Below are 144,179 nucleotides of genomic sequence, written 5' to 3' on the forward strand. Positions count from 1 at the left end.
ATCCATCCATATCTTACAACACAACCTGCACAGTTGCTAGGTAACATTGTCTGACTATCCATCCATATCTTACATCACAACCTGCACAGTTGCTGGGTAACATTGTCTGACTATCCATCCATATCTTACATCACAACCTGCGCGGTTGCTGGGTAACATTGTCTGACTATCCATCCATATCTTACAACACAACCTGCACGGTTGCTAGGTAAAACTATCTGACTATCCATCCATATCTTACACCACAGCCCGCATTTACACTTCCGTCACATATTTTGTCGTAACACGTTATACAGATTTTCGAATATTTATGTCTAAACGTTTCAGTGTTGATTCTTTTGCCGCATACAGTAAAAATGACCGAACATCCAAACCTATTCAACTACCAAGAGGTAGAACTCCGAACAGTACGTAAGTAGGGATGTTGGGATATTATCGATATTAGTAATTATCGATACACTTCTATCGATGTTCGATATTGAAGTATCGATATTTTGTTTTGATATTTTGTTATATAGATACCATGTTATGACATTGCCGATATCGAAAAGATCGTAAGGAAAATATTAAGAAAAGTTCGTATTAATGGAACAGTGCGTACAAAATTATAATTAAGACTAAATTTCATGAGTAGTACCACAAAAGAAAGGCACGAAGTATATAGCGAAAGGGTAGTGATTGATAGCAATAACTTTAGTCCTTATATTGTTCGCCAGACATTCAGTTATCCGTGTTCTTTGTGTGTCTCGCTTAGGTTTAGTTGCTGTTGGCCTGTTGCACGCTTTAGACGTTTTTATTTTGCTGGTAAATCTGTATTCATCAACTAAACACTTATGTGGTGGTGTTTTATCTTAAAAGTAACTTTCAGTTGCGGAAATGGCTTCTCCTACTAGTAAGCTACAGTGTAGACGTGCCTGACAAAACTAGTGAAGGGTCATGGTGTGGGAATAAAGTTCTAAACATGTCGAGTTCATTGGAAATACAATAAACTTTTGATCATTATTTTATACACAATATTTTGATTATTATATTTGATGTTTTTATGGTGCGAATGTGTGGTGTATTGATTAATTTGATTAGTTGCCACGCCCGGAGACCTGGGTTCGATTCTCGGCTCTGCCACGAAGTTTGAAAAGTGGTGCGAGAACTGGAAGCGGGTCCACTCAGCCTCGGAGGTTCAACTGAGCAGAGAGGGGTTCTATTCCCACCTTATCCTTGTCAAGCGACTTTCTGTGGTTTCCTACTTCTTCTCCAAGCAAATACCGAGATGGTACCTAACTTAAGGCCACGGCCGCTTCCTTTCCTCTTCTTTGCCTACCCCTTCCAAACTTCACATCCTCCCCCAATGCCCTTCTTAAGCATAGCACGTGAGGCCGCCTGGGCTAGGTACTGGTTCCCCACCTCAGTTTTATCCCCGACCCAAAGTCTCACGTTACAGGATACTGCCCTTGAGGCGGTAGATGTGTGATCCCTCACTGAGTCCGGGGAAAAACCAACCCTGGAAGATAAACAGATTTGAAAAAATGTGTAAATATTCGATTCTCTTAGTTATTTTTTTTCTCCTGGAGCTGTCGCAATCACAAATTTGACACAAATATAATTTCTCATCCTGGTATTTTGTAAAAATGATCTGTATCTGAATCGAGAAAGATCGATATTTTGTTTCGACAGTGTCGGCATATCGATATCTTCATTTTGTTTCGATATCGAATGAAATATCGATGTATTGGTATATCGAAACGTCTCTATACGCAAGTAGCTCGGAAAGATGATCGGCTCTTCCTGAGTTTGAACCAACCAAGCAGTTTTGTAGTGTGATGTTGTTCCATGATCATCATTAAGAATACAAAAGACGATGCGCATGTGGTCAAAGAGAGGAAGACAGACAAGCAGAAAGAAAGAAAGAAAGAAAGAAAGAAAGAAACAATGGCAAATATACGTTGGCATTTCGTTTCCAGGCAACCACATGTTGAAAAGGAAAGCTGATTGACACCAGACCGATATGAATATAATCCTCGCTGCTACAGAGCTTTCAGTACTTTATTGGTTGCCAGTTCACTTCAGGGCAGCGACCTTTTGCACATATTTGGTATTAAACATTTTTAAATATTCGTCGTGTTCGCATGTTTACCGTTTTACGTCAGCTTGTCATGTTTCGTGTATATTATGCAGGTGACGTGTCACTGTCATCCTCTGCACACTGACATGTCTGCTAATGGCATTATGTCACATGATTCATGTTGCAGCAGGGGGGGGGTATTTGGCGACGATCACAGGTTTGTTTACACATTTTTTGTGTTAATAACGAAACTGAACACTAGTTCCTAATTAAACATAATAACATGACGGGTGCTGTGACAGAGATAAATATTTTCATGAATGTTGCAACTAGACCATAAAAAGAATCAAAGTATTTGGGAATAAAAACCGTATGCCCTCAGCTACCGTGTGTGCACATCTGTACTGTATTGGTTAGTCCTATTAGCAGCCGTCCGTGAAGGCCGGGTTCGATTCTCGGTACTGCGAGAGATTTAATACAGACAGGGAAGCTGGTATGTTGTTAAAATGGTACATGCAGCTCACCTCCATGCTTATATTATTATTATTATTATTATTATTATTATTATTATTATTATTATTATTATTATTATTATTATTCAAAAATACGTCGCAATTCCGAAATATCCCGGTGGTATTGATCTCATACAGTAGTGAGATAATAAAGTTAAAACATAATTACCACATTGAAAGGACGTCGTTTACACACCATAGAGACGATTCAGGAGAATGTGACAAGAGACCTGCGCGCCATCTCAGAAAGTGCGTTCCAGTAGGCTTTCCAAAATGGAAGAAAAGACAGGAACGGCGAATTGTCAGTAAAGGGGCCTACTTTGACAGGAACAGTGGTTACGGTGTTGTACAACAAGCGATAAAGATGTTACAGAAAAAAGATCGAGTCATTTGTTCAACAACATAAACATTGTGATATGAATTTTACTATACGCTAAATAAATAAATAAATAAATAAATAAATAAATAAATAAATAAATAAATAAATAAATAACCTTGCATGACACAAAATTCCAAATGGGCTTCTATGCGCCCTTTAAAGAACCGACTTCCTCTACAAGATCTGAACCCACAATATTGGAATCCAGAGGACAACAATCCACCACCGATCCACGGAGGGACGTAGGGTATTGTTGAAATTCAATTCAGCAGAAGCTAGACGAGAACACACTTCTTTACATTTTTTTCGCACCAACCCAGATAGGTCTTACGGCGACGTTGGAATAGGAAAGCTTAGGAGTGGGAAGGAAGCGTCCGTGGCTTTAATTACGGTACAGGCTCAGAATTTGCCTCTTGTGAAAATGGGAAACCACGGAAAATTACATCTTCAAGGCTGCCAACAGTGGGGCTCGACCAGCTATCTCCCCGATAGTCGCCCAGGTGGCAGATACCATATCTGTTATTTTCCTAGCCTTTTCTTAATGATTTCAAAGAAATTTTACCATCTCCCTTGGTAAGTTATTCCAAGCACTAATTCCTCTTCCTATAAACGAATATTTGTCCCAATTTGTTCTCTTGAATTTCAGCTTTGTCTTCATATTGTGATCTTTCCTACTTTTAAAGGCACCATTGAAACTTATTCCTCTACTATTGTCATTCCATGCCATCTCTTCACTGACATCTCCGAACATACCGCTTAGTCGAGCAGCTCGTCTCCTTTCTCCCTAGTCTTCCCAGCCCAAACTTCGCAACATTTTGTAACACTACTCTTTTGTCGGAAATCAGCCAGAACAAATCGAGCTGATTTTCTTTGGATTTTACCCAGTTTGAATCAAGTAATCCTGGTGAGGGCCCCATACACTGGAACCATACTCTAGTTGGGGTTTTACCAGGGACTTATACGCCCTCTCCTTTACATCCTTACTACAACCCCTAAACGGCCTCATTACCACGTGCAGACATATGTACCCTTTATATAAAATCCCCAATGAAGATCTTTCGGGATATGAACACCTATGTATTTACAATGATTCGCAAACGGAATGTTCACTCCACCAATGCAGTAATTAAAACTGTGAGGAATTTTCCAATTTGTGAAACTCACTACCTGGCCTTTAAACCCGTCTTTTCTTTTTAAGAACTATTCCATAAATATGTAGATATCAATACAATAAGATAATGATCGCTGGAGATCTTAATCTACCATCGATAAGTGATAATTAATGGGAATTAATGCACGGATGTTCCTATTTCCGAGCTCTAGGCTGCAGCAAAAATTCTCGCCTATCACGACATAAAACAATGAACTGTTTTTTAAACCGTAACGGAAGAACACTTGACTTAATTGCATAATACAACCAACGTTAACGCTTCGAAAAAATATTTTCCATTGGTTTCCATCTTTGCTTATATACACAATTTGTAACTCGTTATTAAACAAATAAAATTTATAAACTTAAGGAATTATGCACAATTTCTCAAAAGTAGATTTTATTAACCTATACAAAATTCTAGAAAGAGAAAACTGGAGTTATCTACATCGCATCTTACGACAGGCAGGGAATCCAGTGGGTGTTATTCTACTGCTCTCACCCACACGGGGGAAATTTTCGAGGGTTGCATACAGGTGTATTCTGAATAATACAGAGAACATCAAGACTGTGGCCAATATAAACTCCTCTGTAATGTTCTGATGACTGAATGTGCCGTACTTCAAACTCTTTACTCTAAGTGACTCCTGCAATACAGAATCGTACGCACCATGCGTAGATGCTTGTTTTCATACTCTACAGGATTATGTGAAAGCGCCTTTGCTTATTCTCCTTGTGTTGTAAACGCTAAATCCCGATCCTTGTGCTATACCAGACAAAAGTGCAATCGGTCTGGAAATACAAAGAAGATATTGTGTGTCCCTCCTGCAGTATTCATGCCAGCTTGAGAAGATAGCCTCATGCATTGTGAGAGCACATTTCTCGGTCCCAAGATAAAACACCACTCTTGTATTTGAATTATTCTGTAGATGCTGCGAATAAAAATAGATTTACGATAAGATAAACGCCTAGTGTACAAGAATAGCTGGGCAGGTACTCGCTCTACTGAAGACTGTCACAGACGCATTATGTACAGCAGGGATTTCCAATTTGTAAGAGGTTATTGACCACATTGGCAATCTTTAGGTATGATCGCGGGCCGCGCTTCAATAAAGAGTCAATTTTCGTAAAATTTTTCAAACAGAGCAGAGGTACCAGTATGTAATGACATGCATAGTTCAATTGAAACAGAGGTTTAAAAAGGTTAATTTTACAAGTGCATATGAGAATCAAATTACAAATAAACAAAATTTGACAAATGACAAAAGGAAATTTAAATTAATAATGTAGTCAAAAAAAATTTAAAGAAGGGCAATTTAGAGGTATTAGTGTGGAGGGAACAATGAAATTCAGTTGTAAGAGCCTAAAACCCCAGCAATGTACATATTTCCAGGAGTACTTTAATGGAAATTTCTTCGACTGTGCAGCGCTGTGTATCAGCCAGTACTACCAATGACAGAAGGAGGAACCGCTTCCTACACCAATAGTAGTTAAAGTATTTATCGGTATTCATTGCATGCTACGATGCATGAAATATCCACAGTGATGTTGACATGGATCGCACAGCCATTTGTGTAATGGTTAAGGCCTACATTGGCATTTGTGATGTCTCATTTTTTTGCCGAAGTTTGGATTTTAAATTTTTTAAATAAAAAATGTATTCAGATCAAGTGAATACTTAAAAACAGGAAATAATAATAAAGAATGAATTAGTTCTGACTTGGGTCTATAAACGGTATACAGTTAATATATTTTTGAACGAACTACGAAATATTTTCTAAATTTTCTTCACGTCTAAAAATATTTTTTTAAAAGCCCTCAGTGGTCACAGTTTGGATGCCACTGATATAGAGCAGTGTTTCTCAATCAGAGGCACTCCTATCGCTGAGGTACTTGGAGAGGAGAGGAGTGAAATGTTACATTTCCGCTAAGATAAGTAGGGACCTAATTTACTAAAATAGCAGTAGAGGACTAATACATTGAATACTGCATTAGGTAATTTTCAGTACATACCGGGTGGTCGGCAGCAACGTGAACCTGGCCTACGAGTGTACTATTTTATTTTGTTAAATACTTCCCCTCATGCAGAGGCTGCCTTGCGACAAAGTATAATTTCACATTCATTTTCAGAAGAGAAAAATATATACATGAGAAATTTTAAGAGCCATGCTGAGAAATCAGCATCAAATACACAAACAGATTGGGTTTCAGCCACTGTCAGCGTAGCGTAACTTGCTATGGCACGATCCCGTCAGATCGGATCTCCGTGTTTAAATCCACCCCACGGCAAAGGTTTTGTTTCTTTGACTGGTACTCTCAAGCCGGTCTTTAGCCAGGTAAAAATTTAGCAACTCCGCCTCACAAAACCCATTTGAATTCGCCTGCGAAGTAATCTAACGACGCGAGATATCGAATTTTCTTCAAATTATTTATCAGTATGACCAACTCTCTAACGCTCATATCCCCCGTTCGTGTTGTTTCCGATCACCCTGTATATCCATATTAGCATATATTTGAGATTAGTGCATACATTTTAAATTTCGGATTTATTGTGCTTGTTTTCGACTTTTATTATGCATATTTTAACATATTTTACGGACAGTCTTCAACAAAATGTTTAAAGACATTAATGCCGTGAACTCTTTCGGCAACGAAACGGTTCAAACGGAACTGGCACCTATCAAGACACACTTCCAAATCATAGCAGCCAGAAATCATCAAGAAGCTAGAAACACGAGGGTTGCGCCTTGGTGATTCGCTGAACGTTATGGAGAAAATGATGCGGGAACTGGAAACCTGCGGATTCCGTCTACAAACAAAACAACATAATGTTCTTAAGTAAGGGAGCTATGTGCGTACCTAATCCGGAAATGACGTCATCCTTTTTCTACTGACGTCAGCAAGGTCATTGACCCCAAGGTCATAGCGCATGACAGCTGTCAAAAAAGCATGTGTAATTTTACAAATTGCCCGCTACCATGTGTCAAAAGATGAGGTTTAGTGTCGTAAAGATAGCAGCACTATGCTCTGTTGATTAAAGATGGCGTCTGACAACTGTCAAAAAAGCACGTGGCTTTGTTAACAAACAAGAGCACGTGCAATTTTTCAAATTGGCCGCTACCACATGTCAAAGGATGAGGTTTAGTGCCGTAAAGATGGCAGCACTGAGGTTAGCGATGCAAGATGGCGGATGACAGCTGTCAAAAAGCACATGGAATTTTCGAAATTGCCCGCCACCTCATGCCAAAAGTGGCAACTCCTATCGCTGAGGTACTTGGAGAGGAGAGGAGTGAAATGTTACATTTCCGCTAAGATAAGTAGGGATCTAATTTACTAAAATGGCAGTAGAGGACTAATACATTGAATACTGCATTAGGTAATTTTCAGTACATACCGGGTGGTCGGCAGCAACGTGAACCTGGCCTACGAGTGTACTATTTTATTTTGTTAAATACTTCCCCTCATGCAGAGGCTGCCTTGCGACAAAGTATAATTTCACATACATTTTCAGAAGAGAAAAATATATACATGAGAAATTTTAAGAGCCATGCTGAGAAATCAGCATCAAATACACAAACAGATTGGGTTTCAGCCACTGTCAGCGTAGCGTAACTTGCTATGGCACGATCCCGTCAGATCGGATCTCCGTGTTTAAATCCACCCCACGGCAAAGGTTTTGTTTCTTTGACTGGTACTCTCAAGCCGGTCTTTAGCCAGGTAAAAATTTAGCAACTCCGCCTCACAAAACCCATTTGAATTCGCCTGCGAAGTAATCTAACGACGCGAGATATCGAATTTTCTTCAAATTATTTATCAGTATGACCAACTCTCTAACGCTCATATCCCCCGTTCGTGTTGTTTCCGATCACCCTGTATATCCATATTAGCATATATTTGAGATTAGTGCATACATTTTAAATTTCGGATTTATTGTGCTTGTTTTCGACTTTTATTATGCATATTTTAACATATTTTACGGACAGTCTTCAACAAAATGTTTAAAGACATTAATGCCGTGAACTCTTTCGGCAACGAAACGGTTCAAACGGAACTGGCACCTATCAAGACACACTTCCAAATCATAGCAGCCAGAAATCATCAAGAAGCTAGAAACACGAGGGTTGCGCCTTGGTGATTCGCTGAACGTTATGGAGAACATGATGCGGGAACTGGAAACCTGCGGATTCCGTCTACAAACAAAACAACATAATGTTCTTAAGTAAGGGAGCTATGTGCGTACCAAATCCGGAAATGACGTCATCCTTTTTCTACTGACGTCAGCAAGGTCATTGACCCCAAGGTCATAGCGCATGACAGCTGTCAAAAAAGCATGTGTAATTTTACAAATTGCCCGCTACCATGTGTCAAAAGATGAGGTTTAGTGTCGTAAAGATAGCAGCACTATGCTCTGTTGATTAAAGATGGCGTCTGACAACTGTCAAAAAAGCACGTGGTTTTGTTAACAAACAAGAGCACGTGCAATTTTTCAAATTGGCCGCTACCACATGTCAAAGGATGAGGTTTAGTGCCGTAAAGATGGCAGCACTGAGGTTAGCGATGCAAGATGGCGGATGACAGCTGTCAAAAAGCACATGGAATTTTCGAAATTGCCCGCCACCTCATGCCAAAAGTGGCAACAGTGAGGTTTAGTGCCGTCAAGATGGCAGCACTGAGGTTAGCGATGTAAGATGGCGGATGACAGCTGTCAAAAAGCACGTGGCTGTCAAAAAAGCACGTGACTGTGTTTACAAACATGAGTACGTGGCTTTGTTTACAAACAAGAGCACGTGGTGACGACGGCACGGGGTCAATGACCTTGCTCTCGTCAGCAGATGACGTCACGGTCATGTGACCGGGGTCAATGACTTTGCTGACGTCAGCAGAAAAATGATGACGTCATTTCCGGATTTGGTACGCACATAGCTCCCCTACTTTCTTAAATAAAATCCGGGCTACGATATCATGATAGCTATAAACAAAATTTGGCTCATACTAATAATATAGGCCCACCATATTGTTTAACACCTACATTCACACCGAAATTCTAGTACTGGCCTGTCACATCCGTAGATGTAGATATCATTCTCCGTAATGGAGCTAGTTTTAGCAGAAAAGGTCACATATTTATACCAGAAAACTTGGAGAATACTGTTGTAGTGTACTACAAAGCAAATTATGCAGTGTAAAATGAAAGAGGAATGTGTATGTAAGTCTATTTCTTCATGTTTGTGTTTCTTACACGGTTGTCTTACAATCCTGTTACGTAGACAAGTCAATAAATATCTCGATGGCCTAGAATGAAAACCTCGTATCTCACAAAGTTCTTCCCATCCATTATTTCCCTTAGGACTGGTTACGGCTTCCAGTCACACAAGGATACGCAGTCCATCAGAACAATGTTCGTTGTGTTCATTTTTCCTATGCCGATGTGTGAAGGAAAATTAACTTTACCGTACCGTACTATAGGAAAGTGTGTTTGCGTGAGTTATTTACTAACTCCTAGACTATAATGTTTATAAGGTTCATTTTTCTTTACTCGTAAGCATAAGAAAATAAACCCAACGAACACTTTTCTGATGGACTGCATACTCAAATGTGGCTGGAAGGCGTGACCATTCTTAAGGGAAATAATGGATAGGAAGAACTTTGTGAGATACGAGGTATTCAATCTAGCCCAGCAATCTGCAATATTGATCTAGTTGTCATTAGGTTGGCTCTACGGCGTTGTGAGCTGTCCAGCCGCTAGATGGCGGCGTTGTCTACGTCTGTGGTAGGTTTCAGCCTTATCAGATCAGTACAGCTTGCGCTGTTGCGACGCAACGATGGTCACGCCACCAAGGAAGAACAGCGATCCGCAATCCGTTTCTTGTCCTCTGAAGGTGTACCAGGAGCGCAAATTCATAGAAGACTTTCAGAATAATACGGAGACAATGTTTTGCCACAGCGAACTGTTCGCTAGTGGACTGCTTATTTATGGCGTGTGGCCTCCGTAGAGGCCTGGTGCAGATATTTTGATTTGGCTCCCGTAGGCGACCTGCGCGTCGTAATGAGGATGAAATAATGACAAGGTGGCACATACACTCAGTCCCCGTGCCAGGTGAATTAACCAATTATGGTTAAAATTCCCTACCCTGCCGGGAATCGAAGCCGGGACCCCTGTGGCCGAAGGCCAGCACGCTAACCATTTAGCCATGGAGCCGGGCCGTATTGTGCTGAAAGTCTTCTATGAATTACCGCTCCTGGTACACCCTCAGATGACAACAACACGGAATACGGAACGCCGTCCTTCTTGGTGCAAACGGAGAGTGAGGCGGCCAGCTTTACGTCGCAGCAGCACAAGCTGTACTAATCTGATAACGCTGAAACCTACCACAGACGTAGACAACTGTGCCATCTAGCGGCTGGTGAGCACACAACGCCACAGAGCCAACCTAAAGACAATTAGAGCAAAATTGCAGATACTTATTGACTTGCCCTCGTATTTCATTTATCATTTGTATTAATTAAGACACTGTGTTTTGTCTACGAGACACGTGTATATGGTTTTAATAGAGAACACTGATAGATTGATACGTCTCACAAAGTATGCATGGATTGTTTGTAGTAGCGGCAGCTGTAAGTAGTGTGTTCTTGTTTTTCATTCAGTTATTTATTGTTTATTCATAATCATGATTTTATGTACTGGAGTAGGGTGAATCGCGTGAGTCTAGTAGAAGAATGTTACGTTTGCATTTCATACAAGTGTTAAATATCTTGAAAATAAGTGCATTTTGAAAAGCATATTTCACCACTTTCTGCAGCATGCTTACGGCGCTGATTGATACAACATTTAAATTAGATGTCTACTGATAACTAAGGTCCACGTGTTAAGTCACATTTCTTTCCTGGACTTATTTTACAAGAAAGATGAAAAATAAATGTAAATAATGGGTATCTGATCCCGTTTAAAGCAATTTTATGCTGCATATAAATGCTTATTTCGGTTATTTTTATCGATTTGGTAATGGTTTGTTCATTTTAATTATATAACCTCATATTTGGTTATATTTTGAGCATTTTTGCTTAAATCGGGGCGTCGTTTTCAACTAGGTATATGTTATCTACGTCGGGTTTAGAACACAGAATTTCCAAATACCGTAGTATACATATTTTCCGTCTTTTCCTAGAATAGACAGGTAGCAGGTTTAGAACTCCTGATTCTGAGATAGAGCTGTGCCAACGTATCATTGACGAGGATGTCACAGTAGTAGATACAGTTAGTTGAGAGCAATTAGCAAACAAGGAAATCTATGTTTTCTCTTGCTTAGTTCATCCTTGACGGGTCCAGTTACCGCGATTTCGCGCCGCTTGCTCTATTTAATGAGCTCCTTGACCTAGATTTTCGGTCCGGATCCCACTGGTGTACAGTTGGCCATTTCTGTTCTGTACTGACCTCTCTTCAATACTTACAGAACATGACTTTATACTCTGAAAGTTCATTTCGAGAGTGCGCACATACTGTAATCCGTATACCCTTACTCATGATGTATTTATTTCTATTGCCAGATACCCATTGTTATCGACTTCGATTGTTGGCAGCAGTTAGTGTCAAGGTATTGAAAGAATGACTGATACAAGTGATTATACGACTGAGGAACATATGCTGGTCGATGTGTGGATTCATGAGAGCAAAATTAGTGACAAATGAATTTAAAATGTGAGGGACGATTTCGTTGCGCGGTTTGAAAGCAGCACCAACAAAGAAGCCGTTGTTAATGTGCGATAAGAAAGCCATCTTAACTGGAAGTGTTCGCAAAGCGCCGAGTAGTGGAAGACCACCCCTAGACTTGAACTTCGTGCTGATGTGGAAAAATCTATAGAAAAATCTTCGGCCAAATCCATATGGAAACGTGCGACAGAGTTGGGGATACCGGAATCAATCATGAGGAAACACATCAAAGTGGATCTGACAATGAGGTGCTGGCGTCCATTGAGTGTCAATGAATTATCAGATGATGATTTGGAGACACGTGTTGATGCTTTTGGTCGGATGCTGCAACAATTTCAAACAATAGCTCAGAAGGCAGAAGTCATGTTCACTGACGAATGTGCGATTTATCGCAATGTGTACTTTTGGAAAAAATAAAAAAATCTACATTTCTTTTTCAAGAAATCGATCGAAACCCAACTCAAGTCATGATCTGGGCCGGAATAACGATAAACTCATCTGTTTGGCTTAGTCAAGCAACTTGTTTCCTTACTCCCAAGTCTTCCCAGTGCAAGGTTTGCAACATTTTCTAATTGTTGTTGTGCGATCTCCCCGCAACAGCTGTAGATTGTCCAATGACAAAGAGTACCTGGAGAACAACAGTAAATACAGGTGAGCGGGTTATCCCTACACGAGATAGCGTGAAATTACATCAGAATAGACACAAGAGTGAGATCCTTCAAACATTTATCTGAGCTCCGTAAGCATGATTCTTGGAGACCATGTTGGATTTTTTGACGGTAGTAATGGCGATATTATACACGAAGTTGACATTTCTATTCGGCCCAATGATATTCCAAACGTTAACAGAAAATGTACTTATGGTTCGTCGGGTGCCAAATACCAAGCAGATCACTGAGATTGCAAACAAATTGGAAATTTATTCAACACCTCCCTTGGTAAGTTATTCCAATCCCGAACTGCCATTCCGATAAACGAATAGCATATTTGCCCCAATTTGTCCTCTTGAATTCAAACTTTGTCTTCATGGATGAAAACTTGCACTTTTCTACATTTGTATCGAAATGTTATTCATAGATATATAATAAGCCTAGTTGTATTATTTAATTAAATTTATTTAATTATTTTTAATTACAGTAATTAATAGATCCGAAATTGAAAAACGGAAAATAAAATTTATTGGTCACATTCTGCGGCATGCGGAGTTCCTTTGTAATATCATTGAAGGAAAAATTGCTGGAAGAAGAGGAAGAGGACGACCCAGAGTGTCTTGCTTCAAGAACCTGCTTCTGAGGATGAAGTGCAAGACCTACGCTGAGTTGAAAAGACTGGCTCAAGATAGACAACTGTGGCTGCAGCGACAAGGCTTAGCCTTTAGAACATGATGATGATGATGATGATGATGATGATGATGATGATCAAGAAAACAGGCCCATACTTCACATAAATCATATTACATATTATTTTTATGAACTGGTAATGTTATGTTACAATAATAATTACTATTACTTTCCTACATCTTTCCACATCTCCTGTTAGTATTCATTGCATTGACCCTTCCATGTTTAAATAGAGTATACTTCTTCTTCTTCTTCTTCTTCTTCTTCTTCTTTTTTCTACCACTATTTCCCACACACGTGTGTCGCACATGTACTGTCGATTTGGCCTTGCTTTTCGGCCGGATGCCCTTCCTGTCGCCAACCCTTTATGGAGGGATGTAATCACTCGTGCGTTTTTCTGTGGTAATTGGTAGTGTAGTGTGCTGTGTGAATATGAAGAGGTAAGTGTTGGACAAACACAAACATCCAGTCCCCGGGCCAGAAGAATTAATCCGAGGCGATTAAAATCCCCAACCCGGCCGGGAATCGAACCCGGGACCCTTTGAACCGGAGGCCTCAACGCTCACCATTCAGCCAATGAGTCGTACTAACACCAACTTGCCAGGTTCGATCCTAGCTCAATCCAATGGTATCTGAAGGCGCTCAAATGCATCAGCTTCGTATCGGTAGATTTTCTGGCACATAAAAGAATTCCTGATGGACTAAATTCCGTCACCTCGGCATCTCCGAAAACCTAAAAGTAGTTTTTGGGACGTAAAGCCCAAAACAGGCAAGAAAGGTCTTTCGTAAGAAAAGAAATTTGCTCATTTCGAACATTGATGTAGGAATTAGAAATATATTTTTGAAAACTTTCGTCCGAAGTGTTCATTGTATGGAAGTGAAACATGGACGATAACTCGCTCAGAAGGAAGGAGAATAAAAACTTTTAAAGGGTTGTGTTACAGAAGAATGCTGAAGGTCATATGGATAAATCGAATCACGAATTAATAGATAATGAATCCACTCGGTGAAAGGAGATCTTTGTGGTTACATTTGACGAGAAGAAGGGATAGAATGATTGAGCACATCTCAAGACACCCAGAACTTGCTCAATTAGTTTTTGAGGGAAGTGTAGGGGGTAGAACGGTAGGGACAGACCAAGGAATGAATATGACAAGTCTATTAGAGCAGGTGTAGGATGCAGCAGTTATGTATAAATGGAAAGGTTAGCGCAGGATAGGGTAGCATTGAGACATGCATCCAACCAGTCTATGGACTCATGACTCAAACAACACTCGCTCTCTGGTGCAGTATTATTTATTTTTAAAATTTGTATTACGTCGCACCGATATAATGAAAGGGAAGCGACCGTGGGCTTAATTACAGTACAGTCGCAGCATTTACGCGGTGTGAAAATGGGGACTGCGGACCACAAAAAACAGTATTCAGGGCTGCCGACAGTGGGATTCGAATCCACTGTCTCCCCAATGCAAGCTGACAGCTATGTGACCAAATCTGCGCAGGCACTTACTCGGTCAGATGTCCTTCCATTCGAAATCACGCATTACGTTTCCAAATATTCCATAGATATTGTCCGTAAGCACTCACGAGCTCTTGTCTGAAAAGACCAACTTTCTCTTCTCTTGTAACGCTCAGTAACGAGCGGTATTGTCAAATGATTGTACCTATCTCCTCGACGAATAATGCGGACTCAACTTCTCCCATGGTCTTCATCTTCTCTGATATGAAATGCAAATTCTCATAGCTCGACAGAGATCTCCGTGGCTCAGGTTGGCAGTTAGAGGGGTTGAAATGTGGCTGGCGTCAAGTCACTTGCGGCGTCGCAAAATTTAACTCACCATTTCTATTCTGCACTGTTTTATGCCTGCGGGAAATTCTAGTCCATGAAGAGTTCATCCATGGAATGTAAAGTTTCTTCATAGTAATAATGGTGTTTCTCAGAGACCCCGGGATATTCCGAACTGTGCTTCCTGGTCATATGCAATTTATGACTGCTAGAAGATATTCAAGTTACATATTTGTTTTACTACAGTCTACGGCCAGTGATTTACAAGCATTTAGAGTGTCAAACGTCCACTGTAGTTTTACGTTGCTTCTAGGGAAGCAGTATGCGTTACCATCATATTATTGCGAATAATATTCTGACTGCGTGAGTGATCTAATTTAATAGAGGATAACACAGTTAACACGCACACAATACATTGTCCGCATCGGAGGTAAAGGATACTATGTCAAAAGTATGGAACTCTGCAGGAGAGTGAAAAGAAATGTTTAATATTGAAAATATTTCTTAGCAAAATAGGGGTCCCCTTACTACGAAAACACGTACAATTCAGCAATTTTCTCAATTGCACCTAACGTTGAAGGGCTAAAGGGTTTGATAGTTATATCAAAATAAAATAAAATCGAAAATCGCTTCCGCTCTAAATGCAGTTCCGGGAAAACGGCCTAAAATCACTATTCCTATTTATTCAAATCCTAGCCGAACTAATTTCCATAATTCTTTCTATAATGGTTCAATAGCCTAAGGCAGGGCCTCTCAGGGTGCATGCGCGTGGTGCATGCACTGTGCACGGTGCAAAAGACGACTTGGCTTGGTTGACCAGAGTGCAGACCCCCCACTCCTCGATTTGGAGCAATAGCGCTAACTCTCTCTTTCCTCACGCCTCTCTCGCTCGCTCCGCCTGTCTCCCTCTCCCCCACTTGCGCCGTAGCGCTCCAAATCCTGGCTGAGTTGAGCCGAGTAGAGCCGAGTAGAGCCGAGCATAGCCGAGTAGCCCAGAGACGAAGCGTTGATCCGAGCCATACCGAGCGGCACCGAGCGACACCGATGCACATTGCACGGAGCTCTTGCGCCTCGCTCTGCACGCGTGAGATTTTGGGCGTTTGAGAGGCCCTGCCCTAAGGCATTGTTTTATTTTTAAAAAATTCCACATCCAATGTAGTTACAAGGGATTAAGTGAAACTCTGAACTGATTCACTTTAGCGCTCGTAGTGGTGCTTAAATGAAACAATGCATCGCCTCACATTAGCGCTCGTAGTGGTAGAAAAGACAAACTACTGATCTACCGTAATTGGCCGGATAACGACGATTAAGAAAAGGAATTTCATTTTTAGGAATAAATAAAGGATATATTCTCATAAAGAATTATGTTTTTTATTTATCTAAAATTCGTATCTCATATCGCTAGGATCTTTTCAACATTGAGTTGTTTGCCTGAGGGGCTAGAATTCTGGATTATTTTCTGTTGTTTCTCTTCCATACTTTTTAATGATCCTTCCCATTCCCCTGCTGCTGCAGCCTTATGGGTCGTGGCCTGCAGATTACGAAGCGACTCTTGGTAATTTCGATTAATCCTCTCGGCTGTTATTCTTGAATGTTTGACCAGGGTCGTCATCTCACCGTCAACAGATCCTCAATCGCAATCATGTGGGCTGAGTGGACCTCGAATCAGCACTCACGTCCAGGTAAAAATCCCTGTCATCGTCGGGAATGGAACCCGGGGACTCCGGGTGAGAGGTAGGCGAACTAGCTATCCCTAGACCACGGGACCGAATTTTTAATGGAAAGGTTCGTAAAAGTATTTTTAACAATAATTCAAAAAATGTATACCCGTTAAAGATCAACTTCTCAAATTTTGATTCAAAAATTTTGATTTCTGTAATTTACTTTCTTGAAATGTACTGGACTTGGTACCTCTAACATGAAAAGCAGAAACCAAAATTAGGAAAGCACTGTGTCCTTGTTCGGCTAAGTGAAGGTAGTAGTTGTTACTTGAAATCGTGTTTTTTTCAACAGAAATACAACATTTGTAGGTAAAAAAAGCAAGAAATTTCATTACAAATCTTGCTATTATTGCAGAGACTGTACGAAGGGTGTTCAAAAGAAACCGGAATTTTTCTGCAAGATCTTTATCGCTTAATATAAAACATTTTAGGCACTAACCCCCCTAAAAGTAGTTCCCTCTACTGGCAATACACCGTTCCCATCGTTTATTCCCTTCTTTGAAAACCACCTGGAACGCACGTACAGGAATGGCACGCAGATCCCTCGTCGCGTTGTCTTTAATCTCCGCTATGGTTTGGTTTCAATATCATAGCCATAAACCTATGTCTTATCGCCTGTTATGACGTTCTTAAGGAGGTTTTCATAGTCATTGGCATTGACAAGCAATTACTGGCTGATTTCAACACGGGTCTGTTTCTGATCGTCAGTCAACAAAAGTGGCACCAATTTGCACTGACACAACGCATGTCAAGTTTGCCTCTCAGAATTTGATTGAAATGTCTCCGTGAAAGTGTTGCCAAGTTTGTAGCAAACTTTCACACACACGGACACGTATTTCCTCAATTTCTTTCTTTGTCACTTTGGCACTAATGCGACAAACAGCTTGCGCACGGACTCACTCCAGCGGCTCTAGCTCGACAACTAACTGTCAGAACGAAACCATCAAGTGGTAGTTTGTTGTCTAAAGCTGCCGCTACGTGCGCTTAATAGAAGCAACGCGCTCGCTCTGCCGGTTGGCGCGCTATTTCAAAAGTTCGGTTTCTTTTTTGAGCATACCTGTAGCTGAAACGGAAGAAATACTTTGTACACCACGACGAAAAACAGTAATTACACAAACCTTATTTTCATTGAATGGCGCCGTAAAATTCTGCAATTAAGAAAAACAAAGAACAAAATCATTAAAAGAATATGAGCAGATTCGCATGATCTGGAATAAAATACTCTTAATATAGTATTACAAATGCAAAATACTGCTATTATTCTTATTTTTGTGCTTCTGCCCCTTTCCGCACACCTTTTCGGTCGCGGGTTGTGAATTTGCCCTGTTTTACGACTGGATGCCCCTTCTGTCGCCAACCCTACGTAGAGGGATGTATTAATTGTTGCCTGTTTCTGTAGTGGTTGGTAGTATGGTGTGTTGTCTGTATATATAGAAGCATACCTGCCAAATTTCCAAATGACCTATCAGTAAAATCCCCGTACGTCAAAATACGCGGGAATCCTGCATCAAAATGCGGTAAAACACGACAAAAGTCATGTAATTTCTTCACTTCAGACAATTAGGAGCTCAACAGCATTACACGCAACAGACGACATTATAAGGGACGAAATATTTCATCTCAGTTAAACTAACATAAATGTCTTTAAAATGCATCAATGAAATCGACTTACACAATGCAATTTGTTTATGCTCACGACTATTTAAAAGTTTGAAGTAAAGACTATGTTGCTGGATATAATTATATTGCACCATCCCGTGTCCCTGCGTTGCCTGGCTCAGTGGAGACGCTGCGTGGTGCGTCCAAAACAAAAGATGTTAAGACATACGTCTAACTAAAATGATCATACAATATTGGGACAGGTTCAATAATACATCATCTTGAATTAGAATTCGGCATGATAAAGGGGTAAAAACAAGGGGTTTATTAACAGAAAACATAAAGATCAAATCAAGATAAAAGCACGTACATATCCCTTACAAGGCTGAAACTGAATTAGAGGTATAAGGAAAATTACACAACTTTAATCCATTAGTAATTAAAATATCTCGGCTCACGTACCCGTGAGAAAATAGTTCTAAATGATATAGAACACAATGAATTTACATCATCGTGGCGGAGACCCGATACATTTGACTGAAACGTTAGCGCGCAGGCTTCGATTTGATATCGTCCTTAAGTAAGTGAAAATAATGATAGACTCGAACTATAAGGGCCTAATTACTCCAATTTCCGAGTTAATTAAATACACACATACTGTATATTAATACTCTTGTTTGTAACTGGTCCACAAAAGTTACCTTCAAAATTACACTGATTGGACTTACGGGAACCGAATCCATCTCTAACTGAATCAAGGACAGAACCTCGCTTCCCAAAAAACAGCCAGCGGGCTAATATCCCCTTAAGTAAACACACCAATTTGACATCATAATCACAAGGCATAAAAGGAAAATACAGTTCAGTGGAAAATAAAAACCTTTAACCTGAAAGAAAGACATAAACACTTGCACTTGAGTGGGGAGAGCTAGCGGAAACGATCCCACCATTTGTCGATCATCTGGTAGTCGGTAAGTTGCGTTCCAACACGCGAGCATTGATCAAGTTTTCACATTTACAGTTGGTCGCAGAGGAGACAAAAATGTAACCCTAGTTACGCGCCAGGTGCCCTGCATCCGTACATTATCCTCGGCTAACGGGGTTGTGTGTGCAACTCACTTTCTCTGGACTCGTCCTCAGTGGAGACTCAGCTAAAATCGCGCTATGTCTGGCAAATAAGCTTGCCGAGCGGAAAGAAATCTCGGCGCTCTTGCCGTCAAATAAATCATTCATTTCAATATATGGTGTAGGGTACACACTCTCGTAGTCCATGTATAACTCATTAAGTCAGCCACAATACTATCTTCAATTCTCCTGCTACACACAAAAATCATTGCTCACCATGGCTTCGTATTCAGTAATGTTCGGTTCGAATTCCGCGCATGGTTAAGGTCCGCCTGCCACTCTCTTAGGACGACCCTACTAAATTCAACGTTGAAAGTAACATCCCTGCATTTGTACTGCCAGCTGTAATACCTGGATCAACTTTACTCATTCACATCCTAATTCTCAGTCTGATCTACAATTTCCTCTACATTTCCCTTCCTTTCTCGTGAGGCACAATGCCCTCCGTTTTACTGTGATGTTCTTAAACATGCACAAATTTGACACATTTGAAACACTCTGAAGCACAACTGACAAAAGAAATCCTATGGAACCCTCACATCGTTTCTAACCTAACACTAATAAAAGTAAAGGTAAAGAAAATGTGCACAGCCGCAACGTATTTATTGGATATAATGACCAAAACATAAATGTCCATCTGGCTTACATTTAGAGCCAATATCTACGTATTTACAACGGCCTTAATCCCAATCTAAACACTATATTTCATGCCTACTTAAATCAGTCAAACTTATCTTTCACTCCAGAAGCCATCTACGGCGCCCTCTTAGCCGCTAAATATTTGAATGTAGTACATGACAGCGTCACCATCGGCTGATCTCGATGTCATCGGGTCGACTCCCTTTGGATCTTCTTTCTCGAGCCGTTGATAGCTGCCCGGAATCTCGTAACAAATATTAATATCGGAACTCTTCACTGCTTAGCTTGCTTCCGAAATACGCGATCACAAGATAGGTTAGGATATACGTATTTCATGATATCAGCTATCGCGAAGTTCGTCCGGTCAACCAATAGCAATCTAATTATGGGAGATTTCTCGATTAAGTTTCAGTCTTTCTCAGCATTACTCCCGATTACCGCACTCGAATTTGTACTACGGTATATCTTTGTATCTTTTACAGTATTTAGTACTTTTAACACTGCTCGGGTGAGCTAAAATAAAAATACAAGACTCTCTTGCATCACTGACTGATAAAAGTCATTGTCTATCTCGAACTCGTGGAGGACAAGCACAGTAGGAATATCTATGACATATTGGAGGGGGGTTTCACTTACGCTTTTTCCTTATATAGTTTGAGGAGACCACCCCGCCGATGGTGATTCTCTGTCTAATAAGAAGCTCTCTTTGCGTTCGGCCAGCTACCTCGCAACGCCTATTTCAAATAAGTTTGAAATAAACAAAACAGGCATAGTTACATTTTTAATGGTTCATTCTATTTCAAAAATATCAACGGGAATTTTCCTCATCATGGATCTGTGGAATATGGCTCTGTTACGTATACTAAAATCTATAGTCCGTATTGATAGTTTAAGCACACAAGTATGAAGGATGAGTTCTCCAATAAATAATATTGACACTATATAAAATAAAGTATTGATTAGGCGGAGAACTCATCCTTCATACTTGTGTGTCTGTTACGTATATGCGGGATTGAATTCAAATTATTCCAAACCTGGATATTTTGTGTTAGGTGACACCCTGACGTTGTTCCGTAGTTCCCCGATTTCAAATCTCTCGCTTTGCTTCTCGCAGGTTGTTTGCTGACACACTCATCTGCTCGCATACCCCAGCCATCGACAGGGTTTACAGCAGTGAAATTACGACATCCCGCCTTGGTTAATCTGAGGGAAAAGCGCCACACCCAGCTTGTTACGGGTTCGACACCTTTATACTCACGGTCACACAGCATTCCTAAGCTCGGTCCTTAGCCTAAATTCAAAATGGTCCACAGTGTTCAATCTATTCAATTGGACCGTCATATTATATAGTTTATCATGTATACAAGATATTTACATTATTTACACCATCACACGTACATCTTAATTCTGATTTAACAGCTAAAGTCGTGGTTTGCTTTGCTTCCTTCAGAAAGTCAATACAATACGTCTTTGCATATCATGCTCCAGAACTTCCCGTCTTCAAAATGGAAATGTATTCCAGAGTTTCATTACTATGTGATATGGTAAGAACAGTCAGCATGAATCTGGAGATCTTGTCATATTTATAATGTCAATCAGCTTCACGGATGTTCATCAACTGGGCTCATTCTGTGTAGTTTGTACCTTGGTTACTTACATCACTAGTTAAGTAATCTGCCTGAAGAGCCACAAACTGGCTTTGGAGTTCTTTCACAGTGTCATCTCTTGTTTCATTTTCTTTTTTACACAAAACAACAGGGAACTTCTCGCAAAGAAATTAACAAGGGAAAAGTGTGGTTCTTTACCGGTAACAAGTTTAGCAACCTGTGCATGTTCTAGCATATCGTTCTTAAAAGGGAACTTGTTAACCAAGCTATTTTAGATTCTGAAGATGATCATGTCGGATACCTAGGAAGGACAATCTACAATATTTATGAACATCGGTCCGCAATGATATCCTAGGGCTATAGAAAAGGAAGCAGCAATCCAGAAAGAAGTGGAGCAAGGATGCAGTTTGTTCCCTCTCAGTTTGTTTCTAGTATAGAACAGGCGGTAAAAGAAATCAAAGAGGAATTTGGAGTGGAAATAACAGTTCAAGGAGAGCATATCAAACTGACTTTTGTCAATGATATTGTTATTTTATCTGAGTTTGCGGAATATCTGGATAAATTTTTGAATAGTATGTACACAGTATTGAAGAAGGAGTACAAGACGAAAACACGTCTAAAACAAAAGAAATGAAATGCAGTCGAACGAATTCAAATGATGCATGAAATATTAGATTAGGAAATGTAGTCCTAAAGGAAGTAGATCGATGTTGTTACTTGGGTAGTAAAATAGCTAAGGATAGCTTACGACTGTCACTCATCTTCTCTAGATGGCATTACCACTGTGATCGTATAAAATTAACCCGTCATTGATGGATTTAACAGCTAGAATCTATATAAGGTACAGTAAAACGTTATTATTAAGAACTCGCGTAAACGAATAGTCGGGGGGTCTACGTTGCTTCACGTCCGTAGGTTTAACCACTACATTGCCCTACACGTGTCCCCCTGGTGGTGCTAAGAAAGCAACAGTGATAAGATGAGACCGAACTGTCGGAAACGAACTCTCGGTCAAAGAGCGAACAAGAAGGAGATGTGTGGTCCTTTTCAGGACCTTCAAGTTCGTAGAATTGGACCATCGTTGCGCATTTGTCAATTGAATATTGAAGGGATTAGTCGAGCGAAATGCGAGTATCTTTCCAGGATTGCACTGAAATATGCAGTTGATATCATCGTGCTTCAAGAAACACACACAGCAGACGAACTACAGTTACAGAGTAGGGGGAACATTCTAGGCTTTAAATTGGTAGCGTCTAACTATCATCAAAATTATGGCCTTGCAACTTATGTCAGGAATGATATAACAAATTACCAATTACTATCTGTAAATTCTGAAAATGACATTTTTACTACTACAGTTAACATTGAAAACTTGACAATAGTTAATGTGTACAAGCCACCAAATATTACTTGGCCTAATCCTCCTATACCTTCTCTGCGGTATCCTACTATATATCTCGGTGATTTCAATAGTCATCATCATCTTTGGGGACATAACAAGGATGACTCTAATGGTGAAGTTCTTGTGGACTGGATGGAAACTGAAAATTTGAATCTGATTTTTGATGCTAAGGACCTGCCTACCTTTCAATCAGCTCGCTGGTCTCGAGGCTACACCCCAGATCTTTGTTTCACAAATCGGCTTCATAATTCACACAGTCAAGTTCGACGTACAGTGCTCAACGGTTTCCCACATAGTCAACACAGGCCTGTTCTCTTGGAGGCTGGGATGTCTTTACCTGTTGTTCGTTCACATCCTAAACCAAGATGGAACTTCAAGAAAGCCAATTGGACTGAATTTGCAAAGTAAACAGACTCCAATATAAGATGGATCAAACCAACATACAACAACTACACAGATTTGTAGGGGTTATAAAAGATGCAGCGAGACGATGCATCCCTAGAGGATATCGTAAGGAGTATATCCCTGGCTGGAGTTCAGAGAGTGAGGAATTACTACGAGAATATGAAGAACATCCTAATTCCGACAATGCAGCTGGTCTCCTCCAATCCTTGGATGAGAGTCGAAGAAGGATCTGGCATGAAACAGTGGAATCCCTAGATTACACCCATTCTAGCAGAAAGGCCTGGTCTATAATTAGGAAACTGGATTCTTCAAATCCTGCAACTAAGAGATCAAAAACAGCCATCAATCTGAATGATTTTGCTAATCATCTAATATCAGTTTCTAAAAACACAAAAGACAAGCGAACCAAAAAGGATATCGAATTAAAGTTGAACATCAAGAAAAGGGCAGCGCCGCAGTTTTCTGAATTCTCTACTCCAATCAAAGAAGGGGAAACTGAAGCCGCAATAAAAAGTATGAAACTTGGAAAAGATGCAGGATTTGATGGAATTTATCCTGAATTTTTGGCTCATTGCGGACCAGCCACAATCAAATGGTTAACCAACTTCTTCACTAATATTCTGCAAACTGGAAACATATCACCTCTGATGAAGAAAACAAAGATAATAGCCATACTGAAACCAAATAAAGATCCATCTAAAGTGGAAAGCTTCCGTCCAATAGCACTTCTAAGTGTTACATATAAACTCCTTGAGCGACTGATCTACAATAGAATTTATGAAACAATCAACAGCTACATTCCTATAGAGCAAGCAGGATTTAGACCTGGAAGAAGTTGTAATGATCAAGTACTGTCTCTCATCACGTATATGAAAATGGATATGAGAGGAAATCAGTAAGCGTGGCTGCCTTTTTGGATCCATCAGCTGCCTATGATACTGTCTGGCGAGAAGGACTCCTTCTAAAATTTTTGAGTGTGATCCCATGTCGTAAACTTACGGCCTTACTTAGCAATATGCTCAGTAATAGGTACTTCCAGATCAACGCTGATAATGACAGAAGTAGAGTGTTTAAAATAAACGATGGTTTACCTCAAGGATCAGTCCTTTCCCCCCTTCTTTTCAGTCTGTACATATATGACCTCCCAGACACATCATCAAGAAAATTCATTTATGCTGATAACATTTGTTTGGTGACTCAGTGCTCCAACTTTTGTGATGCTGAAACTACTTTAGCCACTGATCTGGAAGCCTTGGTTGTATACTTCAAGAAATGGTGCCTTCTCCTAAATCCTCAAAAACAGTTATATCTACATTCCACTTACGCAACAGACAGTCTAATTAGAAACCAACAGTCAGATTCCGAGGTGAAGTGTTGCCGTTCTGCAGTACACCAAAATACTTCGGAATAACACTTGATAGAACTTTGACTTTCAAGCAACATCTTTCAAATCTAGCTGCTAAAGTAAAAACTAGAAATAATATTCTTCAGAAACTTGCTAGTACATCATGGGGAGCCAATACTCATGTTATAAGATCAACAGCATTAGCTTTGTCATATTCTGTTGCTGAATACTGCTGCCCCTCTTGGATCAATAGTGTTCACACAAAGAAGATCGATGCACAACTCAATCAGGCAATGCGCATAATCTCGGGTTGCATTCGGAGCACGAACACACTATGGCTTCCTGTTCTGAGCAATATTGCACCTCCAGCCCTAAGACGATCAGAAGCTCTCCTAAAGGTTTGGAAGAACATTCAGCAGAACCCCCAACTACCCATCCATCAAGATATTACGCACACTGAACATCAACGACTGAAATCAAGGAAACCACCCTGGCGTACAGCAATGGATCTTGAAAGAACCTATTTTCACGTTAACAGTTCATGGAAAGCCCAGTGGGATCAGTCTTCGGTAGTGAACAAACATCTGGTTGAGAATCCTTCTAAACGACTACAAGGATTTGATCTTCCAAGACGACAGTGGAGAATCATCAATCGGATAAGAACTGGACAAGGCAGATGTGGTTATCTGTTGTGCAAATGGGGTTGGACTAGGTCTGCAGATTGTGATTGTGGTGCATCTTCTCAGTCAATCCACCACATTGTTGCTGACTGCCCAATTCGAGCTTTCAAAGGAACGCTGATGGACATTCACCGCACATCGGATGAAGCAGTTGATTGGGTCAAAATGCTAGACCTAGAGTTATAGTATTGTACGGACTTGTGACTACGCACATTTACCCTGAACTATACACATGTGTGTACATAGATTCATCATACGATAAATAAATAAATAAATAAATAAATAAATAAATAAATAAATAAATAAATAAATAAATAAATAAATAAATAAATAAATAAATAAATAAATAGATAAATAAATAAATAACGAATACTCGGTTCAATCAGTCACTACTGATCTGCATTGAAGGCAGTCTTCTTATAAACGAACATTTGTCCCAATTTGTCCTCTTGGATTCTAGCTTTATACTCATATTGTGATCTTTCCTACATTTAAAGACATCACTCAAACTTATTCCTGTACTGATGTCATTCCACGCCATCTCTCCACTGACAGCTCGGAACATACCACTTAGTCGAGAAGCTCGTCTCCTTTCTCCCAAGTCTTCCCAGCCCAAATTTTGTAACATTTTTGTAACGCTATTCTTTTGTCGAAAATCACCCAGAACCAATCGAGCTGCTTTTCTTTGGATTTTTTACAGTACTTCAATCAAGTAATCCTGGTGAAGGTCCCATACACTGGAACCATATTCTAGTTGGGGTCTTACCAGAGACTTATATGCCTTCTCCTTTACATCCTCACTACAACCCCTAAATACCCTCATAACCATGTACAGAGATCTGTACACATTACTTACAATCATATTTATGTGATTATACCAATGAAGATCTTTCCTTATATTAACACCTACGTAGGTACTTACAATGTTAACAAGGACAAGAAGAATGTTCGTCCCGGCAGGATGCGAGGTGTCTACGGTTAACACTACGAACTCTTTCGTAGTCCCTGCGGCACTGTATCTGACTTTACAAGAGTTAGCCAAGGGAGGTTAGATAGACAACAACTTAGCTTACATCATGACTAGACTCAGCTAAAGACCCCTAGATCACTAACCCAGGCTCTCTCAAGTCAGGTACCCCTTTTAGTAGCCTCTTTCGACAGTATTCCATAAGATGACGACACCCTATTTTCTGAAGATGCCCGAGGACGTAGCACGTAGCTAGAGGTAGATTGCCCGTGGCGGCCATCTTGCGCAGTAGCCCTAGATGTGGATTGCGCGCGGTGGCCATCTTGCGCATTAGCCCTTGGCCCAGAATCCCCTTTTTATCGCTGAATCATTGACTCTATCCATTGCGTTTTAGACGTGAAAATGTCCTTCTTTCCAGTTCGGTGCTGGGCGTGTACTAGCGTTGATATTTCCGTGACAAAACGTGACACTATTTTGTAACGCTGGTATCCACATATCGATTAACAATATCGCCATTGTAATTATATCGTTACAAAGAAGAGATGTTCAGCTACCATTCAATACCAAAGAAATTCTGTGATGGCACCCGTAAAAACCAGATGGCCGCCAGATAAATCTTCATGTTGCTTGTACCATCTTTCACACTACAGACGGAGCAGAGCGAGGGAGTCACACAAGCCACACGATCAGTCGGTAAAAACAGTTCGTGTCGAAGAACTGGGACATCGGTATCTCTCCACCACCAGTCGCCTTTATGGCTCCTAGACAGTCCATGGCGGAAAATTTGTAGAAAAGGGATATGTGTTTGGGTTCATGACTGGAATATTGATCTTGAGAATTAGGGAGAATTTCATACGTTATGTAGGGATGTTCGGAATGACGGAGAAAGTTTCTGGAGATATAAGGGGCGATCAAACATTTCCCATTCGACGGCTCTACAGTCCTGAATCAGGCTGACAATCAGGCATTGAGGCATTCATCGCACCGACGTACCAGGTTGAAGATCCCCTTATGGTAAAACACCGTGTGCTGCGTGAAAAAGTTCGTAGTTGCCTGCTGCACTTTCTCGTCGGAGAGGAAGCGTCGACCCTTCAAGGCCTTCCTTGAGGGATCGAAGGCGTCATTATCTCATTGTGAGAGATCAGGACTATAGGGCGGGTGCTTGAGCGTCTCCCTCTGGCTGTTGTTCGTAATGAAGGAGGCTGACCTCCCAGATCGACCGGCGTCTTGTGTCGAAACGCGAACCGCAATGATCTTAATGCACCATTCCATAGCGATGGCTTTTGACTGGCATGCTGCCCCATACACCATCTTCATTCACCGATGGAGATCCACCGGTGTTTGTCCTTCGGCAGCCAAGAACAGAATAACAGCACGTTAGTCTTGTATCGACGCATTTGGTAATAATGTCGCCATACATCATTTGCCGCATTTAACGCATACACCTCGGCACGACGCGGCTGGCACGCTAATCCCTTTGCCTACACGCCCGTACTTATACACACGCATCGAATGGAAGGGTCTTGCTGCATTATCAGTAATTAGAATTCTTGAAAAAATTCCCATATATAGATTATAAGATTCAGAGAAATGTCCTACAAGTTGTACTAAAAAATCGAATGTTATATGGATCTCAACTATGGGATGTACAGAAAGAGTGTAAGATGCTGAACTAGGTTATAAGTAAGTCCCGTAAAATTGCAATAGGTTTACCAAATTGTACAGCAAACCGTAGAGTAAGATTAATATGTGAAGAAAATATCCAAGTAGATATACTTAAGAGAATTTTGATATATTTGTTGAGATTGAAAAGAAGAGAGGGTGGCTAGCTTCTGCAGATCGCACATCAACATCAGAGAGAAAATATCCAGGGAGAGTATTGGCTAACTAAAGTTAAAAGTACTGTATATTAGACAGGTTGGGATACGTAAATTATTGGGAGAAGGACCTCGAGAGGTTGGATAGATCGACGAGTAAACTAGTCATTAGACGACTCAGATATATTCAAAGACAGTGGTTGGTATCCGAATGTAGGAGCAAGGTGACCCTCTCAGAGTTCAATTGGATAATGCAGTATATGACCATAAATATTGTGAATGTAAATAGAAGAGAAACCCAAGGTTTGATATGGTGGATGATGGGAATTTATACGGGGTGCATTAGGGGGAAGGATACAGTAAGGTGCCTTCTCTGTAGTGAAAACAGAGAAGAATTTCACATGTTGAAATCCTGTAAAGAAACCCTAGCGGTTAGAAGGAAATTTTTGAATAGCGAAGAATAATATGATAAGTGAGGATGAAAATGGTTATAGGATTATTATGATGATAAGCAAAGAATGGTATAAGCCTAGTAATCTCAGTAAATTACTAATTGTAATTATAAATTTATATTTATATATATAGTTGCAAGAGCCTTCAATGCGGGTAGAGCAGATTACGGATGGATGATTGGGTTATGAACCAGTTAGTTAAGAATCTGTCAATAGTGGTAATTAGTATAATGAGTATTAGTCTCACTGTAAGGTCGCTATTGTACGCCATATTGTAATTAACTGTTAAATTTCATGTAATGGGTCAGGGTCCAATAGATGGAATGTTTCTTCCTCAGCTGCTGGCGTTCCGTAGCTGTAGGATGAGAACATTCATTCACTCATTCATTACTCATCCACCCATTCATACTAATTCATTCAGTCATTCATTTAATTCAGTAATAAGGGCTCTCTCCGCAGTTACTGGTTATTCGTTACTGGTAATGAAGAGTTTCCTTTGCTTTTCATGCATGCACGAATGCCATTCATCCACTCTGAAGGGAATGATCTCTCCGTAGCTGCTGGCGGTCTGTAGCTACAGGCTGAGTGCATTTAATCAATTTATTCAAGCATTCATTCATAAATCCATCCATACTTTTATCCACAATTCAGTCAGGGAATCATTCATTAATTCATTCTTCATTCATTCATGTAGCCATATAAAATCGTAAGGACATGTAGTTATAGGCGTGACCCTTGCATGAGGAATTGCTTTCCGCCCGTGTAAGGAGTCACAAATTAAGTAGATTATAGAGTTATTCATGCATTCATTCATAAATCCACCCATACGTTTATCCACAATTCAGTCAGGGAATCATCCATTAATTCATTCATTCGTACATTCATTTATGTAGCTATATAAAATCGTAAGGACATAACCGAGGGAGGACGGGATAGGACGGGCCTATCCCAATCGAATGGGCTAGAGTGTCAGCAAATGCAACAGGGAAAATGTTGAGATTGAAGAAAGGGAGAAGGGACGTGGGGAGCAGGATTTCCACTTACATACACCCTACTGAAATATGGAATGATGAGAAATTAGTGTTTGACAGCTGCTAGAGTAGGTGGTCTTCCTTTTGGACCTCAGGAGAAAAGGCTGGGCGTGTTATCCCTGAGAAGGTGGCTCCTTTTCTCACCAGGGGTGGATAACACGACCGGGCAGTAGTTATAGGCGTGGCCCTTACATGTGGAATGGTTTTTTCCGCCCGTGTAAGGAGCCACAAATTAAGGTAGATTATAGAGTTATTCATGCATTCATTCATACAAGGTTGTAAACCCACCCATACATTTACCCATTGACTAGAATGCTCTCCTCTGTTGGTGGTTATCCGTGACTGGGAGAGAAGTGTTCATTCATTCATGCATGCATGACATTTCAATCGGTGAGTCATTCATTATCTCATTCATCATTCATGTATCTATATGCATAGTGTCTGTTGAATGTGGGGGAGAACTCATTACAGACTTCTGATAAATAAATAAATAAATAAATAAATAAATAAATAAATAAATAAATAAATAAATAAATAAATAAATAAATAAATGAATTATGTACTCGCATCGGAGTAGCGCTGCAGCAACGCCCTCAAACGGAAAGGTTTTGATCATGCCTTATACTTCAAAATGAGTACCTAGACGTTTGAAACTATACGTACTACCATAGCCAATCAGAGCACGACATTTCGAAGTGTAGCAAGGTAATGCACACGAGATACGCAGTATTACAACAACACGTATGATGAATTGCAGCTCGAGATTGTGGAATCGTCCCTCGCACACGGAAGAGGAATCAGCCGCCGAAAACGCCCTCAAAATAAACTTTGTTATAACTCGCTCGGCTCGGCCACGCTCCGCTCCGCCTGCAGTGTGAAAGCCGCTTTATACACTCCGAGAAAATGAAAAAGAACACCTTGACGCAAGTGAATAAGGCCTGCCATAATTCCCCGGGATACTACGAGAGGGGAATGCTTGTGATGATCAAACGCACAGCGCTGCGGACACACCAGTAAACGCGTCATCAGCCGTGGAATGTTGCAAGCTGCGCAAAAGTTAGTCAGTGCCATGGCCAGTGGCAGCCGTGTGTCTGCAACATTGTTGGCATGCCACGGCAGCGTGTACGTGAACCGTTTGTGCAACTGACGGATTTTGAGCGAGGGCGTATAGTGGTCCTCCGGAAAGCCGGGTGGTCGTACCGGAGAATTGCTCAACACGTGGGGCGAGAATGCTCCACAGTGCATCGATGTTGTCGTCAGTGGTCAGCAGAAGGTATATATGCCCGTCGGTCTGGGTCCGGACAGTGGTAACGCACACATGCACACCAAGACCGTCGCATCTTACGAAGTACCGCATTTGACCGCACCGCGACTTCACAACAAATTTTGGACACTGCTGCTCCGGGGGTATCAGCGAGAACCATTCGCAACTGTCTGCGTGAAATAGGGCTACGATCCTGCGTGCCATTATGGCGTCTTCCGCTCACTCTTCAACATCGCACAGCCCGCCTCCAATTGTGTCGCGATAGGCGAATGGAGACGTGTTGTCTTCAGTGATGAGAGTTGCTTGTGCCTCGGTGCCAATGATGGTCGTACGCGTGTGTGGCGTCTTGCACTTGAGCACCAACATCTGGAGTGCATACGACAGAGGCACACAGGGCCAAAACCCGGGATCATGGTGTGGGGAGCCATATCCTAAACTGGCCGTTCTCCTCCGGTGATCGTCGAGGGAACATTGAACAGTGCACGGTACATTCACACCATAATTCAACCCCTCGTGCTACCGTTCATGCACCAACAGTTTGACGTGCTTTTCCAACTGGACAGTGCACGTCCAAATATATCCCGTGTCACCGTTCGTGCTTTCCCAGGTGTACGTCAACACCCCTGGCCAGTACTACCTCAGATCTCTTCCCCAATGAGCATATTTGTGACCGGAAGAAACGTCATATTGCGCAGTCTCCATCGCCGGCCAGAAATCTGGCCCAACTGAAGCATCAGGTGGAAATTGCATGGCGGGCCATTCCGCAAGACTACAATAGTCACCTCTACGATTGTCCCCATGGGAGAATTGCAGCCTTCATTGCTGCAAAAGAGGGCTATACACGGTACTAGCGCTGATATTCCGCACGCCCTGTCGAATTTACTCAGATTCCCGGAATGTAACTTCCGAACAGATTCGATTACGAAAAAATCATAGTGTCGTTTAGGAAACTATATGTTATCCCACAAAATGACTTAAAACCATTTCCATATTGTGTCACACGTTTTTTCTACCATGGATTGGACTGAAACCGACACGGAGAAATGTATTATTGAAATAGAAAAGCTTCCGGAGAAATCGCTGGTCTCATGAAGGTGTCGATCCTGCTTTCAGAATGACGTACACTTCATCAAATGATGTGACAGACATCCTACAATAATTAAAGAATTCCAGTGCATCTGCTCTGAGATGAGTATAATCGTTGAGGTACGGTCTTGTACAATAGGATGAATACAGAACCTCCTCTCCCTTCTCCTCTTCTTATTCTGCAAAAGGGAAAAATACAGTATCCCAGCTGCTACTTCTACTTCCACTTCCTCCACTGCGAAAGACCGTGTTGCTATTAGAAGTCGCGAGTCAAGTTGCTATACAATGAAGTGGCGCGACACCGCTGACGCTCCAGAAGTCACCATGTGTGTCCAAACCCTGCTGGAGCCGAAACACTAAAAGTAATGCGGAGAGGAAAAATAAACAACATCATGAACATAGAAAGAAGACTGGTTAGAAGCATTCTTGTCCCAAGGAGAACATAAGCTTAAAATACAACCAGCATGGTTTATAGAGACATTAAATGACCTCAAAGAAGCAAATATTATCATTAAGGATACACATAATAGGACGTTATTTAGGGACCAAATTCAAAAAAATGATCTTCAAGATGAACAAGAAAGAAAGAGAAAGCATCCGCATAACTTAGAGCTGTTCCGGAAATAAAGATCAGAACGAATGAAACAGATGCGGGCGGAGGGGAAGAAGGAGCATAGCAAGAATAGAAGGACTGATTTAACGTGGTCTGTAAAAGTGCTATTCCATTAAATAAATAAACGAAAGTAGTAGTTATATTTATTAAAAGTAAATCATCCGTCCTCCAGTGAGGATGACCAGAATACAGAAATACAGTATGTAATTATAATAATAAAACCATACCTTTCCTGAAAAAATCATCTTAAAGAGATTACAGTTTGAAGTATAAATTGGAGAGAATCTCTTATGATCTGTAATAAGATTTTCTCTATGTCGTAGAAAGGATTTTATTTTTATTTTTATGGACAGTGGCTTTGTTCTCCTGCAGGGTACCTCATGCAAACAGAAGGCTTCCGGCAACTCATTGACCAAGAGGAATATTATATCTGGCTGATAGGTAAGGCAGACATGGTGTATAAATCGCTTGTTTTTCTTTGATACAGAAGTACACAAACACAAACAGACACTAACAAATTAATGAGTCAATCCTTATGTTAAATACTTTGCAGCTGAGTGTTTCAACCATTACTTCTAGACCAAACAGGCAACTGGAGCCTGCACAGTCATGAGTCAGCAACGTACGAGTAGACTGAGGGGAGCAGACTTGCGCCCTCGAGCACAGGTTACTCTAGAACGGGCACTACGCTTGCGGCGGGCAAGTTTTAACACCCGCGACATACAGGCTGCCCGAAGACAAAGAATGCACTAAAGGAAATATTTTGTAAACAACTCGAAAAATTAAAACCGATTATGAAGTCAGATCCACAAAAAAAAAATACTGAAATCAAAATCTACAAAAGATTTAAAAAGTTATAAGAACAACTTGAGAAATAACTCCTACAAAACTTAAAATATTATTCGGACTCGAGACCAGTCGATCTTATTTCTATGAGTACAGTTGGTGTCACAAAATGAGGATGAATCCACTGAAAACTTCGAGCCCCCAGTAGGCCTACACGGGTTCATCAGTGCTGATGTGCTGAAGTACTCATTTATGTCCACAGTTTTTATTGTAATTTACACTTAACCACAACAGCCAAGTAGGGTAACGCTCTTGTCAGTGAATGTCAATTCTCATGATTCTCATGATTTCCACCACCTTCTTGAGGATCGTTTCCCTGGTACCGATCATAAGAATCCATCAGCTCAATACAATACAGTTAGCCATGAAGTGACTGGGCACTTCCGTTCCCTTCAACGACAGCGAAACATATTTGAAAATTTCTCCCGAAAATGACTTGCGATGTTCTAACTAGTTCAAAACGAATATTTTAACGCCAACTCTTGATTATCCCGTCCCTTGGACTTCATTTTAACGAGCCTTCAGCTCTCTCTCTATCTCTATACATATATCTCTTTGACCGGATATGTAGGGTGGTCGGAATGAACGTGAAACAATTAGCTAGAATAACATAGAAGGGCTGTATGCCTGACATCAGCGCTCCTTGCGGAGGCAAGTTGATAAGGGGCAGCCAATTTTTCAGTTGTCAAAACAAAACTAGTTGGCCCGAGAACATAACTGATCAAGTGGCATGGAGATTGTGCGTAGCGATTAACATTGTAAGTTAGAAGTGAAGTCGGCTTCAAGAAAGCCAGCCGTATGCTTTAAACTTGAGAGTTCATTATTCTTGCTATCTGGTGTTGATGTATGATTCACTGAAGTTCCATGTTAAGGTTCTTTCCTTTTTTTCTCTCCGTAATGCTGAAGACTATGTGTCACTCTCTGTGTCTTGTGCTTGGGCATTGGTCTGATGTAAGCCTAATTCAGACAAACGTACACCAAGCATACTAAATACAGCAATAGAACCAGCTTTTGGGTGGTTAGGCCGTGTGCATAATGCAGAGTTTCGTCCAGACGTGCCATTTGGACTCATCAGCTGGAATGGCACGCCCCTCCAGGACTCTGGATACTAAATACAGTACATTACTGGTGTTTGTGAAATTTATGAAGTGTTTATTGTAGACGTCAGTCGCATTATTATTTAAAATGAGGTTACACTTCATAATGGAAAACTTTCAAGGTTATCTTTTAGCTAGTAATCCCGATATTATAGGGTGAAAGGAAAAAAGTCCCCTGCATTACAATAGATATGTTTTTACTGAGCGAGTTGGCCGTATGGTCGATCAGCTGTGAACTTGCATTTGGAAGATTGTGGACTGGAATCCCACCGTCGACAGCCCTCAACATGGTTTTCCATGGTTTTCTATTTTCACACTAGGCAAACGCTGGGGATGTACCGTAATTACGGGCACGAACGCTACCTTCCCAATCCTATCCCTTTCCCATTCTTCCATCGCCGAAAATCTCGATGTAACAGTGTGACGTTTTAACAAGTAACAAAAATAAACAAATGAATAAACAAATAAATGATTGCATTAAGCATTGAGTGGTACTCATGGAGATTCAATACGTTTAAAAATATGATCGGGATGTGGTTGTAACGTATAGTAGGTCCCTTCCGTTTTAAGAACTTACTCCACAAGTACTCATTTATGTCCACAGTTTTTATTGTAATTTACACTTAACCACAACAGCCAAGTAGGGTAACGCTCTTGTCAGTGAATGTCGATTCTCCGTATATCCTCTTCGAACTACCTTACAATCAGCTGATTGCGATGACGTCTTCCCGCAGCAACGAGTATGAAGCAGCACTATTCGCACTCATTGATTATTAATGCTCTGAACTTTAGGCTGACGGTGTATAATTTTTCACCAGTGATTGCGCAATCTGTAATGTCAATATTTTTCGCCATTCGACAGCCACGTCCCCTTACTTGTATGACCACTGAAAACATGGCGGACGTTGGTTCATTTACCTTCCGCCATGCAGCTCTTCCGCCTCTCTTATGTTATTCTAGCTCGTTTGCGTAAAATGGGTTAATAAGCGTTAGAGGGTTGGAGATACAGTTAAATAATTTGAAAGAAATTAATAGATATCTCGCTCCGTTGTCAGGTTTTCATCTGGTGAAGTTTGCGAATCAGATCGCTTCGCTGGCGAATTCAAATGGGCTTTGCACAAGGCTGTTGCTAAATCTACACTTGAATTAAGACCGGCTGGAGATCCATGCCGAGAAATGAATGAAAATGAAAACCTACAACCTGTTTTCCAGTCAGTGACCGGGTCGGGGATGGGATGCGGCGAGGATAGGAGTTGTGCCTGTCGCACTCCTCTGAGGCAATGATTAGTGACTGACAGATGAAATGAAATGATATTGAAGAGTTTTGCGGGAATGAAAGATGTAAGGGAAAAGCGGAGTACGTGGAGAAAATCCTGTCTCGCCTTAGTTTTGTCCAGCTCAAATCTCACATGGAGTGACCGGCATTTGAGACACGGTACCCAGTGGTGAGAGGCCGACGCGCTGCCGCCTGAGCTACGGAGGAATTCCGAGAAATGAATATCAAACACTTACACACCGTGGATTTGAAACTGTGTCACCTGGCAGGGCGCCATCCTGTCACCTGGAAAGTCCGTGTTTAAATCCCTTTCTTGGCGAAGTTTTTTCTTGATTGGTCATCTCAAACAGTGTTTAAGCCAATGTGGATTTAGTAACACCGCAGTGCAAATCCCATTTGAATTCATCCGCGAAGCGATCTGATTGGCTAACTTCAGCAGCTGATAAAATGACTATGGGGCGAGATTTCGAATTATTCCTTTCATATTGTTCGTCAGTATGACCAACACTCTAACGCTCATATATCCGGTTCATATTGTTTCCGATCACCCTGTATTCTATTGCTATGATGCAAAGTAGAAGTGGTAGTAATCTTGATGCTGGACGCTTTAGAGAGGAAACCGCAGGTGATCAAACACTTGTTGCCTAAACGTATATGGCCATGTTCTTGTGGTTGAATAATGTTAGTCTACCACCTCCTCAGTTGCAGTACTGTACCTAGGCAGGACTGTGGTGATAATGAATTGTATTTAAGTTACTGTGGTTTCATACAAGCAGAGGTTAATACCTATGTTCATTATTCACATCCTTATCGTTCCCAGTAGTGCTCCATTATCAAAACGCGTTGGTACAGAGCAGTGGAATCCACTACCCCGTGGTCAAGAGGTCCATTTGCGAGATCATACAACTGGGAATAAAACGGTAGCTTTCTAAAGTCTCTTGCCATCTTCTGAGGTAAGGAGGGAGCATCGGTAATGCCACGGGGAATGATAGAATATTCCATACTATTGCCTCTGAGAGTTACTTTAGACATGTTTCGAGCCTCAGAGGGATTATTTTCGCATACTATATAACAAGGTTCAGTTTCCAAAGTACGATGCAGCATGTGTCTTCTTCTTCTTTCGGTGCCTATCCGTTTCGGATGTTGGCGATCATGATGGCTATTTTCGTCTTGTTTGTGGCAGAGCGGAACAGTTCAACTGATGACATATTGCACCAGTCTCTAAGATTGTCAAGCCAAGATATTCTTCTTCTTCCAGGACCTCTTTTGCTGTTGATTTTCCCCTGGAGTATTTTTTGGAGTAGGTTGTATCTATCTGTGTTGCGCATTATATGTCCCAGATACTGCAGCTTTCGGCATTTCACTATCTTGATCAACTGAGGTGTTGTGTTCATCCTTCTCATTACTTCCACGTTTGTAATTCTCTGGGTCCAAGATATTCTCAGGATCCGCCTATAAAGCCATGTTTCAGGTAAGATGAATCAGCCCTTTATCTCTTCGGGCAGAATTACGCAAACGTTTTGTGTCTGAGACCTACTTAGCATATCGCATACATATCCAAGGACCCCTATCCACTGAACATAACACTGAATTCATAAATACAATATCTGCCCGTTTGAGCCACGACTTGCACATTAGAGACATAAGACACTCTCAAGGATGATCAGTAAGGGATTGACGTGGTGTGGATCAAGGAAATGGGCAGATATCAGTAAATAATAAACCATCGAAATACAAATTTATGGTGATGATTTATTACAAAATAATTCCGTCCTTCTAAGAAGTATGATTGTGTGAGATGGTCACTAAAATTTTTAATTTTACGTTAACTCTTGCTGTACATCCAAAAATTAAAGTAAATGTGATGGTACATGTTAATGAATTCTTAATAATTCTGGTAAACATTGTTTTCATAAAAGTCATATTTCATCGAATATTATTTGAATGTAAAATTTGATTTTGTTTAGAAAATGATGCTCGTACGCATGTCAAATCATGCCGGAAAATCTGGAACAAGATTTTAAATGCTTAAGTTACATGACTTGTCAAAAGGATGAAAATACAAAAAGATTAATAAAGTTTCTTTTAAAAAAACTTAATTTCACTTAATTATTTTTCCAATTTAACTGGACCTTTCAGTGATTATCTGTTCAGCATAACCTCGGAATATACGTGACTTTACGTGAGAAATGTAAGCAAGAAATAAAAATTAATTAAATTAAATCTTTAACCATGTGTCATGACCTTAACACAACGCCGAAACTCAGAACAACGATGGTAACCCACACATCAATAATTTGCAACAAAATAAATTCACTCAACCTGTGAAAATAACAAAATAAAATGCACGTAATAAGTCTCCCGTTACCATCATCCACCAAGGAAAGAATTACAACCAACTACAACTAAGGGTACTATTTTACAAATATACACACACGTTCACACGCTATCCGTCCATTTTATGGATATGGAAGACTCCCATAAATAATTGCCTGCACATATAAGTAATCCATCCGGTACAAATAGTCTGGGTAATGGTGACTGATAATATCGTCGATATCTACATCGAACTCAGGACGTTACCAAAATTTACCAAACATCGAGGAATTGAGTAATATTATACAGCTACGATTTTGATATTATTGCGATGATGATCATCCAGTATCACAAAAGTTCTAACAATCTTATACGCTCAATTTTATTTTGCAGGAAAACATGTGGTTTACCTCGTCGTTCAATAATATTTTATGAAGACGCTATCGCCTATGGTTCTCTCACGAAAACAACTACTCGCAAACACATAAAAAATGACGATAATTTATTCCTATATATCCATTCATCATTGCACACAACATCGCAGAAACAGATTACATGTGCTTCTGATCATAGAGATGCGAAGATTCGCCCCCAAATAGCACATACAATCACCATAATCCATGCAACATTTCTCCACATGGCACAACGTGAGAGGTAAAATATCGAATATAATTCGCCACATCCGTCAAAAATATCACGTGAAAATTCTCATAAATGACTTGAACCACACGTAAATATAATAATCAGACAATGTCCTCCCTTAAAAGTATGAAATCGGATCCAAAAGAAAGCTATCCGTATCGTTAGCGTAGCATTAATATGTCAGATGAGCCTGCTCCCTCATAAAAAACGTGACAAACACTTTCGGTAAAATATAGAAGAAATAAATTCCGAAGAATAAAAATATAACGCGTACACAATCCTCAATATTACAGTAATTGAATGGAAACGTAATATTCCTTAAAGGTTCGCCGATGGCTCATATTTAAACCAGATACTTGTCCGATGACATGACTTATTGAAACCCGCGTGGTCGATAATGTTGACATACCGTCATCACGCAATTTAAAATCGTATAGTATGAGAAAATACAAATTCAACGTCGTATAACACAAGTAAATGCCATGGTAAAGATACTAGAAATCTACTCAAACTACTGTTCGATCAATAATCCCTTCAAGAAGAAAGTTAACTACTTATTACAGCTACACAGAACAGGTAATACCCAGTATGAATGAAATGTCGACTTAACGTGGATGTCCTGATGACCCTGGTCTCCTTCTAGGCTGTATTCATGGCATTAGGACGCTGTCAGCATTAGTCCTATCTTTTAGTACTGCATCCTGATGTGGGCGATGTCTCCGGGGCACACGAATTTCTTACTGTAGGTCTTCATTGCCTTGGCCGATATCGAACTGGTACTGCGTGATGTGCACTGAAACTTTCACAAAAATGTTAGTACAAATTCCCCACTCGTGGTTTCATAATTGACGTGTAATGATACGTACTTTCTTCATAGACACTTTTGACGTCTGCTATGACTGTAGATGGTCTGTTAAACTGCTAAGAAATGACAATGTCCTCCTCGTGCTGCAAGTATCATCTGTCCAGGTCTACAAAAGACCTCCCTGCGTAGTGAGCTTCTGAACAACACGCGTAGCCAGCAGATCTCGGTTCGCAACTTATATTCTGAGCTCTGACGTCATACGCCGTGATTCGATTGACGTCCTGAATTCCTCAACATTGTAATTAACATATCGCCTAATTTCTTGTTAATTAGTTAATTAATTCCGCAATTAATTTAATTTCCGAATATTATTATTTATGCCTTCCTGAAATGTGATATCAAAGCTTTTATGCACACTTGTTGGAGAATCTGAAGTTGTGATATTACAAAAGATTTTGAATGTAATACTTTTCGTGGATAGAGAGTTGAGCAGTATTAAAATTTTAAAATTTTTCACCCCTCAACAGGTTATACAAAAAGAAAAAGAATAAAGTCATCCATTTGGGTTCCGCCGCCGACACTCTGCGCGGAACACATGGCGTACAGTCCGGTCACATAAAATTCACTGCCAATTACAATAGACCGAAAATGTCACAGTACATACTGTACATCTCCATTATATATTATTATGCTTTTCAGCGTTAAGTCTGCAAGCCTCTGTGAACTTAGTATTCGTTGCCACAATCCTCTATTTGTAGCCTTGTTTAGTTCTATACCTCTTATATTTAAATCGTTGGAAACTGAGTCTAACCACCGCCAACTAGGTCTCCATTTACCCATTTGACGTATACGATTAGGCAACAAGTGTGTGATCACCTGCGGTTTCCTCTCTAAAGCGTCCAGCATCAAGATTACTACCACTTCTACTTTGCATCATAGCAATAGAATACAGGGTGATCGGAAACAATATGAACCGGGTATATGAGCGTTAGAGTGTTGGTCATACTGACGAACAATATGAAAGGAATAATTCGAAATCTCGCCCCGTTGTCATTCTATCAGCTGCTGAAGTTAGCCAATCAGATCGCTTCGCGGATGAATTCAAATGGGATTTGCACTGCGGTGTTACTAAATCCACATTGGCTTAAACACTGTTTGAGATGACCAATCAAGAAAAAACTTCGCCAAGAAAGGGATTTAAACACGGACTTTCCAGCTGACAGGATGGCGCCCTACCAGGTGACACAGTTTCAAATCTACGGTGTGTAAGTGTTTGATATTCATTTCTAGGAGTTCCTCCGTAGCTCAGGCGGCGCGTCGGCCTCTCAAAACTGGGTTCCGTGGTTCAAATGCCTGTCACTCCATGTGAGATTTGAGCTGGACAAAACGGAGGCGGGACAGGATTTTCTCCGGTAACTCCGGTTTTCCCTGTCATCTTTCATTCCCGCAAAACTCTTCAATATCATTTCATTTCATCTGTCAGTCACTAATCATTGCCTCAGAGGAGTGCGACAGGCACAATTCCTATCCTCGCCGCATCCCATCCCCGACTCGGTCACTGACTCGAAAACAGGTTGTAGGTTTTCATTTTCATTCGTTTCTCGGCATGGATCTCCAGCCGGTCTTAATTCAAGTGTAGATTTAGCAACAGCCTTGTGCAAAGCCCATTTGAATTCGCCAGTGAAGCGAGCTGATTCGCAAACTTCACCAGATGATAACATGACAACGGAGCGAGATATCTATTAATTTCTTTCAAATTATTTAACTGTATCTCCAACCCTCTAACGCTTATTAACCCATTTTACGCAAACGAGCTAGAATAACATAAGAGAGGCGGAAGAGCTGCATGGCGGAAGGTAAATGAACCAACGTCCGCCATGATTTCAGTGGTCATACAAGCAAGGGGGCGTGGCTGTCGAATGACGAAAAATATTGACATTACACATTGCGCAATCGCTGGTGAAAATTATACACCGTCAGCCTAAAGTTCAGAGCATTAACAATGAATGAGTGCGAATAGCGCTGCTTCATACTCGTTGCTGCGGGAAGACGTCATCGCAATCAGCTGATTGTAAGGTAGTTCGAAAAGGATATACGGAGAATCGACATTCACTGACAAGAGCGTTACCCTACTTGGCTGTTGTGGTTAAGTGTAAATTACAATAAAAACTGTGGACATAAATGAGTACTTGTGGAGGAAGTTCTTAAAACGGAAGGGGCCTACGATAGGTTACAACCACATCCTGATTATATTTTTAAACGTATTGAATCTCCATGGGTACCACTCTATACTTAATGCAATCATTTATTTATTTATTTATTTATTTATTTATTTATTTATTTATTTATTTATTTATTTATTTATTTATTTATTTATTTATTTATTTATTTATTTATTTATTTATTTATTTATTTATTTATTTATTTATTTATTTATTTATTTATTTTTGTTACTTGTTTAACGTCAATCTCAGTGAATTTTTGTTTGTTTGTTTCGATGACAACATTGCTTCGCAACTTAATCATAAACACTGTCAGACTCTTTATCATATATGTAATGAGAACACTCTCGTATAATACATAATTTACAAATATCACACAGGGTAACCTAGGGAACCAGCCCAGGTAATTAAAACATGTACAGTTAATACAATCTTAAAGAGGAGGATATCCCACTTTGTATAATTGCCAGTTACCAACAGGTAATTCTAGAAAATAGCATGGCTAACAATCTAATAAACTATTACACTTTAAGTAAGCACGACGTTACAATAGCATCTAAACAGCTCTTAGAACTGTTAAAAAACTCTTCTAGTTTCCAACAGGTGGGACTTAATACACACTTTACTTGGCATTACAGGAAGGTGCGTAGAACCTTGCCACTTCGTCACAAGGAACCTCAAATAACATTACCCGTGGCTTTACAATTCATAATCAAGGACTTTACAATTTAAACATCCCCATGCAAGGGGTATCCATGCCTCATCAATCAAACTGCCACGGCAGAAGTGAAAAACAGTACAAGAAATAACGAGCATTAGTTCTACGTAGACGCACCAAATAGACTTTTGCAAATGTATGTTTCAAATGAGTTTTTGAGCAAACCTAACACCTTGATTTCATTTCTTTACTAAAAGGAGTCCAACCTCCTCATACCCTTTCTTACTTGGTAAGACATCGGGGAACTCCTACCTCCATGTCAGTGGAACCTATTTCTACCTCCACACTTCACCGGCCTGTAGTGTGTGGTAGTGATGGGAATATCGAATGTTTTAAACTATCGGTAGACTACCGATTGGGAAGCGTGCCTATGGAATAAAAACATTCCATAGTTTTCATTCGGTTTGAAATCGGTTATAAAGTAATAATAAACGTTTTGTACTGCGGTAGTACTAGTAACTAGTAATAAGTAATTTGCTAGTAACTGCAGAAATGTGGTCTGTACTATTGCACTACCGATTTTATAGCGTGTTTCTTTTGTTTCTACCGTAGGGATATAAACGTAAATATTGAGGCTAGTAACAAACGTTACACAATGTTCGAGTGAAGTGATTGCGTTGGGCTATGAAATAAGATAAAATGTCCCGATTTAAGTAATTGTCTTCATTATGCTTCATTTTTAATAAAATGCATTTTTGTGTCCCTAACCACAAGTTAATGAATGTAGGATCATCTGGTCATAAAATAACAAATGTTAGGTAATTTCAGACGAACGTTAAATTTAGAACCATTGTAATGACACCACATATTAAAGTACCGGTACCGGTAATGTGAATACAGCAGGGAAGTGTTTATAAAAACGATAAAATGATTATCTATCGAAAAAGTGCACAATAATAAAATTTCATTTATCATTATACACCTTTGAGTCAGATATCTATTTATTTATAATGAATGACTCTGAGTTCTGACTTCACTCCATAACGAACGAGGAGGCTGATTTCAACGCTGACTAGTGGAAACAATTAGAATTTGTGATCCGAATGAAAAGCCCAATGCAAAAGGAAACAATCGGTTATAACGGTAGTTGACGACTATCGAATAATTCGGTAGTTTTCGTTCTATAGTCTCATCACTAGTGTGTCGTCTTCAAGCACAAGAAGCAGAATGTTCTCTCTGAGTTCGGTCAAGCGTGACCTTGCCGTAGGGGCGAGGTCAAGTGCCCAGCGAGTCAACAACGATTGGATCCCCGAGAGGGACAGGGGAAGTAGCCCAAGGATATGGAGGCATGAGAAGAGGGGAAACGCTTCCAGAGTGGAAGAGATCCGCTTCCCCTGGCGCCATAGTTAATAATCAAAGAATGACACTTTATTAAGGGATGGAAGGCAGTCTGGAAAGGAATATATAAACATACATATACAAGAAAACAGTAACAAATATAAAGTTACACATAACATTAGAGCCTGGCCAGGCTGAAGAAAATATAAGGGGCCGAGGAAGACTTCCCACGGCACAATTTCAATCACCTTAAAGCGTTTGACACCTAATAAAATACAAGTCTTGCTACACTGTTCTGAATTTGCTAACTGCCAAAATATTTTAATCACTTGAAGGCATTTAACACTGATTAAAACACAAGTCTTACTGCACTATTCCAAGTTTATCAATAGCAAGAATATTTCTATCACCTGGAAGTATTAACACGTGGAAAATGCACGTTCTAATGCACTTGTCTCTGATTGTAGAAATAATCAATCACATTGAAACGTTAATACCGAAGAAAATACAAGTTATATCGCACTGTTCTGAGTAGAAATAATTCAATCACTTTGCATCGTTCAACACTGAAGAAAATACAAGTTTTACTGTATCACAGCGGAGTCTAAGTTCATTCATTGTAGAAATAATTCAATCACTTCTCGTACTATATCCCGACGCGGACCTTCACGAACCGACCTTCGGTTCTCGACCGTGGGACTTGACTGTGTGCTGTTGAGAATCCGCTCCCTTTGTATAGCAGAATAGTGGTGATTGCAGCTATTTTATGTTGTTAAGTATCTTCTTTAATCCATGACGGATTTTAATAAAACATGGTGGGATTGAAGATATTAAAGACGCAAATACGTTAACCTTGTTATTATATTCTTATCGTACTTCCAAAATATGTCATTCATGATGGAATTTTTGGAATGTTCCATGGCTGATGTAATCATAGCCTTGACGAATCGAGGCAGGTTCTTACGTCATCCGCTCCACGTCACACACGGCATGCTCGCTGCTGCCAGCTGCTCCGTTGACGCGCGACGCGTATTTTAAGTTTAAAATACAGGGACTTTATTACTGGATCAGCGTTCCTGATACAATACATACCTTTACTTGGTTGAATGGGTCAAGCATAATATTGACAATAGTATACATAATACATTTGTACGTAGTCGGTCTTCCCGTGACGATATTTATTATGTGTACTTTGTTTACTATAACTACGTTATAAAGATATCAAAGACATCATGAGAGTCAAATCTTCATAAACGATGCCTGTCCGAGGCAAAGTGGAAATAAAAAATAAAGGAGTGAAGGAGGCTTGAGTCTTCTCTGTCCTTATGGCCCGGATGTAAGCCTTTATTGATCTCTCTAAAAGTAGTAATTACATGCAGTGGGCCATCACGTATGGTATACAGGGTGAAGCGAAATTCGCGCACTCGGGCGTCGCAGCGCGACTCCTCACATGCCAGCAATAAAAAATGTCTCTCACAAGAGTTCGTCCTGCGAGTATATCCGGGAGGAAAAGGACGTTGAAGAGTGGCAATCTGGCAACACTGTAACCACATGTACGGTAACTACCTCCGTCAGCACTTATTAGTCGTGCTGTACAGTTGGTGCAGTGGATAGAGTTTTGGGTTAGCATGCAGGAGGTCGAGGGTTCGATCCTGGGTCGACGCGCACTTTTCTATTTGCTAATTTCCATCGGACATTACATACTGTAATACAGTAAGACGCCGCCTCTGTGGTGTAGTGGTTAGCGTGATTAGCTGCCACCCCCGGAGCCCCGGGTTCGATTCCCGGCTCTGCCACGAAATTTGAAAAGTGGTACGAGGGCTGGAACGGGGTCCACTCAAACTCGGGAGGTCAACTGAGTAGAGGTGGGTTCGATTTCCACCTCAGCCATCCTGGAAGTGGTTTTCCGTGGTTTCCCACTTCTCCTCCAGGCGAATGCCGGGATGGTACCTAACTTAAGGCCACGGCCGCTTCCTTCCCTCTTCCTTGCCTATCCCATCCAATCTTCCCATCCCTCCACAAGGCCCCTGTTCAGCATAGCAGGTGAGGCCGCCTGGGCGAGGTACTGGTCATTCTCCCCAGTTGTATCCCCCGACCAAGAGTCTGAAGCTCCAGGACACTGCCCTTGAGGCGGTAGAGGTGGGATCCCTCGCTAAGTCCGAGGGAAAAACCGAACCTGGAGGGTAAACAGATGATGATGATGAATACAGTAAGATACCGTTTCTTAGATCACATATATCCTACATTTACAAAATTTAGTAACGGTGAACACGTTGTAACGCATCTAGTAGATGAAGTGGTTCGATAAATTCACGCCCACGACGTGGAAAGTGCGTCTTTCAAAGCTGGCCAATGAAAACGAATGTTCGTGCATTTCTAGGATCGTAGTATGTAAGTGCAAATGGTTTCTAGAGGACCCGCGGCAATCGCTGTTGACGATTAAGATGCCAGATACCATACCACCTGGACTACATTTACGAAATAAAAAACACACGCCTCAAACCAGGATCGAACCCTCGACCTCCTGCTTGCTAACCCAAAACTCGATTCATTACACCAACTGTACAGCAGGACTAACATGTGCTGACAGAGGTAGTTACCCTACATGTGGTTACAGTGTTGCCAGATTGCCACTCTTCAACGTCCTTTTTCTCCCGGATATACTCGCAGGACGAACTTTTGTGAGATACATTTTTTTATTGCTGGCATGTGAGGAGTCTCGCTGCGACGCCCGAGTGCGCAAATTTCGCTTCACCCTGTATACCATTTACGTGGCATACATAAAATATGATTTTAAAAAAAATTCTATCCATTTTGATGTCGTGAGTTGAAATGAAACGTTGGTGAACAGATACGTCTGTAATTGGTATAAACTCTCACGACTTCCGTGGTACAAGGTCCACCTTTTTCTCTCAAAATAATATGATTTATTGATACGGTGACAATATTTCCTGAGCCCAAATTCGGGACATGGTTCATATTTGACTGTTGAAAACACTACGACCACTTCCACCCCGTATCCTCAGCTGTTGTAATACAGTACATGTACAGATCTATATAAAGCGCGGATAACCTTGGTTTCATATCTGTTCACTTCTAAATAGGTAAGGTAAGGGTTATTCTGCCCGAAGGCAGGTCCGAACCTCCGCAGAGGTGTTCCTGAGCCGGAGTTTACGTGCAGTAGAGTGGCCAGTTCCTTTCCGCTCGTCCATTCCCTTACCCCCCACCAACAGCGCGTGGCAACCCATCCGACTCCTGACCACGCCCAATGTTGCTTAACTCCGGAGATCTCACGGGATCCGGTGTTTCAACACGGCCACGGCCGTTGGCACTTCTAAATATAGATAAATAATATATATCACACGTAGTCTGATATTTTTACAACATCGCAGGACCACTCCATTCAATGTTTCATCATTTAATCTTTACTGGTCTGCATTTAGGGCAGTCGCCCAGGTGGCAGATTCCTTATCTCTTGTCTTCTTAGCCTTTTCTTAAATGATTGCAAAGAAATTGCAGATTTTTGAACATCTCCTTTTGTAAGTTATTCCAATCCCTATCTCCCCTCCACGAACCTAGTATGCTGGCGTAGCAGGGGGAGAGGTGATACTCCCCCATGGCGCGTCCCAGGTGGCGGATAGAGGGGTCCCAACCGGCTTGCCGGTGGACTTGAGGGAAATAACATACCTCTCGTGGACCAAACACACAACCCCCTGTGGGTGGAGAACGCAGACGAAGAATACACACACGGTATCCCCTGTCTGTCGTAAGAGGCGACTAAAAGGGGCGACCAAGGGATGATCAAATTAGAACTATGAAAACTACTTGTAATTAGTACCATCACGCAGGGAACACCATGGGTCGCTTATAATCGTGCGTAGTACCACTACGTTAGGTACACGATAGGTTTGTTATCAGTAGCGACAGTGTGTGGCTCAGTATGCATTTTACAGTACCTATGATTCGTACCCCTATATGAGCAATACCATGGTTCTGCCTTGCCTATGCTTAGTACCCACTATGTGAGGATCACCACGGGATAGTGCGAGTCCCTGTTGTTAGTCCACTTGTGTGAGGATCGCCATAGATGTGCGTTCTCTGTATAGGTTTTTGTTGCCTGTAAATAGCGCCGCAATGTGCGAAACACCATAGGTTTCTGTTACATGTGTGTATTACAGTACCTGTGAAGAGTACCATAATGGGTGGAATATCGTGAGTCTACGCTACTTTTGATTAGTACAAATAGCATGGTTCTACTTTCCTAGCGATAAGTATCATTATGAGGGGCCGATGACCTGGATTTTGGACCCGTTTCGACTACAAGCATCATCGATTCAGTATTGTGCTTTGGAAGCAGTCCTTTGGTCAGTAATACTATTGTTTAACGCTAGTTTCTGGGAATGTGGGACATTGCGGGTCGAATCCACTGATTGTTTTAACTTCCATCCATTCATTCTTCGTCCTGACGTTTACGAATTCAGGTCACTGGAGGATAATAGATTTTTAAATTGTCATAACATTTCGTCTCATTTCATACCGTTAGGTGCTGATGACCTAGATGTTAGGCCCCTTTAAAGAAGAAGCATCATCATCATCCTAACTGTCCTTCCTACAAACGAATATTTGTCCCAATTTTTCCTCTTGAAATCCAACTTTATCTTCATATTGTGATCTTTCCTACTTTTAAAGACACCACTCAAACTTTTTCGTCTACTAATGTCATTCCACGCCATCTCTCCACTGGCAGATCAGAACATACCACCTAGTCGAGCAGCTTGTCTCCTTTCTCCCAAGTCTTCCCAGCCAAAACTTTGGAACATTTTTATAACGCTACTCTTTTGTCGGAAATCTCCCAGAACAAATCGAGCTGCTTTTCTTTGGATATTTTCCAGTACTTAAATCACTGGAACCATAAACTAGTTGGGGTCTTACCAGAGACTTATAAGCGCTCTCCTTTACATCGTTACTACAACCCTTAAATATCCCCATAACCATGTGTAGAGACTTGTACCCTTTATTTACAATCCCATTTATGTGATTGACCCAATGAAGATCTTTCCTTATGTGAACACCTAGGTACTTACAATAATCCCTGTAAGGAACTTCCACCCCATCAATGCAGTAATTCGCCCACCCTCATCGGAGGGTCTGCCTTACAAGGGCTGCACTCGGCTAGAAATAGCCACACGAAATTAAAAATTAATGCAGTAATTCAAACTGAGAAGACTTTTCCTATTTGTGAAAATCACAACCTCACTTTTAACCCCGTTTATCGTCATACCATTGCCTATTTTCCCTCTTACAACATTACGAGGTCCTTTTTCAGTTGCTCACAATCTTGTAACTTATTTATTATTCTATATACAAACTAAAGCCGTCGATGGCGTCGATGTTGTTTACCAATCGTACTTCTGTGACGACGACGACTCCATTTTGAACTGGGCTACTTTATCTTTCTCAATTTTTCATACATTTCTAAGCAAGTATCCGATTTATTAATGTTGATGGTTAACATAGCTTTAACAAAATCATTTGCCATTGAAGATTTCTCTCATCCCCAGGAATTATAAACTACAGCCAGCGCTCTTTATACGAACCATGGATGCTGTTGGAGATGGTGTTATACGGACCAATTAGTTGTAGGAAGTGACAGAATACATTCACAGATTTTGTTCAGCTTGGGAATGGTGATGACTGGTTTCAGTTCTTCTCGAGAAAAAACCGCTGTTCTGATGTCAGTTCTAGCTCATTCCACTCGGCTGGGAGGTTTTATGTGAGTTATAGTCATGCCTTCGTGTATAGAAATAGTGAAAAAATGAATCATGATGAAATTCGAGACTTAAGCTATTTTCTCGGGACAGTTTTACAATTTGCTTTGCATCTCTCCGTCAGTGATAGGTCATACGGTGAAGAAGTTTTAGGAAAGTCTAGGAGTGGAAAGGAAGGCTTAATTAAGGTACAACACCAGCATTTGCCTGGTGCAAAAATGGTAAACCATGGACAACCATTTTCAATGCTGCCGACGGTGGGGTTCGAACTCATTCGTCTCCCGAATGCAGACTTTAGCTCTACAGCCGTAGCGCTTTATCACGCACGGCTACGCCGCTCGGAAATACTGTTCTATTCAGTAATACTTAAAAAAATGCCCTGTATGTCTCCTAACATCTCTGTTGCATTCACTCTCACTACAATGGTTCTCTCATCCAATCTCGAACTTAATTTTACTGTCTTTCTTCTTCCCTCCCTCGCGCCATCTCTCTTTCTCTCTCTCTCTTCCTTCTCTCTCTATCTCTCTCACTCTGTCACTCGCACTATCCTTCTTGTTCTCTCGTACTATCTCTCTTGTTTTTCTCTTCCTCACACACTAAGACTCGCACACTATCTCTCTTTGTGCCTCTCTCACTATCTCTCTTGTTATCTGTCTCTTTCCCTCTCCTTTTCCCACTCTCGATCTCTCTCAATCATTCTCTTAATTTCTCTCTATCTACCTACCTTACCTTACCTTTCTCCCTTTCTTCCCTCACTCCAACATTTCCTTACTCTTGCGATCTCTCCCTCCACTTCCCTCTCCCCCACCCTATTATCTGTTTTCCTCTCTGTCAGTCTCTCTATCTCTCCCTCTCTCTTGTTATGCTGTATTGATTGTGGCCGTATTTCCTGCGAACTGTAAAATACATAAGCTCAGTACTTTTAGTTGTTGAACGCCCCCAGCCAGGTGGATAATGGGAGCATTTTCCCCAATAAACAATGCTATTGTTTCCCTTAATTATCCGCTGTGTGATGTTACAATGGTCTTTGTGCTTTGACGCAGACTGGATTGGCCAAATAATGTAGCAGTTTTGAGCTATTGATCTCCTGACGAAGGTCTCTATAACTTCACATTTACATACTCTCAGTCTGGTGCTAGGAATAAAATTTCGCTTCATTTGCAGACTGATCATTCAGCCAATACTGTTGCTCCCTAGCGAACTCAAAGCCATCTCCACACAAGTCAAAAAGGCCCGTCGAGGAGTGACAGATAATCTTCTCCACTATTAGTGGGATAAATTAGCCAACTTTACCCCAGAAATTAACCTGGCACTCATTTCTGGTGTACACTAAACTAACCCCAGTACCATGTAGCCCTCCAGAAGTAGAAAACTGTTTTTTTGAAATTCCTGACTAGGAATGTAAACCTTTTCCTTTCGACTGAACCGAACACAGTTTTATCACCTCAACTACGCAACCTCCGCTGCTTCCAAGAAACATCTTGTGAGGCCAGCAACAGATATTCTATGTCAGGAGGTATGGCTAAATGGTTAACATGCTAGTAGTATAATTGGACAGTTCGGCCGCCTCCTCCTCCTCCCGCGGGAAATTTGAATTTTGGCGAGAAATTTGAAATTTGGCGGGAAATTTGAATTTTGGCGCGAGATTTGAATTTGTAAACAAAGCCACGTGCTTTTTGACAGCTGTCATCGACAGCAACGCATCGCTAACCTCACTGCTACCATCTTGACGGGCCTAAACCTCAGTGGTACCAACTTAAACTAACTAGCGCGAGGTAAACAAAGCCACGTGTTTTTTGACAGCCACGTGCTTTTTTTGACAGATAACAACGCATCGCTAACTTCAGTACTGCTATCTTGACGGGCCTAAACCTTAGTGCTACCAAATTAACCTCACTAACACGAGATAAACAAATCCACGTGCTTTTTTGACAGCTGTCATCCGCCATCTTTATTCCATAGAGCACAGTCCGACCCTCTTTAGCTACTTACCTTTGAAATGTGGTGGCGGATAATTTGAAAAATGCTTTTTGACAGCAGCCATCTTTGAGCACAGTGCTACCCTCTCTAGCTAGATACCTTTGAAATGTGGTGGCAGACAATTCTACGTGACAGCAGCCATCTTTGAGCACAGTGCTGCCCTCGTTGTGGTGGCGGTAAATTCCACGTGCTCTTGTTTGGAAACAAACTCATGTGCTTTTCTCTGACAGCTGACATCCGCCATCTTGCATCACAAACCTCAGTGCTGCACTCTTTAGCTAGATACGTTTGAAATGTGGTGGCGGCATTTTGAAAAATTCTACATTCTCTTGTTTGGAAACAAACCTATGCGCTTTTTTGACAGCTATTATCCGCCATCTTTAATCTAGAGAGCACCGTGCTGCCCTCTTTGGCTACTTACCTTTGAAATGTGGTGGCGGTAAATTCTACGTGCTTTACAAACCAATGTGCTTTTCTGACAGCTGTCAACCGCCATCTTTAATCCAGAGAGAACAGTGCTGCACTCTTTAGTTGAAATGTGGTGGCAGCAAATTCCACGTGCTCTTGTTTGGAAACAAATCAACGTGCTTTATTGACAGCTGTCATCCGCCATCTTTAATCAACAGAGCACCGTGCTGCACTCTTTAGTTGAAATCTGGTGGAGGCAAATTCCACGTACTCTTGTTTGGAAACAAATTCTATGTGCTCTTCAGCTGTCATCCACCATCTTTAATCAAGAGAGCACCGTGCTGCCCTCTTTGTGGTGGCGGATAATTTGAAAAATTCTTTTTGACAAGCAGCCATCTTTAATCCAGAGAGAACAGTGCTGCCCTCTTTAGCTACTTACCTTTGAGGCGGTTAATTTGAAAAATTATATTTGACAAGCTGTCATCTTTAATGAAAAGAGCATCGTGCTGCTATCTTGCGGGTAATTTTTACGTCACAGCTGTCATCCACCATCTTGCATTGCTAACCTTAGTGCTGCTCTCTTTAGCTACTTACCTTTGAGGCGGAATATTTGAAAAAATCTATTTGACAAGCTGTCACCCAGCATCTTGCATCGCAAACCTCAGTGCTGCACTCTTTAGTTGAAATGTGGTAGCGGATAATTTGAAAAAATTCTTTTTTGACAAGCAGCCATCTTTGAGCACCGTGCTGCTATCTTTATCGTAGTAGCGAGCAATTTAAAATCTAGATGCTTTTTTCTAACAGTTGTCATCCGCCATCTTTAATCTAGAGAGCACCGTGCTGCCCTCTTTGTGGTGGTGGTAAATTTCACGTGCTTTACAAACCCACGTGCTTTTTGTCATCCGCCATCTTTAAACAAGAGAGCGCAGTGCCGCACTCTATGTAGTAGCGGATAATTTGAAAAAATTCTTTTTGACAAACAGCTATCTTTATTCAATACAGTTACCGCTATCTTACATCGCTTACATCGGTGCTGCACTCTTTAGTTGAAATGTGGTGGCGGTAAATTCGAACAAGTTTAATCATACATCGGGGGAGCTAGAGTAAGCACGTGCTGCAGTGATGACGTCATTGTGCATGTTTAGACCTGATCGTTTTTCTTAAGAGTAAGTCCGTATAAAGCAATGAAATAAGTACAACATTTTTGAATGCGATCAAATATTTATTTACAAATGTACTACAACAGTGTTCGTTTTTGCTGCTGACAAGGTTGGTGTGCTTCTTAACAACGTATGCTTCTGAAATGCCTCCTGCAACATTCAAATTAAACAAAACATTTAGAAATATACTATACTAAGTATGTTATTCTTTACAGAGAAGATCATATTCTTCTTTCCTTGTTGTTATTCCTTTTCGGAATCATCATCATCATGAGGTACTAGAGAAAGTTCATTCATACACTGTGTACAGTGTTCAATCCTCGGATTTGGTCCATCCCAATCATCATCACCATTTTCTCATCGATGCTTGTAATGTCGTTCACAAGTTCTGCATAAAGCTACTTCGATCGACATCTTACTGTGTAGAGGAAGGATGTCCCAAAAATTATGTACGTAAGAGGCAGCGTACGTATATAAAAATCCTGGTGGTAAGTATTGAATAAGATGTTTCGGCATCGACGATCTATGTTTATAGAACATCTTAATAGCCTCACTCACTCGTGTAAGATGAATAAGATGTTGCGTATGAGCATGCAAACAGCATGCACATTTACAGTTTTGTTCCATAGCGTACGATATCGAAGCACACACTAATGAAAATGATGAAGATCTATTCTTATTTATAGTCTCGTAACAATATTCGTTAGCGGATGGTAAGTAACATCACTCATATGAATAATAAGACAATAGGCTGCTGTGTTAGCAGGAATGTTTTCAGATGTTTCAAATTCTAAACGAATATCAACTGGAGATTCTTTTATAGATTCTTCATGATAAGAGCAGTCTATAACTACAATCGGTGCTTTATTTTTAAATTCTTGAGGTGTAAATAGCGGACGATTTTCTTTCTGATAATACGATGATTGAAATTTACAAAACATGTCATAGACCATCCCAAACTTATTTTTGTCAAAGTTAATGTCTATGTTTTCGTAGGGATACGTAATTCCGTTGAGATATAGTCTAACGTGTCTTAATTTACAGTGATCAAACAGTGAGCTATCTTTTTCGTGTTTGAATTTACGATTAGTTTGAAATCCAAAAATAATGTACAAGGGCTTCTCAGTAAAACGTGATGTTTTAACAGCCCAGCTATGCTTGTTTGTAGGTGGTAACACAGGATATTCATGCAGCTCCCAACTTCTAAAACGTATAGGTAATGGTGTATCATTTTCTACAATCATGAGCAATCGAAGTTTTTCACGATCAGATAAGGTTACATGTGGAATCCACCACAGTATACGATGCAGTGTTATTTTCGATTCTATTGGTGTTTCTACTGCTTTAAGAGAATTGTAATCACTTCGATCACGGATTAGAATAAGCTCTTGTTTTGCGTTGATTATAATACGTGTAAAGTTTTCTGCGAATCCAAAAATATGTTTCAGTGATAACATACCCGTAAAAGTTCCATCCCCATTAATCATCCAGTTGTTAGTAGCTTCTGGACACCATCCAGCCATCCGCAAAAGATTACTTTCTTCATCACAGAAAGAAGGGTAGAGTTTCATTGCACTTGTAATTCCAACATTCTTCGTTCGATCTATTTCAACATTATTTACTTCATATCGCGCTTCAGAAAAGAGAAAAGCTAGAGCATGGTTGTTTAGTTGTGAAGTGCTTGGTCCATTTCCATCAGACTTTTCTAGTCTCCTTCAATATAGAGGTAGCTTTCGTGTGGTAAGGTGTATACATCTTGCTGATTAATAATAAAATGAATTTCATCATTGTTATTTAATCCAAACGTAAAAGGTTGATAGGAATGAAGCTCACTTCGTACTACACCTTCACGACTTTCTACTGTATTCGTAATGTCTAGCATTTCTTCCATTCTGTTGTAGTAGTGTATATGCTAAATCTTGGAGTATCTGCTTATGGGTATCTGTTAACTCGATGAGTCTCTGCACACATGTAGTATGTCTTCGGAATGTACACCGTGTTTTATAGATTGTTTTCATACTGGTTTAAGATGTAGTTTGTAAGCTACGTACGCGTGCTGATCTAAATGAATAAGCTGATTATGTTTATTTACAAGTCTAAGAGTAATGTTGCTAATGTGTTTTACAGACACCGGATGATAAAGAACTACTGCTGGTTTCTCACAAATAGTATATCCACGTTCCTCTGTAACAATAAAGTCGTGCAGGACGTGCGAAGGTTGTAGATTACTATTCAAGTCTGTAATAATATTACAAGTAATGTTCACATTATAATCATCGAAGAGTTTTATAGGCTGATCAGACTCGTAACGTACGTTCGGTAGGAGCTCCCTCGATGAAAATCCAAGCAGTGGCCCAATCGAATCAGGTTGTGATTTGAAGTCAATCCTAAATGATGATTCAATAACACATTTATGTGTAATGTTGCTTATAGTGATTGAGAACTTGTAATTATGATTACTAAAACTATCTTCCCCAAACTGATCAATTAACGTACTTTCAATATAGTCGTGAATATCGTCTACTGTATAACTACCTGAGGGTAGTGTTAGCACATACTCATCGTAATAGAACTTGTTTACACCATCACGCACTTTATGGATTTTATTGTAGCTTTCAAACGATACTAGTCCAAGACTATGCGGCTGATAGCTAAGTTCGATTGGTGGATTAAAATACACGGTTGTTTCAGGTCCTTCTCCACGTACGGCAAACGTTCTTTCACTGTTCGTCATCACGTAGACACTAATGCACTTTCTCTACTGTCTGGGTTTGATATAAGAACATAAGACATAATCGTCCGCACATGCGTGTATTAAAGTTTTGCACACGGTTTTTATTGTAAACAATGTCTGCACTGCTTCCGAAATAACGTATGAGCTCAAAAGGAGGAGGTAAGTCTCCATAGCTATCAAAATACCATACTTTAGATTTACGTTTTACATAAGCAACGTAATGAGTTCCAGGTCCACGACTGTCGTCCAAGTTAATTACGGCACTTTCACGTTCACGTGGGTGCGCTGGTAGTTGATCGCGCATATACACTCCTCGAAAATAATGAATTCCTAGTTGTTTAGCAAACGTAAAAACTTCATCATGCGTTAGAGCTCGATATGGCAGTGCATTCAGTAGACGTTTTTTGGAGAATTGTAGATACCAAGCCCTTTCTTGTATGGCGCTAGCTTCATGTTCACACCTTTGCCTCGTAACGCAAGTGCCTCCATCGTCTTGTTATGACGTTCACTCTCTTTCAACTGTTGTTTCGCTTCTTCTACAGCTTTGACAGTTCTCGCTACAGCACTAGCACCACCTAGCAATGACCCTAAAGCTGCTAAGCCAGCAAACAGCGCAGGAATAAATCCTCCTCGTTTTGGTACGGGAATAATTCGTGCACGTTTACTAAATATTGGTCTGCACTTTTGAGAAATTCTCGATGTTGCTGCGCGTAACGCCTTAGTAAAAGCTACACGAGGATTGTATTCCCCTCGAATAGCTTTTTGCGCAGCCTTTATATCATCTTTCCATCCAACAGTTTTTACTTTCTTCTTCTTCTTCATGTCGTTTGGATATCGTTGTTTCACCATGCTGTACACGACTTTACTAGTCAAGAGCAAATCATACACTAACCGTTGCCTCTTGTTTCGTTTAATATATATATTACTATTACGCACTTTATGATTCAGTTATCATGAAGATTATAAAGCAGCAAGAAACACTACCTGTTACCGACATTGTACCACATCTCTTACCTAGTTCTAGTACAACTACAAGAAAACGTCATGGAACGTTGTTTCCTTTTACTGTTCGATGTATTATATCAGGTCCGTCGGGATGCGGGAAAACAAATCTTTTACTCACACTTATTACTTCTCTAAATGGTGTACGCTTAGAGAATATTGACGTTTTCGCAAAGTCACTCTATCAGCCGCTATATACTATTCTACAAACTGTAATGCACGATCTAGTTAAAGATGGAATAAGATATTTTAAATTTAATTCGCATGAGCAAGTACCATCACCAGACGATGTGCTTCCTAATTCTCTAATGATCTTTGATGATGTCGCAACAGAACATCAAAACGTTATTCCTGCATTCTTTAGTATGTATCGGCAAAAATATGTTGATTGCATATATTTGTGCCAAACCTATTCTCGTGTGCCTAAGCAGTTGATACGCGACAACGCAAATGTTATTGTGCTTTTTCGGCAAGATGAGCGCAACATGCGACATGTGTATAACGATCATGTTAACACTGATATGACATTCGATGACTTTAAACGTATGTGTGCTAAATGTTGGTCATTACACCGTTACAGCTTTTTATTTATTGATAAAGAAAGTGATGTACAGCATGGACGATATCGCATGGGTTTCGATCATTTTATATGCATTAACACAGAATTACAGTAACTACTTGATTAAAAACCATCATCATGTTAATATCTAGCAAGGAGATCACAAAACATATCATCCAAGCTCGAAACAATATTCGACGGAAATTTAAGGAGCTTAAACGTATTCAAGCAGACACGGATTTATTTTTAAAAACGCAACTAAGTACACCACTCAAAGAAATTTTTAATTCTACTTCATTACCGCAGTCTACTTCAAGTTTTGCTTCTATGCAAACATCATATCATAAAGAGGAGCATGAAGAAGAAAAGCATGAAGAAGATACGGAAGAGAAGAAGCAGGATGTAGATCAAGAAGAGGAAGAGGAAGATAAGGAAGAAGAAGAAGAACTTAATGATACATCACCATCTAAGCGTGTTGAGTTTTTAACTACAGATGTTATTGCTGAAACACCTACTACATCGACGCAAAATCTACCATCTTTGTCTGAGGTTATGATTACACCACAGTATCGCAATCAGTTTAGAACTTTTATTCAAGATACCTATGGATCTCTCTTTGCGCCTTATATAGAAAAACTTTTTACAGGACAAACTGACACTACCTACGGTATTCGCTACGAAGATGACTGTTTCTGGATAGGAAATTCAAATGTTAAGATTAATAACAACAAACTCATTGTAAAAGGTATTACCTATAAACCTACGAAAGGACTCTTAGAACTTCTTTTCTCACGAATACCTGACAAGGATATAATTTTACAGGATGATCTTAAAAAATATAAAGCAATACCTTTTGCTACTGACGCAACACGACGTAATTACAAGAGAACAGAAGCTGTAAATGCGAATAAGAGTTACAAGTATCGTGAGTTTATTTCTAAGCTGTTTCCGACTGCACGTACTCTTGATGTTATCTACAAGCCTTTGTTGCCGTATGTGGATGTAAGATACTGGAATGACCCAAACTTACTCGTTGAACGATTACAACTTTTAAGAGCATCGCAAGAGGCTGGTCACACTGGTCACGGATCAGAAATTCTAGAAATAGAAAGAGAACTACGTTATGCCGGTATTATTTTGTAATGGCTCGTCAAGAGAAGATCTCACCTGTAAAGGTAAACATCGCACATGAGTTACATAAACCAGCACGTCGCACCTACTGTCGCAGACGCGTTATTACACGAGGAAAAGATGAACTCTGGCAAGCAGACTTAGTAGAAATGATTCCATATGCCTCTAGTAATAAGGGGTATAAGTATCTACTTACTGTTATCGATGTGTACTCGAAGTTTGCTTTTGAACAACCCGTGCGTTCTAAAACAGCAGCTGAAGTTAAAGAAGCATTTAAACATATTGTTGAAGAATCGAAACGCTGCCCAAGGCTTCTTCAAACTGATCAAGGTAAAGAGTTTTACAACAAGGATTTTTCTTCTTACCTCAAGTTACTTGACATTCAACACTACTCTACGTACAGCAATCTCAAAGCAAGTGCTGTAGAACGCTTTAATCGTACACTCAAAACAATGATGTGGCGAGAATTTACAGCGCAAGGTTCATATCGTTGGATTGATCTGCTACCTAGACTTTTATCTACCTACAACGATACACCTCATCGCACTATCGGAACAAAGCCACGTCTTGTTACAAAGAATACACCTCGTATAAATGCTATTCATCTTGTAATTAAAACAGCTGATCCACGTCGCCATCGCTTTAAAGAAGGTGATTTTGTTCGCAGCAGCAAACACAAGTCTATCTTTGCAAAAGGATACACGCCTAACTGGAGCACTGAAATTTTTCAAATCAGAAGTCTTAAGCTTACTAATCCAGTTACGTATTTACTTCGCGATCTCAGAGGACAGCCTATTGAAGGAGGATTCTACATCGAAGAACTGCAGAAAACAAAATATCCTGATCACTATTTAGTTGAACGTGTTATTCGACGTCGTGGCAATAAACTGTATGTTAAATGGCTTGGTTTTAATAACAGCTTTAATTCATGGATTAATAAAGAGGATGTACTTTAAATCTTATGTGTGTTTTCTTTTAATCCTCTACGTTTCCTTTCTTCTAAGTCACTAGGACATGCTGTAGGATTAAACAACACCTGTAATATGTTTTGACAATTCATATTTATTTTAGAATATATATACATTTTTATCCTTTGTTTATTTTACGGCCTTTGTCACTCAGTTTTCGTTTTATTGCACCAACAACGACAAGTGCTGCTATCTTCTGAGCGTCTAAAGCACTAGGTAATAACACACACACACACAGCATAACTTTACGAAGCAGAATTTAACAGCTACACGACATAATCTATGCAGGCAGCATGTAACTACGTGTCAGGCGAACGTGTTCTAGGGCCACAGTGGAGATGAAGCACGAAGAAAAGAAGATCAATCACTCTATTGATGAGTCCACGCCCAACATGATTCCACATCTTTTTCCCAGCACGTTTCTTCACCTTTTCCTTGTTTACTCTCTCCACAGCCATGATAAATGTTTATAAGCGAAGACAACTCGTTAGTTTGAGGTCCGTGATACAGTTTAATTAGTTGACATGTACGGCACTGTCTCACAGAAGGTCTTCTACCTAAACTCGCGTGTTCATGACGTAAACTACACGTTTGAAGCTCTGACAAAACAGGATCTTGAGTCCACTCACGAGGCACCTTATCCCAAATCTTCTTTACAGCATTCGCAGCTACATTAAGCAAAAATGCCTTTGGTAATGCATTTAACTCTTCTTCAGTAAAAGTGTTTAGTTTCTTTTTGCATGCATAAAACTTTACGATCGCCTTTTCAACTGCGTTACACTTAGAATCTGTTAGAAATGACATGATGTCCTTACTCTACAAATGTTTCTTTTACACTAAGGTTATTTCGACACTGCAGTTTACATATGTTGTTCACTTCCCGGCATGCACTGCAACACAACCAATCAAAGAGCATGCATACATGTTGTAAAGACTGTTTACTTGTTTCACTACTATGCTCTTTCGGAAGAGTTTTAAATGATGGGCACCCCAATTCATGCATGTCGATAAATTCACACGATGATGGTAGGAAATCATGCAACCATTCTTTCCTTTCACAACCCTTTAAAAGAACAAGAACTGCTCTTGACAAATGTGCATTCATCATTAAAGGTAGAAAACGATAAGGTATTCCTTTTTCTTCCCACTTCAAACCTAAATTGTTTTCAATCCACTGAGTCTGCTTTTTATCTTCATCTGTTTGCAAACAGTAAGGGAACGGTGGACTAAATACTAAACTAACAAGTTTTGGTGCCCACAACACACTGCAATCTAACACAGCCACCTCTTTAAACACAAATTTGTTTCCGTTTACTTTAAAGCCTTGCACATCAACTTTTAATGTTTTCGTCATGTTTGCACTCCACTCTCTATCACTGTTTCTTGAAGACTAAAGCTTTTAGTCAACGAACGGGTTTAAACATGCACAATAACGTCATCACTGCAGCACATGCAAACTCTTGTTTTTATGATGCATACTTATTGCATTCCTTTACACCAACTTACTCTTAAGAAAACGGACAAGTCTAAACATGCATGATGACGTCATCACTGCAGCACGTGCTTACTCTAGCTCCCCCGATGTATGATTAAACTTGTTTGAATTAACCGCCACCACATTTCAACTAAAGAGTGCAGCACCGATGTAAGCGATGTAAGATAGCGGTAACTGTGTTGAATAAAGATAGCTGTTTGTCAAAAAGAATTTTTTCAAATTATCCTCTACTACATAGAGTGCGGCACTGCGCTCTCTTGTTTAAAGATGGCGGATGACAAAAAGCACGTGGGTTTCTAAAGCACGTGGAATTTACCACCACCACAAAGAGGGCAGCACGGTGCTCTCTAGATTAAAGATGGCGGATGACAACTGTTAGAAAAAAGCATCTAGATTTTAAATTGCTCGCTACTACGATAAAGATAGCAGCACGGTGCTCAAAGATGGCTGCTTGTCAAAAAAGATTTTTTTTCAAATTATCCGCTACCACATTTCAACTAAAGAGTGCAGCACTGAGGTTTGCGATGCAAGATGGTGGGTGACAGCTTGTCAAATAGATTTTTTTCAAATAGTCCGCCTCAAAGGTAAGTAGCTAAAGAGGGCAGCACTAAGGTTAGCAATGCAAGATGGTGGATGACAGCTGTGACGTAAACATTACCCGCAAGATAGCAGCACGATGCTCTTTTCATTAAAGATGACAGCTTGTCAAATATAATTTTTCAAATTAACCGCCTCAAAGGTAAGTAGCTAAAGAGGGCAGCACTGTTCTCTCTGGATTAAAGATGGCTGCTTGTCAAAAAGAATTTTTCAAATTATCCGCCACCACAAAGAGGGCAGCACGGTGCTCTCTTGATTAAAGGTGGTGGATGACAGCTGAAGAGCACATAGAATTTGTTTCCAAACAAGAGTACGTGGAATTTGCCTCCACCAGATTTCAACTAAAGAGTGCAGCACGGTGCTCTGTTGATTAAAGATGGCGGATGACAGCTGTCAAAAAAGCACGTTGATTTGTTTCCAAACAAGAGCACGTGGAATTTGCTGCCACCACATTTCAACTAAAGAGTGCAGCACTGTTCTCTTTGGATAAAAGATGGCGGTTGACAGCTGTCAGAAAAGCACATGGGTTTGTAAAGCACGTAGAATTTACCGCCACCACATTTCAAAGGTAAGTAGCCAAAGAGGGCAGCACGGTGCTCTCTAGATTAAAGATGGCGGATGATAGCTGTCAAAAAAGCGCATAGGTTTGTTTCCAAACAAGAGAATGTAGAATTTTTCAAATTGCCGCCACCATATTTCAAACGTATCTAGCTAAAGAGTGCAGCATTGAGGTTTGTGATGCAAGATGGCGGATGACAGCTGTCAGAAAAAAGCACTTGAGTTTGTTTCCAAACAGGAGCACGTGGAATTTACCGCCACCACAAAGAGGGCAGCACTGTGCTCAAAGATGGCTGCTGTCACGTAGAATTGTCTGCCACCACATTTCAAAGGTATCTAGCTAAAGAGGGTAGCACTGTGCTCAAAGATGGCTGCTGTCAAAAAGCATTTTTCAAATTATCCGCCACCACATTTCAAAGGTAAGTAGCTAAAGAGGGTCGGACTGTGCTCTATGGAATAAAGATGGCGGATGACAGCTTTCAAAAAAGCACGTAGATTTGTTTGTCTCGCGCTAGTGAGGTTAAGTTGGTAGCACTAAGTTTAGGCCCGCCAAGATGGCAGCACTGCCGATGACAGGTGACGAATTTGCAGCTACTGCGATAAAGAGGGCAGCACGGTGCTCTGTAGTTTAAAGATGGCGGATGACAGCTGTCAAAAAAGCACGTGGCTTTGTTTATCTCGCGCTAGTTAGGTTAAGTTGGTACTACTGAGGTTTAGGCCCGTCAAGATAGCAGTACTGAGGTTAGCGATACGCTGTTGTCTGTCAAAAAGCACGTGGCTGTCAAAAAACACGTGGATTTGTTTACCTCGCGCTAGTTAGGTTAAGTTGGCACTACTGAGGTTTAGGCCCGTCAAGATAGCAGTACTGAAGTTAGCGATGCGTTGTTATCTGTCAAAAATCACGTGGCTGTCAAAATACACGTGGCTTTGTTTACCTCGCGCTAGTTAGGTTAAGTTGGTACCACTGAGGTTTAGGCCCGTCAAGATGGCAGCAGTGAGGTTAGCGATGCGTTGCTGTCGATGACAGCTGTCAAAAAGCACGTGGCTTTGTTTACAAATTCAAATCTCGCGCCAAAAATTCAAATTTCCCGCCAAAAATTCAAATTCCCCACCAAAATTCAAATTTCCCGCGAGAGGAGGAGGCGGCCGAACTGTCCAATTATACTACTCATGCTGGCCATCGCTTCAAGGGGCCCTGGGTTCGATTCCCGGTCGAGTTTGGAATTTTATTTTCCATTAGTTTTCCATTAGAATGCAAAATACGATCTGATCGTATTTCAGAAAAATGGCAAAAGTTGCCAGATACGATCTAATCGTATCGTCAGATTTCTTAACTTAGCGTTCTACTTAGAAGGCAGGTGAGGTTTTATCTGTGTCATGACCAACTACAGTACATAGTTAAAGCTAACTTTCTTTGACCCTATCGGTTGTTGCTAAGGCCATGGATAATTAAAAATGAATACTCTCTGCGTACATCGGATGTAAATAAAAAATGACATCCACAAGAACTGAACGTGACGAAGAAATTTTGAGTTATTTGCTGGAATCTGATGAAGAAAATGATAGTGAGCTCTCAGAATTGAATGGCAGTGATTACGATGTGTATCAAAGTGAAAATAGTGATACTGATGGTCATAGTGGTAGTGAAATCCTTACTTGTTATGCTCAAAATAATTAAAAATGATAAGACAAGTTAAACATTTTGAAAATTTAGGATTTAAAAAAATGTTTTCCGTTTCTTAAATGATCAAAGGCACATACGTTTGGTATAACAAACCTTCTGCTTCAAAACAAAAAAGAACAGGCAGATACATCAAATATATCTCAAGTTATTTAAAAAAGGGCCCTGCAATTTTATGCAAAATAGCTTGGCAATTTATGTATGTGAATCTAAAAGAGAGTCTGGCACTATAAAGGTTAATTCCTATAGCTCGGGGGCTCGGTGTTTGTGACGTTTTCAGCACTAGATAATATAATCTTAGGTAGGGACCCATCCTCACAGACGTGCAGGTCGCCTGAACGGTGTCAACTCGTAAGACCTGCAATAGACCTCAACCGGAGACCACACACCATTATTATTTTATTATTATTATTATTATTATTATTATTATTATTATTATTATTGCGGCTATTTCTGTGGGTCACAGAGGAACTGGAAGCGCCTAGGTTGAACGGCTGGAAAAGGGATTGCTTTGAGCAACTTCTTCTTTAACAAATTTGGGAATTTTATTTTTGTTTCTTAAAATTCAGAGAGAAAATGTTTATATTATAACAAAGAACAGTTGAAAATATCGACAATAAGCTCGTCAGCTCCAACCTAAATTAGGTACAAAACAATTTAGGAGAAACCCTCAGTCGTTTCGAATAGCATAGTTTCTCCGAACAGGTACAGTATTGGGGGATTTTGAGCTCCAAGATACAAGAGGCTAGCCTCAAACAGCAAATCACTTGCTTTTTACACTCTTAATTACATTCGGAACCCCTAGGGTGACTCCACTTCAAAGCGCTCACACACCGTTGCCCCATAGTGGGCTTATCGATTACCAACTACTGTTCCCAAAGGGAAACAAATCGTAGACACAGTTCCCCTAAGAAGTATACATAATAAACAGGGACATAATTACCCATACTACGAGGCCTTAAGAAAAAATAAAAGGTTAGACACGATAGGCCACTAACAAAAGGCAAGGAGGCGAAACATCAGCACTCCTTAAATAACATCCTGGGAAAGGCAAGGACCTAGGTGGACTTAAGGCTCAATGACACAGAGGCTAATCCCATACCAAAAAGGGGTGACAAAAGGAGTAAATTTAAAACCCAAGATAATAATTCCAAAATTTAGAGGTTGGAAACTATAGTCACCCAACTCCAAAGTTGAAGCGGAGAAACTGAGGGTCACCACTCGTGCTCCCTCACATTAACTACTTTCCCAATAGGGAACAGAAATAGAGTCCGAAGATTGCGCAGAAGATCCTACATTTCAACTCAAAAACAAAAGATTACATGTTAGATATTAAGAAAACTTCTGAAACCTTCCCGTCGTACTAACCGCAGGCGCGTTCACATGTTAACGTAAATTCTGCCGTTACCTTGTAGCACTGGATCTTCTTCAAGCCAACCGCGCCCTGCCCCCTAGCCCTCTCTGGTCTCCGTCAAGTCACACTATCATGAAGTGGAGCAATTCAGGCAAGGCGGCCCTAAAGTGCTCTCCTTAAATTGTTCCGTAGGGAAAAATTCCAGACAAAATTACAATGCAAAGCGCTTATAGGCTGAATTTCCATACACACCCCCGGGTTTGATTGGCTATAGAACATAGTTGCTGGCATGTGATAGGCAGATTGCTATAGAGGAGGAACCAGCAGAAGTGTTGACAACTTCAGTACATTAAAAAGCAGTCAGAAAAAAATGTTTACCAACTACATGTTTGTGTATATAAGGGTAGCGTTCTGTGCGGTGTGAGAGTTGCAGAAATGTTGGAGACAGCATGAAAACCCAGATCCCGAGCCAAGAATCCTCAGAGAAACTCTCTCTCGTGGAAGGATCTGCCTTCGGACGGGTGCATCAGACTGACAGTTACCACACGAAATTATTATTATTATTATTATTATTATTATTATTATTATTATTATTATTATTATTATTATTATTATTATTATTTAGAGGAATAGCGAACCTTTCCAATGATATTTAGAAACAATACTGTGAAATATTTCCTGAAATTTTATTTTGCCAGGTTCTTCGGTGTAATCTCAATTGGCTCTCTAGCAAGTCCAGTTTCTACTTTAAATATTAATGTTGGTGCGATGAAGTATTACGGTATCCTCTTTAAAAATTGTAGTCACGAACAACTGGCTACGTCGACTATATTTTTTTACGCCCCAGGACTTGTTGCAATGATGAATCCTCGCCATTGGGGATATTAAAGGGACTAGAATATTCCACAGCCAGAGAAACATTATCCCATTTGGTACGAAATGAAGAGTCTGTAACTCTCCCTAGTATAGCATATGCTGATGAGGATGCTCAGAACGAATCTTTTACGGAAAGACGTGGTTATTGTTGCTTTAGATAAGGGGCTTGGTACCACACATTGTAACCAACAACTATGTGAACATGGTTTAAGTAAAGGGTGTCTGTCATCTAGACAGCGGATTTGTTTGCCCTTAAACAATATTCGCAATGACCACGTTTTGGAAAGTGACGCCCCCAAATCATTAGTATAATGGGAGGCACAAGATACACATAGTTCAGCTCATAATTTAAAATCACTTAATATTTCTGAACCTGTTAACGTAAGTCATTATTCAATTTACGCTTTGGATTCTTATTTTCGTGAAGAGTCACAGTAGGGAAATATTAGGCCTATTGTATCATTTTTCTCATACACATAAGGAAGAGTCTACATTATCCCTAGCTGGCTTAATCATTTCACTACCGTCAATTAACTACTAGAAATTGGCCACACCAAGCGAGTTGGTCGTGCGGTTAAGAGCGCTCAGCTGTGAGCTCGCATCGGGGAAATAGTGGGTTCGAACCCCACTGACGGCAGCCCTGAAGATGGTTTTCCGTGGTTTCCCATTTTCACACCAGGCAAATGCTGGGGCTGTACCTTAATTAAGGCAACGGCCGCTTCCTTCCCATTCCTAGGCCTTTCCCGTCCCATCGTCGCCATAAAATCTATCTGTGTCGATGCAAAGTAAAGCAAAATAGCAAAAAAAAAAAAAAAAAAAAAATTGGACACGCTTTGCCAGTCATCAATGTAAACAAAGTAAGGGCACATTATTCCACCTTTTAACATCTTATGAACAAGGACTTGGAAATGCATCAAGAGGCATGTGATGTGGTATTTTGTTATTATTTGCTTTACGTCACACCGACACAGATAGGTCTTATGGCGACGATAGGATAGGAAAGGCCTGGGAGTGGGAAGGAACCTGCCGTGGCCTAAATAGGGAACAGCCCCCTCATTTGCCTGGTATCAAAATGGGAAACCACGGAAAAAACATTTTCAGTGCTGCCGATAGTGGGCTTCGAACCCACTATCTCCCGGATGCAAGCTCACAGCTGCGCGACCCTAACCGCACGGCCAACTCGCCCGGTAAGTGGTAGTTTTAAAGCTGAAGGCAAATGCAGTTTTAACATATCATAAACACACGCAAATGCTGACCAACAGTGCACTCATACAAATGTGAATTTTAGACTTGCAATTTTAATTGGAATATTTTACACGCAATATGTAGGTTAAATGCCGGCCCTGCGGTGTAGGGATAGCGTGCCTGCCTCTTACCTGGAGGCCACCATTTCGATTGTTGGCCAGGTCAGGGATTTTTTTTACCTGCATCTGGAGGCTGGTTCGAGGTCCACTCAGCCTACGTGTTTAGAATAGAGAAGCTATCTGACGGTGAGATAGCGGCCCCGGTCTAGAAAGCCAAGAATAACGGCCGAGAGGATCCGTCGTGCTGACCACACGACACCTCGTACTCTGCAGGCCTTCGGGCTGAGCAGCGGTCGCTTGGTAGGCCATGGCCCTTAGGGGCTCTTGCGCCATGGGTTTTGGTCTGGTTTATGTAGGTTAAATCATATTTAGAATTCTAAGGTTAAAGTTTATAGATTACCTTAGTTAGATAGGAATGATATTCTAATAGGATCAGGAACGCTAAGTGATTTTATGGTCTCGAAACATGTTCTCATGTGTTAATATAGACAATAAATTATCATTGTACTTGCTAAGTATTGACAAAGCGGAACCAAAGAAAAAGTATATTGTCAGTGAACATATAAATACATGCAAGATAAATAAGTAAATGACTTAATTAATTAATACCGGGCGAGTTGGCTGTGCTGTTAGAAGCGCGCAGCTGTGAGCTCACATCCAGTAGATAGTGGGTTCGAATCTCACTGTCGGCAGATCTGAAGATGGTTTTCCGTGGTTTCCCATTCAACACCGGGCAAATGCTGGGGCTGTTGCCTATTTAAGGCCAAGGCCACTTCCTTCCCACTCCTTGGCCTTTCATATCCCATCGTCGCCATTAGACCATTCTATGTCAGTGTAACATAGAGCAGCCTGTAAAAAATATTTTTTAAAATAATCGAAACGCAAACCCCATGGCACGATATTCCCTAACAGCTACGGCCTACCAAGCGACCGTTGCTCAGCCCCAAAGACTTGCAGATTACGAGATGTCATGTGGTCGGCACGACGAATCCTCTCGGCCGTTATTCTTGGTTTTCTAGACCGGGGCTGCTATCTCAGCGTCAGATAGCTCCTCAATTGAAATCACGTAGGCTAAGTGCTCCACGAACCAGCCCTCGTATGCAGGTAAAAATGCCTGAGATGGCCAGGATTCCAAACCGGTTCCTTCGGGTAAGACGCAGGCAAAAGCTACGCCTACGCCGCGACGCGGAACCGGGCGATTTAATAAATAAACATCTAAAATTAGGAGGAAAGAAAGAAAGAACGTGGATATCAGTGGAATGTTTTTTCGGACGTAAAGCAACTAGCAAAAAAAATGTGTTTTGTCAGTTTCCCCGCACAGTGGCTGACTGTATTTGTGCCACGAAGCAGACTGTACGTTAACAGGATGAAGAAGTTAATCCTTTTCCGAACCACTTTGCGACGCTGGGGACTCTGCACTGGTTAGTCGTTCTTCTGTTGACTAAGTGGGTCTCTTGGTGGTCACTACAGGTTGTGCTGCTCAGACTACGTCTTGGGATCTCTGATTGGTGGACATGGCACAGGAGGAAGGGTGAGCTTACAGTGCTGTTTTATCTCTCCCTCAAAATAAACTCCCAGAGCTATGAAGTAACCTCTTATATGTCCGTATGTTCAGAACAATTTATCTTCGACTGTAGGTGCCAGTTCATACCAGATTCAATATTTACCTTACTGTAATCATTTACAAGTACAGTCAGTGAAGTGTGTCTGGCACAACAGACATAGTTCTCCAGGAATACGTTCCTGTTTTATGAAGAATCAATATTTACATCACATTTACTGATGTACAGCAAGCTTGTAGATTTACATTTTGACATGGTTATCATAGCCGCAATCAATCCGTTATCTCGTTGAATCCGAACCATGGGGATGTGATATTTTATTTCAAAAACTTCGCCTGCATTGGCCAGGGAGCGAGTCAGATTGTCACTCAGCTATCACGCCCCACAATTTACTGATTTAATCCTGTATGGAGATATGCTGCTCGGCCCCGCGGTGTAGGGGGCAACGCGTCCGCCTGTCACCCGGCGGCCCCGGGTTTGATTCCCGGTTGGGACAGGGTTTTTTGATTGTAAATGATTAATATACCTGGCCTGGGGACTGGGTGTTTGTGTCGTCCATAACGTTTCTTTCCTCACATTCAACACTACACTTCCTCCATTCCAATTACAAGCAGGTTCGTATCACATGGTGCAAGTGGGCACAAAAGATCTCTATAGGTCGACGCCCCGAACAAATAGCAGTTTTTATGAAAAAATATATGATGGAGATATGCTGAATCAAGTAAATGACTGGTGAATGTCCTTGCGGAATTATATCAAAAGAATAGAGAAACTTGGAGGTCACAGTCGGCTTGAATAAGACAGAACCTTGGCTGCTTGTATTCTACCTGCGCGCCTTAGGTTCGAATCCCGGTGGATACTGGATTTGACTCTTCATCTTAAATGACCATGGCGTCAGGAAAAGCATGTGGTGTCAAATCCCTGAAACACACCCCGAAGGCCGGGCTGAGTAGCTCAGACGGTTGAGACGCAGGCCTTCTGAACCCTACTTGTCAGGTTCAATCCTGACTCAGTCCACCTGTATTTGAAGGTGCTCTAAAATACGTCAGCCTCGTGTTGGTAGATTTACTGGCACATAAAAGAACTCCTGTGGGACTAAATTTCGGCACTTTGCCTTCTTGAAAATTCGTAAGAATTTAGTTATTTGGACCTAAAACCAATAACATTAATATTAATTATGAAACCTAGAAGTGAAGTTGATAGTCGATTGACACAGTCACTGGCTTCTCGTCAGAACCCCCTGTGGGTTGCAGGAGGCTAGTTCAAAGGGAACTAGGATCTCTCAACTATAGCGTGTGGGTTCGTGATCTTGGTTCTCCTAACAGAGTCTGGCATACTTTCCACTCCCTTACATCACTCTCTTCTCGTTCACATTTCCTACCTCGTAGAGCCCTGCGCGGATATACAATATAATATCCGCATCCGCGAATGGTTATCCGCGGATCATTTTTTCTTTTTGCTATTTGTTTAACGTCGCACTAACACATCGAAGGTTTTTCGGTCACGGAAGGGTGGGAGATTGGGAAGGTAGCGGCTGTCGCCTTCATTAAGGTACAGCCCCAACATTTGCCTGGTGTGAAAATCGGGAAACCACAGAAAACCATCTTCAGGGCTGCCGACAGTGGGGTTCGGACCCACTATCTCCCGAATGCAAACTCACAGCCGCGCGTCCACTTGCTCGGTATTTAAATATTGAACTACAATATATTACACCCAAGGTATTGAAACGGATCGACCAATTAACATAATACAATAGGCCTGACACCTGGCACCAGAACCCCTACAAGTCACAAGTTTATGAGAGATTTTCTCTTGGGAGAACTACAGCCGTATTGACCTTTGTTCTTTCCTTCTATTAATTGCGGGCAGGAGCCAGGTAGGCTCAGGTAAGATTTAGGCTTTATGGTCTCCAGGATCTTTATATATCACCATTCGCCCATACCATTGTCAAGAGTCGTCAAATCAAAAGCAAGAATAATATTATGTGTCTGTCTGTTAGGTCATCAGCCCAGAGGCTGGTTGGATCCTCAAATAGCACCACCAAAGGCTATGCAGTTATAGGGAAACCGCAAAAACCAATGGGAGAGCCCAAAATGAGGCGTACTATACCTGAGTGAAAATCAATAAACTTCATTATTTAGAAATTATCAGCAAAATTATCCGCACTGCCATAGAGTTTATAATAATAATGTTATTGGCTTTACGTCCCACTAACTACTTTAACGGTTTACGGAGACGCCGAGGTGCCGGAATTTAGTCCCGCAGGAGTTCTTTTACGTGTCAGTAAATCTACGGACACGAGGCTGACGTATTTGAGCACCATCAAATACCACCGGACTGAACCAGGATCGAACATGCCAAGTTGGGATCAGAAGGCCAGCGTCTCAACCGTCCGAGCCACTCAAACCAGCGCCATACAGTTTGTATCCGCCAAGATACTAACTCCGCGGATATCCGCATCCGTGCAGGGCTCTACCTATCTGACCACTCTTGGTCGACTGTTGTTCTCTTCTGACCTCGAAGGCATTAGGGTTTGTCTCATAGTGTCCTTCATTGTCACGCCCTTTCTTTAGCCGATATCTTCATTTTTAAAAATATCTTCTCCCTGTGGGTGGAGGTAGTAGATTAACACCTACGGTATCCCCTGCTTGTCGTAAGAGGAGACCAAAAGGGGCCCCAGGGGCTCTGAACTTAGAGCGTGTGTTGGCGATCACGGGGCCCTTAGCCAAGTACTTGCATTGCTTCCAGTTACTTGTGCCAGGTTCCCCACTTTCATCTATCATATCCGACCTCCTTTTGTCAACTGTTGTTCTTTTCCGACCCCGACGATATTACTATGGAGGCCTATGGAGTCTTTCATTTTCACGTCCTTCGTGGCCCTTGTCTTCCTTTGGCCGATACCTTCATTTTCGAAGTGTCGTACCCCTTCCATTTGTTTCTCTGATTAGTGTTATGCAGAGGATGGGTGCCTTGTTATACTTCCTCTTAAAATAATAATCACCACCACTTAAAAATATCGGATCTCTTCAATTATACTTCTCATTAGTGCCAATAATAATATTGGTTATACGTCGCATTAACGCCGAGGTGCCGAAATATTGTCCCACGGGAATTCTTTCATGTGCCGGTAAATCTACTCACACGGGTTTGATGTATTTCAGCAACTTAACATAGTACGGGACTGATAGAAGTTCGAACCTGCCTACTTGAGTTGAGAAAGTCAGCTTTCTACCACCTGTGCTACTCAGCCTAGCATTATTATTATTACTGTTATTATTATTATTACTACTATTATACCACAACTTTCGAATTCCCAAAGGTCAAATCATTGACGGGACAATACCTGAAATATTAACTTGTACTGTTTTCAATATCGTATGTTTTCTTTTTCTCGTAGTTTATAAAATGTATTTATTCATTTTTTCTTGCTAGTGGCTTTACGTCGCACTGACACAGATAGGTCTTATGGCGACGGTGGAAAAGGAAAGGCCTACGAGTTGGAAGGAAGGTACCGTGGCCTCAATTGAGGTACAGTCCAACCATTTGCCCGGTGTGAATTGGGAAACAATGGAAAACCATCATCAGGGCTGCTGACAGTGGGATTCGAACTCACTATCTCCCAGATGAAAGCTAATGTATTTATTCAAAATTAGTCTCTGCAGACTGAATAACTTAACAGTTAGAAATTGACTAAGTCGAAACTGGAAAGAGATGGCTTCAGATATCACCAAAAGAACGTGTTACTTCGATGTGCATTAAATACATTATACGGAGTTCATTACAAGAAGCTAAGGTTTTCCGCTGGACTATGACGTGGAGATTTGTGATATTTCATTCAATTGATCAAAAAATAGTTTGAAGAGTCAGTTATCAATACACTTGTGCACGCGTTGAAATGTTACAGACTTTTCCAGTTGTTGATTACTGATAATTATCAATATGAATTTCTTCAGTTACAAAATTAAAGAGACCCATTGGTAGGTTTAGGAATTCAGTATGCGAGAAATATGTGTGTAGCTTAACCTTCATGATGAGTGTCCGTGTGCGGTTTTGTTGAAAACAGTCACTGAAACGCAGACTGAATTGAAACGAGGATTCAGTTAGTCAAGGGCAGAAATCCTCTAATTCAAGAGCACTTGCTCCCAAAATAAAATATCTAGCCTTCCAGCGGCATTCTTTACTCTTACAAAACTTTGAAAAAGAGCTTACAGGCTCTTAGTTTCTTACGGCCCACTCAAGGCAACATTACATCAAAATTTACATTCTCTGGTCTCTCAAGCCACTATTTACAAATTGAATTGGTTTTTACACAGGGGTATCTAGTACCCAACCTGCAGGGCCTTTCCGAAAATTGTTTTTTCTTCTAATCGCTCCTACTAGCGGTTTACTGATAAATGTTCGTAAGCGATAGCTATTTCCAGTTTGTTCGTTATAGTGTTATGTACGTAGGCTGAACTTGTGTTTGTGTTTCTAATATTATTTTTTCGACGATACAGGATTATCATTTTCTGATTTTTGACTTTACGAAGGTGGTTTATGTTGTATGTAACAATGTTAAGGTTGAAAACATTTTTGGCGGACTATGTAGGAGTCCCCATATAACGAAAAACGTAAAATTAAGCCATATCCTCAATTTTGCCCGAAACTTGAAGGGCTAAATGGCCCGGAAAAGTTTCACATTGTGAGTCTTGGTTAGCTCTATCATACTAAAAGAAGAATTTCGAAAATCACCTCCGGCCTAAATGCAATTCCGGAAAATCAACCTAAAATCTGTTGTTTCTTTACCCGTTTTCTTTTCGATTCAACTCCTAGATAAATTAACTTATTTACATAATTATTTCTTTAATGTGTTCCTTGGTTCAGTACCCTTAGGCACTTTTGATTTTGTGAAAAACGTCCACACTGAATGTAGTTATAAAGGTTTAAGTGAAACTCTGCATTGACTCACATAGCGCTCGTAGTGGTAGATAAAGACAAACTGTTAATTTAATCGACCGGATAACGATAATTAATAAAATAATTGATTTTTAGGAATAAATAAATAATATATAATCATACTTTATTATATTTACCTAAAATTCGTAGCTCATATCCCCAGGATGTTTTCAACATTGAGTTGCTTGCCTGAAGGGCTACAACTGTGGATTGCTCTTTGCGAAAATTAATGAAGTTATCAGTGTTAATTATTTTACCTAGGCTTATATCAACAAATATAAAAAACAGTGTTGAGTAAAATGCTTTCGCAGAGGAACTTGTTAAGAACCTCCAGGCCAAAAGTGTGAAGATAGGTAGCCTAAGTATGAATACATGCGATTTCCCAGGAGTAAAGACACGGGAATGCGAAATATTGAAACTTGACAGAACATTATATTCTTTAGAAAGTAATGGTCAGCTTAGTTACTTTTCCCTCAATCTTTAGTGATGGCATTGAAAGTAAACTGATATATTTTTAATCCATCGTTATGTGCACATATGAAGTTGGCTACTCTGCTTCGTAGTAATTGAGGGTGACATGTCACGCTATTGGAGCTAGTGCTTTGTATTTGTTCTCTTAAATATATTTTACACTGTTGATAGATGTTGTTAAAAGTTCGTGATTTTCAACTTTGCTGGTTGTAGGGTTATGCACGTGGGTTAAATACGCCTTCGTGTCGTAAATAATTTTTCGTGGTTTTTAACTTTGTAAACGCAGTTAATTGTTTTGCATAGAAGATGAGCCTATCACTTTCCTCTTGTTTCACAGCAGGAATAAAATCTACACCAAGGGCAATGGCTCTACAAAATAGCCTTGTTGAATTCTGCATTATGGTTTTATGTAATGTACAGTATTGTCTTCTTCTGGTAATCGTACTTGTCCAGAGTGATCGCCAGTAGACTATATGGGTCTAATTTAATGTCTCATCTTTATTAGTATAAACCTGGAATTTTTCAATATCTCGAGTTATATAACAAGCCTACTATACATATCGATGTACAGTGTGGTCAAAAGAACGTGAACCGGGTATATGAGCATTAGAGTTTCGGTCGTACTGATAAATAATTGAAAAATAATCATTCATTATCTCACACCGTTGTCATTGAAGTTAGCCAATCAGACCTCTTCGCGGAAGGATTCAAATGGACTTTGCGAAGCGCTGTTGCTAAATGTGCAAGTGGTTTAAGATAGGCTTGTATTTCAATGTTAGTCCGACTCCACTGTACGCAAGCCTAATAGCTACCAATCAGCATCAAACACAGACCTACCGCGCGTTTTAGGCTACGTCACCATAGCCACTTGCTATGAAGCTATTCTGTCGGGTGGTAGGTCCGTGTTCAGAGCTCTCCCTTGGCGAATATGTCTTTCCCTCTTCATCCCTCCCTACCTCCTTTTCTCTACAGTATGCTTCTTCTTTATCATCATCTCCATCTCTTCATTATTGGCACAGAGCAGTGTTAATTATTACAAACAATTGAGCCGAATTCGTCCTCTAAGGCAATTCTAGATCTTGTAATTTTCTAAATTGGCCGGCTGTTAGTTTTGTTGTTACCAGAAAGATGCATAAACGAAATGCTGTCAATTTTGTACAGTGTTATTTAAAAATTGTATATACACACACAATGTAATAACTGCCCTCTTGAACAAAACACTGCTACGAAGAGGAAGAAGAGTGCAACACTGGCATGTCAACCAATTACCAAACCAACGAAGATCACATACTTGACTTCATACGCTTGGCTAATGACTTCACTACAAATCTCGTTAAAATAACTCCACTCAACCATGAAGACTGCCTCTTTATATACATTGCCTGGCCAGGCTTCTCGAAGAATATGATTACGTGTTCTTACATTAAATAAACTCATATTAATATACACAGAGCAGATGTTTCATGACATAACCTCACAAATAATACGATCACGATTTATACCAAATAAAGTCCGTACATAACTACGTAAATAATAATAATAATACTAATAGATATAAACAACTTCATAGCCACACCTCACAAGCCATAATAATAATAATAATAATAATAATAATAATAATAATAATCGAGCTCGATATTTCCACCATTTGCAAATGGGCTAGATAATTGTTGCCAAGTTATACTAGTCCATTATACTTGCATCAGTCTTCATGTACAGGGTGGTGAGAAACAACGTGAACAGGGTATATGAGCATTAGAGTGTTGGTCATACTGATAAATAATTTTAAAAAGTAATTCAATATCTCGCATCGTTGCCATTTTATCAGGTGCTGAAGTTATCGAATCAGATCGCTTCGCGGGAGGATTAATATGGGTTTTGTGAGGCGGTGTTGCTAAATCTGCTAAAATTCGCGCTTCAGAGCCATGCAGAGAAATCAGTGTCGAACACCCCCATGGCTTTCAGTTCGTAGCGTACACGACGCGAACTGTCAGCTCGTCAAGTTTTTTTTTTTTTTTTTTTGATTGGTGCTCCCAAATCGGTTTTAAGCCATCTGCAGATTTAGCAACACGGGATCGTAAAACCCACATGAATTTGCCCGGGAAGCGGTCTGATTGGCTAACTTCAGCAGGTAATAATGTCAAAACGGCGAGACATATTGAATTATTTTTGTTCATCAATACGACCTACCGTCTAACGCACATGTACCCGGTTCACATTGTTCTCGATCACCCTGTATAGTACTTTAGATCCACTTGATTCATTCAAAATACTGTTGCAGGCTGCCAGGTTCCCTGAAACTAATTACTACACAAAGAAGTAGTGTGTTTTACTACCCACTATATTTATTTACTGTGTACAGTTATTTACAAGTTGAGTTTTCCAGTTCACCCTCACTCAGGCGATCACAGTGCGCATCGAATGCCTATTCTCTAACGCGGCAGCTCCAGTGCAGTGTCGTTCCAGATCAGTTCACTTCACAGCTCGCCGCACACCTCGTAATGAAGACCGTCTTCATTCACGACAGCAGTCGTGACGCGCAGGACTTGCAACAGTCTCCTAACTCATTACTCATTATTGTCAGATCAATGTTAATTATTACACGCAATTGAGCCCAAGGCAATTCTAGGTAGTGTTATATTTTAATTACCCGGATCATCACTTACAGAAATTTAGATGCAGTTGTTTCATTCAAAACATTATATTATTTGGTAATTGCATTTATTCTAGTTATCGCCTGATCATCATCATCATTTTCCAAATTATACACATCTCCTGTTCCAGGATATCTCCCCATCTGAGACACTTTTCGTCCACATCTGATTTCACAGTATACAGAGTGTCCCAGGTGGAATCTTTCGGGGATATGTCAGTAATGATCATTTGAAGCAAAAAATCTTCATATGGACATGTGCCCTATTCCGATTTTTTCCGATACAGAACATATTTAATGTACATTTGTTTTGGGCTACCGGGCGAGTTGGCAGTGTGGTTAGTGGCGCGCGGCTGTGGGCTTGCATCCGGGAGATAAAGGGTTCGAATCCTACTGTCGGCAGCCCTGAAGATGGTTTTTCGTGGTTTCCCATTTTTATACCAGGCAAATGCTGGGGCTGTACCTTAATTAGGCCACGGCCGCTTCCTTCCAACTCTTCCATCGCCGTGCAACGTAAATCCACTAGTAAAAAAAGAATTGAGAAAGTGACGCGCAGGTATTATGTGTCTTACTCACCCAACCTCCTTGGCGTTTTGAAATGGGCATAAGTTTTGTGCATGTAATGTTTGCCATTCACGTGTTCGTGAGACATTAGGACTACGCTCCACCATTTCAACAATGTCATGCTGTTCCTGCACGGGTTGTTGAACTACACATTCAGAGGAAAATGGGAACTTGGAAGATTTCACGCAATGTGCTGAAAACTCTGGTAAACGCTACGATCAGGAATTGGACCTGTCGGAAAACACCGACGGTATTCTTCGACAGTAGCATGAGCACTACGATCACAGAAGGCATAAACATACACCATATCTACATATACTTCCTTAGTGTAGATGTGTGGCATTTTAGCCAGCGCGTGTACAAAGGCCTATCTCTGATACTCTCTTAGCCTCTCGCACTACTTCACTCACAACACACCATGGAAAAGTGAGCGTTCGACGGGCTCGTTTAATGGCAGAACAACATGCCAAACAAAGATCATGAAAAAAACGAGGTAGAATAGAACGTCATATGAGTTTGGTTAGGTAAGACAGTTACGTGTGCGTCACCAGCCCAAAAATAAGTATTCTATGTCAGAAAACAACATTCGGGATAGATCATATGCTCATATGAAGATTTTTGCTTCAAGTGATCCTTCCTGTCAAACCCCTTAATATTGACAGTTCCTCCTGGGACACTTTATACATCCAGCATTTCCTTGGCTTTCCCGTAGGTGAATTTCCTTGGACAGCAAGCTGGAATTATTTTCTAGCACTTTTCTCGCATTTTCTCATAATGTTACAATTTCAGTGAAGTCCTCACTTCACTTGTAATAGGGACCTATTGCTGAGATTTAATTATTTCCTGTTAATATCAAATTGCTGTGCCACCGTAGAGGGAATCTTGGGATGATAATGCAGTAATTTCCCCTGCCTTTCTGCATCTCAGTACCTGACCGTCGAGGCTGTTACAGCTGTGCTCAAGGATGCTCAGAACCGGGCGAGATGGTGGTGCTGTTACGGACACGCAGCTGTGAGCTTGCATCCGTAAGATAGTGGGTTCACGTCCCATTGTCGGCAGCCCTGAAGATGTTTTTCCGTGGTTTCCCATTTTCACACCAGGTAAATGTTTGGAATGTACTTTAATTAATAACACCTGCCGATACCTTCTCAGTTCTAGGTCTTTCCTATCCCATCGTCGCCATAAGACCTATCTGTGTCGGTGCGGCGTAAAACAAATTGTAAAAGGGTGTTCAGAACAGAAAATGCTAATCAAAAGTGCTTCGATCTTTGAGCTAGGGTTGCCAGGTCCCGTATTATATGAGATTTCCCATATTTGAAAGTCTGAAGTACTGTCCCGTTTTATCAGTATACGGGATGCCCTCTTCTTCATATTCAAACAACTCATCTCTGTCATGTTTAAAATAATCCATTTCCTGCATTCCAATACATTATTCTTCATCTAGCGATTCTCCACTATGATCAGAACGTGTAGCAGGCAAGAGAACCGCTGGCGCTGAGCCCAAGCGTGGGACACGCGGGACCAAGATGAAGAGGCATCTGCCTGGGAAGGTTTAAAATTCTGAGTCTTGGATAGCTTTATCATACTAAAAGCAAATTTCGATAATCACTTCTGGCCTAAAAACAGCCGACAATCGCTCGTTTCTTTACTCGTTTTCTTTTCGATTCAAAACCTAGCCAAATTAACTTGATTGCATAACTTTTCTCTAATGTGTTCCTTGGTTCAATACCCTCAGGCAGTTTTTGAATTTTTAAAAAATGTTTACACCGCATGCTGAATTGACTCACAATAGCGCTCGTATGGTAGAAAAAGGCAAACTGCTAATCTAATCGACCGGATAACGATTATTAAGAAAATATTGTATTTTTAAGATTAAATAAAAAATATAGGCCTAATATCATATTTTGTTGTATTTTATTTACGTAAAATTCGTAGCTCATATCCCTAGGATGTTTTCAACATTGAGTTGCTTGCCTGACTGGCTAGAACTGTGGATTTTATGCAGAAAATTAAACAGCAAAATACTGAAATAAAGTTTGCGTCTACAATGTTAGTTTAGTACAGTAAATTATTTCTCAGCTTTTTCTTGAGCAAATGTCGTTATGTCGTGTCAACCATGGCTAAATGGTTAGCGTGCTGGCCGTTGGTCACAGGGGTCCCGGCAGGGTCGGGAATTTTAACCTTAATTGGTTAATTTCGCTGGGTGTATGTATCGTCTTCATCATCATTTCAACATCACGACGCGCAGGTCGCGTACGGGTGTCATATCAAAAGACCTGCATCTCGCGAGCCGAACTTGTCCTCGGACACTCCCGGCACTAAAAGCCATACGCCATTTCATTTCAACATGATCTGTCCCTCATTGGCATTTCAAAAACCTGATAACCCTACCTAGAGTTCAGGAAGCGATTTGTTTAGATATTTGTTAGGTCATTGGAGTCATGCTGTGGAGACACGTTGACGGTGATTGCCAGCTTGACTAGTTACACTCAGGCATTTGAAATGTGGTGTTGAGGGCGCCTCTTTAAGAATTTTTTGACAGATCGAGTTACAAATACGGACGTACTCAATCGAGTTGGTGGAGGAAGGGTACTTCTGGGACAACTTCGTGTAAGAAGATTCGCCTGGATTGGGCACACCTTGCGACACGGAGGCTTACTGCAAGACATAATGCAAAGAAGTCGGGAGGGAAGGAAAGAAAGAGGAAGGCCACGGCACAGTTTCGTTGGTCAAGCAAAGCAAGACACGGGAGTTGGCACTGTCTTGAGAACACTATGTATCTTGTTAGAGGACCAAATAAGTCGCATGGCTTATGCGCTATGAATGAATGGATGAATTAATTAATTAATGCATCAATAATTATCAATTTGACCCAAAATTTAACAGATTTAGCAGATCAATAAGGGACACTCGCTACTCATAAGTGGTGGTGTACGCACTGACTTGCAAATAAACTGTGTTCAAATAAATTAAATAGGTCAGACATTTCCTTGTATTACTCAAGAAACATACATTATTCTTAATAAATAAATCATGACAAGTAACACTGTAATTCATTGTGACCTGAATTTCGCTCTAACAACTTACTTTATTGTTCTGTTGCTTTGAAGTTCCTCTGTATAGGCGTGTGAGCCAGAAACACTTATAAACACCAAATGTTTTATTTACAAAAACTTTCCTCGGTTGAAGGTTGCCACAATGGACAAAGCATAACGGGGCAATGGCTTGTATAATTTCGACTTGCAATGATAATTTTGTTGATTACATTATTACTATGCCATTAAAAAACAAGAGTTACAACATATGGCAATTATTTCTAACCAGTGAAACTGAACCTTTTAAAGATAACAAGGATATAGTTAGCAGCTCTGGATACCGAGCTCGATAACTGCAGTCGCTTAAGTGCTGCCAGTATCCAGTATTCGGGAGATAGTAGGTTCGAACCCCACTGTCGGCAGCCCTGAAAATGGTTTTCCGTGGTTTCCCATTTTCACACCAGGCAAATGCTGGGGCTGTACCTTAATTAAGGCCACGGCCGCTTCCTTCCCACTCCTAGCCCTTCCTTGTCCCATCGTCGCCATAAGACCTATCTGTGTCAGTGCGACGTAAAGCAACTAGCAAAAAAAAAAAAGAGCTCTGGAATGTGTAAGTTAAACATTTACTGTGCATCTAGGAATAGTCACTGTCACTTTAATGTACTCATACTGGCGATTTTTCATTGACAGCTTTTGTCATTTTGTTTTTATTGTCTTTTAGATGATTTAAGCTATCTCTAAATTTACAAAATTCTTCATAAATATCTCGCAATTAAATTCTGGATATATTTCAGGCACTGTAGTCTGAAAAGATAGTCTTCAGAGTCGAATGACTTAACTGGGAGAGAAACTAAAGGCTTCATTTAAAATAAAATATGCTGTACAATTATAATTTCTCAATTAGCCACATCATGAAATACAGAAATGTTAATGTCCAGTACACCGCGAAGGTGGTGTGGCGCACAGTATTTCCTCCTCCAGTACGGGAAGTAACGTATAAAATGGCTCGTCTTGTTAATAATAATAGACCTTTCTCCCCCTTCAAAAATTCGACTAATAATGAATCTTGAGATACAGAGGCTGGTACGCCACCATTGATCCACAGAAGGCATGAAATACGTTTCTGGGTTAATGAGTTCGTTGATCCTAGCGACATCCTCTGCTTTGGTTGGTGCCATTTCACTTTGAAGGTCATCGCTCTAGAATAGAATGTCAGAGATGTGGGGGGAAGCTGCTTTAATCTTAAGACCGTCTGAGTGTCCGGATTATAATGTGCCCCTTTTCGAAAATTTTTACCAGCTCCAAGGGATTCCATTCAACGAAGCCTGCTGGAGATCTTTGTGGATTCAGATCCAGGTCAGCCATAATTAGAACTCTAATTATTTAATACTCGGTCATTGGAGAGCATCAGCAAGGTCTTTTAATTAATGCTAGTGCCTGAGGCCATAGGCGCTCGCTGGATGATGGTGATAGAATCTGGACGGACCGCAAGCAGGCTTAGATCATTCCATTTATTTCAAGCATATATTTACCTTAGATGAATCTTATTTCACTTCGGAGGTGGTAAAGAGCAATGGAGCTGCCTAGACGAGGTGTTAACATGACGTACTGGTTCGACGCTTACGACTGTTGCTTCATCTTTCTGACGTCAAGTAAAATCAACTGTAACCAAGGTAGTTCATACGTTTAATTCTGGTCTTGTCGTTCAGTGAAATATTAACTCCAATTTACGAGGTCTTGAAAGCTTTTACTGCGTCGTCTGCTATGCTTGGTCTCTAGCAGAAATAAGAGTACGTGATGCACGAGTGCCATTCATAGACCACACACGAGTTTGGCCCGAGGAAACACATTCATACTTCCTCTATTAACCTGCCGACACGTTCCTTAGTTTCCACGTCACTGTGGCAGGAGAGGGTCACCTCAGCGATGGGCACGACGTCATGCAGCAGACTGGATTGTATAGAAATAACTGTTTGTCGGTGGACCTCACAGATATTTTGATCCTGACAATACTTTTATATTTATATTTTAATGAAACGTATACAGCAGAGAACATGTCTCCAATTACAGTAAACTGTACAGATCTATAATACAACAGTACATGTACTAAATAATTCTATTAATGATGATGAGCATGATAACGAGATTTGGTTAATGACAGTGAAAAATGAAGACATGAACATAATGATGGCAAGGATGGTAACAACATTGCGTAGTTATTATTACTGATTTAATTGATATATAATCAAGATTGAAACATTTTAATGCCTAAACCATGAGCCTAATCAGTGTTACAAAATGCCACCTTTCAACCGTTCAGACTACGATGTGAAGTACTGACGGATGGCCATGACAGATATTATCAATGATAAGAGGTTGAATACAGATGGTCGAGGTGATCTTGCAGGGTGTGATCTGAACTGGCACAAGGGACCCTCGCTGTGCTCTGTCTTTGGCATGTACTACATTTCGGGATTCTCCAGACTAATTACCGATTATTGGTTATGGTGCATTAAACCAAACTAAAATTTAATATTTCTAAGTACAAAACCCTTTCCTTCTCAAGAGCCAAAAAGCCGGTAAATTTCACTTACTCAGTGTTAGGGGAGGACTTGAAGAAAGTCATAGAGTACAACGACCTTGATGTATTATTTGATGCCAAGTAAACATTCTGAATACTTACTGAAAGAACGGCTAACGGCGCTTATAAAATGCCAGGATTTGCCATGCATAAGGTAAAACAATTTAATGGAATAACAACAAATATTACACTCTGTGATACATTAATACGCTCTAGACTTGAATACGCTACTGATGGAGAAAATTTTGATTGTTGCGTTAGGAATCTAGTTCCACGTTGTTCGTAGACATTCTGATATACTTACTGCATATTCTGTGAAGTGGTGAGTTATTGTGAGTGCTTTTCACATTTTCACAGTAGCACTTAAAGAAACTCGTGTTTTCGCCTGTGGAACATTAAATTTTAATTTTACAACTTTTTACATAAATATCTTATCACATAAATCTGTACGTGATATAAGAGATTTTAAATGCACATCTATGAGGAAACACTCGTAGCTGATATTCATACATATTTTCTGATATCTAGAAATTATAGGAAACGTTTGTGGACGTTTTCTATTACTTCGATACACATGGGCTCCATATAATTGCGTACTAACGTATTCTTACTATTCAATTAAATGGTTTTACATTACGCATGACAAATCCTAGCATTTCATAAGCGCTTTTAGCTGTTGTTTTAATATGACTCCGGAATGTTAACTTGACATCGAATAATATATCAAATTCATTGTAGTCTATGACTTTCTTCAAGTTCTCCCCTGACACTGAGTGAGTGAAATTTACCAGCACTTTGGCTCTTGAGAAAGAAAGATCTACACACTTGAAAATATTAAATTATTGTTAGTTTTCAATGCTCCATTCACAATAATTGGTAACTAATCTGGAGAATCCGGAAATGTTGTACATGGCAGACACAGCGCACAAAAAGTTCACATCACAGCCTGCAAGATCACATCGACCATCTGTACTCAACCGCCCCTCTTTGATAATACCAGTCATGGCCATCCGCCAGTACTTCACATCACAGCCTGAACGGCTGAGAAGTACAATTTTATATCACTGATTTTGTGACGAAAATTTTCAGATGTCCCCCTACCCATAAGATATTTTTATTTCCAATTAATAACGCAAAATAAGGATTCAGTGCATCGAAAGAACACTAATTCACGGCCTATAAAACTGCCATTTATATGAAGTATGATGTGATGAAGCCTCTTTGACAGAAAAGAGCCTTCTGTGTGTCAGTTTGTCATAGTCATCAAACAATACTTCATCTCACAGCCTGCAAGATCATATCGACCGTCTTTACTCTACCACGAATGAAATAATCAGTTCTCTAGACTATGATGAGATGAAGCCTCTGAAAAAAAGAGTCTTCTATACCAGGTGAGTCCGCTGCGCCTCACTTTTTCTGTTGTTAGGCATCCCAACGAACGCCAATGGTGAGATGATCGGTTCTTCTTTGCCTATCGCGTTAAAGGCACTTACTGCGTCACCACAAGCAAGATGTTTCCAAAATCAGGTATAGGACAGATATTTACAGAATGAATCAAACTGCCATACGGTTATGTAAAAAGTACGTGTCAATTATAAGCTTTCGATTAGATATGAAATTAACGCTAAAAGCGATGGCATACTGATAGAAAAAGTGTGAGAGTTTGTAAAGCGGGAAGTAGATTTAAACCACGTACGCTTTCTGATAACCTCGAGGCCACAGTCACCGTGATGTCATGGACTAAGCAGAGACGTACCTGTGCCCTTGGTAGGTCGGTTCGAATCCTATGAGCGCTAAATATTTTCATTGACATTTTAAGCTTTGAAGATCAACTACAAGGCCATTCGTGTCACATTCGACCAGTGGCATGCAGCATGCGTGCTCAGTGTGTATTGGCCTGACACTTGGCGTAGCCTAGCATTGCTGGTTATTTCCTTCCTATGTATTCAATACATGAATGTGTTGACATGCTCCTCATCTACGGCGAAGCAAGACAGAACGCACAGCGTCTGTGCCAACAAATCAAAATAAAATAACCCATGACGCGAGGGTATTCCGGTACATTGGCTTTGCGGATGATTCTCAAAGTACAAAATGCTAATAATATTGTCAGTATCAAGTGAGATTCGAACCCACCCACCAACCACAGTTGTATTAGCAGCACCGCACTTGACCTATGACACCACGGTGACTACAGCCAGCAGTTTACAGGAAAGCGTAGGCCCTACTAGATTGACAACTACTTCCGCTTCATAAACGCACACACATTCTCTATCAGTATCTCATCCCTTATAGCGTTCATTCGAGAAACGACCTGCTAGGACCAGATTAATTAAAACAGTCGTCATCAAGTAAGCTCACCGGACAAAAAATTAGTCAACCCTAGAGAAATCATTACAAATACCATTTAATACCACGTAACTCTGCCACTGGACTTGATTAGCCCGTGGATTCTGTTAGGGAGTAGGTCCAAAAGGTTATGCAGACGTGTTGCATCCAGGTTAAGCCACTCGCTGAGGATTTGATCACGCAACTCCACCAAATTGCGTGGATGCTGGTGTCGGCGTTTTACCCCCTATTCCAACATATACAAAAGATTTTCAATGTGGTTCAAGTCAGGTGATTTTACAGGCCAATAGAGATGTAATAGGGTGGGGTATGTTTAAAAAACCAGTCACATATGCGTCAATCCCGATTAACTTTGCTGTTTTCATCTTGAAAAATCTGGGTATTAACACTTGCTCATCCTGAATGCAATATAAATAAACATGCTGGTTCATGTTGGTTGTCAGATCAGTGAATGGGCCTAACCTACGATACGAAAACACTCCTAAAATCTCACAGAGACATTTCCGGCTTGAATCTGACCTTGCACACATCTGCTTCCTTTGGCCTTCAGTGCACTTGGCGATGTGCGTCATTGGAATACAAGCAAGAACGTGATTCGTCGGACCACATTACGTTCCGCCAGTCAGCTACAGTCCACGTTCGATGATTTCTAGCCCATTGAAGACGCGCAGATTTATGTGTTTATGTGAGCAATGGCCTCTTGGGAGATGATCGACTCCAAATGTTTATTGCCGCTGTTCCCGTCGTAACATTCTCTCGCTAACAGGTTGGGATAGGCCTCCATTCAGTGACTGCAGTAATTCCTGTCGGGTTTGGGGGTGATTTTGATTCACAAGCCGTGAAACGCGTCTCCGGTCCCTCTAAGTCAGGATCTTTTTTCCGATCACAATTCTGATGTAGAGTTTCGTGGCCACGTGTAGCAAACCACTACTTGTAGACACCTTAAACAGTCCGCTGCGAAACACCAAAAAATCCAGGATCTTCACGCACTGTGTGGCCATGGGCACGGCCAAATACGATTGCCCATTTCTCCCACTCCCTCACATCCTTACATCTACCCCTGTTGACGTACAATATCCGCTTAAAACATCAATGTCTCGCTGATCGCTACTGCCTTCTGCACACGTAGAGGCAGTGAGCGTGTGATTGAACACGGGACTCATTGTACAGACTTAACAATCCATCCGTGCATGCGCACTAGGGTGAATAATTTTCTTGTCTGGTGACCTTACTTGCTCTAGGAAGTAGGCGTTACATGCTCCTCTCGGGACGGCTGCCTGCCGCGTCAGAAGGGAGCAGCGGATAGGCGGGTTGCATACCGTGGTGGTACTTGCAGTAACCACACGAAGATTATTATTATTATTATTATTATTATTATTATTATTATTATTATTATTATTATTATTATTATTATTATTATTAATTGGAGCGCAGATCATGCGGAAGGAACAGGTCACAGATTATAGTGTGTAACACGACAAGAAAATTATTAATCGACAAGGGAAAGTTACAGCAGTGTGCAATACCTGAATAAAAATTGTTCACGACTAGGTAACTGAAGTTATGGGATATGAGCCTTTGCTGAAAGGAATTATGGGCTTGAACATCGTGTGGTGTGAGAATCACGTACAGCAGATCTCCACTGGCATTCAGTATGAATTGCTCGCTCAGTTGCTCTCGTTCATCAGCAGCGGGGAACGCACTGGCTCCGAAGTTGTTTCGCTCTGAGTTGACACTACCTGAAGTAGAAATTCTGGCTCAAACCTTTCTATAATATTTGCTCCAATTATGTTTAAAATTATTAGCAGAGAAAATTGTTGTCATTATTTGGTATTTCCTTTCCATAAAATTTGTCACGAGCCATGTAACATATTTTACGTCTGCCATTCATTTTTTTAATAATGTGAAAACTTGCTCAGAAAACACTTGACCGGCACGATTGTGCAGAAACATTTTCACAAGGCGAATGGCAGAAAATCACTCCTGGGTGATTTTCGCTTTTCGAGACTTTGTACCATACCCAAAAATATTTTTGAAGGAAAATCAACAAAATAGTTGGAAAGTGTGAAAGGAATATGAAGCTCGAACAAAACGAAGAACCCCGCAGCTGAGCAAAGAAAATTGCATTCCGAATGAATGAATCAATGAATGAATGAATGAATGAATGAATGAATGAATGAATGAATATTATCACTCGATTCACATGCAATTTAATAACTAATTTCACGTTACTATTCAGTCCCCAATGTCACACGATTATCATTGCAATTTCCAAGTGCTTTGAAATCATTTAGAGAAAGACCAGGTGAATGATACGGAATCTGTCACCTAGACGAAATCCCAAACTGCAGATCATTGATTGATTGATTGATTGATTGATTGATTGATTGATTGATTGATTGATTGATTGATTGATTGATTGATTGATTGATTGATTGATTGATTGATTGATTGATTGATTGATTGATTGATTGATTGATTGATTGATTGATTGATTGATTGATTGATTGATTGATTGATTGATTGATTGATTGATTGATTGATTGATTGATTGATTGATTGATTGATTGATTGATTGATTGATTGATTGATTGATTGATTGATTGATTGATTGATTGATTGATTGATTGATTGATTGATTGATTGATTGATTGATTGATTGATTGATTGATTGATTGATTGATTGATTGATTGATTGATTGATTGATTGATTGATTGATTGATTGATTGATTGATTGATTGATTGATTGATTGATTGATTGATTGATTGATTGATTGATTGATTGATTGATTGATTGATTGATTGATTGATTGATTGATTGATTGATTGATTGATTGATTGATTGATTGATTGATTGATTGATTGATTGATTGATTGATTGATTGATTGATTGATTGATTGATTGATTGATTGATTGATTGATTGATTGATTGATTGATTGATTGATTGATTGATTGATTGATTGATTGATTGATTGATTGATTGATTGATTGATTGATTGATTGATTGATTGATTGATTGATTGATTGATTGATTGATTGATTGATTGATTGATTGATTGATTGATTGATTGATTGATTGATTGATTGATTGATTGATTGATTGATTGATTGATTGATTGATTGATTGATTGAAAGTCTTTCACATTCTCACTGTTAGCTTAAGAAACGTTAAACTGCATATTTATGTCGTATGTCGCAAACCACTGTAGGAACATCTGATACATAAGCGTAAGGACAGGTAAGGTATGAACTTCCAACCGTTACCTTCGAGAATTCTTAGAGTAAATAGGCACGTGTTCTTCTTTCCGGCTATCATGATAATCATAATCCGTTACTATCCCAGCACAATAAAAGCGCCCCCTTTGCTTGTCTCTATATCACAGGTCTTGTCCAGATCCTATTCTAAGCGTCCGCACGGCAAGAACCAGTCTAGACCAATGGTGTAACAATCACCACAACTACACACTGAAACACCACTCACTCATTAGTTCCCAAGTAGACAGGATGGCAGCATTGAACACCGCTTGACAGTATCCTTCCCGAGAATACCACGAGCGTGTGAACAATGAGAGTCATTCTGCGCGTGTGAAAGTCTTGTCTCCAGGGCTAAATTTTTGATAGCAAATATTAAAACGCAAAACTTTCAGTAGAATTATACCATGATCATTGCAATGATAATGATGTAGCGTGGGTCGCTCACACAACCTGTTACGGGTTTTGAACTTACCAAGCTGATAGGTGCTCAGCCATAAAGATGCGAGTATGTCGTCAGCGTGTCAATTACTCAGTCGTACTCATGATCAGTGTGACCTCTTAAGAACCATTGTATTGTTTAAACGAGAACTGAAATCTAAGAGTGAACTGGAAATGAGTGCGCGAAAGTTGGAGCAAGAGGAAGTGGAGCTATCTTTATGCCACAGAGCTGATAGAACACACTGTACATCCATCAACACAAATTTCAAATTGATGTCAGTAACTTAATGAAAATTGAATTGGGCCATTCCCGTGTTTTGCCGCTTTCTCGGTCACAGAACATTGACAGCATTACACAGTGCAGAAGACTACACTCGACCAGCAGAACATAATGGATACACATACATAATTAATTTTCATATATAATTTAGGGATTTTCCGCTCACTTGCGCTTTAATTGTTTTGGTTGTTAAATCGTTCATGGAAGTGGAATTACGGCCTGTCTCTGATGAACACTAGATAGCATATGTGTCCAGAATGCCGTGTAATGGCAATGATTTATTCTGCGAATCCATCAGAAGTTAAGCTTGCACTTTTGCAGCCTTGTAGGAATGAAGTTTTACCAAGTTTGTGGTACATTATTGTGACGTCTGCTGTTTGAATTTGCGTTGTGCAGTTGGGATATTCAGAATTCGATAGTGCTAAAATTTTCTTTTTATAATTTATTCATCGTTTGGGAAGTATACATTAGGAGGCTCTCAGAAATGGAAAACAAGTACAGTATAATATTATAATCCCAGCATGGGCGCCTATATGACATTTTGTAGTGGGGGGGGGGGTATGTAGTATTTTTAATATTTTGAAAGATGAATGGCGACTTGTATTCCGCGGTAGAATAACGCCCACGGTATCCCCTGCCAGTTGGTGGGGGGCGTTACTATCACTTCTAAGTAATACCAACTTTTAAATCATTTTCCTGAAAGAAAAACGCCTGACTACATTAGACGTTTTCCTTTCCCTGAGAGCTAGTGGGAGGGGCAGGGCGTGGTCCCTCCTTGCCCCCGGGCATGGGCGCCTTTGTATACCAGATGTAGTGAGTTTGTCAGACCTCTACACAAGGAAAACGAGTCATTCCCCTCCGTACGCTCTCAAGCATTACTAGATTACAGGTCGCTGTGAGTTTGTTGAGTCGCATTAGGGAGACACGACCTCTCCCCAATCTCCATCCTTGAAGTGACCTCATCAGTCCGGATCCTGTTCATATTGGTCCGCCGTACGGTTACGAGCGCGTAGCTGTGAGCTCGCATCCGGGAGATAGTGGGTTCAAACCTCACTGTCGACAGCCCTGAAGATGATTTTCCGTGGTTTCAAATGTTCACATCAGGCAAATGCTGGGGCTGTACCTTAATTAAGGCCACGGCCGCTTCCTTCCCATTCCTAAGTCTTTCCTTTCCCATCGTCGCCATAAGACCTTTCTGTGTCGGTGTGACGTAAAGCGAATAGCAAAGTCATATTTGTCCAGGATTTCCTTGGTAGCGTACGTTAAATCATGGCGCATATGTTCTTCCCGAACACAACTCAGGATTAATCTCTCTGGACCATTCATCTATCCGCTGGACATTGGGATCAACAGTATGGTTCCTTCTAAGTCTTTGGGTTTCACAGATCGGCGGATGCCTGTATTTAAGCCTATTTCCTTGGAACATACGGATAATCTCATGAATAGGCAATTTACAGTTGGCCACGATCCTCCCGTACTCATGGATAAGCGCAAATTCTCTGCGAGTGTGCAATGGAAGATTATTCCTGTCATTAAAATGCATTTTTCCGATAGATTCCATGCCTATTACTGATATTTTCTTTCTGTATGTCTTACGAATAATCCGATAGAAATACTCCACTAAAATGGTAAGTTATTGAAATTATGTAAGACACTAACTAACTGATTCGCTTTTAGTACAGTAACAAAAAGTGAAGCTGAACCCTTCCTTAATTTCTGAACCACGACCCACCACACATAGAGGAATGCAACATACATTAGCTTGGTACAGAACTAAGACCACTGACTAAATCGATCCCATTGTAGGCCGTTCCAGTAGCGTAAAACTGCCACAAAACTGGAGGGAACTGTTAGACGAAACAAACGTGTGACCATAGATATACATGGCCACGTGGAATGTACCATGTAGCTGTTATATTGCACTCGGACGGTGATGAATCTCAAACCTGCCGTCAGAAGTCAGGTGCCCTGAAGATTGCTCTCCATGACTTATAATTTTCAGACAATACAGGTGCCAATACTGTATCATAACTCCCCGGTCACCCTCCTCCCAATACTATTTCCCGTTCCACCACCGAAATAATAATATTTAATTTACTTATTCGTATCAGAATCAATATCAGGTATACATTATTAGTTAAGAATGAGAACAATGATTATATAACTGATAAAAACACACTAGGGGCTGCCTGGCCGAGACGGTAAAGGCGTGCTCGGTTCGCCCGGAAGGACGTGGGTTCGAATCCCCGTCAGGAAGTCGTAAAATTTAAGAAATGAGATTTCCACTTCCGGAGGTCCATATGGCCCTGACGTTCACTCAGCCTACACCAAAAATGAGTACCAGGTTAATTCCTGGGGGCAAAGAATCACAACAAGTTTTCAATACTTCGAAGAGCAACGTTGCTCGATAAAGCTTTACATCTTTGGAACAATACTGGAACTCGTCAGTTCGTAAAAACCAAATAAGAGCTAAGAAACTATGACACCGTCACAACATGAGCATATTAGCTTCTAGCAGGTACAATAGTTGTTATCCAAGGGATTAGGCTCCCATTTACACAAACATAACCATGCTAATGTCGAGTTGATTCATTCTCAATTCAAAATAGAGGCTAGCCTCAAAATTTGGTAAAGAGACCGTGTCTCCATTTTTACACTTCCGAACATGGGTCACAACCGATTTCACAATCATTTTACAGGATCATCCCCACAATAGGCTATCGACAGTCTTTCAAAATACATTAGTGATTCCATACTTACGTATTAGGTTGAAGCACAGATCTAGCTTACTTACTAAGGTTACTCTTCAAGAAACTTATATGCAGAGTCCAAAGGCCTATACTACCTGACTACGGCAAAACGAATTTAGAAAAAGGAACCTTTACAGCCGGCCGATAACTAAACTTGAAAGGATGCGGACAGCAAGCACTCCTAAATGAAAAGGTTCGAACCCTAAGTGGGCTGATAGTCCGATGAAGCAGACGCTAATCCCATACTAGGGGGTGACTAAGTGGAAGAAACATTTTAAGCCGAAAAACGTAAGTATAATTTAGGAGTTGCAAAACTTAGTCCCTCAATTGAATTTGAATGGGAGAATTACAAAGGTAACCACTCGTACTCCCTTACATTCAACCCCCTTCCCATGCGGTAAATAATTGTTTAAGACCCTGCTTTAAGCCCTATCAGTTACATTTAAATGAAAGCTGCGAAACTCTTTCTTATACTTCACTCGCAGTTAAGTACACTTAGATACGTTTCTTCTGCCATAACTTAATAGATGAGAACTCCTTCAAGTCAAAACCCCCACTTACAGATATCCCAGTTTGGAAGTCTCTCTCTCTCTCATCCATCACTATGCGCACACATTCACAACAGCAATGCAAGACACAGAGGGTGAAAATGCCCCAGCTTACTTGTATATATATAGAGAGACCGAAGGATATGCATGTTTACAATCTAATGACCGGATCGGACAGCTTCTATTAACCAAAAGAGACCCAAATTGGTCAGAAATATTACATACTAGCTTAAGGTAGGCTAACAGAATGAGAGGAGGTGGTAGAGGAAGTATGTTCAACTTCCGAAATAGAAATAATAACAACACGCCAACACATTTACCAACATAGAGATATATACTTTACTTAAAGGTTAATTAGGAATTTACCCTCAATAGGTCTCTTATACAGTATACGGGCGGCAGAGCCATCTAAACATTGAAGAAATCCTATTACACTACCTCCAATTTCAGAGTCATTAGCAGAGATGGACATAGTAGAGAATAGCTCAGGGAATACTCAAAGAGAGATCCTGTACTTCCTGTACAGTTATGTTGTTATTATTATTATTATTATTATTATTATTATTATTATTATTATTATTATTATTATTATTACTAGTTAATAATCACTGAATTTGTAGTATTTATCTCCTTGCTCTGTTGCTCCTCTGCAATAATTTTCCACTCATGTGGATGTTTAACTTTGCATTCGCTAATTATCAGATTAATTAAATAACATGAACAGATATTCTCGGTCGGATGAGCTTGCCTTTCACTGTTAATTTTAACAATTTACATTCATCTTTATTTGGATATCAGTTTCTCCGGTACTTTCACCGTCGTGTTTTGCTCGTTCCGTCTCGTAATACCCAATTAAGAGAATATTAAACTTGTAGCAACGTTGGTTCTTTTTCAGTAAGGCTACACACACACTGGTATACAAAGTGTAGCACCATAAAGGAAAGCTTCAGTCTGAATGTTAATGATTAAAGATAAAATTAGTTATCTGTAACGTCTAGAACGATCGCCAGAATGTATTAGTTTTGCCATTACGGTTATAAGGTAGTTCCATCAGACGTATACGTTAAATGCCATAAGCATCCGTACACCTATAAAGTGAACGTGATATGTTGAACATTGAAGAAAAACGAGTATACTACCTCCAAGTTCAGAGTCTTAGCAGAGATGGACATAGTAGAGGACAGCTCATGGAACACTCAAAGAGAGACACTGTATTTCCGGTACAATTATTCAAAAGTGAAATGTGAACCATACCCGGACGTATAAAAAATAAAGCGTGAAATAATATAGCACGCCCCTCATACGATGTTCAGCTGTAGAAAATGAGTTTCTAACATGGAACAATGTCTGTATAACATTTTTTTTCTTCTACGTGTGAGCAATATGTCCTAAAAATTTGGTCTCCCTCATTATTGCACCCTGCACAGGATCAAGAAGAATTCCTGCCCTTCAAATATTGTCTACGTTGGAGGTGATAAAATCCGTGAGATTGGGTTCATGGTTCATAAATACATTCTACCTTTTATTCATGTAAGCAAGTCAACTCTTAAAGTACAGGTTGACCAAAATTCATTTAAAATTTGACGAGGCAATACTTTACAGATTATTGGAGGTATAGAGGTAACAATTGACACATGATTGGCATGGCATGAAATTTTATTGACACCAAAATAAAATACGCAAATGGGCAACAGATGGCGCTGGACAGCAACACGTCAGGTACAAATGGCCACACATGCTTGATATGACATGGGGTTTTAGTGACACTGACGACTAGTGCACAAACAGGCCAACAGATTGTGCTAGACAGCAAATGGCGAATGAGACCCGTGTACGGTATAAAACGAGCTGTCATATGAGAGGGCGTCAGATGCGCCTGGAATCGTGGCATGTCATGCTTCGCCTCCCCGGTGTTTCATAAACCGACCTAGCCTATTTTATGGCTAATGTTCAGATAGATTCATACCTATTGTAATTGTAATTGAAATAATTAATATCAACTCATTTATTAAATTAATCAATAACATGATAAATTCATCATCAGATGACTGAAGGTAAGTACTGGTCTCTTAAACCGTTTGATTATTGGTTGTGGGGTTACTTGAAGTCGCAAATCTACCGCGATCGTCCGACCTCATTACGGATCCTAAAAGACAACATCCGACTTCAATTTCTCGCCAATCCTACAGATATATTGTACAGTGCTGTTCACAACATTGTCCCTCGACTGAAGGTACTGTTGATAAATGGCGGCCGACATGTTGAGCTTGTGTTACAAAGAACATCGTCTTCGCTAACCTTCCACTGTTATGCTAATTATTGCGTGTTTATGTGTATTTTTGTGTACATTATTTTGGTGTCAGTAAAACCCCATGTAATGCCAATCATGTGTGTCAGTTACGACCTCTGTACCTCCAATTATCTGTGAAGTATTGCCTTGTTAAATGTTAAAGGACTTTTTCGTCACCCTGTACTTAAACTGTGTGCGTTATTACATATATTCTAATTATCACACCGGTCGCTTCCAAATCAACATGAATTGGATTTTCTACTTCCTCCTCTGCCTCAAGTTTTATTCCTCTGTGAAACCAAACTTGTTTATTCCACAAGTTGCGGCTCTAAAGTTGCTCTTGGGTAGCGCAACAATTTCGCATGTTAATGAGTACATTTTCCATTATTTAACAGCCTCTGACGTTCGTAGCACGGTTATGAATAATGAATTCTACATCAGTTCACTCATTGGAGGATTAGCCAGCATTAACCCCTCGGCTTGTTCACATTGTGATTGGCTAACATAGTGGCCTATTTTCGGTAACATTCAATACAAATTAAGAGAAGAATTGTATTTTATATCGTAGGAATGATTTTGTAGGAGATCTAAACAGAAGGTCAACAGTGCGTTTGTATATGTCAAATGCATCCATTACATTGCAATATCGAAGTTCGGTTACGTGAGCGAATCGTATGCAAGAAATTTCATTGTAATTTTTGCCCCAAATGGGGGATAATACCGTATTTACGCGAATAATCCCCGCCACCGAATAAAAAAAAATTGCCACCATTGACTCACATTAAACCTGCACCCAATTTTGTGCCTCAATTCTTTTTTAAACAAATATTCGGGTATTATCCGCGTAAGTACGGTAATTGATTTCACTCAAATAGAATTATCGATAAATTAATAAATACTATTATTACTAGAGAAATGTACATACGTATTGCAGCCGCTATTTCGCTGTAGACACGACTCTCTTCAATGACATTCCGCTTCATCGTGCTGTCTTTTGTTTCTTTCCTGAGGTCCAGGGCTAACATCGACGAATGGGAGTCCTATGTCTGTGAATTCTCAATCTCTTGGCCGAATGGTCAGCGTACTGGCCTTCGGTTCAGAGGGTCCCGGGTTCGATTACCGGCCGGGTCGGGGATTTTAACCTTCATTGGTTAATTCCAATGGCCCGGGGGCTGGGCGTTTGTGCTGTCCCCAACATCCCTGCAACTCACACACCACACATAACACTACCCTCCACCACAATAACACGCAGTTACCTACATATGGCAGATGCCGCCCACTCTCATCGGAGGGTCTGCCTTACAAGGGCTGCACTCGGCTAGAAATAGCCATACGAAATTATATATATAATCTCTTTTTCCATCATGACTAGCGCGGAGAGTTCAAACTAAAGAATTTCGTAAATAACACAAATATTACTTTTGTTGAAAGAACAATAGCATGATCCTGGGCGAGTAATTATATTAGTTAACTCTAGTAACAATGGTATTTATAAAATACCGCTAAATTTACTCTTGATTTGCGTAAAAATATCTATTATCTTCCATTTAGGACAAAAATTATAATAATTCCATGGATACGATTCGTTCACGTAAACTAAACAATCCTTAGTACTCAGTAGAGCAAAGCTCTGTATTCAGGAGAGGAGTGGCTTTCAAAACCACCATCGGCTATCCTCAGAATATAGTTTCTGTAGTTTCACTATTACGCTTCCAGTTAAATGCGGGGACAGTTCCTACTCATAGGCCACAGCCGATTTCTTCCATCTCCATCCTTCATTTCATGTGCAATAGATCCTCCATGAGATTTGCGTCAGGAAGGCTTCCGCCCCTAAAATGTGCCATAAAGTTACCATTAGTTACGCTACACGCGAAGAATAATATGTGGCGTCGTGATCTAGTCTAAGAAAATGACAGCTGATCCCGCACACAACATCCCCATGACATGTCATAAGATAGCCCCACTTATCTATATCTATGTCAACAAAACGGTCGCTGATTTAGCACGCAATTTTATGGCGATAAATATTAGCAAGGTACGTAGCCTATTATCTATATAAATAGCATTGTAGTGGGGGGAGCGCTCTCTGTTATTTCGTTTGTTTTTTTTTCTTGGACAATTTTTCAGATATTTATCCGTTTTAGGTAAACTCAAGACCGTGTCAGTGGTTTCTAGCTTTCGTGTCTGTTTGTCTGTTTGTTCCACCATCACGGCGAAACGGCCGAATAGTTATCGACCGAACTTCATATTTAGAGTATATTCATCCAGTGAAAGGTTCACATATGCATATGATTTAAAAATCGCTGAACAGACTGGGAGTTTATAGGGAATCCGGAACAGTTCTCTTCCATTTTCTTTTATACTATTGATTTTCTGTAAAATCCGTGGACTACATGTGAAACGTTCCTTAATCTTAAACAACCTTTGTTGTATACATAATTTCGCTTACTCTTCAAATGACAGAGAAAATTACTATTTTCTACGGGTTTCATGCTCTGCATTGACTGACCGACAGACCAAAACGAACCTACCGGTTACCATAGCAACGTCTCTGGCTGGTTGCCAGCAGGAAAGTTACGTAATGCCATTTTCTTCATTATTCCTGAAAACTCGTGGTTGTTCCTTGGGTAGAAGGCGAGAGAGATGTTCAGCTGATATTCTGCGCGGTATTTGCTGAATACCGTTCCAGATTACAATCGTCTTCGTATAGCACTAAGGGGGACTGTTAATATTTCAACAGTCCCCCAGAGTGTAACTCATTATTTCACAAGGTAAGGTGTTTTCTGGCATTTGCTATAATATTTACCGTTTATCTCATCTACTTCTGTTTTTCGCTTTAATTCCTTGCCAATACTTTGCTTTTTAAGTCTTAAGTAATAACACCACCATTCAACTTCTTATCTGTTTAACTAAGAATCCCTGCGGGTAAGTTTTTCCCCTGTTACCGCCTTCTTATATCCGTAACTCATATCATCACAATGTAGTGAGGGTCATATAATTTTCTAATGCATCCACTTGGCATTTACATATTTGTCCTATCCGGCTGTTCCCAGTTATAATCCTATTTTCTATAAATTTCAACTCTCTTAATGTACTACATTCTTTCTTAATTGCTCCGTATTTATGCGAGGGCTAATCCAGAAACCTGGACATTATTTTCTTTGAGGAAAAATTCGAAGCTGTTGAAATGTTTAACTTTATGACCCCGGAAAATATCGAAATTTGGAGGCAATTTTAATGGTGGTGCAGATCTTCGTTTTAGGGTAACAGCTGGATAAACGGTAAGTCATATCACAAAACAGATTACACAAACGCCGCTCACTTTGCAGATATCTGCAACTTTGGTCCTATGACTTATTATTGTATATCGAATCTTTATACGTTGGATAGATATATCTATTATAATCAAATCACTCCAGCTCGATTGTGACTGGCATCGGGATAAGGGGCCTTCATTTATAATGAAAACTCTCCATCCCTTTAGTGAATGGCAGTTGCTAAGTGAGTCTGCCATTGTAGTAGAAACTCCCTAACTCGACTTTGAATAGCAGTAGGAAATGTGGCCTGCCATTATCATCAAAACTTCGCCAACGTGCGCCTTATATCGGAAACAAATCGTATAGGGTCTTTCCTATTTTCTTTCTCTGATAGCGTTGAGAGACATGCAATTTAATATAATCTTACTCACTGTATGTACAGTAATTTACGTAGAATTTAGGTAGAATACCGTAGCGGAGCACGGGTACATTTGCTAGTGAGAAATATAAGGGTATAAACATTAAACATTCCCTGAAGATGTTAGTCTGTCAGGAACTTGTCACTGATCAGTTTTGTTTGCATATTCACGTTACTAAAGAGTTAACGTAGCTGAACATTGCAATTAATGACGCTGCTGACCTAGTATGCATAGACGACGGGCACTGGTTTCCATTGTTACCATGGTATTGGACGAAGCTATAGTGATGACGCTAAGTCAAGATAGACCCCCCCCCCAGCCCAAAGACATGCCATTATCTCACTGAATGTCCGGCTCCATGTTTAAACGGTTAGCTTGCTGGCCTTTGGTCCAGAGAGTACCAGGTTCGATTCCCGGCCGGGTCGGGGATTGTAACCTTGATTGGTTAATTCCGATAGCTCGGGTATTGTTGTGTGTGTGTGTTCCGTATTCACCGTAGAATTCATCATAAGCAGGATCCCATCCTCACAGATGCGCAGGTCACCTATACGGCGTCAACTCGAAAGACCTGCACCAGGCCACACGCCATTATTGTCTCAGTTTATTCCCGGCCCTTTGTCAGTAAACGGAGCAAAGGGGTGGACATACGCCCTTAGGTGGTCTTTTTTGTCTATGATTTATTATCGCATTTCCACATTGAAGGGTTTCGGCGATTAAAAGATGGAAAAGGGCTAGGAGTAGGAAGGTAATGGCGGTGGCCTTAATTAACGTACTGTAAAACGTAGGCCTTTGCCTGGTGTGGCAATGGGATACAGCAGAAAACAATCTTCAGAGCTGCCGACGGTGGGGTTCGAACCCACCATCTCCTAGCTACAGGACCCTAACAGCACAGCCAACTCGCTCTCTACTTCCTTATTACTCCGTAACTACGGAGAATGCATTCATTCATTCACCCTTACAGTTCATCTGATATGGCAATAGACATTTGTGCGCATGAAAATAGAATGGTGATCTTTATTTTTTAATGGTAATAATCTGATGATTGCCGTTTTAAGCGGCCAAGCAGAGAATATATCACCCTGACGACGGGCCTTAGTGAACTCCAAGTACCATGAGATATTTAGTTTCCGTTTCATTAATGATTTAGGGTTGATAATTCTTGTACATGAGGAAATCAGTGACAAAGCATTTCACTTCTTATCGTGTTTTGTAGGCCTCGTTGTGCTGTCACCGTCGATTTTTTGCGGTTTCATTATCAGCACACAACATTTGCTAATGCTACTCCGGAATCTAATTATTAGCCTCCGGGCTGCAAAAACTGTACTAGTCGGAATTGCTTACTGACAAGAGAAGATACCGTGGGATCGCATCGAAATATAATCTAGCAACCAGAAAATGGTTTTATAATAAAAATTATCTGCTAGTTTTAAACTGGAAGCTTCTGAAATCAACTTCGGAAGGTATATGAAAAAACTCAGGGTAAGGAATTTCAGTAACGTCACCGATCTGAGCAGCCCCTGTAAGAGACTGACAATGAGAAGTAGACCATGCGTACACAACACACAAGCTGTATGAATTACCGTATAATACAACTCTCTGTTCTTTCACCCCTCGGAGGAACTACGGAGGGCATGCAGCAGACCTCAGCTGACTGCTAACACCCCCCTACACCGCACCATCACCAGTCACTATGCCGATAAGGATGCCACGGTGTCACGCATTATTTCCATCCTCGGTTTCGGGTTATTCGCAGCTTATTCTTGGTACGGGATGTTCTTACACTATGCCCACATTTTCATTTTGGTTTAGGCTGAATAAAACTCCGGATCATGTGCCTCTGCAAATCTGGAAGTCTCGCTCTGCATTTCTCGGCTACCTGGCGGGGAACTGACCCCACATGGGTAAACTGAAAACAATTTTACCGCCTAGGCTAGGCACCCGTCCAGGGTGCAACTAGGGTGTTAATTTTCATATTGCTTACTGCTTACCGGACTAATTGACCATGCGGTTAGAGGCGCGAATTAGTAAGCTTGCATCCAAGCGTAATGGGTTCGAACCTCACAGTCAGCAGCCCAGAAGATGGTTTTCCGTGGTTTCCAATTTTCAGGCAAATTCTGGGGCTGTATCTTAATTAAGGCCACGGTCGCTTCCTTCCCACCCCTATGCCTTGCCCATCCTATCATCAGCGTAAGACCTATCTGTGTCTCAGAGACGTAAAATAAACTGTAAAAAAATTCCGCACTTCAATCCTTTCAGGCAAGCAATTCAATGTTGAAAACATCCTAGGGATATGAGCTACGAATTTTAGGTAAATAAAATATAAAGTAGTATGATAATATATTTTTAACTTATTCCTATAAATAACGACCCTTTTCTTCATCTTCGTTATCCGGTCGATTACATGAGCAATTTGCCTTGTTCTATCACTACGAGTGCTAATGTAAGCCCTCTTAATTACATTCCATATGGATATTTTTTTAAATGCCTGAGATTATTCAACCAAGGTAATTTGGCGAGGATTTGAATCAGAAAATAAACGAGTAAAGATACAAGCGCTTTTAGGCTGTTTTTCCGGAACTCCAAATAGGCCGGAAGGGATTTTCGAAATTTGTTTTCTTAGTTCGACAGAGCTATCAAAGACACAATTTGAAAACGTTTCGGGCCCTTTAGCCCTTCAACGTTCGGCACAATTGAGAAAATTGCTTAATTTTTCGTTTTTCGTAGTATGGGAAACCCTACTTTGTCTGCTATGAAGTGTTTTCAACATTGAAACTTATATTGTCATTCAATCTGTTTCCTCATTAATTATAATAATAATCATATGCATCAGAAACCTTAACTTTAGGAGCTCATTCTAATATTGCAGACATTGAAAAACAAAACCGCAAAATTCTTAGGGAAATGTTCGGTCACAGAATAAAGGGAATTTGGATCAAAAGTCAAACTGAAGACCTCTAGATTCACTCGGATAGTTTCATCAATACTGCACAGAAGAGACGTTTGATTTTTGAAACATTTTTAGTCCATAGACTGGTTTGATGCAACTCTCCATGCTACTCTATACTGCGCTAATCTTTTCATTTCTACGTAACTATTGCATCCTACATCTGCTCTAATCTGCTTGTCATATTCATACGTTGGTCTACCCCTACCGTTCTTACCACCTACACTTCCTTCAAAAACCAACTGAACAAGTCCTGGGTGTCTTAAGATGTGTCCTATCATTCTATCTCTTCTTTTCGTCAAATTTAGCCAAATCGATCTCCTCTCACCAATTCGATTCAGTATCTCTTCATTCGTGATTCGATCTATCCATCTCACCTTCAGCATTCTTCTGTAGCACCACATTTCAAAAGCTTCTATTCTCTTTCTTTCTGAGCTAGTTATCATCCATGTTTCACTTCCATACAATGCCACGCTCCACACGTAAGTCTTCAAAAACATCTTTCTAATTCCGATATCAATGTTTGAAGTGATCATTATATGCAATAAATTCTCAAAAGAGGAGACAAATTAGCGGGAGAAAACAATAGAGGACCTGAATTAATTGAATATCAGGGAAGACATCATGAGAAATCGCAAAGTCTTCAGGACCTCAATAAATAAAGACACATTTACGGTGAAAATTAGTTAATAATGCTATTTATTTTACGCCCCACTAACTACATATTTGTATGGTTACGGAGACGCCGAGATGCCTAAGTTTTGTTCTGCATAAGTTCTTTTACATTCCAGTAAGTCTGCCGACACGAGGCTGACATATTTCAGCACCTTCAGATACCACCAGACTGAGTCAGGTTCGAACCTGCCAAGTTGGGCTCAGAAGGGCAGCGCTCTACCCTCCGAGATACTCACTCGTCGGTAACAATTCGAGCAGGACTTGTACAAAGTGGTCAGAGGCAACACAATGAGTTCATAAAGAGATTTCGGAAGAATAGGAAGGTGGATGTCATCAAGCCAATGAACAACTTCAAACGCGCATTATAATTTGGCATAACGAAATAATAACTGGCAAACATTATCAGAGAAACCTTAACAGGCAGAAATTCTAAGGTGAAATTCATGGCAGAATTTTCTCAGTCATTTGAAACTAAGATAGGTGTGCGACTGGATGGTGGATTATCACCACTGCTATTCAACTGCGTCCTGTAGAAGATTATGATAATTTGGAATTCCAAACTTGAAAATCAAGGGCTACTCCCGATCTGCTTAGGAAGTTAATCGGGAGTAATCCAAGTCAATTGCTTGGCTTTCGCTGATTATTATGCGATACTTTCAGAAAACCTAGAAGAAGCGGTCATAAATATCAATCTTCTAGAAAAGATAGCTAGTAAGACGGTATTTAGGATCTCGAAAGAGAAAACCAAGTTCATGGTGAATGACAAACATGGACCAAACTTCCTTGAAACAGAGACTGGACGAATTCAGAGAGTTAAAGTGTCAAATACCTCGACAAAATCATACAAGAGAATGGACTAGAGAAAGCTGCTCTAGACGATCGTATCTGAGAAATGGGGAGAGCTTACAGACCAACTAAAATCATACTCAACAAGAAATGCATTTCAAGGAATGCCAAAATAAGGCATTACAGAACCAACCTTAATTAAAAACGGATTGCCTGTGTGCCAGCGAATGTCTCTCGATGAATTACAAGTTGGAGAATCTGGAGATCTAGAAAGAATACTACGAAAAATCTTGGGCCCAATCCCGGCTGAAACCGGTTGGAAACTTCGGAATAACAGTGAAGTCTACAATAATGTGGAGGAAATTTCAGAAAGCATGAAAAAGAGGAGGTTATCATTTCTCGGACATTTGTACAGAATGGATAAAACCAGAGTGACCAAAATGTTGTTCGACTACCTGTGGAGCAAGAGGACAACGACGGCATGGGTTACGGAAGTTCGAAAGGTCTAGAGAAGTCCAACATTCAGAAAGGCCAGATGTCAGACAGGGAAACATTTCGGATCATGATTGAAAATTTGGAAGGGTTTCAAGTCGAAAGAACTGAAAAGACGGGAAGAGCATGAACGGATGAACAAATGAAAGAGCATAGCGCCCATAAGAAGAAGTTCTGGAGGCAGAAGAAACTTCAGACAAAGAAACAATGAAATTGTAGCGAACCCTAAGTGGTCAATTTTGAAATCAAATAATAATAATGTTAATAATAACAATAACAATAATACACTGAATTTCTCGTTAAAAGGAGGCTTGTAGTGGTGTCTCAGCGGCGCACTAGCCGCTAGCGTCTTGGAGAGGGGTGACAATCCAAATGATGCGTTCACTGCCACGCTAGGGTAAAACGTTGGTAATCTATTTATTTGGAAAATTCGGTGAAATTAAATTATGGTTACCTTTTGGGAAGTACTTTTTTATACTTTTACGGTTTTCGGTAACCACCGACATGCCGGAATTTTGTCCGTCAGAAGTTCTCTTACTTCTACCAACTCGAGGCTGACGTATTTGACCAATTTCAAATACTATCGGGCTGACTCGGGACCGAACACGCCAACTTGAGGTCAAAATACCACCGCTCTACCCTCTGAGCTATTCAAGCCCGGCAGCTCTGAATGACCCCGACATGAGCGCCAGACACAACACCTAGACAGCAGTTAGAGCACGTGTCTGGAAGAATACAGGAAACTTCTAGAAATGCTCGCCTCCGGATTTGCTACAAAACTGAAGTTTAATTATGTAAATAGATTCTTTTTGTACCCTGTCCCAAAATTCTCTCGTCAAGTTAACAGTTCTCTGCTTCAAATTTTCTGAATTATCATTCCATTACTTTTATTCCTTGAAGAAAGAGTTCATTATTTTCGGAAAGTACAATAATATTCCTCCACATTTCCATTCTCTACGTCGTGTTTAGAAATTATCTCCTCCGCTAACAAATACATCAATAAGAATGCTAATTCTTGTAATTGCTTTTCTAATTACTTGTGTTTGTCTTTTGTTTCCTTCCTACTCCGCTGTTTCTGTGGACGTCATTCATTTCATTGTTTTAAATCTACTTTGCCACGAGATTGTTCCTTCAGAAGCAGCTATGCCAGTGAGTTCGACTTTTTTACACGTAGCTTCTAACAAGGCACCTAGTGTATAGAAAATGAGGTTCTTAATATAAAATGTTCACATACTTCAATATAATAATAATAATAATAATAATAATAATAATAATAATAATAATAATAATAATAATAATAATAATACCTAAAATCATTTAACCCCTTTTCAATCTTGAAATTACCAGCCTTTCGCTCCAGTATAGCAGTGGACTCATCAGTTGGATTGCTACACCTTTCCACGACGCTAGTGGCTAGGGCGTCGTTGAGACACTAATATTATTATTATTATATATTATTATTATTATTATTATTATTATTATTATTATTATTATTATTATTATTATTATTATTATTATTATTATTATTCAATAGTGTTAGAAAGTACTCAGCTGTGGTTTCCTGCATAGTTATTCTTATCTCTATCCCCATTTTGCAATGTTTTTCACCCACAGTAAACACACGAAAACTGTAACATTCGTCAATGTGATATATTTTCCGAACTGGACAAATGAATTGTAAATATTAGTATGTTTATCTATATTATTATTATTATTATTATTATTATTATTATTATTATTATTATTATTATTAAAACTGTAATTCGTTGTATGTTGTATGTTAATTACTTCGTAGGAAGCAAAATGTATTATAATAGTTTTTATGTACAGCAGGATAGCATAGTACCATACTAATTTGTTTCAGTCTCTTTTTTTCATTTATTCAGTATTTTATATATGTTCATGTTATTTATGTATTTCACTGGTTAAGTGTAAGACAGGGACACGTGTCCCTAACTTTGCCAGTTAAAATAAACCATATCTATCTACTACAAAATGTTTTCATTCTTCCCCTGAAGGGGGAGGCGGGCCTCCTAGACGGTGACATCCGTCTCTCAGGCCAGGAGATTTGAATCGGAGAAGTAGATGTGTGGAGAAGGTGAGAGGGTTGGCGGCCGTGACCCATACTAGGAACTGCCCCGGCATTCGTCTTAGCGCAGGAGAATGGAAAACCACAGAAAACCGTTCTCAGGACAGCCGATGGTGGGGACCAGCCCCTCTCCGTCTCCAGAATACAGAGGCGTAGAGCCATGGTCACCCTTCCTCGGTTGGTCGGTCGGAATGCAGAGCCGTCGGACCAGCCGAAGCTCACTCTGCAACCGCCAGCACCACTGAAAGCCTCCTATGTTCGACGGTGCAATAGGGCAAAGCATGTATCTCCACTTGGTCTCAATATCAATAATTAAGTTCCCAGAAGGAAACTATACTTTAAGTTCATCAATTACAAATATTAAAAGCATTTAACTTCTTTATGCCCTTTCAATCGTGAAATTAATACAATGCCTGTTCATATTTTCGCGGTTTTCTTTGTCGCAGTTTTGACAGGGTTGATAGTCACATGATTCAGGCTGGATGGGGAACAGTATTGTCCTATTCTTGCAGCATAGTACCCTCTAATGGATACAGTCTGGCAGTTCCTTTGGATGACACCCAGGCCCACATCATTACAGCATTACAGAGGTTGGATGCTTCAATACCTCTGCGATGGACTGGTAGGGTCACGCCTCATCCTTTGGTAGCCAAACATTCTGAGCGCTCTCTTGGCTTATAGAGAATATTGATTCATCAAAGAGGATGACCTAAAAAAGACATTAAAAGGAATTAAAAATGCCAAGCTTCAGTAACTCACCAGAACGAGACAAGCATCATTTTGAGTGTTTTAAATTCATACCATGAACTGCAACTTCTTAGCAAATTCCGCTTGAGCTTCCTTTGCCCAGATCAGCCTTTTTATGGCCATTGCAGGAATGATTGTCGCCTTCTCCACACCATACTATTCAAGAATGTTTGAAATGTCCTTACTGGATACCCATCTGTACACTTTGGCTGCATGTATAAATGTTCTAGTCTTTCGCGGGCTCATTTCAAGCATTCTACCACAGCTAGGCTTCTTCCAGACGGCATGGTAATAAACCACCCCCGCGTGAATGCGCGGGTGCAGCCGCTACCGCTAACTCTTGGTGCCGCGTAAAAACTCCGTGTGCTTCCTAGCAGATCGCTTCCAACACACTTTTTAGTGTAGGTGATAAATATGGACCATCTTCGATTTCGTTTACTCTACTTTCTACACTTATTAAAACGGTAACGAACCTGGGGAATATAGTTGCACCCAGTAATAGGACAGAGAAGTCGGGTGGGAGCATTTGCGCTATGTTTTATAACTTGAGAATGGAAGATGGCAAGCTTTTTTTAAACTACATATGCATGTCAATATCCTCCTTGGATGAACTTCTGCTTAAGTTACACAACTGTCTCGTTCGGGAAAGCACCAAAATAAGGGATTCCATACAACCTGATGAACGCCTGATCTACTTACCAAATGCATTTTTTGTCCTTGTCAGACATATTGTCAAAATCACTAGAGATTTAGCGGCAAATCTGTGGCCATGCCTCTGTTGTGTTTGTCCTTATTTATTCTTCCAGAGATTGTTCCCACACCACTGGTCTTTCCGACACTAAAGTTCTCAAGTTCTCAGTGTCTATTTCGGGCTCGTTAACAACCGCAGTCAATCACACAGACAAAAGCACACGAATAAATTGATAAATTGAAAATAAGTAAATAAATAAATAAATAAATAAATAAATAAATAAATAAATAAATAAATAAATAAATTTTTAATTTCGTGTGGCTGTTTCTAGCCGGGAGCAGCCCTTGTAAGGAAGACCCTCCAATGAGGGTGGGCGGCATCTGCCATGTGTAGGTAACTGCGTGTTATTGTGGTGGAGGATTGTATTGTGTGTGGTCTATGAGTGACAGGGATGAAGGGGACAGCACAAATACCCAATACCCGAGCCAAGGGAATTAACAATTTAAGGATAAAATCTCCGACCCGGCCGGGAATAACCCAGGACCCCTGTGGCCAAAGGCCAGCACGCTACTCATTTAGCGATGGAGCCGGACATAAGAGATATGAAACAACCAAAACAGCTACTTTCAGAAAAAATACTATGACCTAAGACTATGGAAATCCCATACCAAAGCGCAATCTATTATTCTTTTTTTTTACAGTGTGTTTTACGTCGCACCGACGCAGATAGGTCTTATGGCAACAGTGGAATATAAAAAATCTTGGAGAGGGAAGGAAGTGACCGTGGCCTTAATTAAGGTACAGTCCCAGAATTTACCTGGTGTAAAAGTTAGAGACCACAGAAAACCACCTTGAGGGCTGCTGACAGTGGGGCTCGAACCCACTATCTCCCGAATGCAAGCTGATAGCTATTTGACCCAAAACCGTATAACCACTTGCTCGGTACATTAAAAAATAGACATGTATCCATTAGTCTTATCCTGCCTGCAACACACGTCTATTAAGTTGACGCGGACTGCATACTGTGGACCAGAGGACCCGTTGCTAATTAACACAATGGAACCACGGAGAACCTTGGCAAGCGTGCTACATAAGTACCAACAAACATACAACGAGAGAGTATAATTCAGGCGCAGATAAATATATTACAACCGTGTACATAGCGTTGGTAAAGAAATATCAAGATAGTCAAGAAAATTTGAAAACATATTTGTGAGCCTAATAATTTGTACACCTCTATAATGTGAAGTTTCCATGAAAATTTTGTGGAAGGAAACCTTTGGAAGAGCCAGGAATCAAACCTTAGTTCTCTTCGTAGAAGTAAAGTCGAGACTTTTACAACATGCAGTGGGAAGCATTAGTACCTTTTCATTCTAGAGACCGTCCATTAATCATACTCGTGTAGCGAGGTCTGCACTGAACGGAAATGATATCTCAAGTTAGTAAATTATGTAAATATCTTCATCTGAGGTCGTCTGTCGTTGTATTAAGTTCAGCTCGAGCTCTTTATTATTAACTATTTAAGTACCAAAGTACAATAGCAGCTAAGTTCCAAAAACGTGCAGAGATTCAAAACTATTGCTAGTGGCGTTGACATTAATACATTATCATAATGATAAAATCACTTTACATCAGTTCTGTGTGTTGTTCGCCATCGAACTTTCTTTCTTCGTATTTTGAAATTCGTTATTTGAAAACGGAATACTCGGACCTCGCTAAATTAAGTCTATAACTGTAACATTGAAATGAAATGGCGTATGGCTTTTAGTGCCGGGAGTGTCCGAGGACATGTTCGGCTCGCCAGATGCAGGTCTTTTGATTTGACACCCGTAGGTGACCTGCGCGTCGTGATGAGGATGAAATGATGATGAAGACGACACATACACCCAGCCCCCGTGCCAGCGAAATTAACCAATTAAGGTTAAAATTCCCGACCCTGCCGGGAATCGAACCCGGGACCCCTGTGACCAAAGGCCAGCACGCTAACCATTTAGCCATGGAGCCGGACACTGTAACATTAATTCATGGCAAGTAGTAATTAATTTGCCAGGTCATAGTAAACGTATCAGGCACGGTGTAACTCGATATCATGTTTGAGCAATATTATTCCTTATTGATTATTGTACACTATACAATTTTAATACGGGAAAGTGATAGTATGAATGATAGTTTAATGCAACTCTGCTAGGTTATAGGTTTATGTGTCTACAGAGAAGTGTTATAAATATGCTGATGAGTGTAGGAGAAGCACAGACACCCTATCTTAGCCACTTGGAAGACGCCAAATAAATAAATAAATAAATAAATAAATAAATAAATAAATAAATAAATAAATAAATAAATAAATGAATGAATGAATAAATAAATGAATAAATGAATAAATAAATAAATAAATAAATAAATAAATAAAAAATAAATAAATAACGTAGGCCATAATCTTCAGCAGTAGATCTCCCTTCAAACCCCTCCGTTTAGTTTCACACAGCTCCAAAAGTGTTCTCGTCTATTTTAGGTAGAGTACACAAATATGTTCATTCAGAAGTTGAGATCTTCGCACTGTTGACGTATGCAATGCGCAGCCCTGTACGTTCGAACACGAGACGTTGACGGGGTGGAGGTCGGTACTACACGCTCAGCGAATCACAACTCTTACTTTAGCGGAGGTGAGGACATACCATGTTTACATCTGGATTAAACTCTCGTGAACAGACTCATAGCTAGTTAATAATAATGTTATTGGTTTTACCTCCCACTACCTACTTTTAAAGTTTCCGGAGACGCCGAGGTGCCTGACTTTAGTCCCACAGGAGTTCTTTTACATGCCAGTAAATCTACCGACACGAGGCTGAAGTATTTGAGCGCCTTCAAATACCACAGAACTGAGCCAGGGTCGGACCTGCCAAGTTGGGGTTAGAAGGCCAGCGCCTCAACCGTCTGAGCCACTCAGCCCGACGGAAATATAACATTAGATACTAGAACTAGGCTGTTTGAAACGCTCCTTGCGGTGACTCATTGGTACAGACTTGAATATTAACACTCTAAGAACTAAGCCTATATTTTGTACTTCTTTTTTGAAACCAGGCATTTTAGTGATTTCTTCAAAAAATCATAGCTTGGTTCAGCTCACTGTTTTCTGTGAAACAGCAAGTTTTCAGTGCAATATCACGCTGAGGAAATGACCGACCGACTCCTTGGCTGAATGGTCAACGCTGAGACCTTCAGTTCTCTGGGTTCCAGGTTCGATTCCCGACCGGGTTGGGGATTTTTTTTGTTAGTTGTTTTACGTCGCACCGACACAGATAGGTTTTATGGCGACGATGGGACAGGGAAGGGCAAGGAGTAGGAAGGAAGTGGCCGTGGCCTTAATTAAGGTACAGCCCCAGCATTTGCCTGGTGTGAAAATGGGAAACCACGGAAAACCATTTTCAGGGCTGCCGACAGTGGGGTTCGAACCTACTAACCCCCGAATACTGGATACTGGCCGCACTTAAGCGACTGCAGCTATCGAGCTAGGTGTTTGTGTCTGTCCCAGCGCGCTCCTCTTCATATTCAGACAATTACTAACCGCACCAGAAACAGGCGATGGTGATTGCATGCCTCCATATAGAATTGGGTTCAGGAAGGGGATTCGATGTAAATCAGGTCCAAATCCACATATGTGACCGAGTTCCCACCCACGACGTCACAGTTGTGGGGAAAAGTGGTTGAAGAAGAAAAAGGAAGAGAGAATTGAGCGAGTTGGCCGTGTGGTTAGGAGCGCGCAGCTATGGGCTGGCTTGCATCCGGGGGATAGTGGGTTCGAAGCCCACTGTCGGCAGCCCTGAAGATGGTTTTCCGTAGTTTCCCGTTTTCACACCAGAAAAATGCAGGGGCTGTACCTTAAGTAAGGCCACGGCGCTTCCTTCCGGCTCCTAGCCATTTTCTATCCCACCGTCACCATAAGACCTATCTGTGTCGGTGCAACGTAAAACAAATTGTAAACATAGAAGGAGAAGAAGAAGAAGAACAAGAAGAAGGCTATTCTCGGTCTGAGAATATACTTGTTTTTTTTTCTTTTTTTAACAAGCACGCAGCCAAGGCAATTTTCGTGTAGTAAGGTGCTGTCCTTCCCATAACCTCCTTTGGAATAGAAAAACGCAGTCACAGATGAAGCAGCACAGACGTCTCAAATACACGATCGAATGGTACAGTCTTCTATACTTTTATCTCACTTACTGCTTTAAAATGTTCCTAATAGTGTACAAATATTTATATGTTCTTTATCTCAATGTATGGCCGAAAAAATAAAAATAGTGTCGAATTTCAATATGAGAAAATCGAATGATCATAAATATATATTTCAGTCATGGCCATCCATGAGTACTTCACATCACAGCCTGCACGGTTGCTAGGTAACATTGCGTCACACGTTTTGTACAGCTGAATTGAAATGGCGTATGGCTTTTAGTGTCCGAGGACACGTTCGGTTCGCCAGATGCAGGTCTTTTAATTTGACTCCGCAGGCGACCTACGCGTCGTGATGAGAATGAAATGATGATGAAGACGGCACATACACCCATCCCCCGTGCCAGCGAAATTAACCAATGATGCTTAAAATTGCCAACCCTGCCGGGAATTAAACTCACGGTCCCTGTGACCAAAAGCCAGCACGCTAACCATTTAGCAATGGAGCCAGACATTGTACCGCTAATTTCATGGCGAAGATTTTCAGGTGACCCCCAGCATAAGACATATTTGTGGGACCTATTTCTTGCTCTATGAATGATAATGTAGCCTACGTAAGTTGGATCTAATACAAGATATTTATTAACAATTGCCTTTTTCAATATTAGGGCCCCATCCTCACAGACATGCAGGTCGCTCGTCGGCATCAACTCGAAAACCTGCACAGGCCTCTCCGGCGGCCACACGCCGTTATTATTATTATTATTATTATTATTATTATTATTATTATTATTATTGCCATTGTTGTTGTTATTTTACGTACTGTACCTCTAATTGTTGCGTAACAGAGCCTTTGGCCGCCCAAGCTGATCACGTAACTATCAGCTTGCATTCAGGATACACTGGGCTCGAAACCCACTGTCGGCAGCCCTGAAGATGGCTTTTCCTTTATTTCCCATTTTCATACCATAAAAATGGTGGGACTGTATCTTAATTAAGTCCGAGGCTGTTTCCCTCCCATCCTTAGCCCTTTCGTATCCCATCGTCGCCAAAAGACGTATGTGTGTCAGAGCGACGTACAGCAATTTGTAAAATACTACTTGGATAGTATGATTAATTTGTTTTTATTTTTTGTTTCAGGTGAGTAAATACATTTGATTTCTTCTAAAGACTCAATGCAACGTTACAGAAAGGTAGGACTCTGAATTTTCTTGAAACTTCGTTCGTTTTTCCAGTTTTTCTGGCCTGTGTCAAACCGACCTTTATTATTTCCTTGTTTGTGAGTAACCGTAGACAATGTACTGTCTCTTTTACTAGGTTTATCCGGTTTTGTTTCTCCGCTTATGTACTATCAGATATTTTTTATGTCACACCCTAGATAAGAGAAGGTCTAATGTCCTTAAAAGAAATGTATCTATCTACATATCGGTATCTATCTACTTAGCGCATTTTCTTCACTGGTCGACTATTTGAAACAAAGTTTCTTTAATCCCAAGAAACCAAAGCTGCGACAATAAGTGCAGTATTCATGGTATAGTTGTGCACTACGAAACTACAAGTTGTAGTTTTAATTTTGATTTCGCTGTCTTCAGACACACTTTCAGTATATTTCTGAGCTTATGAAATCTGTTGTTAGTGCTCCCGCCAGTGTCCGTGTGTTGTGGGTACTACAGTAGAACATTCTGCGTACTATACAGGAGCTATTCCTTTATTTTAATTATTGTTCTTCGAATTAATTTGTCACGAACTTTACTTTGATTTTCCCGCGACTTGTAATTTTACATTTAAATCCCATTTTCCCCATAATATTCTGCTAAATGTAACAAAATTTGTATGGTATATGTATCACAGCTATATTAGGAAACTTGCATATGGAATTTTTGATTGCAGAATTTTTCAAGTGGTGGGAATTTTTAAGTCCAAAATTTTATAACGTAAAAATTACACATCTCCTTATATAAATAATATACAGGAAAATCTATACGTAGTGTTTTAAGGAAGTGTTATCTACTTAATTCCAAATTTCCATTATCATGTCAATTAAATTTCATGAAAAAAAGGAATTAAAATGTTCAAAAATTCAACAAAATATTTTGAAAAAACTACTAATTGTATATGAAAGAAATGTTCGTCATATATCTATTTTCATGTAGGTGACAATACACACAAAGTTTCGTGAAAATCCGTGCATCACGTAAAAATATCTGTTTATCCCAATAGTGTCGCCTTAAGCAATAGACCTACTGTTTTTCATATAGTTGTTTTTAGTATGACTAAAAGACCAATAGTTTATAATTATAAAATTGACAGGAAGAGACAGTATTAATTTGTTGAATATTTGTTGAATATTTTTTTTCAGAAATATTTTAAATGAATCATGTGCTGACCTTGGTGATTTAGTGTTTAATTTGTAGTGATAGGGAGTCTCTTCCAAAAAAATAGTTATTAGAACGATATTTTCAACAAATCACAAAACTTCAAAAGTGAGTTTCCTTTGAATTTTGAACTAAGAAGACATAAAATGAAACGCCTTAAATCTAAATGAACATTTCAACAATGTGTGTTTTCAAAGCTTGTTCAGCAAATAAGTAACGTGATATTGTAATGTTATAAAATCTGTCATGTGTAAGCTAAAATTATTTTCGGTGATCGGGTAGTTAAAGAGGCAGATGCCGCAGAATCTCTGTTCAATTGTCACAAAGCTGAATCGGAACTTATGTCTTCCATTGAAGGACTTCAGTTGTCTCAACAAGCAGTTCCTGGACGGCTTGAACAGTTTCCTGATAATTTGTAATCTCAGTTACATTAGGGTTTTCAGGCGTATAAATATTATTCACTTCACTTTGATGAAATTGATGATCTATCAGATAAAACACAATTGTGAATATTTATTCGAATGGTTATTTGACGATTTTACTGCAAATATAAAGTTTGCTATACGCTGCCGCTTCCTGAACATAATAGGGGAGAAGTCGCAGGCCTATCTGATTCATTCTTTAGATTTGTGAAATATAATCATACTTTGCGTCACTTTGAAAAATGTTTGCTATAATAAGAGATGAGGCAACTTTAAAGGCTGGTATGAATAATGGGTTTTTGCACTTTGTGCTTAGGATGAATAATTTCCAAAATTTATTGCATATCACTGCAATATCCACCAGGAGGCTTTGTGCTCGAAGGTTCTGAAGTTTGAATTGTCTTGGAACAAGTGACTCATATCATAAAATAAATCAGATCATCTTCAACTCATCTATTTTTCAGAATTGTTTCGACGTATCAAATGCTACTACGGTAACGTACTTCTTCAAGCAGACGTACGGTGACTTAGCAGGGGGGGGAAGATGTTCGAACTATTCTGCGCTGTCTTCTGGACGACCTCAACGAATACCTGAAATCACCTTCCTGATAATAATACCAAGAACTTGGAGGAGGGGTCATGGATACTCCATTTAGCCTTCTTGACAAGATATCACTACAAAATTAAATGAGTAAATCTAGAATTATGTAGGAAGGATCGTGATATTTCAGGCATGTGACAAGAGCACTAAGTACTTTTCCAAATAGGATAAAGATGTAGATTGCATATTTAAAGAAGAATCCCTTTTCACACTTTCCAAAATAAAGTGAAGTCCATTATCGAAACCTTTAACTAAAATTGTGTTGAACGTGATTTTCCATCTTTTGCTCAGCATTCTGGAAACCTTGTGATGCGGACTGAGTGGCTCAGATTGTTAAGACGCAGTCATTCTGAGCCCAGCTTGGCGGATTCTATCCCGGCTAAGTCTGGCGATATTTGAAGGTGCTCAAATACGTCAACCTCGTGTCAGTATATTTACTGGCACGTACAAGAACTCAAATTATGAACATCGTAGTCATGATAATGGTGAGTCAGAAACGTGTACAGGTGTATGCTTTACTGAAAATATTAATAGAAGCAGCCCAAACAGACAAAAATACCACTCGAACTACAGCGTGCGGCTGAGTCATACAATATTCACTACTATTATTCTAATATGCTTTCTATTTCTGTGACTTGGTGAGAGCGCTCCACCAGTTCTTTGTTTGAGGCGTGAAATGTCTGGGCATTGTCGGAATATACCGCACTAGCAAGATACCCGTGCTTCGCTACGGTATTATATTGAAATTTATAATTTAACGCTTAACATTTTACATATAATCCGCAAAAATTCGCGATCTATCGGCAAAGTTCCTAACATTTTCAATCTTTCTTTCCAGCAATCGATGTCGTACTTCCCGGGCTATCTCCAGGCATTTCGTCCGGTCAGTTGGGTCCCCTAAATCTTTGTCATCTTTTCCTATAAGCATTATTTCATATGGATCAAATCCTTGAGAATATCTGGCGTGGTGTCGTCTTGGGTACCTTGGCGGTATGAACCCGCGTCCGGACTGGATTCGTAATCATTACCCGGCCAGGACCCGTTTCCAGCCCGATCCGCAAATTTTGACGACGGTCCAGAACATTATTATTATTATTATTATTATTATTATTATTATTATTATTATTATTATTATTGATGTTATGGACCCCGCAACAATATGCAAGAGCGCTACTTGGCGGTAAATTACATCTGCTACGATAGTCATTGCTTCTTTTTTTTGCTAGGGGCTTTACGTCGCACCGACACAGATAGGTCTTATGGCGACGATGGGATAGGAAATGCCTAGGAGTTGGAAGGAAGCGGCCGTGGCCTTAATTAAGATACAGCCCCAGCATTTGCCTGGTGTGAAAATGGGAAACCACGGAAAACCATTTTCAGGGCTGCCGATAGTGGGATTCGAACCTACTATCTCCCGGATGCAAGCTCACAGCCGCGCGCCTCTACGCGCACGGCCAACTCGCCCGGTGATTGTCATTGCTAACAATATGACCAGCACCATTGTCGCGTGTAGGCAAGTGCGCGAGATTTCTGGCGATAGGGGTGAACTATTGCAAGGTCAATATAATTCCCATCGTTTATTACAAATGTGTTTAAATTTTTATTTTTATGCCAGGAGAATCTACTGTAATCTAACTTTAAGTGCTCCAAAGGAAAAGATGGCTCTTGAAAACGAACCCAGGAAAGATTAAAAATGATCGGTTTATGTACAGAATCAAGTATATTATCTACTAGCAAATGTACCCGTGCTTCGCTACGGTATTCTACATTGTATTCGAATATCGAAGTAAATACTGTACATGCAGTAAATAAGATTGTTTTACAATTGCTTGTCTCTTAGCGTTATCCGAGAAACAGCATGGGGAGGTCCCCATACGCTCTTTCCAATATACAGTGTTTGTTACGGATTTGTGATATAATGGCAGGCTCACTTGCCTACTGACATTCACAATCGAGTTGGGAAGTTTACATTATAATCGCAGGCCCAATTGCCTACTGCGCGGTCACAATGGATTTGTGGAGTTTTTGTTACAATGGCAGCCTCCCTTTCCTACTTCCTGACAGATACCAGTTGAGGAGTCTCTATTATAATGGCAGGCAACTACCCTACTATCAGTCGAAATTGAGTTGTGCAGTTATCATTATAATGTCAGGCCCATTTTCCTACTGCCAGCCAGCTTACTGCAAGTCACACCAAGTTGGCGAGTTTCCATCAAAATAGCAGGCCACTATGCCTAATGCCAGTCACATTTTAGATGATGATATTTGTTTATAATTGTGGGCACTCTTGCCTACTGCTAAACACAATCGGGTAGGGGAGTTTAAAAAAAATACTGCATGCTCCCTTGCCTTCTGCAAGTCATGTCGAGAGGTGAATTATTCATTACAATGGTACGCCTTCCTTACTAATGCCATTTACACAGGAGTTGGAGAAGCACCCCATTCCTATTGCCAGTCAAAGTCGGTGTGGGGAGTACTGATTTCAATAGCAGACACACCCTTTCTCGATCGCTACAAATCGACAACAGAGAATATATATACGGTAGATCGAAATACGAAAGTATATGCGTGTTTACAATATTGCAGCCCTTCATTTACAGATTAAATGCTGCTAAACGTACGTCATATCGACATAGGATTGTACCATAAGACACCGGATTTAGTGGCCTAAATAGATTCTTTGGTCAGATTGAGTTAGAAACGTTGAACAGGGCCAATTTTCGTGAAGAGTTTGATGATTCTACATTTCCTATAAGTAATTGAAAGTATGAATGAAGCATGTGAAAAGTCTAAATGTACTTAACATCGATTAATAGAGAAAAATAAAACGTAAAAGAAAGCCAGATACCACAAAAAGTCATAAGACCAAGGTTGTAGATCATTCGAAATTGAACGGAGGTTGTGCAATCCGTTATATGATATGACTTCCCGAAGGTCTGCACCATCATTAAAATTGCCTCCATATTTTGATATTCTTCGGAGATAAAAAGTTAAAGTTTAAAGATCTTGGAAGTTTTCCGCCCGTTACAGGCTAAAACGTATAATTTTCTCAAATTTCAATTTTCTTTTTCTTCTGGTAGATTATGCCGCAATCTGGATTTTGGGCAAGGAGGATAAAAATTAGGACTTTCAACGAACTAAACCAAAAAAATGCAGATGGTATTATTAGCCCCTAAACGGGTAGCTGTGCGAAAATTTCGTCAAAATAGTCAATGTAGGGGCACACAGACGTTACGATTTCATTTATATAGATAGATAAGGAATCTGCTCCACGTACAACACCTTTTGGGCTATGTCCACTGGAGTTAACCTGCAAAACTGACCATTTATGATATCTCCCTTATGAATCCTCCTGACCAAAAAATGCACATGAAAAAAAGTTTTAGAGATGGAATTCAGTCATGTTTGGTCAATTTCCTGTCAGGTTGGTCTTGTAGTGTATATATTGTGGAAGAGTAAAATCACCATTTCGGTTCCCTATAAACCACCAGTCCATTCCGGGAACATAAAATGTTATTGACCTTTGAAACCTACCTTTGGACAGGTGTATGGTAAATATAAAGTTTGGTTCGAATATTTTCAGTAGTTTTCAAGTTCTAGAAATATGCTTTACACGCACCCGCTCTTGAGTTAAGTCCGATGGGACTTGTACCGAAAAACGGTCCTTTAATGATATCTGCCTTATTAATCCTCGTATCGAAATTATGCACATGAGAAAAAAGGTTTAGAAATTAATTTCCAATAAGTCAGAGAGACTTTTGAATTCAGTTCAATCACTTTTTCACTTATGCAGTCATTCATCATTCATCCATTCACACTGGAATTATCTCACCTTATCGGCTGGTGCTCCATAAATGGAGGCTGATAGCATTCAATTCATCCAATCACTCATTTATTTACAAATGCTCCCTCCCCAGTTTGCGGTTATCCGTGACTTGGAGAGAGGAGACTTTATTCATTCATGCATCCATTTATTTATTTTTATCCATTCATGCAGTCATTCATTCGTACAGTCACTCAGTTAATTCGCAATGTCTGTTGTACGCTAAGGAGACATCTCTACGGACAAGGAACAAAACAAGTACTTGCATTAGTTAGACTATAAAACACTGTTAATAGCTAGGACAAAAGTAAATAATTTTAATAACTGAAATTTAGAAAATGTGTGTAAATAATAATTAGATTTAAGAGGAAATTTTAAGATAGTAGTAGATAAATTTAACTGTAATAAGAAAATCATTCATGTATCAGAATAATATGAATTGCAATGAATTATTACTCTCTCTACAGTTCCAGGTGATCCGGAACTACGGGATGGGAGTCTTATGTTCTAGTAGTAGTAGTAGTAGTAGTGTCACATTGCACCTGGACTTCAGATATCAGTCAGATATACCCTAGTATACACAAACGTCGCACATCGCTGGTCTACCGTCTAGTTCTCTCACAGCACATGTTTCACATACAGGATTCGTCACAATTTTTCTTTAAAAAAGAGTACATTTCTGAAGGAAATGTTAAAGATATATTTGTTCGAGCAATGATGCCATACTGTTTCTATCAGGGAATCTCTGAGCCCTAATTCATGAATTATTGACTTCAGATGAAACATTCAAGGCTGCCGACTGATTTTGTGTCACTCTCCCACACTAAAAGATTTACAGAGTCCGTATGTAGTTGGTCTCAATGAATATGGAAGATACGTCTCTCCTAGTTAACGGCCGAGTGAGGGAATGAAATATTTACTCGCTCTTTGGATCTCGCATTCCCTACAGTCAGTTAATGCATGACGGACTTCAGAAATGCTAACAACCTCCCCTAACGTATTCCGTCTATGAACCCCTTCTTCCATGTTTCAATTTACTCACGGATTACAGACACGTCAAGTAACATATTAAATAGTTCACTTGAATTCTGTAGACCTGTAACCCTTTTTAGCTTGTAAGTCGGGTATCTTCCCGTGAATATTCTAAGAATAAGGCGTGTTAACGGAATCATTTATTTTTTTACTAACTGTTTGGCAATATCACGTCCTATTATGGTATCGGTAATAGATTTTTGCTGACAGGACGAATACTCACAGGATAAAAATTCACACTTCATCTATAGACGTACTATTGAAAGAAGCGTTTTGACAGATAGGGCCGGAGGGAGGAGCATTGCACGGTGTTGCTCCATTCCAACATTCCTTTCTCCTTCCCTTCGCTTGCGGCTTTCTTCTTCGTTCGTTCAGACCGCTGTGTTCTGTTACACATAACTCCCTTCTTCCCACCCATACAGGCCGCAAACCGACATCCCTCTAAGAACTCTCATTACGTATCTTTGAAAATTACGGCTGTAGCTGCATACTCAGAACAATACAACAGACTGTGCTACACGTATTAACAGACAGATTTAGAATATGACTTGATCTGTCATTCCGTAACAAATGTTGTTGAGGAAAATAAAACCGTAAATATTGAACCTTTAACCTTTGAGACAGGATGAACCAGAGTCTTGAACCGGAGTGATGAACCAGAGTCCTGAAGAGAGGAGTTTTGAATATGTTTGAAGTAGGCGGGCAAATATCATGAGGACCTCGACTCGCATTTGTTTGGTCATGGCAGGCACATGGAGAGACAAGGGAGTACTTTAGCTTTCCTATGGATGAGTTATGACGTCAGATACATGTGTGCACAGGGAAAGGAAACGGAATGTTTGGCGGGATTTTATGCCAGTCACAATTGATCTACAGAGGAATTAGGACGAAACTGACGGAAGAAAAGTTACAAAGACTACAAGTGTAATTAATTCATTATTAATGACGAAGGTTTTAATTATCTAGTTGCTCAAATAACGGATATTCTGAAAAGACATTTCTGGAACATCCTCGTAAATATACTGTCTGAGTGAACTCTCAGTTTGGAAGGTAAAGACTGCTCAATTAAATATCTTAATCGTCGGACGAATAAAAGAATTAACAGCGTATTTTTCCAATACCGTATGACGAATGCCAGTTAAAATTATTTGGACATGTAATTTTGTAAGTGCCTGTTCTGTGACATCGTCACGCCACAAAACAGCTCCCGCCATGTTAATTTCAACCATTTTCGCTTGAGAACTCGGAGTGAATCAACGTCGCTTTCCATCCGCTCCAAATCAACGTTTTAGGGACTAAATCCGAAAACGGGCCTTGGGTTTTGGCAGTGCAGGCTAGCCTGGAGCATAGCCTCCAGCGGTAGTGAACACTTAGTATTTCTGTACACTAGTGAACTTTGTCTTTGATAATTGCTAGTCAGCCACATTGCATTTGGCAGTAGCCAAAGAATTAGTAAAAGACTGTCGTGATCCCAAGGCTGGGGACTTAGGTTCGATTCCAGGAGCAATACACAACACATCATATTGACCCATCACCAAATATGTCACCATGTATAAATGAATCTTTCTTTTTTTCCTAGTGGCTTTACGTCGCACCGACACAGATAGATCTTATGGCGACGAGAATGAATCTTAATAGTTCTACCTACACTTTTCATATTTACAAACTGTACTAAATTATGCTTTTCTGCTCTTTGGGAACTTCCTGTCCACGAATCAGTGATTGAAACTAAAGGTATTTTCAGTTCCCATTGAAAACATCTTGAAGTACACCCTCACTCTTTAGTTTCTTAAATACAGTAAATATCTCGGTTGGATGTCTTCTCTCTTCTCTCTTCCTTCTTCCGGACACTGATGCAGCTTCGGACTCCTGCTTGACAGGGTGGACCATGGGAGACTACTGATAAAAATGAGTACAATTGGACTAGACAAAAGAGTGACTGAGCCAGGATCAAACCTGCCAAGTTGGGGCCAGAAGACGGTTAAGGCGCTGGCCTTCTGGCCCCAACTTGGCAGGTTCGATCCTGGCTCAGTCCGGTGGTATTTGAAGGTGCTCAAATACGTCAGCCTCGTGTCGGTAGATTTACTGGCACGTAAAAGAACTCCTGCGGGACTAAATTCCGACACCTCGGCGTCTCCGAAAACCGTAAAAGAGTAGTTAGTGGGATGTAAAACAAATAACATTATTAAAGAGCGACTGAATGGGTTGCTATATTCCTCGAAAATACATCTCAGAGAATTAGAGTAGGCGAGGCTTTATCTGACCCTGTAATCATTATGAGGGGAATTCTGCAATGCAGTATAATTGAACATTTATATTTTCTTATATATATATCTTATATGAGTAAATGTGATTCTAAATAAAAGGTACAGATCTCCGCACATGGTTATGAGGGTATTTAGGGGTTGTAGTAAGGATGTAAAGGGGAGGGCATATAAGTCTCTGGTCTCACCGTTCACCACCCTCTAGGACCCCGGTACGACCTAGGGATGATGAGGTCAATAACCTTACCCACCAGGGTGAGAGTAGAAGAGAGAGGAAAAAGGACAGAGAGAGAGAGAGAGGAAGAGAGAGAGAGAGAGAGAGAGAGAGAGACTGGTAAGAAGGTTGCTAGCGTGTCCGCCCCAAAATGGGAGTATAGCGAACACGAGGGAGAATGATGGGCACAAGGAATACGGCAACAAAGCTCCAAGCACAATAAAGAAAACAAGAAACAATAAAAATAACTAAAGGATGAAGTTACCACACTTACCGGAAGCAGCAGAGGAAGACGACTTAAGGCCGTGGAAGTTAATGCACAAGAAAATCGGTGGCAGTGCTCCACCGAACGTGGCGAATGAAAACCAGCACTTAAATGAAGTTAAAGAACTTTAATTGAAGGACAAATTGGAGGTAACAAACCAAGTTATTAAGTTGATAAAACCTATGTTTATTTTAGAAAAGTAAAACCAAAATCAGTAATTAAATTCAACATAAGGTTTAAAAGTGGAAAAGTAAATAACAATTAATAAAATAAATCCGAATATACCCAGGTATAGTTTAAAAGAAAAAAATTAATTCATTTGTAATTAACAATTAAAGTAAATAAATACTCTTTAACATATAATAAATTGAAATTATTATGAAAACAACAAAGAAGAAAAGGATGACCTCCGTACCTAATAAAATGTGATCAGAAAACAACGGAAAACCAATTGAAATAAAAATGTGATCGATCACGGATAGTTAATTAATTAAAAATACCATACTCAGTTAACAAGGTTATCAAAAAATGGATCTCCGACGCGGCCGCTTCTCATAATTACCAAAATTAAAAACGTTCAGTTTCCACCAAGGACAGTTTCCAAGACATATAGAATTTTACGTAAAAATATACAGCCACCCGGGACAAGAAAAGGTAACACAACTTTAAAGGGTGGTCAAGAATATTAATTAACGTTTAAATCAGTAAACGATACACTCAACTCAGAAATATATAATTCAAGATCCACACAGGCTCAATGCGCCAGACAACAATACCCTCCAGACAACAATACACCCACAAAACCGTTGCCAAGGTAACCACAAAACAAAAGCAACGCCTCCAAAGAACAAGGAGGAAAACAGGCTAGAGAAAATTTTAATTCCCCAAAAACCCCAGAAGGGGGAAGGGAGAAGGAAACATACCAAACGGATAGGAAAACAAAACACAGGAAAGCAAACAGAAAACCGAAGAAAGTAAAGCCCCCTACCTTGGAGACTGTACCTTGGTTCACAAGGAAAGTTACAAATTAAAGTGCCGAAAATTTTAAATTTTAAATTTTAAATTTTAAATTTTAAATTAAAAGTCTCAATTTGGTTCACTGTGAACCTTCCACATTACTGTGATTAGTTGCCGAAACTGTTTTTCAGATTTTCACAACTGCACACGCCAAATAGGTACCAATTTAACGACGAAGTTCAAATTATCATTATTATTATTATTATTATTATTTTTCCCGAAATCTTCAAAAATATCAAAATCCTCTTCAGGACGACGCTTAAAATGTTTCAAATACTGGTACATACCTTTGGTGGTGAAGAAATGAGAGGAATTTAAACCTGACCATTGTTAACGGAGAATGCAGTCACACGCCCAGCAACCAGACCTCGTTGGGAAGTATCCAGACGAAATATAAATCCAAAAATATGATCAGAGGAAATGGCAGGAGGTCTCCAACTAGTTCCATGGGGGAAAATCCCCGTTAATGAAGTAATTAAGGAGGTTTTCTGGTAATCCACCACTCCATGGCGCAACACACAATTACACACGCGCTCATCATGGCTGACCCAAGCGAACTGACTCTCGCGTCAGACGCGAGGAGGAAGCAAGTCTCTTGTTAGCCGGCGGGCGCATGCGCAGTTACACGCAACCACACGGAGCCAGGATAATGGCGCGCGGCATACGTTAGCTTAAAAAAGGGTATTTTGGCGAACAGCCGATTGACACAGATATTCCCGGAGCGCAAGGCCAGTCCAAAAAGGTTATAAAGGGAGGCTCACACAATTTAATATTGTCTCACTGGTAAGATCCCAACTAGAGTATGGTTCTAGTGTATGGGACCCTCACCAGGATTACTTGATTCATGAACTGGAAAAAATTCAAAGAAAACCAGATCGATTTGTTCGGGTTATTTCCGACAAAAGAGTAGCGTTACCGAAATGTTGCAAATCTCGGTCTGGGAAGACTTGGGAGAAAGAAGAAGAGCTGCTCGACTGAGTGATATGTTCCGAGCTGTCAGCGGAGAGATGGCGTGGAATGACATTAGTAGACGAATAAGTTTGAGTGGTGTCTTTAAAATTAGGAAAGATCACAATATGAACATATAGTTGGAATTAAAGAGGACAAATTGGGGCAAATATTAGTTTATAGGATGGAGAGATAGGATTGGAATAACTTACCAAGCGAGAGGTTCAATAAACTTCCAATTTCTTTGAAATCTTTTTTTAAAAAGGCTAGTAAACATCAGATAGGGAATCTATCACCTGGGCGACTGCCCCAAACGCAGATTAGTATTGTTTGACGTTTGTATGTAGAATGCAGATCCACACACTCCAGTTATTGGCCTTCTAAGTGAGAAGCGAACTACCTTTAAATCTAGGTTTTTCCCTGCTCACTGTACTCCTGTTGATTTAAATCCCCATACGAACTCCACTCTGAAATATGAACGGAGCGTCTCTCAGTTTCTCCCTTGGTAAGTACTCGTTCGCGGTTGCAGAGCTTTCCCTGATATGAAATTCACCACGGCTACCAAGTTTCTCTCCCGATAAGCCCTAAAACGCCAACTTATAATATGCAGTCTGTCTTTTTAGAAGTTATCAGTGTTCTTCCCAAATATCAACCCCTACTAATTCATGACTCTGATGTGTTGTCAGCTGATTGACTTTCATGGCCCTCCTATCACTTTAAGGGTGTTGTCAATGCAAGTTTCTAGAACAATATATATTCCTAGAACGTCATAGCGCTGCGATTTGCCCTTCGCAGTTTATGTGACGTACACGACCTTACCTTAAGTGTGGCGACAGCTGGGCGCTGGCACAGTATTTCATCACATTGCACTCACTTCTGTTTCCACTAAGTGTTACTTTGTACTGAATTTTAGGTATTCATATGTGAATTACACTCAAAGAGAATTATCACTCGCTGGCTTACATCACTACACTGTTACTTCTTGACGCTGGAATACACTCTCTTAAACATAATGAGACAAGCACTTTATGGAAGTGGTAAGTTACATTATCTTATGTACACATCAGATTCCATCGCGGAGGTGTTTTCTGTGCCTTAGTCGGCCGTTCGCTCCGTATTAAAAGTCGAAAGTCTTGATAAGACTTCGAATAGCAAATTAGATTTCCCGTTGTAAAAGCTAAAATTATTGTTGGTATTCCAGATGTGGAATACTCGTAATGTTAAAATTACTAGGCGGTAAAACAGACGGTCGTACCTACGCCGAAGATGTTCTTGTACGTGTAATTAAAGCGTGTGAATTCGTACAAACGAGCGTGTATTTGTAAAAGCAAATTTGCGTGCGAGGGTGAATTTTTTTGTATGTAATTATTTACAGATTCAGAAAAATGTAAAACCCATTGTAATCAAAAGAAGTATCCATATAAGGGAATATAAAAATATGAAAAGTCCATTTATGATGGCCAACTAAGGCATAGAGAACACCTCCGCAATGGAATCTGATGTGTACATAAGTTAATGCGACTTACCACTTTCATAACGTGCTTCTTTCATCCTCATCGTGTCCTGTAAAATTTGTGACGAAGTTAGGTCACCCATCTGTTTGTATTGCAACATTGAGAATGTACAACGTGACTTTGTATCACTTGGGCAATCCTTGCGGGAAGCAATGCTGTGTGCGAGTATATACTGTAATGTATTTCATGATAGAAGAATGATATTTATAAAATGAGCGTGCTGTTCCCGTTGTGTCTGTGTTTAAATATTAATTTGCAGGCAGATATTGGCGAAACTTTGTTTCATGAATTTCAAACTTGTTAGAGTTGGGAATCATTTAGTTATGTCTGTTGGAAGATTTGACGGGGTTTTGGTATCCATATTGGTTATGGTGAAGTGGAAATGATGATATTTAAGATATTCCGTTATTTTCGCTAAGTAGAGTGCGAAGTTTTGCAATATTGCCGTGCTACCTGCGTTTCTACGCGCGTGAACTTCGAATGTGGTAAAGAGAGAAGTAGGTCCCCATTGTTAAAATTGAAAATATTGTCCAGCGTGTGTTTTTGGAAGGAAGGTGCATTCCGAGTATCAAGGAAATGTGGTGTAGAAATGTGTATGTTAAATTCCGAAATTAGTTGTCAGGGAGCCTAAGCTCTAGTTTTCGATTCCTAAATGTATTGTCAAACTGAGATGCATGTGGAATGTGAGGCTAGGCCGTCCGAAGTGTATTTCTTACATTAGAACAAGGTCACGCAGATCAGATATTCTATACCAGTGTTGTGTAGAGAAGTGTGATATAGGTCAGGCAGTTTAAGCCCTGTCGTCGTTGATATTAAGGTTGCCAGGAGGTTCCAGATGTATTTTTGAAGTTATATTTATGCTGGTCCTCTGCGTTAGAGGGAATTTTATTTAGCATAAGAATATTGAGTCCTTCCATAGTAAGAGTTTTTTGTAGAACCGTAAGCCCTGTTGGGTTCTAAATTCGTAGAACACCTTCATGAGACGTGTCGATTTAAATCCTTTCGCATATGTGTTAGTTTGCTGTTAATTTCTGTCAGCTAGGACATTTGAAACATAAGTTTCATTCTGAGGTTTTGAAGTACTTAAAAGAGTTCGTTGGATGTAGAAAAGACAGGATTGTTTTCACGCTGAAACCTGGGAGAGATAAGAATGTTTATTCCTTTCATTACTGGTTGCATATTTCGTTAAGAAGAAATCTGAAGTCAAAATTGTCATTCAGTGTCAGGATTTGAGGACCGTTCTTTGGTAGTTGATCAAAAGAATTAACATTAATTTGGCGAATCTTAATTTAATTATTCATGACAACGAAAATAATTACAGTAGGTAGGTTTCTGTTCTAGTGTCCATTTTAAGGGGCGTCAAGGCGGCATACCCCTCTCGCGTTGTTGATGTTGCCGAGGGATGCCCATATATTGTTGTGTTGTCCACTTGATGGTTGTGCAAAGAGGACCACACTTGAGCTGTTTGTGTTGTCAAAGGGTGTCCAAATATATTGATTAATTGATTGATTGATTGATTGATCGATCGATCGATTGATTGATTGATTGATTGATTGATTGATTGATTGATTGATTGATTGATTGATTGATTGATTGATTGATTGATTGATTGATTGATTGATTGATTGATTGATTGATTGATTGATTGATTGATTGATTGATTGATTGATTGATTGATTGATTGATTGATAATAAAACAGTGTAGAAAATAATTACAGTACGGTAAAGGGTCATTTTTCGTATTCCTTTGAGTACGGAAAGAAGGCTTTGAGTACGGAAAGAAGGCAATTACGTCATATTGTGAAATAAAACAATAGCTGACCATATCTCCAATATTAAAATGGAAAACACATTCCTACATGGTGTTGCAACTTCGATTTTCCGTTGTGTATGTAGGGATTTTCATGATGTAAATTTATTTCGCCTACCTATTTGGCCGCTTAGAGTTATAAATGTAGTAATTTGTATAGTTGGACAGGTTAATTAGAACAGGGTCGTTATCTTGACCTACACGAGTTTCGAGCATACCACCCGCTACGAAGTAAAAGATACGGCAGCTTGTTATCGAGTGTACCCTTTACGGGAGGAATTAGAGAAAGACCTCTACGCCTTAAAGAGCTGCTCTTAATCAAACATGCTAAAGGTCAACAAACCTCACAGCCTTGCAAGCAGAAACTAAGTTACCCACTGAACTTGCTTTGTAATTTATATCTTTCCGATACAGTGACCTTTGACCTGACCCAACTTCCTAGGGACACACATCCTACCTTTATAAAGGACTAGCAACCGTAATTAATCATTGGTATGGCGACTAACACCATTGTCGCAAGAGCGCTAGAGCCATTCATTGGCTTTAATTAATCAATGTCGTTTCTCCTGCTAAAAATGCTGTGTTGGTAATGAGAAGCAATGTTCTTGTTTGTAACATCCAGCGCTCGATGTGACGTGCCTGGAATACTTTATTACTGTCATTAGTGTAAAAATCAACAAACTCGGAGCAAGCTGAATTGGCATAAAAATAAATATTACATGCAATAAAAGACAAAACTAATATACACAATCTTAAATTAATTTTCACCGGGCGAGTTGGCCGTGCGGTTAGGAGCGCGCAGCTGTGAGCTTGCATCCGGATGATAGTGGGTTCGAACCCCACTGTCGGCAGCCCTGAAGATGGTTTTCCGTGGTCTCCCATTTTCACACCAGGCAAATTCTGGGGCTGTACCTGAAGATGGTTTTCCGTGGTTTCCCCATTTTCACACCAGGAAAATTCTGGGGCTGTACCTTAATTAACGCCACGGCTTCCCCCTTCCCTTTCCTAAGCCTTTCCCATCCTATCGTTTCCAAAAACCTATCTGTGTCGGTGCGATGTAAAGCAAAATAGTAAAAGATAAATGGATTTCTTGTATACTGAATAAAATATGCGACTGTCAGGGATGGAATGACTGAACGAAGCCCCAATCTAGCGCCGAGGATAGGAACTGTGCCGGCTGCCGAAGGCTATCCTACTCATCTGTAGCAATTATTAATGACTGGCAAATGAAATGATATTGGAGAGTGTTGCTTGAATGAAAGATTACAGGGAAATTCGGAGTACCTGGAAGAAACCTTGTCCTGCCTCCTCTTTGACCAGCACAAATATTACGTGGCGTGACCGGGATTTGAACCACGGAACCCAGTGGTGAGAGGCCGGCGCACTGACACCTGAGCCACGAAGGCTCCCTGATATGAGAAGTTAATTTCCAGAAGGTGCCAAATACAAAAGGTACCGAGAGGAAGTGGCTACGCGGTTTGGGTCACGTGGTTGTCAGCTTGCATTCGGGAGACAGTGTGTCGAACCTCACTGTCGGCAGTACTGAAGATCGTTTTCTGTGGTTTCCAATTTTCACACCAGACAAATGCTGGGGCTGGGCTTTAATTTAGGCCACGACCGCTTCCTTCCAACTCCTAGACCTTTCCTGTCCCATCATGGCATTAATATCTATCTGTGCCGATGCGGCGTAAAGTAGACCGTAAAAAAATGGCGGTAGGCTGTCAGTATTGTAATTACTGCAGGATTTTGAGGGTTTTTTTAACGTTAGTTACCTTATTTTGCTCGTTTTTGCCGAATACTAATCAAATCTTTCTTTTCTGTTATTCAATTTGTTGTTCTAGGTCGCTGATCACGATGTATTCACAAAGACAGGTAACCTCCAGCTCAGCGCGCGAGTCAACACAGCGCCATCTTATAACGTCACATCTTTATTTATTTATTTATTTATTTATTTATTTATTTATTTATTTATTTATTTATTTATTTATTTATTTATTTATTTATTTATTTATTTATTTATTTATTTATTTATTTATTTATTTATTTATTTATTTATTGTGCTTCAGACAGGTACAAACCTAATGATGTGAAACACATATACATATACTATTACGTTAGATAAAAACAAATATTAAATTAAATTTATAATACCTCTTATGACAGTCCTTGTAAAATAAAGTCATAAATGAAATAAAAATAAACTTTTCTTCAGTAACATAGTATTACAAATATTCAGTTACATATGCACATATTATAACAAGGTATTTAAAATATTACAATTAAAATTATTTACGAACTGCTTTAAAGCTGCGTTAGTACTGTAATTATACATGATGGTAGTGATGTTATCGAAGATAATAATGATGATGAGCTAGATGGTATAACTAGAAACTAGAATATTAACTAAAGTTATGAGGCTAACAATGGGAATCAGCAAAGTGGGATTTTAACTTAGAACAGAAAACAATTAAGTTATTTGTTTACATTGTTTTACTATGGATGTGTATGTAGTTGCAAATATATCTATTCTATACTCATTGCTATATTTATTAAACATTTTCATTGAGTTTAACACTGGTGAATTACTATGTTGTTGGGTTCTTGATCTAGAGCAGTAGAAAGTAACATATTTCGGGCGTGTAGATGGATTAGGGACAGACAAGTTGAACAGAGAGAGCAAGTTAGAGCTACCAGTAAGATTGTTAAATAATTTGTAGACAAATAGAAGAACTGCAATTACTCGTCTTTTTGCTAAGGACTTATAGCCAAGTTGTTTCATTAAGTCATCATACGAATCAAATTTAGGATAATTATTAGTTATTTTGTACGTAAGGTATCTAAGAAATTTGTTTTGCACCATTTCAACTTATGTTGAAAAATACGTTTCAGATATTCATTTTTAATTTATTTTTTCAACAGGTAGCCTCCTTTTTAAATACTCTTGGCGATATACACGTTCTGCCCAAACAGTAAAAGCGTCTTAACAGTTCTCTTCCCATGTACCCCTTGTTCTTACAGGAGAGAAGAGAAACCACTCAGAGTTTAACATTTGAATTGAAATTTCATTTTAGCATTCTATAGCATAAATCCATTGCTGTACAAAGTATTTCTGTTAAAACTTTCGTACTTTAAGAAATATTCAAGAAAAAATTATGGATTTTGTACTTTTGCAACTTTCAAAACATTTTCATCTACAAGACTTAAATTTCACTTCAATCATGGGTCAACTGACTGTATTTAAATCTACCGCGTGTCCACAAATAAATTAACAGTGTTCAGCGGGACACAGTGCTGGCGCTAACGCTCGTAGAAGTCTGAAATTTGGTAGATATACTTGCCAATTTTGCCAAAAAAATTATTAGTTCCAAGTCTTGCCACCAGGCGAAAATATGGCGCTTTAAGTAGTTGTAGGCAGGAAAAATTTAACATATGATAGCCATGAATTTGCCACTTGAATAATAATAATAATAATAATGATTATTATTAACAAATACATTACAAATGAGAATTATCCCGGTAACAATGGTCACTTACAGTAATGTAATAATAAAGTTAACATAATTACCCAACAACAACAAACAAACAACCAATAAGAGTAGAACAAGCAAGTCCATTGAAAGAAAATATTACAAGAATTACTGCTAGTTTAACGTTCTAAATCCAGCGTCATCATACACAAATTCACACATAAGGTTAGGTATTTCCAGTGCTTAACACTACGGCTTACAATACTACAGGTTGACTTTACTACTAGCTTAACATTACATGCGATAATAAAGTAGATGTAAAACATTGGTAATTACCCAACAACATGAGTACAACAAGCAATTCCCTGGGAAGAGGACACCACAAGAACAAGCTCCTAGTTTCACAATCTAAACCAAGCAGAAAATCGCAAATTTAGTGTCCGCAATTTACAACTTTTACTTTACACTAGCACTGATGGTCTTCTTAAATGACTTGATATCGCAAGTGAATCTATAAAAGACTGCTACAGGTAATTTTTTCCAATCTCTTACGGTCCTGTAAACGAAGGAAAACTTCCCCACGTCCGTATGTTAGTTTCTGGCCCTAATTTTATGCTCATGATCATTTCTCGATAAGTATGAGAGAGATTCCAACCTATTCCTAATACTACTCCAGGCAGCCCTTCCCGTATAGCTCTTATAAAGACCACACAGGCGAGCTCTAGTTCTTCTAGATTCAAGACTTTTCCAATTAATGGTGTTCCTCCTAATCCCGATTACGAAATACATCGCTCTTCCTTGAACGCTTTCTAGGGATTTTATTAAACCCACCCTGTACGGATCCCAGAACGCAGATCCATATTAGAGTATCGGTTTTAACAAGTATTTATAAGCTTTACATTTGGCACCAGATTTAGCTTTCTTGAGATTCCGCATAATAAAATGTAACAATGTCCAGGATTTCTTAACTACATTTTCCACTTGCTCAGACCAGTTTAAGTCTTTTCTAACCGGGGAGTTGGCCGTGTGCGTAGAGGCGCGCGGCTGTGAGCTTGCATCCGGGAGATAGTAGGTTCGAATCCCACTATCGGCAGCCCTGAAGATGGTTTTCCGTGGTTTCCCATTTTCACACCAGGCAAATGCTGGGGCTGTACCTTAATTAAGGCCACGGCCGCTTCCTTCCAACTCCTAGGCCTTTCCTATCCCATCGTCGCCATAAGACCTATCTGTGTCGGTGCGACGTAAAGCCCCTAGCAACAAAAAGAAAGTCTTTTCTAATAGTAACACCTACAGTAAGTACTTACAAGTATCAACTTCAACAACACTTTCTCCTCCAATTTCACAATCCGTCTTTCCTGTCGTTTTCTTCTTACTGAAACACAATGTCTTGATTTTTCCGCTGTGTATTTTCATTCGATTTTCACGCTCTTATTTTTCAATTGTATCTAAATCCTGCTGAAGCAATAGCTCGGCCTCGTCTGTCTTTTTCTCCCAATATATGACGCAATCATCGGCAAAGAGGCGCACTTCCGATTTTATCGAATCAGATATATCATTCATGAAATGTATGAAAAGAATTGGCCCAATAACGCTACCCTGAGCCACATCAGACGTAACACTCATTGGAGAAGATAGCGTTTCTCCCGCGCGCACCCTCTGAGTTCGTCCATTGAGGAGTTCTCGTGTACATTTCACAACTCTGATGTCAATGCCCGAATGCGCTAACTTGTTAAGGAGGATGTCGTATGGCACAAGATTGAATTCCTTAGCAAAATGAATTGCTATTACGTCAATCTTTGACCTACTGTCGAGCTTATCCGATATTTCTTGGCGTAGGGAAGAGAGCTGACGTGCGCAGAAAAAGCCTTCCCAAAAACCATGCTGCCCCTTAAAAATATCATTCCAGAAGTGTCCCATTTTAATCTCAAATAATCTGCTATTAATTGCTCCATTTGTTTGCCTACGACTGACGTTAAACTGCGTCGCTCTTGTCACTCCTTTTGTCAATAGGAAGTACAATGCCCGATTTCCAATCTTCTGGAACCTTCGCATTGTTCAGTAATACATTAAAGATTCTTATTAAATATGGCAGGATCGCTTCACCTCCGAGTTAAACTGCCTCTCCGGAAAAGAATCTGGCTCACAAGATTTACTTCTTCTGAGTTTAGAAAAACCTATACGCCATAATGAAGATTTAATTTGGAAATCATTATTAGTTTTCGGAACATTTTCCCAAAATAACTGTGCCGCCGGATTCAATCAATCAATCAATACTGATCTGCATTTAGGGCAGTCGCCCAGGTGGCAGATTCCCTATCTGTTGCTTTCCTAGCCTTTTCCTAATGATTTCAAAGAAATTGAAAATTTATTGAACATCTCCCTTGGTAAGTTATTCCAATCCCTAACTCTCCTTCCTATAAATGAATATTTGCCCCAGTTTGTCCTCTTGAATTCCAACTTTATCTTCATATTGTGATCTTTCCTACTTTTATAAACGCCACTCCAACTTATTCGTCTACTAATGTCATTCCACGCCATCTCTCCGCTGACAGCTCGGAACATACCACTTAGTCGAGCAGCTCTTCTTCTTTCCGTAGTGCTTATTTAATGCTTCTGCTTTATCTATATCTGTTGTCGCCAATAAATCGCCTCTTATACAAAGACAAGAAACTGACTTGTTCTCTCCCCTCAATCTTCGTATGTACTAAGAAAGGGTTCCAGGAGTTCCGATTTTCATTCAGAATTTTGTCAAAATATTTCTCTTCAGTCATTTCCTTTCCTGTTAGCAAAATCTTCACCAAATGCGTATACTCCGCTTTGCACGCATCGTTATTATTTCTTCTGTTGAACGCTCTCCTAGTCTTACGTTTAAGCTTCCTAATAGTCGCGGTGTAGAACGGCGGATCTGAATTTTCCATAATTATCCTTTTGGGAACGAATTTATTCAGTCCAGTATTTAAAAGGGTTTTGAAGTTCTCCCAAATGCCGTCCATCCCCTTGCCCTCCTTTATCCATTTGTATAGCACATACTCAGATAGTTTTCAAAACCTATGGAGTCTCCCTTTGCATAGCACCAAATAGTCTTAGAAATTCCCACATGCCTCGTATTACAAGTTTTCCGAGAGAGATCGAGTACCACTGCACTGTGGTCGCTAATCCCCTGAATTACATCACAAGATATAACTATGTCATCCGGTCTGACTAGAAAAACATCTAAGAGTGTTAGTGTTCTTTGTAACGACTTGGGAAAAGCCGTTATTCCGCACTAATAAGTTAACTGCTTCCTGTGATAGGCCCCTCGTAGTTGACCCAACCCACTTTGCTGACGGTAGATTTAGATTCCCTACAATTATAGTTCTTTTCCGGTAGCTTATATTTGCACATGTCAATTCTGAAAGACGAGTGATCGTGTTTTAACTTGATTTCGGTGGTTGATAAGCTCCAATAATGACTATATTTTGTTTATTGGATGCATTATTTACCCCCACCTCAATTATTTCGCAGTCATCGAGAACACATTTTAACATACTGCTTAGCTCTGACCAAATACAGTAGAGACAATACGCGACACTGAGCGAGATACCGAGGGACAGCTATTGGAGCTCTCTCTAGCGAGTAGACCTGAAAACTCCTCCTTCTGTCATAAGGGCACGTGTATTTTTGTGTGAAGTTTTTGGTGTTATTTATGCGTTTTCAGTGAGTTGATATAATTAAATAGTAGTGTGTGTCATTCCTTGATATCTCCTCTCAACATGAGGGGAAAGGTATGTGCTGTGTTTGGCTGCAGTAACTATGAAGTAGAGAAGACTGCTCGGTCGTTCTTCAGGTTCCCTCGTGACAAGAAAATGTAAGTGATATTGTGTTTGCATATATATTCTTCCAGTGACAGAGATTTTTATAGTACTTCATAATCTTCTGACCTGCTCGACCCATGTTTTGACTGGCTTAAAATGTAATACGCATATTTTATTGTATAGTGCAGCAGTTAACCTTCAATACCGATGTGTTGTTGTAGGTGTGATCTGTGGGTTTTGAAATGTCAGAGAAGTGATTTGGATAAGGTGTACAAGGAAGAAGGGACGTTACGCGTATATAAGAATTATAAGATCTGTTCAGATCATTTCCAGGCCACCGAGCTCGATAGCTGCAGTCGCTTAAGTGCGGCCAGTATCCAGTATTCGGGAGATAGTAGGTTCGAACCCCACTGTCGGCAGCCCTGAAAATGGTTTTCCGTGGTTTCCCATTTTCACACCAGGCAATGCTGGGGCTGTACCTTAATTAAGGCCACGGCCGCTTCCTTCCCACTCCTAGCCCTTCCTTGTCCCATCGTCGCCATAAGACCTATCTGTGTCGGTGCGACGTGAAGCAACTAGCTAGCATTTCCAGGCCAGCGACTTTAAAAATCCTCGACTATACAGCCAAGGGTATGTTATATTTTAACTCTAATTGTACGTAAATATTCCTCAAAGCATCACTATAGACAACATTTTCATACTTTTCTTTCTTTTATCCCTCTTCTCAGATTAAAGCCGGGATTTTATAGATTTTCTTTCTGTTAGTAGGCTTCAAGTTAAGAGGAAAATTGTCCAGCTATTAAATGTTAATTCATTGCATCATACGTGTAAGGAATGTGCCGATATTTTTATTGACAAGTGTCTTTAATGTGATGATACAATGTTTTTAAATGAGACAAAAGACAAATCCAACCGTAAGAGTTCGGCAGGAATGCTAAAGCTAAAAAAAGTAATGCATAAATGAAAGATCAAACCATTTCACAGTAGTCCATTTCACACCTTGTTTATATGTCTAATTTCAGTCCTTGAATAATATTATTTTAAATAATTCTTCATTCATTTATCCAGAATTGCTTTAGCAACTTCGAAGTTAATATCTCAATAACACTTTCTTTCTAGACGTAATTTATTTATCTATTTCCGTATATACATTTCCATTGATATTTGAATTTAGAGCGATTTTTTCAGGTCAAGTCACTAGGAGCGCCACCGTCGAATTGTCTCCCATTTTAGCAAGGCTAAATCCGTAAGTGTCGTGTATTGTCTCTACTGTATTTGCTCTGACCTAGCACAAGTGAAAATTACCCCTCCTTTAGACCATCCATCCCGTCTAAACGTTAGAAATTTTGACCTTAATATTTCTGAATTATATATATTATCCGATAATCAACTTTCCGTTCCCACAATTTTATCAGGGTCACTCGCATCAACTAAGTTTTCGAATTTTGCGATTTTATTACCAATGTTTCCGCAGTTTACCTACAACAATCTGATAAACTTACCCGATCCGGTATCACTACCTCTCACAATGTCCTGTAGGTCGCCCCGATGTCGTAGCTGCATTGAATCTGCTCCCGTTGGGGATCGTCATTCGGCCGGCCGTTTGGGTGGAAAATGACTCGGTAATCCTCCAAGAGAGTTCACCTGGTCTCGCCACTCCTCGCTGGTTCGGATGAAGTCCATCCCTGCTGAAGTCTCTGTCGTCGATCCAACTGTTGACGTCTACAAATAGTGATTCCGAACTTTCGGCAACCCACTGAAGCTATTCGTTCAATCGGCCGATCTTCTTCCATGATACATCTGGTCTCCTGAGTATACCACTAATTACAACATTTGCCTTCGGGAACTTTTTTTTTTTTTTTTTTTTTTTTTTTTTTTTTTTTTTTTTTTTTTGCTAGGGGCTTTACGTCACACCGACACAGACAGGTCTTATGGCGACGATGGGATAGGAAAGGCCTAGGAGTTGGAAGGAAGCAGCCGTGGCCTTAATTAAGGTACAGCCCCAGCATTTTCCTGGTGTGAAAATGGGAAACCACGGAAAACCATCTTCAGGGCTGCCGATAGTGGGATTCGAAGCTACTATCTCCCGGATGCAAGTTCACAGCCGCACGCCTCTACGCGCACGGCCAACTCGCCCGGTGAACTTTTTTCGTAGTCGAGTTCGCTAGATCATATCCCCCATTATATATTCAGTCCGTTGCCTTTTTAAGTCATTGATTCCTACGTGGAGAATTACTACTTCCTCACTCCCGCCGAATTCGTCCTCTATTGTCCTGTTCAACTGTTCCGCTCGTATTTCCGGCATGCATACCACTTTCACTGACCTATTTTCCTATCCTACATGCCACACGATAGAATCGCCTATCACCACACAATTTACAGGTTTCATATTCTCCACAGATGAATGAGTGCCTACATTTCTCATATACACTTCCCGTAACTTCTTCTGTAGCTCTGCAGTCATGACATTTGCCTCATTTTATTTCTGTTGTAGTTCGTTAATTCTTGCTTTGTCGCTAGTCACATTCCCATTCATGAAACGTTACATGCCATCCTTTCCTTATCACTGTCCAGGGCCTGCAGCTTACCACATTTGAAATGAAACCACATTCCACACTTAGCACCTACCGAGCTCGATAGCTGCAGTCGTTTAAGTGCGGCCAGTATCCAGTAATCGGGAGATAGTGGGTTCGAGCCCCACTGTCGGCAGCCCTGAAGATGGTTTTCCGTGGTTTCCCATTTTCACACCAGGCAAGTACCGGGGCTGTACCTTAATTAAGGCCACGGCCGTTTCCTTCCAATTCCTAGGCCTTTCCTACCCCATCGTCGCCGTAAGACATATCTGTGTCGGTGCGACGTAAAGCAAATAGCAAAAGAAAAAAAAACCGCTTAGCACCAGATCTTAAGTTCCTCTTACACCCCATACACTTCACGTTCACTATCTCTTCTGAAGCTGCTTGAACAGGGCCCGGGTTTAACTCCAAGCCTTCTATCAAGTAATGTGGTAATGAGTGCCGACGATTCAACACTCCACAGAACTTTCACATATGGAGTTCGACTCCTCCAAACCTTGTGCAAGAACAACTATTGCATTCTGCATGCGTGAGTGTTTGGTGTGCTTTTACAAGTTCCTTGATTTTTGGTCAGTATTTCTATGAGGAGATGATCCCTCGTGGGTTTGTGACTTTAACTGAAGTCAATTTATGGTTGGAAACACTGTTCAATATGGCCTCCAACTCAGGAACTCAGGAGCTGCATCGTTAACACGGCATGTTCGAGAGTTGCCCGCAACATTTCGGATGAAATCAGAGCAACAAGTCGTTGTATGCTAGTCTTTAAATCAGGCAGAGACCGGATATGTCCCTGATAGACACGATCCTTCAAATATCAGCCCCATTCCCCTTGACGAGAAGACCCATGGATTTAGGTCCCTTGAAGGCTATGCATCTGGACCATGCCCAGAGATAATGCAGTCGTTACTGAAGGATTCTCACAGCAAATATTTCACCTGGTTAGCGACATGTGCTGTTTCCTCGTCTGGAATGGAAATAACGGTGTGGTCACTGTTGCGTCCTTGCACAGCTGGAAAGAACGCAATTCAACCAGAAGAACATTCTGATGTCAGTGTTACGGAATATTGCACGTTCTGATAGCTTACAGGAACTGCAAATAAATTAAGTCCGTTGTTTGGGAACACCCTGAGATTAGGACCGAAAGTAAAATAAGTCCATTCTTTGGTAACACTCTGTAGATTTGGACCGGAAGTAAAATAAGTCCACTGATTGGAAACACCATGTAGATTCGGACCGCACGTAAAATAAGTCAGTTGTTAGGAAACTCCTGCAGATTTGGACCGGAAGTAAAATAAGTCCATAGTTTGGGAACACTCTGTAGATTCGGACAGGTAGTAAAATAAGTCCGTTGTTTGGGAGCACCCTGAAGACTCGGACCGCATATAAAATAAGTCCATTTTTGGGAACACCCTGTAGATTCGGACAAGTAGTAAAATGAGTCCATTGTTTGGGAGAACCCTGAAGTCTCGGACCACATATAAAATAAGTCCATTGTTTGGGAACACCCTGTAGATTCGGACAAGTAGTAAAATGAGTCCGTTGTTTGGGAGAACCCTGAAGTCTCGGACCGCATATAAAATAAGTCCATTGTTTGGGAACACCCTGTAGATTCGGACAAGTAGTAAAATGAGTCCGTTGTTTGGGAGAACCCTGAAGTCTCGGACCGCATATAAAATAAGTCCATTGTTTGGGAACACCCTGTAGATTCGGACAAGTAGTAAAATGAGTCCCTTGTTTGGGAGAACCCTGAAGTCTCGGACCGCATATAAAATAATTCCATTGTTTGGGAACACCCTGTAGATTCGGACAAGTAGTAAAATGAGTCCGTTGTTTGGGAGCACCCTGAATACTCGGCCCACATATAAAATAAGTCTATTGTTTGGGAACACCCTGTAGACTCGGAAACCATCAAAAGTAGTTAGTTGAAGGTAAACACAGTAACATTACCGAAAATGAAAACCTACAACCTGTTTTCCAGTCAGTGACCGGGTCAGGGATGTAATGAATGAATCATATATAGGCTGTTATTACGATGGGGTCGCCACTCCCAAAGTGATATATTAATGAATGATAGATGCTACGAAATGAGAATGGAGAGTGTTGCTGGAATGAAAGATGACAGGGAAAACCTGAGTACCCGGAGAAAAACCTGTCCCGCCTCCGCTTTGTCCAGCACAAATCTCACATGGAGTGACCGGGATTTGAACCACGGTATCCAGTGGTGAGAGGCCGACGCGCTGCCGTCTGAGCCACGGAGGCTCTAGTAACATACTGTATTATGAAAATAAGGCCATTGTTTGGAAGCACCCTATAAATCCGGACCGCAAGTATAATATGCCCACTGAGGAGTGGTCTGATTTAAGTGGTACCATACCCAGCCATAAAACATGCGACTGAGGACGTTTTAGCTCTGACTGAATAGACCCCTTTATCTTGAGGGCATCCGTCAAGAGCTGTAAGAGGATGAACATCAATGTGTGAATAATAACCGATGCCTGAAGCCACGTCAAAACCAGCAGCGCATGGAACCGAATTTCAAAGCCTCCTCCTGTAACGGCTCAGGGCTACGTCTGTCGAGTTATCAGAAAGTTTGAGTCATGTCTAGAGGAACAGCTGTGTTTCTACCGTTACCTCTCCCCCAGTGAGGATAACAAAATTGATCCACACGTTTCCTTATTTTGAGGAAAGTTGTCGAGTTCATTAGAATTCATGGCCTATGGGTTACATCGAACTTGAGAGATAGTCGTTCTTTTTATAACCTGTAGCTATATTAATGGTGTCTGATATGGAAGTTATGACGTAGTCTTATCTTGTGACATTCATTAATATTTCGATTAATTTTCTAATGGACAGTCATTAATGCACCGTTAACATACCTTGATCATCCGCGAACTGTTGCTCGGAAACTGATATTAGTCTCCTATATTACCGGGCGAGTTGGCCGTGCGGCTAGAGGCGCGCGACTGTGAGCTTGCATCCGGGAGATAGTGGTTTCGAATCCCACTGTCGGCAGCCCAGAAGATGGTTTTCCGTGGTTTGCCATTTTCACACCAGGCAAATTCTGGGGTTAATTAAGGCCACGGCCGCTTCTTTACAACTCCTAGGCCTTTCCTATCCCATCGTCACTACACCATCGTCCCATCGTCACGATAGGATAGGAAAGGCCTAGGAAGTGGAAGGAAAAGGCCGTGGCTTTAATTAGGGTACATCCCCGGCATTCGCCTTGTGTGAAAATAGGAAACCACGGAAAACCATCTTCAGGACTGCCGACAGTGTGGCTCGAACCCACTATCTCCCGATTACTGGATACTGGCCGCACTTAAGCGACTGCAGCTATCGAGCTCGGTTTGAAGCCTACTAACAGAAAGAAAGTCTATAAATTTAGCCTCAAAAACATTCAAACTTTCTCTGTAAGCAATACTTGCCATAATGCCATTACATTAGGGTAAAGCAAATTTGCATCATCATATTGTTTCAACAAAATATGTTTATTTCTTAAATCACCCATATTTCCTTCAGTGCTTGACAACGCATTACGGCATTCCAAATGGGGTAACTTGGAACAGAACCAGCCGCACTCATATGGATAGACTATATATTTTCCTGAATTATATCAAATCCACAGATCACACCTACAACAACACATCGGTATCGAAGGTTAACTGCTGCACTATACAATAAAATATGCGTATTATATTTTAAGCCTGTTAAAATATGGGTCGAGCAGGTCAGAAGATTATGAAGTACTATAAAAATATCTTTGTCACTGGAAGAATATATATGCAAACACAATATTACTTACATTTCCTTCTCACGAGGGAAACTGAAGAAAGACCGCGCATTCTTCTCTACTTCATAGTTACTGCAGCCAAACACAGCACATACCTTTCCTCTCATGTTGAGAGGAGGTATCAAGGAATGACACACGCTACTATTTAATTATGTCAACTGACTTAAAACTCATAAATAACACCAAACACTTCACACACAAATACATTTGCTCTTATGACAGAATCAGTAGTTCTCAGGTCTATCCGCTAGAGAGAGCTCCAATAGCTGTCCCTCGATATCTCGCTGAGTGTCGCGTATTGTCTCTACCGTATTTGCTAAGGCACTTACGGTGACGCGATTATTGTTTTTCAAAATCACCGACAATGTTGATGGTAAAATGCCGAACTGTTTGGCGACATCTATTTTTAATTGTCCATCCTCTACAGCTTGAATCACATGCTTTTCTTTCACTTACGGGAAGACACTTATTCTTTCTTGAACTCATTTCGATACTTAAAAATTACACAAATCAAACACTAACTGTACTGTAACATACCTTAACGTTTGAAAGAAGTCTCATTCATACATCTCATTATTAATGTAAACAAACGACAGGTCCGTGCAGGATAACAATACTGTAATCACAGACTTCAAATTATAGAGAATAGAGAAGCCCGACTTCAAATTATACAATCTTGGTGAGCAAGATGTCATTCCTACAAATTCAAATTACCGAGGAGACGAAATGACATTAATATTTTTTCAATTTATCGAGTATATTTCAAAGGACAGGGAAAAACATCAAATTATCGAGAGATTCAAATTAACGGGTGCCAAATAATCGAGAGTCGACTGTATATGTTTTACAAGTTCCTTTACACAGGTAGGTCTTACGGCGACGATGGGATAGGAAAGGGCTAGAAGTGGAAAGGAGAGGCCGAGGAAAACCATCTTCAGGGTTGCCGACAGTGGGGTTCGAAACCACTATCTCCTGAATTCAAGTCCGGCTCCATGGCTAAATGGTTAGCGTGCTGGCCTTTGGTCACAGGAGTTCCGGGTTCAATTCCCGTCAGGATCGGAAATTTTAACCGTGATTGGTTATTTCCGTTAGCTCGGGGTCTGGGTGTATGTGACGTCGTCATCATCATTTCATCCTCAATACGACGCGCAGGTCGGCTACGGCCGTCAAATCGAAAGACCTGCATCTAGCGAGCCGAACATGTCCTCGGACACTCCCGGCACTAAAAGCCATACGCCATTCTATTCCGAATTCAAGCTCACAGCTGCGCACCAAAACACAATTCTAAAAGTACATCTCTGCTTGATTTATTTTCTCTTGCATTATTTAGTTGCAAATTCATTTTGTTAAACTGTTTCTATCCATCCTAAATATATATCCAATAATTAATAGCCTACTTTCTCTTATTGTTTCCATTATGTTTTATATGTTCTGACAGATTTTGCTTGTTACTTCTTAGTTTCGGGACAGGTTGGTTCGAAAGCCACTGTCGGCAGCCCTGACGATGGTTTCCCGTGGTTTTGCAGTCTCATACCAGAAAAATGTACCGTAATCAAGGCCACTGTCGATTCTTTTCCATTCCTAGCCCTTTCCTGCCCCATCGTCGCCACAAGGCCTTTCTATGTCGTTACGACGAAAAGCAAGTTACCGAGCTCGATAGCTGCAGTCGCTTAAGTGCGGCCAGTATCCAGTATTCGGGAGATAGTCGGTTCGAACCCCACTGTCGGCAGCCCTGAAAATGGTTTTCCGTGGTTTCCCATTTTCACACCAGGCAAATGCTGGGGCTGTACCTTAATTAAGGCTACGGCCGTTTCCTACTCACTCTTAGCCCTCTCCTGTCCCATCGTCGCCATAAGACCTATCTGTGTCGGTGCGACGTAAAGCAACTAGCAAAAAAACCCACCAAGTTGTTAAAAAACATTATGAAAAGGAACAATTCTTTTGGCACCGACACAGACAGGTCTTATAGCGACGATAGGACAAGAAAAGGCTAGGAGTGGGAAGGAAGCAGTCGTGGCCTTAATTAAGGTACAGCCCCAGCATTTGCCTGGTGTGAAAATGGGAAACCGCGGAAAACCATTTTCAGGGCTGCCAACAGTGGGGTTCGAACCTACTATCTCCCGAATACTGGATACTGACCGCACTTAAGCGACTGCAGCTATCGAGCTCGATGGAACAGTTCTTCGCAGGCTCTCTGGTATCTTTCTCTTTTTGTAATCCATGGACCTAGATATTTCTCAGAATAGTTCAAACCTTGATCTCTACTTTCTGTAACAACTTTTCTGGTTTAATGTTTGTTGTCACAGCAGTGGAAAGAAATCTCGAATTTAGTTACTCTTGTAAGGCGTCTGAGTTTTGCGATCGGCTCTTTGGATGAATGGTCAGCGTATGGTCTTCGGATTCAGAAGCCCCGGATTAGATTCCCGGCTGGGATGAGGCTTTTAACTGCGTACGACTATTTCCTCTGGTTTGGGGAGTATGTGTTAAATACGTAACTCTTTATAGACATACAAAGTACAACACACCACACTACTGACCACCACTGAAACACGCATCCCTCCCCAAAAGGTAGGCGTCAGGAAGGGCATCTAGCCATAAAACTGGGCCCAATTCATATCAAGTGCCGACCAAAATAAATTGGGAAAATTGCTAGAAAGAAGAAGTTTCTGGGTTTTGTATTGATTGGTGTCGATATTTTTTTGTAAGTCTTCCTGCATAGATCATAGGTGATAGTACATACGTGGGTTGTTAATTTAAGTCAGTAGCACTTCCGTATATTTCCGGTTGCGATGTTAAGCTTGCGCAATGATTTCGTTCATCTGTCGGCACA

This window comes from Anabrus simplex, chromosome 3, assembly GCF_040414725.1.
Source record: "Anabrus simplex isolate iqAnaSimp1 chromosome 3, ASM4041472v1, whole genome shotgun sequence".
Classification (NCBI taxonomy): Eukaryota; Metazoa; Arthropoda; class Insecta; order Orthoptera; family Tettigoniidae; genus Anabrus; species Anabrus simplex.